The sequence below is a fragment of the Tenrec ecaudatus genome, chromosome 12 (assembly GCF_050624435.1).
Source record: "Tenrec ecaudatus isolate mTenEca1 chromosome 12, mTenEca1.hap1, whole genome shotgun sequence".
NCBI lineage: Eukaryota > Metazoa > Chordata > Mammalia > Afrosoricida > Tenrecidae > Tenrec > Tenrec ecaudatus.
The window spans coordinates 97,437,091-97,579,546 of NC_134541.1; the positions used below are offsets into that span (position 1 = coordinate 97,437,091).

Sequence of the window (142,456 nt, forward strand, 5' to 3'; positions counted from 1 at the left end):
CAAATGTACAAATGTGCTTGACACAATGGATGGATGGATGGATGGATGGATAGATTGTGATAAGAGTTGTATGAGCCCCCACAAAATAGTTTAAAAAATAATAATACATCATGATCAAATGGATTTATACCAGGTGCACAGGGTGGTTCAACATTAGAAAAGCAATCAATGTAATTCACAATACAAATAAAGGCAAGGAACTGCATGATCATATCAATTGAGGTAGAAAAGGCATTTGACAAAATACATCAGCCATTCCTGAGAAAAACTCTCAGCAAAATAGAAATAGAAGGGAAATTTCTCAACATAATAAGGACCATGCACTGAAAACCAAAGCCCAACAACTCATTCAATGGGAATGAATTGAAAGTATTCCCCTTGCAAAGAAGAGGATGCTCTTTATCATCACGCTTATTCAATATTATGCTGGAAATTTTAGTCAGACTATTAGATAACAGAAATAAATCAAAGGCATCCAAATTGGCAAAGAAGTAAAACCCTAGAGTTACAGACAACTGATTTTTGACCAAGGGCTGAAATACATTAAATGGGGAAGAGATTGTCTCTTCAACAAATGGTGCTGGATTTTCATTTCCAAAAGGATGAAACAGCAGATCACCTCAGACTTCATCCCAAACTGCATCATTTTGCAGACTGACAGACATATTCCAAGGCTACAATACAGACTAAGATGGTAGATGACCTGCAAGTGGTACTTGTCCGTGATCTTCAACACAGTATGACCCTGGCCCCGACAAAGAGCAGATCACAACAGACATGCCACATCTCTCAGTCACTCCCACAAAGCTCGGTGCACTTAGATACTGCTCTTCTTTGACACATTAACTAGTGTAGGGGACTACACTGTACTTATCTGGACACACTGATGAACGGTCTTGTGATATTAGTCAAAGCTACATCATGATCTGCACGTGCATTTGATTGGCTGTTATTGGACACTTCAGAGGTTGTGCATGGAGGATTGCATGAAGCAGTGTCTTGGCGGTAGTTCAAGTATTACTATTAGCAATAGGGATTACAGGTAATGAGAGACTTGCACATAAGCCTTTCCAGGTGCCTTATTCTTTAAAAGAGGATTTTATTCATTTGAATATTGAGATTAAATAATAAATAGTTCAAGGAAAATAAAGAATGAGACAGGAACAATATTTCATTCCAGATATAAAAGTGAACTAAAATAGGTTAAAGACCTATTAAAGTTCATCGATGAAAAAATAGGGATAAAAAAAAAAAGAAAAAATAGGGATACACTTATTAGGGTCCTAATATAGCATATATGCACTTCAAAGAAACTAAAAGCAGGCAGAATAGAAGATAAAATAGATGACTACCACATCCTGAAAATAAGACACCGTGTGCCTTAAAAGACTTTCCCAAAAGATTAAAATGAGAACCCACAGACAAGGAAATTTTTTTAGTGATGATGTATAAGACAAGGAACTAATCTCTAAAATCTATAGAAAGCAGGAAGAAAAAGGCATCAACAAGAAAGAGATGATTAATCCCATTTAAAAGTGTGTAGATCCATTTTGTTGCTTGGTTTGAACTTCTGATAACTCATGACCACGCAGGCTGGTGTGCTTCTTCCATGTGGGCTTTGTTGCTTCCCTGATAGATGGCCACTTGTTTAACTACAAGCCTTTAAGGCCCCAGATGCTATATCTTAATAGTCAGACACCATCAACTTCCTTCACATTTGCTTATCCACCCATTTTGTCTTCAGTAATCATATCAGGAAACTGAGTATCTTAATGCCATAGTATTAGAACAAACCATTCTTGTACTGAGATAAGATTTAAGTAGAGACCCAAAGTCCTTCTGCTTCCTAGTTTCATTTGCTTATATACATAAATGCATAATATACATATATTAATAAATACACATATTCATATATACATATATATTTTCCCTCTTTCCTATTTTTCTCTTCCAACCCAACCCCACCATCATGTTTATCCTCTTTCCCTGCCCCCCTCCACCCCACTATCATGTTTACCTATCGTTTGCCTCTCAATAATTCCTCTCTGATACAATTTGATTGATCAAACATGATGAGAAAAACTACACCCATCTCTTCTCAGCCTTTTGGCTAAGATCAAGCGTAATATCAGAAAAACTCCTCCCTCCTTGTCATCAATTTTAGAACACTCACTATTCCCCTGTACCTGTCCTTATTGGCTCACTGCTCACCTCCCCCTGCCTCCTTCCCTTCCATACCCCCAGGAACCATCAGTCCAATAGCTGTCTCCAAAGGATTGCCTATCCTGCCTACCTTGGACAGATAAACACCCCAAACAAAAACAAAACATGCAGATAGTCATGAGTCTAACAAGGATCCTGACATAGAGCAGATGCGTATCTCTCTGTTAAATAGAGAGGACGAGTCATAAACCATCAGTCCAATTCCCATTTCTTTCAGGGTTTCAGGTTTCAGGTTTCCATATCCTGGGTCCTACTTACAAATACACTCTTTTGGTCTTCATCATTCATGTCCAAAAGGTGTTCATCCCCCACTGCTATGCCTGCAGTCAGGAATACAGCAGTCTAGTGCCTCAGCCCTGTTACACCTTTAGACTTTCAGTGTGGTCCCTTGTGCATAACCTCCAACCAGTTCAGATGGAGTGCCAAGTGCTGACCCCCACCCCTGAGTCAAAATCAATGTGAAGGAGCGTGGTAGACATAGAGACCCCAAACCCACCTGTAGGATTGCTGGACATTCCCTCTCAGAAGGACCACACAGAAGGAATGATAAATCCAGGGTGAGGTAGAGCACTGATAAACCACATAACTATCCTCTAGTTCTTTAATATCTCCTCCCCTTGCTATTATGCTTTTGATTAATTTTACCTCACTAATTATTTTAGATTTGTGCATGTTCATTTGTATATATAAGAATGTACAGTACATGAAAGCCAAAATAGATAACCCTTCAGAAACAGTCATGGGAGTAATAGTTCTGTGTGAGTCTGGGTAGACTAGAGAAACAAATTCATGGAGACACTCATATGCATATGAGGGAGACGTTTATATACAAGAGCAATTGAACATTGAGAAAACATCCCAGCCCAGTCCAGATCAAGTTCATAAGTCCAATATTAGCCCATATACCCGACAGCAATCTGTAAATTCCTCTTCAGACTCACACAGCACATGCCAGGATGCTGAATGCAGGAAGATCACAGGCCAGTGGGTGGGAATTCATGTAAATCCAGTGGCATTGTAAGCATCTTAGTGCTAGCAGGGTTTCTCCAGGTCCAGGGTTCTGGATGCATCAGGACAGGTCCACGTGGCTTCTCCTCAGGGAAGTCTCACAGGGAGTGTGTAGAGAATCTCCCACCTCCAAGGAGGAAATACCGGGATTCCCAGAATCCTTAGGGGAAAACTATGCCCACACAGAAGCCTCTTGGCTATGACCTGATTGACAGGCTAGACTCCACCCCTATATGCTTAATCCTTAAATTGACAATTAAATAACTACCACAAGTTCCTAGAAGGTAAGGGAAGAGAAGAGGGGTGTGAAAGGGGGAATAGGGAGCTGATCGCATTGATAGCATATAACCCCACTCGATGGGATAGAATAACAGAATGGTATGTGAATAGATATATTGGATTTATCAGATATGGCAACAAGAAGCAAACAAAATTATAGGGAAAAAAGTAAATAAATAAGGTTCCTGGGAGTAAGGTGGGGGAGGGAAGGGATAAAGGAGAGCAGATAACAAAGAGTTTAAGAAGAAAGAATATGTTTTGAAACTGATTGTGGTAACAATTGTACAATACTGCTTGATGTCATTGAGCTATGGAATGTTATGGTATCGGTAAGAGCTCCCAATAAAATGATTTTTAAAAAACAACAACAAAAATGGGTAGAAGATTACAGTCATCCCTATTGGGTGGACACTCCTATATTGGTGTTTGAACACTCCAGTGTCAAAAAAGATGATCTCACTTCTGTTATGGGGAGTAGCAGAGAGACCAGCTTGCCTTTGGGGAAAATGCATCATGTTCTCCTTAAGGGGAGAATCCAGACAGTACTATATGGTTAATCATACATGTTTAATCAAATTTCTTTTTAGCGGTGGCCCAGGACCCATCCGATAGGCTACCTGGACTTTATAGATTTCGACCTCTCAAGATGTAGAACATATTATATAGGCGACAGCAGGAAGATTTGAGTTGGAAAACCTCCTAAAATAACCAGACTTTACCTTAAACACACGTGTCGCAGATTAAAAGAACTAATGCATTTCTTTGGACTTAAAACTCTAACGCCCCCAAGGGAGAGAAGAAGAGGAAGATTGCTACCCTGAGGGGGTGGAATTGGAAGCCATTGTGCTTCAGTTCAAACCTCTTGCTTTTCGGGTTACCCAGTGATAGGCAACCCTGGGATATCTAGGTTGTTTTTATCACTCAAACCAAATAATTGAAGAATTGGATTATATAAAGAAGGACTTAGCATGAGAATGAAGGAAAGCTTGTTAACAAACTGCAATATGCAGATGACAAAAGTGAGGAGGACTTGAAGCACGTGCTGAAGAATATCAAAGACTACAACTTCCAGTATGGATTACAACCCAATTGAAAGAAAACAAAAATCCCCACCATTGGACCAAAAAGTAACATCATGATTCATGGAGAAAAGATTGAAGTTGTCAAGGATTTCACTTTGCTTGGATTCACAATCAATGCTCATGGAAGAGGAGTCAAGAGATCTAACAACACATAGCATTGGTAACTCTGCAGCACAAACCCTCTTTAAAGAATTGAAAAGCAAGGAGGTTACTTGGAGAACAAAGGTATACCTGACCCAAGCCATTCTATTTTCAGTTGCCTTATGTGCATGGGAAAGATGGCAATGAATAGAGACTTCCGTAGAATTGGTACATTTGAGTTTTGGAACTAGTGAAGAATGTTGAAAGTAGCATGGGATGCCAAAAGAACAAATAAATCTATCTTGGAAGAAATTTAAAGCCAGAATGATCCTTAGAAGCAAGGATAGCAAAATGTCATCTCACATGCTTTGGACATGTTATCAGGAGAAAACTGTCCATGGAGAAGGACATGACATCATGCTAGGCACAGCAGAGGGGCAGCAACAAAGAGGAAGGGCCTCAAGGAGATGGACTGACGCCGTGAGTACAACAATGGGCCCAAACAGAAGAACAATTGTGAGCATGGGGCGGGACTGGGCAATGTTTCCTTCTGTTATACATAAGGTCACTATGAATCGGAATTGACATCATGGCACTTAACAATAACAGCATGGCAAAACTGACCAATCCCCTCACTAGAGTCCCACACATCTTAGTTGCATGTTTCCAATCAGTTATTTGGTGGGAGTTATAAAGATTATAGATAGAAGAACCATTCCATGTAGTGTAGCATACTTCATGATGTCACACTGAGTGGAATAAGTCATTCACAAAAGGACAATGACATGGTATTAATAGTATGTGATATATACAATAAGCAAATGTATAGAGAACAGAGCTTAATTGTGGTGTTTAGTGCTGGAAGGAAGGAGGAAAGTGGGGATGATTGTTAGGAAGCATTCCGTTTCTGTTGTATACAGGGTTGCTATGAGTTGGAACCAACTAGACAGTACCTAACAACAACAATAATGGACACATTTAAGGCCATAATATTTGATAGTTTCACAGTTTCTTAGCTGTCTACGACTTGTCTGAGCTCTGCAGACATAGTTCTGCTGTGGCAAATGACTATTATTGAACTTTGCCTTGCATCTCATTGTTTTCTTTCTTTTTTTTACTTTAGTTAGTAGCAAATTTATTCATCTAAAATGCTATTAAACAATATAGTAAACCATAAAAAGCTCTCTAAGTAATCACAATTTAATAAAAGAAAATACCAAGATATATTTCCCCAAACTTTAAAAAATCTTTCTCAAAAGCACTCATCCAAATGCTTAACATTTATAGAATATTGTCCATTTTAACCACATTAGAAAATATATCATACATACTTGTGTATAAGCTGAGTTTTTCTTTTTTTAAAAAACATTTTATTAGGGGCTCATACAACTCTTATCACAATCCATACATATACACACATCAATTGCATAAAGCACATCTGTACATTCTTTGCCCTAATCATTTTGAAAGCATTTGCTCTCCACTTAAGCCCTTGGCATCAGGTACTCTTTTTTCCCCTCCCTCCCCACTTCCCCCTCCCTCATGAGCCCTTGATAATTTATAGATTATTATTTTGTCATATCTTGCCCTATCCGGTGTCTCCCTTCACCCCCTTCTCTGTTGTCTGTCCCCCAGGGAGGAGGTCACATGTAGATCCTTGTAATCAGTTCCCCCTTTCCAAACCACTCACCCTCTACTCTCCCAGTATCGCCCCTCACCCCCCTGGTTCTGAAGGTATGTTTTCTTAATGATTCTGTCATTTAAGTTTTTAAAATATATAAGGAAACAAGTGGCCATCTAGCTCAAAAGCAACAAAGCCCACATGGGAGAACACACCAGCCTGTGTGATCACGTGGTTCTGAAGGGATCAGTTATCAAGCATCAAAGAACAAAAAAAATCATATCATTGGGTGCACACCTCCATGATATGATCGCTGAGGACAAACGGGTGCATAAGCAAATGTGGCGAAGAAAGCTGATGGTGCCCGGCTATCGAAAGAGATAGTGTCTGGGGTCTTAAAGGCTTGAAGGTGAACAAGTGGCCATCTAGCTCAGAAGCGACAAAGCCCACATGGAAGTAGCACACCAGCCTGTGTGATCACGAGGTGTGGAAGGGATCAGGTATAAGGCATCATCAGAAAAAAAAATCTTACCATAGTGAATGAAGGGGGAAGTGCAGAGTGGAAGCCCATTTGTCAGCCACTAGAGATCCCCTTGCAGAGCGGTCTAGGAGAGGAGAAGAGTCAGTCAGCACCAATGAAAAATACAGCTTTCCTTCAGTTCCTAAATACTTCCTCCCCCACCAACTATTATGATCCGAATTCTACCTTGCAAGTCTGGATAGAGCAGAGGATGTACACTGGTACAGATAGAAGCTAGAGGCACAGGGAATCCAGGGCGGATGATACCTTCAGGACCAGCGGTGTGAGTGGCAATACTGGGAGGGCAGAGGGAGAGTGGGTTGGAAAGAGGGAACCGATTACAAGGATCTACATGTGACCTCCTCCCTGGGGGATGGACAACAGAAAAGGGGGTGAAGGGAGGCATCGGACAGGGCAAGATATGACAAAATAATAACATAAGTTATCAAGGGTTCATGAGGGAGGGGGGAGCGGGGAGCGAGGGGAAAAAAATAGAGGACCTGATGTAAAGGGCTTAAGTGGAGAGCAAATGCTTTGAAAATGATGAGGGCAAAAAATATACTGATGTGCTTTACACAATTTATGTATGTATGGATTGTGATGAGTTGTATGAGTCCCTAATAAAATGTTTTAAAAATTTTAATGTATAAGGGAACAACCCATGTATTTTAGTCTAAAAAATTTTAATATACCAATATTCCCCTATTTCATCAATATTTTAAATTCTATACCAGTGGTTAGTTTAATGATACTATTATTAGAATTCCTAAAGGCCATGTGACATTGTCCTCTCTTGAAAAACTGATAACACTGTCACTAAAGTGGAACATATATATATAATTTAGATATATGAATGGATTGTGAGCTCGCATTCAACCATGAGCCCTAACCTAAGAACAATCTGTGTCTCATCATGTGGCTCATTCAATACTCGCCCTCAGGAAGGGATCACTAAAGATAAAGGTGCCATAGCAAAGTGTGGTGAAGAAATTAAATGGTGCCCATCTTTCGCAATAGTGTCTGAAGTATTAAAAGCGTGTCTTAAAACAAGTAGGCATCTAAATGAGGTGTTAGCTAAGCCCACATAGAACAATCACATCAGCCTGTGTGATCCAAGAACTATAAATAACAAAATTCAAGATCAGAAGAAGGAAATTTATTAGAGCTCAAACTCTGAACACCCAGTTTGCATAAGTCTGTGGATAACAGTGAACACCCCAAATCCATATGCGGAGATCCCACGGGGAATAAGCCTTCACTGAATACCCTCCAGCCATTGACCAGGGATGTGAAAAGCCCTACCCATAGACAGAGAACATCAGAAAATGAATTATTGCAAATATAGTTAGGTTAAAATTTAGCATCTTACAGTTTATAGGGGAAAGAATGTACGGATGTGCTTTATACAATTGATGTATGTATATGTGTGGATTGAGATAAGAGTTGTATGAGCCCCTAATAAAATGTAAAAAAAGAAAAGAAAAAAAAAAGAAAGAAAATGATTAGGGCAAAGAATGTACAGATGTGCTTTACACAATTGATGTATGTATATGCATGGATTGTGATAAGAGTTGTATGAGCCCCTAATAAAATGTTTTTTTTAAAAAAGAAAAGAAAACCTAATTTGCTATGTAAACTTTCAATGAAAACATAATAAAATTTTATTATATAAAACTAAAGCTAAATAAAAATACAGGGCAAAACAAACTAATATACATTCAACAAACTAATATACATTCAACAAATGAATACCAAAAAACGGGCAGAAGACTTGAAAAATGGTCAGAGTGTCAATAGTTCACCAGACTTCCAGCAGCTAGCAAACATATGAAGAAATGTTCACAAGCACTAGCCATCTGAGAGATGAAAATCAAAACACTGAGATACATCGTCAAAAGCCAGAAAATACAGATTCGGAGTGGGTGCAGAGAGACGGGACCGCTCACACACTGCCAGTGGAACTGCCCATCAGTAGCACCACTGTGAGAGTGGCACGGTGCTTCCTCAAACAACTGGGATTGGAAATATCACATGACGCAGCAGTCCCTTTACTTGGTATGTTCCCTAAAGAAATAAGAGCTGTAGCATGAAGAGCTATATGCACCCTCCTGTTCATACAGCACTATTCACAAGAGTGAGAAGCGGGAAGCAACCCACCAGTGGAAGAATGGATCAATAAGCTTTGGTACACACACAATGGGATCCTGTACATTGCCAAAGAATAACGATGGAACTGTGAGGCAGTACATGATTCGGATGGATTAAGAAGACGTAATGCTGAGTGAAGTTAGTCTATCAAAAGGGACAAAAAATGTATGAGACCATTGTTTAAAATAATACCTTACAAATCCGGCTAGACCAAAGCATCTACACTGGTACAGATAAGAGCTTGCAACACAGGGAATCCAGGACAGATAAACACCTTAAGACCAATAATGACAGTAGCAATACCAGCAGGGTAAGGGGAAGATTGGGGGAGAAAGAGGGAACCGATCACAAGGATCTACATATAACCCCCTCCCAGGGGGACGGACAACAGAAAAATGAATGAAAGGAGACAGTGGTCGGTATAAGACATGCAAAATTTTTTTTATGAATTATCAAGGGTTCATGAGGGAGGGAGGGGGGAAATGAGCCGATACCAAGGACTAAAGTAGAAAATGTTTTGAAAATGATGATGGCAACATAGGTACAAATGTGTTTGACACAATGGATGGATGTATGGCTTGTGATAAGAGCTGTCAGAGCCCCCAGTAAAATGATTTTTAAAAAATAATAAAATTGACATAAAACTCTTTCAGACCAAAGAAACAGACTGAGGGAAATGAAGAGCAGCTTGAAGGGAGACAGGTGTTGACCAAGTTGTAGGGGAAGATGATATTCTACGAGCAAGAAGAGGAAAAAGAGGAAGGAGGAAGGACAAGTTACTGGGAGTTTTGATAAGCCATTTAAATTGCGAAATACAAAAAAAACATTAACTGAAATGTAAATCCCACCTAATTCGCACACAAAACACCTTACTATCCCCACTGTTATTTCCTTATCTGAATTTGCAAAAAGAGGGTACAGAGAAGGTTATGAGGAAAGCAATCTAAGTCTGGCTCCCATTTGTTCTGCTCTCAGAAATTATATTGACACAGGAAGGGACTCTGAGAGCCCTTGATAAATAAATAGTAAAAATTACAAGCAAGCAGAGCTGTTGAACACCACACAGAATTACTGAAACACATTCAAGTTATCTCCGTATCACAGACTCCTCTAAAGTTGTTTTGCAGCCATGTGACACGGTGCAGCGAAGAGGGGTGTCTCACCCACCAAACATCACAGTAAACATGAATGACATCCTATAACATGTCTTGCCCTGTGATACCAGAATCTCTTGTAAACAGTATCCTTCTTAGAGAATAGCTGCATATGTATCCTATTAGGATAGCCCAACCTATTCCAATAAAACTCTACTTTCTCCACCAAATTTAATGACTGTATAACCTCCCTGTTGCTCCTAGGGCAGGGGATAGAAACCCTGAACCATGGGAGCTTTGGTAATGAGAATAAGCATTGATAGGCCCTCCTCGTCTCTACCAGTGGGCTTCTTCTCAAACAAAACCTTGATTTATGGAAATTCTGGGCCTTTCCTAGTCATTCTGCTCTTGGATGAATCCTAGGATGTGGCACTTTGCTATGAAACCACTTGAAGCGGCTACAAAGAGAAGCTGCTGAGTGACTTATTCTGTAACAACTTAGCACTGGAAAAATCAAGAAGCAAATTTTTCCTTTTGTAATGTTTCTCTCAAGGAGCTCTGGTGGCATAGTGGTTCTGTAGTGAAAGTGGGAGGCAGCAATCAATAACTTGTAGACGTACCGTTGAATGCTTAATTTTTTCCTGATTCTAAAACACGTATGGAAAGAAATGATAATAACCACTGTTTCCATGTCTGGGGAAACTTTATAGTCATATACATATGAGTATTTATACTAAAAACTCACTGCTGTCAATTCTGACTCATAGCAACTCCACAGGGCAGAACAGAACTGCCCCATAAGGTTTCCACAAGCATAAATCTTTATGGAAGCAGACAGTCATATCTTTCTCCCACAGAGCAGCTGGTAGGTTCCAAATACTGACCTTTTGGTAAACAGTGTACAGTAGTACAGAAATATGGAATCAAAAGATAAAAAGGTAGTGGCATTTTTCCCAAAACCACCTACCTTGTGATCACCAGCCAAACACCTACTAACCCTTAAGGCCACCAGGGATTCTTGTACAGAGAGAAAGAGAGAGAGAGAAAGAGAGAAAGAGAGAGAGATAAGTTTTAAAGTATTGCTTCAAAATTTATAAATCTTTATTAAACAAAAATATCAAAATGTAAAGTTATTGCTCTCTTGCCATTGTCATCTATGTCTGTACACTTTTGGAACCGGTGGTTCCATCTCTCTAAGCCTTCCTCAAAGAATTCTGAGTTCTTCACTTTACCCCATAACAATACAGCAGTTTGGCACCCTCAAGGGACTCAAATGATGTTTTATGGCAAATTCTTTGAGCTAAGGTGTGTTAGTCCAGGTAGACTAGAGAAACAAATTCATAGATGCTCATATGTGTATAAGAAAGCTTTACATAAATGAGCAATTGCATATTAAGAAAACATCCTGGCCCAATCCAAATCAAGTCCATAAGTTCAATATTAGCCCATATGTCTGATACAAGTCCATAAATTATTCTACAGACTCATACAGCATACAATGATGTCGAAAGCAGGATAATCACAGACCAATAGGTGGAAAGTCTTGTGGACCCAGTGGTGGTGGAAGCATCTCAGTGCTGGCTGGCGCTCCACGTGGCTCCTCCAGCTCCAAGGCTCTGGCTGCAATCAGCATAGCTCCATGTGGCTTTTCAACAGGACTTTCAAGCAGAGAGAGTCTGTGTGTCCCGTCTCCAGCTAACTATTTATCTCCTTCGAGCCTCCAAATGAGGTCATCAAGCTGTGACCTAATTGACAGGCTAACCCTTACCCCTTCACTCTGAATAATCTCAAATTGACACCAGATTATCTAACTACCATGTAAGGGTACAAAAAGAAGTTTGTAGGTAGGGACAAGATCAGGACTGGAGGGTGGATGGGGTAAAGTTTTCAAGCAAAATTCTCATAGGACAGCCCTTGCTATCCTCAAAGAATGCACAAGTGCATTGTAATGGGAAAAATTCCTGGGCACAACTTTCCTGGCCTTTTCCTAACCAGTGCAGTTTTCAATTTTCTTACATTTTTTTTCCATAATAAGCCCCTATAATCAGTTTGTGTATATGAATAAAATGTATCAAGGTTATTCCTTGAGAATCACAAAAAGACAAATCTGTCTATATAGCCTCTGGGAACCCTGGAGGCATAGTGGTTACAAGTTGGGCTGCAATCCACATGGTGGGCAATTCGAAACCACCAGCAGTTCCTCAGGAAATAGACTGGGCTTTCTACTCCCATAAACAGCTACAGTCTTGGCAACCTACAGGGAGTCCCCATGAGTCAGTATTGACACAATGGCAGTGAGTGAGGTGCTAGCCTTCTGAGCTGACCTCTCTGACTTTAACTGGCCCAGCAGATGCCTTCTGAAGCCACAGCTTTGATGGTACCCTCTTTTGAAAGCCCTCTAATGAGGCTCAGACCACTTCTTGGTAGCCATCCGCTGACCACAGAATGTGTATCAAAAGCATTTTATTGGATAAACTTGTGTATGGATGATCTAAAGCCCTAGAAGCAATAAGTTTTTACTTACTTACATTTATATGTATATAAATATATATATTTCTTTTTAAAAAAAGAAAGTTAGCTTTGTTTTATGCATTCAGGATTTCCTACCTGTTTCATCTCAACCATTTGAGTTGTCAATATATTATATTTCAATGCCGATATATTCTTTTATTAATCAGTTTTATGGAAGTAACTGTTGGGTCAGTACTGAATTGCTAACTAGAAGGTGGGCAGTTCAAGCTCACCAGCTGATTCATGGGAGAAAGATGAGGTTGTTTCAGTAAAGACTTACAGCCTCAAAACCCCTATATAGGATAGCTATGAGTTGAAATGGACTCAATGGCAGTTGGTTTGATTTTGCTACCCAAATCTACCAAATCTCTATTATTAGACATATATATGGTTGTTTTGTATTTTATTTTCACCATCATAAACAATTTTTCTATGAACATTGTTAAATACTTAAATTAATTATGTCTTTAGCTTATGTATACGAAAAAGGAGGGAAGCAAAGAATAGTAAAATGTTAGCAGCAGGCATCAACGACTCAGAACAAAAAAATCAATGTGAATGAGGGGGAGTGCAGAGTGGAGACCCAAAGCCCATCTGTAGACAATTGGACAACCCCTTAGGGAAGGGTCACAAGGAAGAGACGAGCCAGTCAGGGTGCAGTACAGCACTGATAAAACACACAACTTTCCTCTATTTCTTTAATGCTCTCCCCACCCCCCAGTATCATGACCCCAATTCTACCTTACAAATCGGACTAGACCAGAGCATGTACATGGGTACAAATAAGAGCTGGAAACACAGGGAATTCAGGACAGATAAACCTTTCAAGACCAATTATGAGAGTAGTGATACCAGGAGGGTAAGGGTAAGGTGGGGAGAGAAAGGGGGAACTGACCACAATGATCTATATATATAACCCCCTCCGAGGAGGACGGACAACAGAAAAGTGGGTGAAGGGAGACATCATTACTGTAAGATATGAAAAAGTAATTGTAATTTATAAATTATCAAGGGTTCATGAGGGAAGGAGGGTAGGGGAAGGAGGGAGGGGAAATAAGGAGCTGATACCAAGGGCTCAAGTAGAAAGAAAATGTTTTGAAAATGATGACAACTTATGTAAAAAATGTGCTTGACACGATGGATGTATGAATTGTAATAAGAGCTGTATGAGCCCCCAATAAAATGATTTTTTAAATGTTAGCACTAGGAATCTAAGAGACAAATTCAAGGCAATTCTTCATATTATTCAGGTAACTATCCTATAAATAAGAAATTATTTCATAAGTACTTGGAAATGACTTAAAATTACTAGTTTTTAAAGATACTCCTGTTGAAGTATTTAGGGATGAAATATACAGTTGTCTGCACCTTTAAAATGGGTCAAAACCCCAAGATGGATAATAGATGACTGGTTGGACAGCAGAGCAAAAATGTCGTGAGTTGCTCTGGAGTCAATTCCAACTGCTGGTCAGCCCATTGTGACAAAGTTAGCCACAGAACTTTCGAGACTATAATCTTTTGGAAGCAATTAATTAGGCTTGTCTTTTGTTTTGTTGTGCCTCTGAGTGGATTAGAACCACCATCCTCTCGGCTTAACCATTTACGCCGAACACAGATTTCAAAAGCAATTCTAGGGAACTGCTAGTTGTAGAATCTAGGCAGTGGGTACCTGTACAATTCTTTCAATGTTTGAAAATGTTAGAAAATTTTCATAACATGTTGGCAAAAATGACGTTTTGCTCAAACCAAGGTATATTTGGTTTTCAGTTCCTGGAAGATAGCAATACACAATCCTTCTGTTTTCAGTACTTTTTGGGAAATCAAAACAGTACACTCTACTCGACATGATGGAGGCTGGAGTAGTTGTTTCAAAGTCTTTTCCGTCTAGAATTCGAAGTAGAGTCGGGCACATACAATTCAGCTCTGAGAGGCGCCTCTCGGAAGCAGTGATCATTAGGGGGTCCCATTCCTGAAAGCCCCAAATCCGGGATCACTTAGGAAACCGTCACCCCGCGCAGGCGTCAGAAGGACCGCTCGCCCCACCCTCCTTCAGAGAACGACTGGTTCCGTCCCTGAAAGGGTGTAGACCACAGGGCTTTTTAGGGGAAGCGCAGGTGCGCTGCTAGTATTGGAACTCTTTTTGTAGTTGTGTCACTTCTATATTGATGACTGTGGAAGGAGTCCGGGACAGGGCGTTCGGGACACGTAGCCCTTCCGCGCTCTCGCCCTCCGCCGGGCACGGTACGGTGGCCAGCGGTACGGCCAGGTACGGAAGCCTGGAGGGCCCCGCCCACCCGCCGGGCCCCGCCTCCCACCGGCCCCGCCCACCTCGCTGGCCCCGCCTCCCCGCCGCTCGCAGGTTTCCCGGCCCGCGGCGCCGCCGGGCGGCTGCGCTCCTCCTCCCTCTCCGCCCCGCGGGCCGCGGGCGCCGGGGACGTCAGCGCTGCCAGCGTGGAAGCCGCGGCTGGGCGCGGGAGGCGGAAGTAGTCCCCAGGACCGCCGGGCCACCATCGGCTCTGCCGGTCGCCACCGCCATGGACGCGTCTCTGGAGAAGGTCCGTACCGGGGCGGGGGGCGCTGCCATGGCCTGGGGCCCGCACCTCCGGCGGGGCAGTTTCCCCGGCGCGAGCTGCCATTGTGACCCGCCGAGAGGACCGGGGCTGACGGGCCTGCGGGGGAGGCCTGGCCGCCACAGGGTCCACCTGCCGCACGCCGCTGGGCCTGCCCACGTCACGGGCTTCTCCCGACCCCTGTGGGCCGGAAGGGAAGGGGCCGGCGTCGGCCGAGCCCACTGCGGGGGGACGCGTGCGACTCTGGGCCCTGGCAGGGTCCCCGAGGGCCGATCTGTGCGTGGCTTGTCCTTTCGGATGTCAGGCGCTCACAGTTGGAGGACCCAGAACACCTGCAAAGAAGCCCCCAGCTGTTTCCGCGCCGGCTCTAAACCTGCAGGTTTTCTGTGGTCTCCAAGTGAGGAGGAAAACTATTTAAAGCGGCGGTTTCCCAACTTTTGAGTGCGTAGAAATCACCTAGGGCCCTTTGTAAAAATGCATATGGTCAACCCTTAGGTCAGGACCATATTTTGTGGAAGGGAGGGGCCAAATTATGAGTATTTTAGCAAGTCCACCAGCTGATTCTGTTGCTGGCGCTCCTGACTTTTAAGAACCTTTCTAGCATCCAGATAGGGAATGGGCGTTCTTCAGACAGTGACTTTAGTCTCTAGGGTCGCTGTTGGCCCATTCTGGTGTCAACCCAAAATGTCCTCTAGTAGATCACCTTGAACTGCTAACCGCAAGGTCAGCAGTTCAACACCACCAGCAGCCCGCTCCTCTGGAGAAAGCTGAAGTTTTCTGTTTCTATATAGAGTTCCAGTCTCAGAGACCCACAGGACAGTTCTACCCTGCCCTATAGGGTTACAACCGACTCGACGACAATGAGTTTTCTCCTTCAGTCATTTGCTCCTTGGGGAACAGCATCAAGATGTACCTGGTGAACTGCTTGGGCATGTGCAATAGAGTCGGTGTGCCTCCTGGTTTACGGTTTATACAGGGGAACCAATGGTTGGATTCTTTCCATCAGAAACTGTATATTCTTCAAAGGCCTTCCTGTTTTAAGACTCAGTTTTTCATACATGTAGTATGCCAGAATGGCTTCATTTTAAACAGGCAGAAATAGCGTTGTTATTTTTCAACACGTCAGATGCTATAGATACTATTCTCGTCACTGGAGAATTGAAAGGAGTAATTGCCCAAATTTAGCAAGATAATTTACTGTAGGAAAAATGGCCTGTCTTTTTTTAAGTTGCTTAGCATAAGTTCAATGGACAGCAGTCAAGAAAAAAGGGTAATGCATTTTGCTTGAGCAGGGTCATGTTTGTTGGTTTTCAGGCTAGGGATAGAGTCTTCCAGACTTCTAGTGAGTACTGTGAGGTTAAGTCTCTACTAGAGGTTCTAAACTAGTGGGAATGTTGTCTTCCAGGGGACGTTTGGCACTATCTGGAGACATATTAGACTGCAGTTTTGGGATGCTGCTGCTGGGACCTAGTGGATAAAAACAAGGGAATCTGTTCAACATTCTACAATGCACATTGTAACACCCCCCCCCAACCCACAGTATAATCCCCTACAACAGAGAAGTATGTCAACATGTCAGTTGTGCTAAGAGTGACAAACCTTGATCTCTAGGTCATGTTCTTAACACTTGTGATTGAATAGAAAATTATTGCTAAAGATGGCCCTTCAGTGTTGTTGCCTCTGAGTTTCTTGAGAAAGTGGCTTTGTATCATTGCAATTAGAAACCAAAAGAACTGGAGTGATTCCCCCTCCAAGAATAGTTCTTTATTGTCAAAGCTGTAAAACTAAGTGGATTGCAATTCTGCTTTAAGCACGACTATTCTGGCATTTGACTAGTAGATTATAGTAGTCATTCCCTAAATGTTGATGGGTGATAAAAAATTTTAAGCTCTTCAAATGAAGGTTTTTTGGTGGGTTTTTTTTTTTACATTTTATTAGGGGCGCATACAACTCTTATCACAATCCATACATATACATACATCAATTGTATAAAGCACATCCCTACATTCTTTGCCCTAATCATTTTCAAAGCATTTGCTCTCCACTTAAGCCCTTTGCATCATGTCCTCTCTCCCCCGCCCCCCCCCCACCGCTCCCTCCTCCCTCATGAGCCCTTGATAATTTATAGATTGTTATTTTGTCATATCTTGCCCTATCCGGAGTCTCCCTTACCCCCCTTCTCTGCCATCCATCTCCCAGGGAGGAGGTCACATGTGGATCCTTGTAATAGGTTCCCCCTTTCCAACCCACTCACCCTCTACTCTCCCAGTATCGCCCCTCACACCCCTGGTCCTGAAGGTATCATCCACCCTGGATTCCCTGTGCCTCCAGCTCCCATATGCACCAGTGTACAACCTGTGCCCTATCCAGTCCTGTAAGGTAGAATTCGGACCATGGTAGTTGGGGGGAGGAAGCATCCAGGATCGGGGAAAGCTGTGGTGTTCACAAATGAAGGTTTGAAGAGGCACAGAAATTCCAGTGGTCTTTCAGGCCAGAGCATTTTTTAAAATGGCAGTGATCTTAAGAATTCAAAACATGTGGGCAGCAAGTTTCTGTCTGAGTTCGGTGTGAAAGTTTGGAAAGTCAGTTTTTGGGGACTAGAATTATGTCTTATTTTTCTACTAGACAGCCGTACATGTAATGAACAATTTCTTTTGGTGCTAAGTGGGCAGGAAAGAACTGCACTGCTATAATATGAATGTTGAAGACTTTTATGTTGGAAACAATAGTTAGACTCAACACATTGGATTGCGTCCATTATTCCTATTTTCTTGAGAAACTAGTCTGTTAAATACTACATTGCTAATTGAAATTTGAAAACTATGTGAGAGGTTCTGAATGGATTCGTTTAAACTGATTTGTGCATAATTTATACTGTACACAGAACCTTGAGTGTTATTTTATACCCAGATCCTAAATTTACAAGTAATATCTCTAAAATGTAGTACACCATTTTCATTTCTCTTGGTTGAGATAGGATTCTGTGTCTTTGCTTTTTCTTCAGACCTGTAGTGACATACATTTTTTTCTTGATTTGTTTTTTCCTTTTCCCTACATAAAATAATAGTTTTCTTGTATCTTAAATTAGTGACATCTCAAGAAACTACATAGGTTAATTAAGGAGGCAGGAGTTTCAATTAGGATAGACGGAGCCTCAGATCACAATGCTTTATGCCCAATTCATCCACAGGCTTCACAAAATTTGTGGCAAAACGGAGTGAAAAGATAATGAACCTTTTCCTTGAACTTTTCATAGGCCTCTCATAAGTCACAGGCCTTGTAAGAAGCATGAATAATTGGATAAATCGCTCACACAGTTTCACATCTTTATTTACATTAATATAACTGCTGTTTATTTTGCGTTTACATTATTTAACTCCATACTTGAGTAAATTTAGTGTGAGTTTTTCAACTTCAGCCCTATTGACACTTTGAGGTTCAAGAATTCTTTGTGATGAGCTTTCTTGGATGTTTAACAGCTTCCCTACCTTGTAGAACCAACCCCCCCCTCACCACCAGCACTACCATTGTAACAACCAACAGTCACTCCAGACCCTGCCAGATGTTCCCTAGGGTAAACTCTTCCTTGATTGTTGAAAACCTTTGACAGAAAATAGAGAGCTGTGATGTTCAATATGGTAGCCACTGGGCTATTTATATTTAAATGTAAGTTAATTAAATTAAGCAAAAATTTTCAAAATAATAATTTAAAATTATCAAGGGTTCATTAGGGAGGGGGTAGGGGAGGAAATGAACAGATATCAAGGCCTCAAATAGAAAGCAAATGTTATGAGAATGATGATGGCAGCAAATGTACAAATGGACTTGACACAATGAATGTATGTATGGATTGTGGTAAGAATTGCATGAGCCCAATAAAATGATTTTTTTTAATTAAGCAAAATTTTAAATTAAATTCCTCAGTCTCTCTATTGTACAATGCAGCGTTGAACACTTCCATCACTACAGGAAGTTGTAGGGACAGCACTGGAGAGCTGGACCAATGTAATTTGTTTATTGTTAGTGATCTGATTCCTGTTTTTCAAGGAAACAACTTTGGCCCTGTTTCCAGAGTAGTAAATAGTTACAGCTCAGCCCATTTTTAGTTCTTGTTCTCATTGGAAGTTAGGGCCTTTTGTCCTCCTTGGGTTTGATTGTGGAGGATTCTTTGTCACCTTTTGTTGTTTGCAGTTGATGAAGGACAATAGGAGCAGCACCGAGGCGAGGCGCATTGCTAACCAAGACTACAGATTGGGCCTGTCAGATTTTCTGTCCTGCTTTTCACCTGAGAGCATGAGGAAAGAGCCATCATTAGCTAACCTTGAAATGACCCATTTCCGTGTATGCGTTTGTAGATAGGACTCTTTAGTCAACGGGAGGACATCTGTAAGATGAGAGGCTATTCGTTTAATGATCATTTAAAGCAGGTCTTTACATCATCATCCTGTGGGGGTTTTGCATACAGGGGTGGGGTGCGGTGGCAGAGGTGGTAAATGATTATTGAATACTGGCTTTAGTGAAAACTGGCAGGATTTTTCCTTGTACAAAATTCCTGATCCTGAAAGTTTATGGCCCTCGTATTTATTTTATTTTATTATTTGTTCAAGATTACAGAGGTAGTGGGGCAGCTCTGCTGTATCCTATTGGGTCACTATGAATCAGTACTTGGCTCACTATGAATCAATGGCAATGAGTTTTTAAAATTCACTGTAAATATTAAGTCTTTGGCCTCCGTAAGCTAAATAGTCCTTGCAAATAGCCCAGAGCCTTACCTAACTCATCACATTGCCATTTTGATGCACAGCCACCCTGTAGCGTCGAGTAGACTTGCCACTGTGGGTTTCCAAGACTGTCACTCTTTATGGGAGTAGACAGCTTCATCTTTCTCCCACAGAGCAGCTGCCCTGTGATTAGCAGCTCAATGAGTGACTCCTGGCACCACCAGCAACTCTATCTAGGGCTTCTGAGGATGCAGATCTTCACAGGAGGAGGCATCATCTGCCTTACAGAGAACAGCCATGGGGTTTGTACTTCCACGCTTGTGATTAGCAACCCAATCCATGTTTATTAGTCAACAGTGTCACCTAGGACCACCTTTTATTTCTATGGAAATGTATTCTGAGTTTTGAAATTCCTGACAGAATTAAACCTTTCTAGTATAATTTTCCTATATTGAAAAAAACAGAAATAGCAGAATAATAAAGCCTTTACTTTGTAAATGCATTTCAGTGTTGCTGGGTGAGGCTACACTGAGCCTTCCAGCAGCCTCTTCAGGCTGAATTACTTAGAAAGCTAGTGGGTATATTAAGTAGTTGCTATTTTGTGCATTAAATATATGTGTTAGTCCGAGTAGACTAAAGAAACAAATTCAGGGAGACTCGTGTATAAGAAAGAGCTTTATATACAAGAGCAGTTCAATATTGAGAAAACATCCCAGCCCAGTCCAGATCAAGTCCTTAAGTCCAATATTAGTCCATATGTCCGATACCAATCTATAAAGTCCTCTTCAGACTCATGAAACACATGCAGTGATGCCAAATGTAGGAAGATCCAGGCCAGTGGGTGGAAAGTCTTGTGGATCCAGTGGCATTGTTAGCATCTCCACTCTGGCAGGGGTCTCCCATGTGACTTCTCCAGCTCAGGGCACTACCGTAGTTTCATGTGTCTTGTCAGCTGCAATGTCTCCCAGGAAGTGAGCCAAGAGAGAGTGTGTCTCCCACCTCTAAGGAGGAATACCGGAGTTCCCAGAATCCTCAGGAGAAGGTCATGCCCACAGAGGCCTCATTGGCTATGACCTGATTGACAGGCTAGCCTCTACCCCTTCGCTCTGAATCCTCTCAAATTGACAATTATATAACTACCACAATATTGAATATTAGCAGTTTCATGTGGTTTAACATTAAAGGTGTGAAGATATGCATGGGCTTCAGGAATTGATGGATTTCTTTTCCCTGAATTAGATAGGTAACATTAATTAGATAAGTAGCATTAACATTAATTAATCCTGAATAATTCCAGTTCATTTTGGAAATAGTGATATTGATAAGGATAGCAAATAGCTCTATCTTCCTTATTCTACTCTAACAGGTATTAGGAAACACATGATATGAAGCTTCAGTGAAGGAGTTGGTATTTCCATTGACCAAAATTTACTTACCTTTAAGCATTTTGGGGGTAGTTTTTCCAAAGTAAGTGAATTCAAGATAAGGTAATAAACTTTTTTTTAGAAATTTCATTTAACTGTTGTGTAATATTTATCCTTCATGATGCTGTTATTCCAAGTGAAGTAGTGGTCTCTAGAAATGCCCTTTAAAAAATTTTTAATTGGATATATGCATCCCTAGAATTCCTAGCATCCATCTATCTTAAGGAGTCCTGGTCATGCAATGGATTACGCACCGAACTGCTAGCCACGAGGTTGGTGCTTCAGACCCATCAGCCATTCCATGGGAGACAAATGAAGCAGTTTGCCGTGGTAAAGATTTATAATCTCAGAAACCCTATTCTGCCCTGGTGGGTCACTCCGAGTCGGAGTGGACTAGGTGGCAGTGGGTTTGGTTTGGTTTGATTTGATTTACTTCACCTTAAGGTAAGTGATTTGATGATCCTTCTGCTGCTACATGTTCTGTGAATGAGGTCTGAGTTGTTTTGCTGCTTCCTTATGTCTATATGATATTTATTTACCTTATAGACATAGATATTTACCTATATGTGGTGCTTCAAAACATTTGTGGAAATATTGCATCATCTTTTAATTAATTTTAATGCCTGCCTTTTCATTCTTCTTCCTGTCTTAAATAATGTGTAAAGTTAAATATTAATAATTTTACCTGGCCCTATCACTAATCTCCAATGTTTGTATAAATAGTGTTCAGTCACTTAAGAGTCTAACCTGTACATATAAACAATTCATGTACTGCAGTCTGAAACTGGGCTATACTTGTGTACATGCCTTTTCTCAGCAGTGTTTTAAATTCTGTACCATTGATTAAATTAATAACACTATCAATAGAATTACCTTATGCCTCAAGGGGATAATGGATAATATTCTCTATAAGATGATAATGATGTTTCTAAAGTGAACCAGAGACCTATATAAGCCATATAGAGATAAATGGATGAGTCTCACACTTAATTCTAGCCTCAATCTAAGAACAAATAGTTCTTATGACATGACCCTTCTTGATGCTTGTCCTCATGAAGAGATTACTAAAGATGCCATACTATAACAAAGTCTGGTGAAGAAGCTAGAAGGGTGCCTGCTATCAGAAAGAATAGCATTTGGGGGCTCCTAGAGGCATGTCTTTAAACTAGCAGCCATCTAAGTGAGCCATCAACTCAGTCCATGTGGAAGAAGCACATTAGTCTGTGTGATCCAAGGACTGTAAATAGCAAAAGCCAAATCCAAAGGAGGGAATGGTATTAGAGCTTAGATTGTGAACATCCAGTGTGCAGAAGACTATAGAGAAAGAGGAGGCTTTCTACTCCCTTTTTAAAAATCATTTTATTGGGGGCATGTACAACTCTTACCACAATCCATACATACATCCATTGTGTTAAGCACATTTGTACAGTTGTTGCCATCATCACTTTTAAAACATTTTCTTTCTACTGGAGCCCTTGGTATCAGCTCCTCATTTTCCCCCTACCTCCCCACTCCCTCCTCCCCCATGAGGCTTTCTACTCTTACAGAGTTACAGTCTGTGAAATTCACAGGGGCAGTTCAACCCTATTCTATAAGGACTTTATGAGTCGGCATTGACTCGATGGCAGTTAGGGATTTTGTTTGGTTTTTCGTATGGATGACAGTGGAAGTCCAACATCCGTCTGCAGGTTCACCACATGAATTAATCCCCTTTGACCATAATGGAGGGATATGAAGAATCTTGCTGTCTGCAGAGAGCATTGTAAAATTGATTATGGCAGATGTAGTGAGGTTAAAATGCAATACCTTATCATTGGATCTCCCTTTTGACTCATTTTAAATTGTTTCAGTTTTAAATGTTTTCTACTTTTTTAATTGAGGTTTTATATGTTTTCTCTAGTTGTTTTGTTGTTGTTTGCTTCCTGTTTGTGTTTTGTATGATTTTCCATATATGAAAACCAAGATAAGTAGATCTATGGAGACCTCTGGATTGGTAATTGCCTAGGTGCATGGCAGGGGAGGATGGGGGGGGGATTGATTATGGTGATGATTATACAAATCTTAATATGATTGATTAAATTGTGTGATATGTGAACTATATGCCAATAAAACTTAAAAAAATAGTAATACCTTACTTATAGTGTCTGTGTCAGAACTAAATCAGTGGTACTTAACAACATACATTACTTGCATATCATTTTTTAACTAGGAATATTATGATACTTTTTAAAACTATTGCTTAATGAGCTAATAATTACTGTGGGAAACAGAGAACTGGGAAGAGAGTGTATGTGGATGAATTCTTTAGTTTCACATTTTAACCTCCCTGGCGATAATCCTGAGTGTGGCTCGGGGTAAATGTTAACTATCAGAAGCAGTAACCCTGAGCCGTACTCAGGATTACACTGCAGAGAAGTCCCTTAACTGCTCCCCAGTCCAGCAGTGTTCTCTGCGAGCATGCAGTGTCGCCACACAGGGCGGAACTAGGCAGGAAATTCAAAACTGCAAGTCTAAAAGACACACACACACACACACACACACACACACACACACACAGTGATACAGTTTAACCTGTGAGGATTACATTGTATCAAAGCAAATCACTTTAGATTTGCCCCTAGATCAGTCTCCAGTGCCCTGCCTGCCCTTTTACTGTCATTTGGAAAAATTTTTGCCTGGAAATTTTTTGTCTATAGCATCAAAATAGTGTCACTTTAGCACAATAGGAGTTTTAGACCAGATAAATGACAGCGACAGTGACTTAGAATTACTCACAGAATTGAGCAATAGCAGTTCATGGGGAAATACATCATATGACACTGACACTGATCAAATAAGTGACGACAGTGACGATTCCGCACCTGAGTTCAACGATGTGCAAACTTGGTGCTCTATTGTCTGCGGTACGGACCAGGCAGCTCCCCCAAGATTCCCGTTTACTGGAGCACCTGGTGTGAGAGTACACATTGACCATAACAATCCTTTGGTGTGACTACAATTATTTCTGACCGATGAGGTCATTGAAAAAATTGTTATGGAGACAAACTGGTACAAAGAGCAACAACCTGCTACTCTGCTTCATAAGTTTTCAAGAAGCAGAAAGAGGGAACCAGTGACCAAAGATGACGTTTTAAAATTTCTGGGCCTAATAATACATCAGGGAGTGGTGGGGAAACCCCTGCAGAAATGATATTGGACCACCAATAAATTACTTGCAACTCCATTTTTTGGCACTGTCATGTCAGAATACAGATTTTCCCTGATTATGAAATTTTTTCACTTCACAAACAATGAAGAATTTGATGAAACTACTCATCCTGCACCAAAACTAAAGAAAATTTGGGAAGTATCTCAAATGATTGTAAAGAATTTCCAGCAGACCTATGTGCCAGAAAGAGACATCAGCAGAGATGAAAGTCTAATGGCCTTTAAGGGACGGCTCAGCTGGATACAATACATTGCATCAAAGAGAGCACGATTTGGCATAAAATCCTATATGCTCTGAATTGTTAATTGGCTAAATGTGGAATTCGGTCATATACACTGGAAAAGGCACAAAATTCAATCCAGAGTACAGTGACTATCAAATGGCAACATCTGTTCTAACACTCATTGAGCCATTGCTAAAACAGGACTATTGCTTTACAACTGACAACTTGTATGCATCCCCTGACCTTTATGAGTATCTTATAAAAAACAAAACCGATGCCTATGGAACCATGAGGGCTAACCGCGTGACATGGCAGCAATGTTTGACACGAATAAGCTAAAAACTGGAGAAATGGTTGCCTGGCAGAAAGGCAAGATGCTGGCCCTGCGATGGCGTGACAAGAAAGATGTGTGCCTGACGAGTACAGTTCATAATCCCTCAACTGCTATGGCGCACGGAAGGTGGGCAAGAAGCCATGAAGCCACAAGCAGTGACAGACCACGATCAAACCATGGGAGGTGTCGGCAGAGCCGAGCAAGCACTTACATTCTTACCAGCAATGCGGAAACAGCAAAGAAATGCTACAAGATCGTCAGGTATCTTCTCGAGCAATGCTTGTGGAATGCCTACATTTTGCACAGAGCAGAGTGACGACAAGCCTTTGGTTCATTCTGACTTCATTTGTGAACCACCAAACACCATCAATGGCTGTGAATATACGTCACGCTGTTGATGTTGCCAACTCAGAATGCCTGACTGGTTGTCACTTCATGGACTATATCCCACCAACCGAAAAAAAGTCAGCACCTACAAGGCTGGGTGTGGTTTGTTGCTCAAAGCGAGATGGCAATGGAAAGAGAATACAAAAAGGAAACCAGGTTCCATTGTCCTAAATGCGATGTCGGACTTTGTGCAGTCCCATGTTTTTTTACTTAATGACATTATTGAAAAATTATATTATTTTTATATTTATTATATTATAATTTATGATTTTGTGTATTAAAAGTTTATCATACCTGGAATGTCTACTAGAGAGATTAAAATGAGTAATTTCTTAAGAATTAAAGGGGGGGCGTGGAAAAAAAAAAGAATTACAGACCTACTATATAAAACAACAAATTTTATGCAAAACAATGTACTGCTTTGGGTACAAAATTACTGACATAATTAGACCGCCAGGGAGGTTAAGAAGCCAGGCAGGCCAGGATTCTGGGTGTAGGGAGGCCTTCACCCTGTGGGTTAGAGATGAGTCCCAATCACATTCTCATAATTAATATTAATCCCCACAATATCCTCCCATAATAGTGCTGCCTTAAAGTTACTTCTTACAAGCACGGGGCTGACTGCTATCTAGTTGGCAGCTTTAACTATAGGAGCAGACATGTTGCAATTGCCCTCCTTGCTCAGGGGACAGTCACTTCCCCTTACCTGCCCTCAGCATTGGTGTTAGGTTACTCCTCCAATAAACAGGGGCCTTGTAGGGCTAGGGTGCAGCCCACTTTGTTATATAGGTGGTTACCTGGAATTAGAGGGGTTTGCATGCCCTGAGAGTATGTATATAAGATGATGTTGAGAATACAATCTCTCTCTCTTTGGGGATCTGGCTCCTGAAGCCATGTTGGAGGTGAGCACCCCAAAACTTTTGTCTGTCTCTTAATTTCTTCCCTTCACTTACACAGTCATCCCTTAGGACCCATCCAGAGGTGAGGCTGGATCTCACAAATTACAGTGTGCTTTCATATTCAGACACCCTCACACATAGACTCCTTGATAGTTAAAAAGATTTTCAAAAAGTCTGACTTTTAGTAAATAGGATACTAAAAATAGCTGACTCTGTAATGCTCTTTCTTTGAAATCTCCCCCCCCCCAACTTTTTTCTTTCTTCTTGCAAACGTAGACATTGCAATTCCACAAGGTAGCTCTTTTACTATGTGCTTTGTCAACTTGGAAAGAAGCCCTGATGGGGTAGGAGTTAAGTTTTGGTCACCTGTTCAAAACCACCAACTACTCTGTATGAGAAAGATGAGACTCTACTCCTGAAACCCACAGGGACAGTTCGACTCTGTTCTTCAGGGTCCCTGTGAGTCTGATAGTGACTTTAGTTTTGGTTTAGATCAACTTGGAAGGGCCCTGGTGCTGTAATGGTTACACTTCGGGCTACTAACCACAAGTCAGCCATTCAGACCCATTACCTGTGACTCAGGAAAAAGATGATGTTTTCTGCTCACATAAAGACTTAGAGAGTCGTCCCTTTGAGTTGGAATTGATCTGATGCCAGTGAGTTCATTCCCAGGAACCCTTATTCTGATGGTCTCTATAGGTTTGCCGATCTTGAGTTTCATATACTGAAAAACAGAAAAACACGTAACAGAGATTCTTGAAGGATATCCAATATGAAGAAAAACACAGAAAATATTGAAAGCCAGATCAAGCCGAAAGTGTATTAGAGGGGAGAACAAGTGACAAGGTTTTAACTGATTAGGTCAAGTTTATCATTTTAATCTACTATGTCATCTCTCCAGTATTCTAGCTAGCTTGGTAACTCGTTTATTCCTATCCCTCAGTTATGGCTAGAGGGAAATCACTGGAGGTTTATTTCACGTGTAAATCTCGCAAATGTATTTTAGGCTTCTGTCATCCAAAACCAGAATCTCACAATTTAAGCTCTGACAGTATTCCCGCCTCCTTTATAGTCTAATCTTAATGGAAGCAGATCGCCACATCGCTATCCTTGGAGTGCTGATAGGTTCAGACTGCAAACCTTTTAGGACAAGAGCTTACCCACTCTGCCACCAGGACTCCTTTATAACAAGTATTTATATGAATAACAAACAAATCTGCTATTGAGTAAATTCCTGCTCATAGCAACCCCAGAAGACAGAGTAGAACTGTTCTTACAGTTCTGAAACTAATTTTCACTCAGGAAGATTGGTGAATTTGAACCATTGATTTTGTGGTTTGGTTTGCAAGTGATAGGAATGAGAGTAAGAAAGCAATTGCCTTTAAGAATCTTATGATGGCATGTCCAGTTTTATGAAACCACTTATACATATACAGTTTTTCTTGGAGACTTCCTTGATCTAGAGCCTAGTGTTGTCCTACAACTGGGTAGCATATTTGTATTTTGTATTATCCAGTGAACAAAATGAATGTGAAGGGTCTACAGCAGTGGTTCTCAACCTTCCGAATACTGCAACCCGGTAATACAGTTCCTCATGTTGTGGTGACTCCCAACAATAAAATTACTTTAGTTGCTACTTCATAACTATAATTTGCTACTGTTATGAATTAGGCGACCCCTGTGAAAGGGTTATTCTACCCCCAAAGGGGTCGTGACCCACAGGTATCGAACCTCTGGTCTACAGCATTGTGTGTTAGGGTCATGTCATATTCACAATTTACCCAAATGCAACTATAAGTGCAAGTTGCCCCCACCCCCACCCCCCAAAAAAGTATAAGCTATTCTACTCAATGAATGTGTACTGTGCAGTGAGAGACTCATGAAAGAGCATGAGACCCTGCTATTCCTGCTGCCTTTCCTGGTGTAGACATCTTTACATTACACTACACTGGATTCTAGTGTTTAAAAATATGTATTGCTTAAAAAAACCTTGCTTTTAATAATAAGCAAACTACCATGTCTATTTCTAACTGAAAGTTTGTTCCAATCTTGTAGGAAAAACTCACTGTGATGCACTTTCCGAGAGACATTATGTTAAGTTGATAACCAGTGTGACAGAAGGTCGAAGAGTGAGATTGGGTTCACAGAGTACAGCATTTTGATTGCACAGGGAGCTAGAGATAGACAAAAGGCACAAGAATGTTTCAGATAGGGATGTGTTAAAAGCATGGAGCAAAACTATTTCTCTCTTCATCGGACCAATGGTAGGGACACACTAGAATGTCATAAGAGAGGAACCTGCTAAGAGACATGACCAGTAAACTAAAGAGTGAAGATAAATTCTCTTGACTATTTTATATATATATATATATATATATATATCTTTCTCAACTAACTCATAATTATTCATTGAGAACCACTGAGGCCTTTTGGATTGTGTTCTCTTGGACATACCTTGGTCATATTTAAATATCACTTGTATTGAAAAAACTTGCTGAAATATTAGATGTCACATGGCTAGATGATTATCATATAATCCCTTGTAGGAGGCAGTATGATGTAATAGGAAGAACTTGGAAACAGGAATAAGCAGACAAAGTACGATTGTGGGCAAGTCACTTTACCTCTCTAAACATTAGTCACTTCCCTGTCTCTTCTGCTATAATATAAATACCTTACATGGATGACATCAAAGAAAAGAAATTGATTTTCTCAAAGCTCTGTTGTTGTTAAATGCCATAGAGTTGGTTCCAACTCATAGCAGCCCTATGTACAGCAGAGTGAAACACTGCCTGGTCCTGAGCCATCCTCACAGTTCTTATGGTTGAGCCCAATGTTGCAGCCACTATGCCAGTCCTTCTGGTTGCGGACCCTCCTCATTTTCACTGCCCCTCTATTTTGTAAAGCATGTTGTCCTTTTGCACATGTCCAAAGTACGTGAAACAAAATCTTGCCCTCCTTGCCAAGACAGATTTTTTCTTCTTGCGGCGTGCAGTGCTTTTCGCCAGCACTATAAGTCAAGTGGATTGATTCCTCTTTAGTCTTCCTTTTCCAGTGCCCGACTTTCACAGGCACCTGAGAAATTGAAAAATACCATGGCCCACCTTGTCCTCAAGGGAACAGCCTTGCTTTTCAGCAATTTAAGACGTCTTGTTCAGCAGACGACTACTGCTTCCATTAACTTTGATTATGGAATTAAACAAAACAAAATCCTTGGCAACTCCAGTTTGTTCTCTGTTTAATATGATGATACCCGCTGATCCAGTTGTAAGCATTTTTGTTTTCTTTACATTGAATTGTAATCCATCATGAAGTCTACAGCCCTTGACCTTCATCAGCAATGCTTCAAGTCCTCATTTTCAGCAAGCAAGGTTGTGTCATTTGCATACTGCAGGTTGTTAATAAGCATTCTTCCAATCCTTTTGCCTTACTCTTCATCTAATGTCACTTCTCTGGTTATCTGCTCAGCATACCGATGGAATAAGTACAGTGAGAGGATACAGCCCTGATGCACACCTTTCTTGTTTAGAAGCCATGCAGTATTCTCTTGTTCTGTTGGCACAGCTGCCTCTTGGTTCATGTACAGGTTCTGCAGGAGCACAGTTAGGTGTTCTGAAATACCCATTCTGCTCAAGGTTATCCAGAGTTTGTTATGACCCATACTGTCATAGTCAGTGAAACACAAATAAACAGCTTTCTGATATTCTGTGCTTTCAGCCAAGACCTCTCTGATGTCTAGTAATATCCCTTGTCCTACATCTGCTTCTGAAAATGACCTGACTTTAAGGCAGCTCCTTTTCTTTTTGCTTTTAAAAAAATTATTATTATTTAATATCATTTTATTTTTTAACCATTTTATTGGGGACTCATACAATTCTTATCACAGTGCATACATACATGCATTGTGTGAAGCACATTTGTACATTTGTTGCCATCGTTATTCTCAAAACACCTGCTTTCTACTTGAGCCCTTAATATCAGCTCCTCATTTTCCCCCTCCCTCCCTCCTCCGTCATGAACCCTTTATAATTTATAACTTATTATTATTTTGTCATGTCTTACACCGTCTGATGTCTCCCTTCACCCACTTTTCTGTTGTCCATCCCCCAGGGAGGAGGCTATATGTAGATCCTTGTGATCAGTTCCCTCTTTCTACCCCTCCTTCCCTCTACCCTCCCGGTCTTGCCACTCTCACCACTGGTCCTGAAAGGGTCATCTGTCCTGAATTCCCTGTATTTTCAGTTCCTGTCTGTACCAATGTACATCCTCTGGTTTAGCCAGATTTGTAAGGTAGAATTGGGATCATGATGGTGGGGAGGAAGCATGTAAGAACTAGAGGAAAGTTGTATGTTTCATTTTTGCTACCTTGCAATCTGACTGGCTAGTCTCCTCCTCACAATCCTTCAGTAAGTGGGTGTCCAGTTGCCTACAGATGGCCTTTGGGTCTCCACTCCGCAGTTACAATGATTTGATTTTTCTTGATATCTGATACCTGATCCCTTCGACACCTTGTGGTCACACAGGCTGGTGTGCTTCTTCCATGTGGGCTTTTTTGCTTCTGAGCTAGTCGGCTGCTCGTTTATCTCCAAGCCTTTAAGACCCCAGACGATATATATTTTTTTATAGCTGTGCACCATCCGCTTTCTTCACCACATTTACTTATGCACACATTAGTCTTCAGTGATCATATTGGGAAGGTGGGCACCCACTGGTATGATGTTTTTGTTCTTTGATGTCTGATATCTGGTCCCTTCTACACCTCGTGGTCACATAGGCTGGCGTGCTTCTTCTGTGTGGACTTCGATGCTTCTGAGCAGATGGCTGCTTGTTTACCTGCAAGCCTTTAAGAACCCAGATGCTATGTGTTTTGATAGCTTGGCACCATCAGCTTTTTCACCACATTTGCTTATGCACCCACTTGTCTTTAGTGATCATGTTGGGAAGGTGTCTGGCATCTCCTTTTCAGTGTACTGCTGCCACCATTCATTGTTGGAACGATCTTCAGCAAGTTTTACTAATGATGTAATACTAATGATATTGTTCTATAATTTGTACATCCTACTGGATTATCTTTCTTTGGAATGGGTACAAATATGGATCTCTTTCAGTCAGTGGGCCACGTGGCTGTCTTTTAAATTTCCTGGCATAGATGAGTGAGGGCTTCCTGTGTTTCATCAGCTTATGGAAACATTTCTGGTAGTATTCTAGCAATTGCTTGTTTTTAGCTAATGCTTTCAGTGCAGCTTGAACTTCTTTTTCTTTTCTTTTTATTTGTTTTTTCTTTCTTTTTCTTTTGTGATGATCTATCACATTTTAAAAATTGTTTATACAACTCTTACAACAATCTGTACATACATCCATGTGTAAAGCACATTTGTACATTTGTTGCCCTCATCGTTCTCAAAACGTTTGCTCTCCACCCAAGCCCCTGCCATCAGGTCCTCATTTTTTCCCTTCCCTCTCCACTCCCCCCTCCCTCATGAACCCTCGATAATTTGTAAATTATTATTTTGTCAAATCTTGCTCTTTTTCATGTCTCCCTTCACCCACTTTTCTGTTGTCTGTCCCCCAGGGAGGAGGTCACATGTAGATCCTTGAAATCGGTTTCCCCTTTACAACCCACCCTGCCTATTCCTTCCCTGCATCTCCACTCAAAACCACTGGTCCTGAGGGGATCATCCGCCCTGGATTCTCTGTGTTTCCAGTTCCCATCTATACCAGTGTACATCCTCTGGTCTAGCCAGACTTGAAAGGTAGGATTCAGATCATGACAGTGGAGGGTGGGAGAGGGGAGGAAGCATTTAGGAACTAGAGGAAAGTTGTATTTTTCATCGTTGCTACATGGCACCCTGACTGGCTCATCTCCTCTCCAAGACCCTTCTGTAAGGGGATCTCCAGTGGCCTACAAATGGGCTTTGGGTCTCCACTCTGCACTCCCTGCCTCATTCACTATGGTAAGATTTATTCTGATGATGCCTGATACCTGGGATCCCTTTGACACCTTGTGATCGCACATGTAGCTTGAACTTCTTTCTTTAGTACCATTGATTCTTGCTCATATGCTTTATATTGAACTGGTTGAATGCCAACTAAGTCTTTATGATAATGAATCCATGTATTCCATCATTTTTTTGCTGCTTCTTGCATCATACAATAATTTGTCAATACACAATTTTTTCCTGAGGTTTTTCAATTTAAGATAGGCAGAGTATGCTCTTCCTTTTTGGTTTTCTAACTCTAGGTCTTTGCACATTTCATTATAATACTTTACTTTGTCTTCTCTAGCTGCCCTTTGAAAACTTCAGTTCAACTCTCTATCTCTTTCAATTCTTTTCAGTTCTAGTGGCTAAAAGTCAAAATCTGGGTCTCATTTATATTGACTCCTAACTCATTGATTCCTAACTTGGTGACCCTAAGTGTTACTTGATTCCTTGGTGATCCTTTCGTGACATTTCTTACCTTGTGTATGCTTGTATGTTTGTATATAATCTGCCAGAACTCAGACGTTATTAGGTTTAGAAGCCACCCGTTCAGGTAGGATCTAAGTAACATCATAAAGAAAACTTTGTAAAAAAAAAAAAGAAAGAAACCTTTGTTTCCAAATGAGATTGCATCAACAATAGAGGGGTTTAGGATTTCTCTATAGTATTTATATAAAGTGATGTACACCTTGTTTGCATGTGTTTATCTTTTAGATACTTTTTTTTTCAGCCTACCACAGCAGGTCAAACTAATAGTATACAATGCATGCTTTTTTTTAGCCTTCTAATAATGAAAATATATAATAAATATGTGTCAATTAGTATGAGATTACTTTAAAAAACCATAGTTCTACGGGTGGAATAAGAAATGCTAAGAAGAGTGAAGTGTATATACTGACAGAGTCATATTCATGATCAAGTGTAGGCATGCTTCAGTTTATTGCATTTTGCAAAAACTGTTTTACAACTTGAAGAATTGTGGCCAGCTTTTGATGAGCAAGGCTGTTGGTGCTATATTTTCTAATACCATGTGTTCACTTTGTCTCTCTGTGTTGCATTTTGGTAATTCTAAGATTTCAACATTTTTTTGGTCAGGGGGTGTGCTATTATAATTTTAATACACTATAGTTTGGATGAACATAGCATTTATATGCATTGGGAGACCCAGAAAATATGACTCTTTATTACAATATTTGCTTATTGCAGTGCTCAAGAACTGAATCCACAGTATTTCTAAGTTAAACCTGTACTACAAGAATGCATGTTGCAAAAGTGCTTAAAGTGAGGTTAAAATGTGGAAAGATACAAGTATGCGTCAAACTGAAAATTGTCTTCTCCGGGGAGGGATGGGAAGAATACGGAGGTCAGTGTCGATGTGTGGCTTGAACCGTTGAATTCAGAGTTCACAGTCTGAAATGTAAACCCTCCACCTAATCTTTTTATGTTTCTTTTTTTTTGCACTCGGAAGCTTTTACAAAATCAAGAATATACTTTATAATTAATCTAGAAGAAAAATAAGTTTGCATTTAACTTTTCTAGATGAATTACTTTGCAGAAATATTTTTTCTGGTTTGTTTTCTAGATCGTAGACCCTACATTAGCTGAAATGGGAAAAAACTTGAAGGAGGCAATGAAGATGCTGGAGGAAGGTCAGAGGTAAGTGGATGCACCCTTGGGAAACATGGTCAACCTGTTGTAAAACTGGAGGTGCTGGTTCCCTTCTGCTAAAGATATGTCTCCTTTGCTTCTAGCCCACTTTTAAATTGATGCTTGTCTTATAAGGTGGTTTATAATTAAAAGATTTTGAAACTGAGGGGGAGGACTTGTAATACTAGTCTATTAAGAGTTTAATATATGAAATCTATACATACTTCTTACTATTTAGGTCATGTGAGGCATTAGCAAATTAAGAAATGAGTTGAAGTATTATTATTATTTATGTTATTTTCTTTTCCTGAAATTCAAACTATACCAAATCTGGTGACTGATGGGGGATGTAGTCAATACGTTTTATTTTTAAAATTCGATATTTATTTTTTATTATGGATTAGGTAGATGGTTTACATTTCAAATTGTCAACTCTGAATTCAACAGATCAAACCACACATCAACCCCCATCCCCATATTCTTATCCCACCCTCTTTCCCTAAAGATCTCTTTCCCTTCTATGAACTTCTGCCCTTTTTACTCCCATGTCTATACTTGTTAGCCTTCTAGTCCATTGGTTCATCTTCCTTCCTTTCCCAGTTGTTTGAGGTTGCGCTATATCACTTTCCACAATGGTTGTACATATTTACAGATCAGATTCCCAATCTCTCCACAGCCGTTCCAGCCTTTGTTGCTTTCTTTTTTTTTTTAAGTGGGCTATCATTGTTGTTGTAATGATATCTAATTATTGTTTTGGTTTGCATCTCCCAGATAGGGATCATGAACTTTTTTTCATGTGTCTGTTAGCCATTTGAATGACATTTTTTATGAACTCTGTTTATATCTTTTGCCCAAAACTTGGATTATTATTTTTGTTGTTGAAATATTCCAGTATTTTTTAAAGAATTTTTTGCATTTATTTTTATTCATTTATTTATCATCTTATTGGGGAGCTCTTACAAATCTTATAACATTCCATCATTCAGTTGTATTAAGCACACTTGTACATATGTTGACATCAACATTTCCAAAACATTTTCTTTCTACTTGAGCCCTTGACATTAGCTCCTCTTTGTATCCCCCCCTTCCTCCTACCCTCCTTGTGTATCCTTGATCAATGATATATTACTGTTGGATATTCTAGTATTTTATAGAATTTAATATTCTTGGACCCTTTGTTGAAGATCATTTACCTGTAGTTGGGTGAATTTATTTCTTGTAGTTGGGTGTATTTATTCCTCTGCTTTCAATTCTGTCCTGTTGCTCTCTGTAACTATTGTACCAGTCAGTACCAGACTGTTTTGACTACTGTGGCTGTGTAATGGGTTTTGAGGTTGGGTAATACAAGGACTCCCACTTTGTTCTTCTCCTTAAGGAGTTCTTTGTCTATTCTGGGTCTCTTTCTTGCTCATAAAGTTAGTAATTGGTTTTTCCATTTCTTAGAAAATGAAGTTGGGATCTAGATCAGAACTATGTTGTATTTATAGTTGGTTTTTTTTTTTGAGTAGTATTGACATTTCCGTGATTTTAAGCCTTCCCATCCACGAACATGGGGTATTCCATTTGCATGGGTCTCTTTTGATTTTGTACAGTAGTGATCTGTACTTTTCTTTGTACAGGTCTTTTGTTTCTCTGGTCAGGTTTATGCTAAGTATTTTATCTTTTGTGTGACTATTGTAAAGGGTATTGTTTTCTTGATGTTGTTTTCAGGTCTCCATTAATATACAGGAATCCAAATGATTATTATGTATGAATCTTATATTCTGCTGTGCTACCAAATGTTTTCATTGTTTGGGGGACTTTCTCCATATACATCTTATCTGCACATAGAAAGGGTGCCACTTCTCTGCCCAGTTGTGTTCCTTTGATTTCTTTTTGCTGTCTAACCAGTTCTGGCTGAAAACAGTGTTAAGAGTGGTGATAACGTGCATCCTAGTCTGGTTCCTTTTCACATAGGGAATGTTTTTCCTCATTTGTTGAGATGTTAGCCTTTGATTTATCTTATATGGCCTTTATTTTATTTTTATATTAATTTTATTTTAGTGGGGGCTCTTACAGCTCTTATCACAATCTATACATATATCCATTGTGTCAAACACATCTGTGCATATGTTGTCATCATCTTTTTCAAAGCAATTTCATTCTACTTGAGCCCTTGGTATCAGCTCTTCATTTTTAAATTTTTTCCTCCCCCCCCCATGTCCCCTTGATAATTTATAATTTTTTCCCCATGTCTTAACGTCGACTCCTGTCTCCTTTCACCCCCTTTTCTGCTGTCTGTCCCCCTGCAATGGGGGCCATACGTAATTTATTTGAGTTCCTACCCCCCTTCCCTTACCCTCCTAGTTTCACTGCTCCCTTATTGTTTCTGAGGAGTTTATCTGTTCTCTTTTCCTTTAAATTTGCGAGTGGTTTGTCAGTTTTATAAGTCGTTTCAAAGAATCAACTTCATGCCTTGTTGATTTTTCCCATTGTTTTCCTATTTTCCAGTTCATTTATTTCTGCTCTGTTTATTTCTTTTCTACTGGTGTTGAGGGCTTATTTGTTGCTCTTGTTCAAGTTATTGAAGATTCTGGGTTAAGGTGTTGATACTGGTTTTCTCTCCTTTTTACATGTGTGCATTGATTGCTGTAAATTGTCCTCTGATAACTGCATATTCTATGTCCCAAAGGTTTTAAAAGATTACTTTTTCATTCTTCTTTTTGTGAGGAATTTTAAATTTTCCAACTGTTACCCAGTTGTTTTTAAATAGTGTGCTGTTCAGTTTCCAAGTTGTTTTTTGTTGGCGGGGAGCAGTGGAGGACGTTCTTTCTATTAATGATTTCTGTTGTTTAACATTGTGATTTAAGAAAATGCATTGTAGACTTTCAGTATTTTAAAATTTATTAAGGCTTGCTTTTGTAGCCTAACATGATGTCTAGTCTAGAGATTGTTCTGTGTGCAGGGAAAAATTGTACACTGTTGGGTGAGTGTTGTGTATATGTCTAAGTGGTTAAGTTTGTTGATTGTGTTGCTTAGTTCTCTTGTCTTTATTGAGTTTCTTTCCGGACGATCTGTCTTTCCTCAAGAATGGTATATTGAAATCTCTTACTACTATTACCATAGTGTCTTTTCAGTTCTTTAGGAGTTCGATTAATTTATTTTGAAGGACTTTCTTTGGAAGAGTGAAGAGTATGATTAATATTTCTAGTATGTTTAATATTGTTATATCTTCTTGTTTTATTGTTTCTTTAATCATTATGTAGTGTCCTTTTTTGTCTCTTTTGTCTCAAAGTGTTTTATCAGAGATTAATATTGCCACTCCTGTTTGTTTATTTACAGGGCGGGGGGTTGCCATTATCTGGTAAATTTTTCTCTATCCTTTGACATTTATTCTATTTTTGTCATTGTGACTCCTGTAGACAGTATATTGATGGGTGTTCTTTTCTAATCCAGTCTGCTACTCTTGGTTTCTTAATTGGGAGTTATAATTCCTTGAAATTCTGTGTCATTATTGATACATCTGGGTTTGTGCTATCATTTTGCTGTTTGGTGTGTGTGTGTGTGTGTGTGTGTGTGTGTGTGTGTGTGAGAGAGAGAGAGAGAGAGAGAGAGAGAGAGAGAGAGAGAGAGAGAGAGAGAGACTGAGACTATTGGTTTCTTTATTCTTCTTATAGATCTGTGTTGTTTTGAGTACTCTTTTCATTGTATTGATTTCTGAGACAAATTTCCCTCAAATATTTCTGCTGTTGTTGATTCATTGTCCCAAATGTTCCTGTTCGTATTTTTTGAAATGCTGGTCTTGTTTTTACAAATTCCTTTAATTTTGTTGTTGTTTGGATATGCCTTTATTTCTCCCTTATATTAAAGGGATAGCTTTGCTGTATATAAGATTCTTTGTTGTCAGAGTTTCCCCCCCCTTCCCCCGCTCCCCTTTTAGGATTTTGCATATGTCACTGTGTTGTCTTCTTGAAAGGTTTGAGCTTATTCTTGATGGTTTCCACTATAAGGGACTGTGCTTTTTTTCTCCAGCAGTTCTGAGAAGTCTCTCCTTTTCCTTAACCTGGGAGCATTTTCTTAGCTTCTTGAGCAGTCATTTACTCCACCTCTAAGGTGCTGGAGAAATTTTCTCCCATGATGTCTTCTATTGTTTTTCTGTAGATTTTTTGCTCGTTTGTTTCTTCCTGTGCTAAGATCTTAGTGGGACATGGCTTGTTCTTCTTGATAGTGTTCCACATCATTCTTAGACTTTCTTCTGATTATTTTTCTCTTTGTTGATTGGTTCTCTTGACAGTTGTAGTTGAAAGAGTTATCTTCAAACTCACAAATTTGGCTTTCTATATTTTCTGTTCTATTACTCTGCTCTCTTCTTCTGGAATTCTATTTAGTATAGGTTTTCTAGTTTTTCTATTCTTCCCATTGTTCTCCCATACACTTCCTTCATCTGTTAAATGTACCTAAATACCATTCTTCTAAATTCTATTTCTGGTAATTCCAGAGCCAGGAGTTTTGGAGGTATAGTGGTTACAAGTGGGGCTGCGACCCAGCTGTTACACAGGGAAAAGTTGAGGCTTTCTACTCCCATAAAGAATTACAGTTTTGCACACTTGCTTGGCTGACCACGAGGTGTAGAAGAGACCAATTGTCAGACATCAAAGAGCTAAAAACCATATCAGTGGGTGCTCACCTTCCTGACACAACCACTGAAGACAAACATGTGCATAAGCAAATTGTGGTTAGGAAAGCTAATGGTACCCGGATATTAAAAGACATAGCATCTAGGGTCTTAAAAGCTTGAAGATAAACAAGTGGCCATCTAGCTGAGAAGCATCAAAACCCACATGGAAGAAGCAAACGAGCCTGTCTGACCACAAGGTGCAGAAGGGACCAGTTATCAGACAGCAAAGAGCTAAAAACCCTATCAGTGGGTGCCCACCTCCCTGATAAGATCAATGAAGCCAAATGTGTGCATAAGCAAATGTGGTGAAGAAAGCAGATGGTGTCCAGCTATCAAAAGATATAGCATCTGGGGTCTTAAGGGCTCAAAGATAAACAAGTGGCCATATAGCTCAGAAACAACAAAGCCCACATGGAAGAAACACACCAGCCTATGTGACCACGAGCTGTCGAAGGGATCAGGTATTAAGCATCAAGGAACATAAAATCATATCATTGAAAAGGTGTGTGAGTGTAGAGTGGAGACTCAAAGCCCAAAGGTAGCCAACCAGACATCCCTTGCTGAGGGGCTGTGGGGAGGAGATGAACCAGGCAGGGTGCGGGATAGCAATGATGAAACATATAACTTTCCTCTAGTTCTTAAATACTTCCTCCCCCCCCCACTATCATGATCCCAATACTATCTTGCAAATCTGGCTAGACCAGAGGATGTACATTGGTACAGATAGCAACTGGAAACACACGGAATCCAGGACAGATGACTCCTCCAGAACCAGTGATGAGAGCGGCGATGCCTGGAGGGTGGAGAGAATGTGGGGTAGAAAGGGGGAATTCATTACAGGAATCTACACATAGCCTCATCCCTGGGGGAGAGACAGCAGAGAAGAGGACAGGGGGAGACGTCAGACAGTGTAATATATGACAAAACAATAATAATATATGAATGATGAAGGGTTCATGAGGTGGGGGAGTGGGGAGGGAGGGAGAAAATGAGCAGCAGATACTAAGGGCTCAAGTAGAAGGCCAATGTTTTGAGAATGATGATGGCAACAAATGTACACATGTTTTTGACACAATGGATGTATGTATGGATTGTGATAAGAATTGTATGAACCCCCAATAAAATGATTTTTAAAAAAAGAATTACAGTTTTGAAAATTCATAGGGGCACTTCTACCCTGACCTAAGAGTTGTTATGAGTCGGCATTGACTCGATGGCAGTGAGTTTGGGTTTTGCTTTTTCTTCAGAATGATTCGTTGGGTTTGGGTCTGTTTATGTGGCACTGTGGTGCAGCAGCAGTGTTGGATGGACTGTAAGGTTGTGTGGAGGCAGGTGACTGTTGAGTGATATAGGAGAAGATTGATTGGAACCAGCAAACAAAAACTGGAAGGAAGAAAAACAAGAGCGAAAAGGAGTGGGGACCTCTCTGCCCTCGTCGGTGGGCGATGGAGACGGTGGGCGATGGAGACGGTGGGCGATGGAGACGGTGGCGCCGTAGTGTCTGGTGCGAGACTTGCCAGGGCGGCGGCCATTGAGGCCGTCCTGAATGATCTGGTGTCTAAGGACGACCTGCTGAAATTTGAAAAGAAATTTAAATCTGAGGAGGCAGCAGGGTCAGTGCCCAAGGGCACCCAGTTCGAGTACGCCTGGTGCCTGGTTCGAAGCAAGTATAACGATGACATCCGGAAAGGCATTGAACTGCTTGAGGAGCTGCTGCCCAAAGGAAGCAAGGAGGAGCAGCGGGATTACGTCTTCTAGCTGGTTGTGGGGAACTACCGGCTCAAGGAATATGAAAAGGTCCTAAGGTACGTGCGTGGGCTGCTGCAGACGGAGCCCCAGAACAACCAGGCCAAGGAACTGGAGCAACTCATTGACAAGGCCATGAAGAAAGATGGACTGGTGGGCATGGCCATCGTTGGCGGCATGGCCTTGGGTGTGGCAGGACTAGCTGGCCTCATCGGACTGGCTGTATCCAAGTCCAAATCCTGAGCGCACCCGCACAGCTTCTGCCCAGGGCACGCCGCCTGACCTGCACTCACGGGAGTTGAAGCAGCCTACCAAGGGGCAGGCTTGGCAAGGACGCTCAAAGCCGGGCCCCTCCTAGCTGTCCCTTCTCTGCTCTCCTTGGTCTACTATGATCTTCAGTCTCCTCGCCCCTCAGACCTGTCTCCTGGCCCCAGATCATGTGCTTTGGGATGTGTGTAAATAAAATTGGTCTTTGGCTTGGGGAAAAAAAAAAGAAAAGGAGTGGGGAAAGGGGTCATAAAAAGACGAAAAATGTATCTAAATAATTTTAAGTGCATTAAAAAAGGGGGGGGGGAATATCAATAGGTATAATAAAACATATTTCAAGAAGAAAAAGAAATTTTGAAAAAAGAACAAGAGATGGTAGGTAGGGTAATAGAAAAGGGTAAGCAACAACAGCAAAAATCGATATATTTTATATCCTAGTTGAGTCACTAAAAGGTCATAGGCAGTATTCTCACACGTGCTCACGTGTGCAAATGCTAATATAAAAAAGAAATAAAGACTTGTTTTATCACACTGAATTTTTGTTTTCTTTAAACTAGGAGACCAGAAGAGGAAGATGAAAAGAAACTTCTGTCTGGGGATATTCCGGGGCCCCTCCAGGGCAGGTAGGTGACAATAAGGATAAATAAGTGTCTTTGGTTTGGTAGTAAATATTTTTTCAAGCAAGGTTTTTACCATCTTGATTTATCATTTTAGTTTTTATGAGCACAAAGCAAATTTAAGAAAGTTAAGAGCAGTAGAAAGTGCTGTGATGGTGTAGTAGGTTACAAATTGTGTTGTTAACTACAAGGTTAGCAGCTCAAACATACAGCTGCTCTCCAGGCAGGAAAAAAATGAGGCTTTCTGCCCTGGAAACTCACTGGGACCGTTCTACTCAGTTCTGTAGCATCGCTGATCAGAATTGTCTGAGTGGCAGTGAGTGTTTGCGGTGTAACCTTCAGAAATGGAAACACCACGGGCTTGTTGGTGGTAATGCTGAGCCTTTCTCAACTTCCTTAAGGAATTTAATGCAACATTTGAATTTTTTGGTCATTCCTGGATTATGATACTTAAAACTCTTGAAATATGTTGCCCACAGAGGTTGTACACTGGTACATATGAGGGCTGGAGGCAAAGGGAATCCAGGGTGGATGATACCTTCAGGACCAAGGGTGTGAGGGACGATGCTGGGAGAGTGGAGGGCGAGTGGGTTGGAAAGGGGGAACTGATTACAAGGACCCACATGTGACCTCCTTCCTGGGAGAGGGACGGCAGGGAAGGGGGGGAAGGGAGACTCCGGATAGGGCAAGATATGACAAAATAACGATGTATAAATTACCAAGGGCACATGAGGGAGGGGGAAGCGGGGAGGGAGGGGAAAAAAAAAAGAGGACCTGATGCAAAGGGCTTAAGTGGAGAGCAAATGCTTTGAGAATGATTGGGGCAGGGAATGTATGGATGTGCTTTATACAATTGATGTATGTATATGTATGGATTGTGATAAGAGTTGTATGAGTCCCTAATGAAATGTAAAAAAGAAAAGAAAATGATTAGGGCAAAAAAAAATATGCTGCCCACTTGGTAGCATGAGTTTAATTGTGAAGGATATTTTAATTGTATAAGATTTATCATTTTATAATATAGGATATAAAAGCAACTGTCTCCTTTTATTATTTCATTTGGCTGAGTCACTTAGCTTTTGGCAACTAAAGCAAAACGGATAAGTCTCTGTGCTTTGAGCCAGCAGGGAAAAGACCAGAAAAAGAAGAAAAACTCTGATTAAAAATTTTACAGGGTGTTAATAGTCAATCTGTAATTAGAGTGTCAAACCATCAAAAACCAAATTCATTATCATTGAGTCAATGCTGACACACAGTGACCCTAAAGTACAGGGTAAAACTGTACCCTGCGTTTCTGAGACTGCAACTTTATGAGATTAGAAAGTCTAATCTTTCTCTCACTGAGAGGCTGGTGGTTTGGACTGCTAACCTTTCAGGTTATAGCCCAATAACACATAACTAATATCCCTCAAATTAGGGTTTGTTTGTTTGTTTGTTTGTTTACCAGGAAGCTTTGTATAGGGAAATAGTACAACTCCCTTAAGTTGCCCTTTGACCACAGTATAAATACGTACAAAGTGGGGAAGGAAATGTATAAAGGAAACATCATTGCATGCCAACAACTGTCAATACACCCAGGTAGTAATACTTTAAAATATTGCAATATGAATGATGTTGACTTCAAGCCTGGTGAGTTGGAATTGATTTGATATCAATGGGTTTAGGTATGAAATGCTTTCTCTATTTCAAAACAGGAGCTAAATTCATGAAGTCTTCTCATTGTAGGTCGACTGCTGAAAGGAAGTGAAATCAAGTGTGTTGGTTTCACAGAATTTTCTGTGAAAAAAGATAGCTCTAAGCACATCTTCAATACTCAGAACAGCACTATATTTAGGCCACTGGCCAGTAGTGCTCACATTTTATAATATGAAGAGCCAACATTTATTGAGATGACTAGTGTACCAAGCACACTGACTGCATTCTCACAATAATTCTATAATATGAAGGCTTAATGACTTTAACTAGCTTGTTCAAAGTCACCCAGCTTGGTCCACTTAGCTTGTTCTAATCTCTATACAGTGCCTCAAGAACAAGAGTCCCTCTCACTTGTAGGTCAGGACCTTGGGAAAAACAGGCTTTTATGGATTATTTGGACTGTGCTTATTTGAAAGAGAGAACTTTACATGAGTCATAGTTAAATTCAAGAAAGGATATGTTCACATTGCATGTTACGGGCTGCTTTGCTTTGTTACTACTTTAGCTATTCATATTTTTCTCATACATTTTAGCTTTGTCTAATGGGTGTTTACTAACATATCTTGGGTTGAAGTAAATCTATTTACACTCCAAGCAGATTGCAAGTTTCCCAGTTGGGGGATGGAAAGGTAGAAATGGTACATGTATGTTTAAGGCTGTTAATCTTCTCAGACAAGACTGCCATGTAGAGGAAAACTAGATCATAAGAATCGCATTATGTTAGGCCAAGTTGTCTAGAAAAATAAATCCAGTGACACTCATCTATGTACAAGAAAACTCTATGTTAAGAAAGTATCCTAGCCCAGGTCAACTCAAGTCCGTAAGTCTGATGCTAGTTCGTAAGTCCCTCCCTCTTCAGACTCATGTAGATAATACCAAAAGGTGAGTCGGAAAGCCAAGAGATCACAGGTTGGTGGGTGCAGAGTCATGTGGATCCAAGGTCACGGGGAACATGGCAGGGCACTGGCAGCTCAGCTCTCAGGGTTCGGAGACCAATATGGTCCCTGTGACCTACATGAGCTCACACCTCAGAGATATTTCCATAGCCCTATACTTTTTTTTCCAACTTTTATTATTTGAGCTCTACACTCTTTTATAAAAGTCTACACCCCCATGGAAGTATCATCAAGTTGCCACTTGATTGACAGGTTTAACCTCACCTTTAGTCATGCCACAGCATTACAGTATTCTTTCTTTAGCATGTGATACATAAGCTATGAAAAAGTTACCATTTCATCATGTTAAGAGCATAATTCAATGGCATTCATTGTGCAACCATCACCACTTCATTTCCAAAACTTTCGTTACCCAAGTAGCAACTCTGTATTCATTAATACAGTAACACCTTATTTCTTTGGTTGTAGGTTAGGCATTGGGCTGCTTACTAGGTCTGTGGTTCAAATCCCCCAATTACTACAGAGTATAATGATGAAGCTTTTTGTTCCCATAAAGAATTACAACCGCAGAAACTATATGGAGGCACTATAAATCTGAATTGACTTGATAGCAATTGAATTTGAACCTTGGAGCTCTGGTGGCGTAGTGATTACACTTTGAACTGCTAACCACAAAGTCGGCAGTTCAAAACTACCAGCCACTCTAAGGGAGAAAGACAGGGCTTTGTACACCACAATGAGTTAACAGTCTTCAGCCTGACTATCAGGCTGGATACTTGCCAGTTGACCACCCTCTGGAGGAGACCTGAATTTGTTTTGGGTGCAAATGTCTCCTACTGGTTCCATGACAGAAATTTCTTCCCTGGCATTTTGAATGTTGCTGGGGGTCTTTCCCTTTTTACACATTATTTGTATTTATACTATTATGATTTTATCCTTACCACCTAAGTGCGATTTGTTGTTTTCTGTTGGGTCTCCCAGCTGTGAAGTTCAGGAGCAGTGGCTACATAATGAGAACCACTGGTACACGGGGACAGGAGTCACTGGTGGGTGAAAGGACGGAAAGTAAACAATGAAGGCGGGAGGGGTGGGGGCGGGCACTAGAACAGACTGTGAGTACACAGCTTATTTTGAAAGCCATTCAACAGTGAGGAGGGCAATGCTCTAAAATTGATGTGATTATGATTGTACAGTTCTTGATATGATTGAGTGATGGAACCATTGAACTGTAGGATACATAAGTTATGTGCCAATAAAACTGATGGGAAAGAAACAAAACAATAGTTAACAGTCTTGGTAATTCACAGAGGCAGTTCTGGCTTTTTTTTTTAGCCTCTCATCTACTTTATCTTTATGAATTTGCCTGTTCTGGGTGGGATTATACAATATATGTCCTTTTTGCCTGCCTTGAGGAGCCCTGGTGGTGTCGTGGTTATGCATTGAGCTGCTATCTGAATGGCCACAGTTCAAAACCACCAGAAGCGCTGAGGGAGAACGACTGGGCTTTCGACTCCTGTAAGCAGTCTCAGAAACCCACAAGGGGTCACTGTACACACATCAGCACTGACTTCATGAAAGTTCAGTTTGGGTTATGTCTGCCTTGGTCACTCAGCACGGTGACTTTAGGGTCTCTTGGTGTCGTAGCATGTATCAGAGCTGCATTCCTCATTATGTAGAACCCTGTTGTGTGGTAAGGACACGTTTTGTTTATCCGTGTGCCTATCTATGGAAACTTGGGCGGTTGTGTATAATGGAGTATTGCTGCTGCTTCTCTGGTCTTCCAGCACCGGTCAAGGGCCCGTACTCCTGTGGCGCACTTATTAAGTGGTTGCTGCATTCTCCTAAGATTAGTAGTGCTAAAGCAATGAGATTTGACGAACCAAACTTATGTAGGTAGATGATTCATTTCTCACAGGCAAAGTTCCTTTTAGAATTCAGTTCATAATTTCAGAATTATTTTTTAAATATCTGTACCATACCTCAAAACATATTCCTTCTTCTGTTGTTACTTCAATTACAAAAAAGTAAGGACTTTATCAAACCTAGTTTGGGAGAGTGATGTGTGTGCTCTTTCTGTCAATCCATCAACTCTTTATTTTGCAGTGGACAAGATATGGTGAGCATCCTGCAGTTAGTTCAGAATCTGATGCATGGAGATGAAGATGAGTCACCCCAGAGTTGCCGGTAATGAGAGTGGTTGCAGCTGCTCTTTGAAAGTTTCTGATTTTAATTCCAGTGGTGATTACATTCTTATAAGTTGCTCAAATAATACATGTATCATTAAGAGTTACATATTTCATACCATATATAATCTTGTGACTTTTACATAATCCACATTGTAACATGTTTTATACAGTATTTCTTCTATTTTAATCTATATGAGGAGGTTTAAAAAAATTCATGGAAAAATGGAATTAAAAGATAATGGGATTGTTCCCACAATCCCTTCTGTTTTTTAAATGTGTATGTTCTGTCATACTAAAACGAATAGAATCTGTCCTTTTGTAGTATTGTTTCTGAGAGTTGGGAAAAGTACCAAAAATTAATTGCTGCATTTTCCTGCTTCTTTTATGATTGCTAAGGATGCCTGCTGTTGCCTTGATGGGGTGGGAGCCCTAGTTCTTGGCAGATCTCCATTGATGTGGAGCATCTTTGTATTTAGTTTCATTTTCTCTAAATCAGTTTTTCAAGGTGAAGGTAAAAATTCTTTAAAGTAAGCAGCACATACCCTGGCTCAAAATTTAAAAGAAAAAAAAAGGAGTGTTGGAAGGTGATTTTCTTTCTTATTTCTGCCTCACTATCTCTAGTTCTCTTCCTTGGGGGCCCACATTATCACCTGTTTCTTGCGTATCCTTCTAGAGACAGTTTATGAATCTATATATATGAGGGGGTACTCCCCAAAAAGCAGAACTTTGTTTTACAAATTTAAAATGCTTTTACAAAACCTTATCACCTTCAAAGTACTCTCCATTACACTTAATACATTTGTCAAATCTGTAATTCCATTCTTGGAAACATTTTCCAAACTCATCTGTTTGGATGACTGACAGCACCTCCCTCATTTTTTCCTTCATCTCTTCTATGTCATCAAATAGCTGTCCTTTCATATCCCTCTGAATTCTCAGAAACAGAAAGAAGTTACACTGAGTAAGGTTCTTGGGGCAAGAGAGACATGCTGTTTTGCCCCCAAAAATCAGGCGCACAGAGTTAGCTATGTTATCGCATGCATTGTCATGATGGCGAAAGCAACCCACCTTGGTCACAAATTAGGCCTTTTTATACACACTGTTAAGCTTCTCCTAACAGGTTTTTCAGAACCTCGAAATAGAAAGCTTGATTAGCAGCCTGACCTGGTGGAACGAACTCCAAATGCACTATCCCCCTCATACCACATTTGTTTTTTTGGGGGTACCCCTCATATATATTTTAGTATAAAAGCTCAACTGACTACCATCTAGTCAATTTTGACTCATAATGACCCTAGGTACAACACTTTCTGAGGTTGTAAATCCTTATGGGAGTGGACATCTTTCTTCCTCAGAGCATTTGGTAGGTTTGAACCTACAACCTTATGTTTAGTAGTCCAGTACTTACCCAACAGTGTCACTGGGCCTACAAGCAAAAATGTGTGCCCCACTGCTGTACTTTGTGTTCTACACCTTGCTTTCTTCACTTAAGTCTTTGGGTTCATTGCTTCTCAGCACACAGGAGCTTTCTGCGTTTCACTGCTGTTCAGTTTTACTCTGAATGAGTAAACCATATTTTATTTAACTGGTTTTCTGCTAAGGTTTTGCTGTTACAGGTATTGCTGCAACCAATAACTTTGTCTGTATGTCATTTCTAGAGAAGCTAGAAGGTCTAGAATTAGGCTTGCTGGGTCATTGTCATATGGGTAAATATGCCACATTTTCTCCTTGAAGGTTGTTAATCCATTTTGTGTTCATTTTTGTACATGAAGAGAGTAAAGGTTCTTGTTTTATTCTTTTGCATTGGAGAGCCAATTTTTCTAATGCCATTTGTTGAAGAGGCTGCCTTTTCCTTTTTGATAGTTTTTGATCCTTTCTCAAAGATCTGTAGCTAGGTGCATTTAGTTCTGGGTTTTCTATTTGGTATCATTGGTTTATGTATCTATCATCGTGTAAGGCTGATTGGTACCAGGCTGTTTTGACTACTGTAACTTTATAGTAAGTTTTTAGGTCAGGTAGTTCAAGGCCTCAAACCTGATTCTTCTTTTTAAGAAGTTCTTTACTTGTCTTGGGTCTCTTTCCTCTCCATGTGAAGTTGATAAACAGTTTTTCCATTCTTTAAAGAATGAATTTGGGATTTGGATTGGCATGGCCTTGTAGATATAGATTGCTTTAGATAGTATTGACATTTTCATAACATTAAATCCACCTATCCACTTACATGGGACGTTTTTCCATTTATGTAGGTCTTTTTTGGTTTAATGTTTGTAATAATGGTCTACAATTGTCTCTTCCAGTGGGGTTGGGTGGGGGGAGCTTCTGACAGCTGCAAAGGAACGGAACTCCCTCCTGCCCTTGCTCTTGCTGGTATTGATGTATATGAAGGCCTGTTGGAATAAAATGCTTAAAAGTTAAAAAAAAATCTGTCATAATGTTCTATAATTTTCTTTGTACAGGTTTTTTGTTTCTTTGGTTAGATTTATTCTGAAGCATACCTTTTGTGTGGTAATTGGGAATGGTATTTCAGAACCTTCTTCACTGGTGTGCAAAAATCCACTTGATTTCTGCGTGTTAATCTTGTATCCTGCTGCTTGTCCAAATCCCTTGATTGTTTGCAATAGTCTTTTGATATCTCTATATAAAGTATCACACCATCTTCAAATAATGAGAAGCTCACTTCTTTCCCACGATTCCTATTCTCTTGGTTTCTTTTTGTTGTCTGATGTTCTGGCTAAGACCCCAGAAGAGTGTTGGATACGAGTGGGAATGGGCATCTGGTCCCCATTTTCCGGGAAATGTTTCTAAGGCTGATGTTTGGTGTTGGTGTTTCATATATAGCCTTTATTATGTTGAGGAATTCCCCTTTTCTTCCTATTTTGTTGAGCATTTTTATCAAATGGGTGTTCGATATCATCAAATGCCTTTTCTGCATCTGTTTGGTATGATTATGTGATTCTTGTTCTTTGCCTTGTTTATATGGTAGATCACAACGATTATTTTCTAATGTGTACCATCCTTGCATCCTTGGGGTGACTCTCACTTGGTCATAGTGAATTTTTTTTGACATATTGTTGACATATTGCCGGATTTTATTGTGGATTTGGATCTATATTCATGAGGGATATTGGTTTGTAGTGTTCTTTGTGGAGTCTTTGCCTGCTTTTGGTATTAGGGTTATGCTGGCTGCATGGAATGAGCTTGGGAGTTGTTGGCCTTTTCTATATTCTGGAAGAGTTTGTATAGTTGGCTACAGGTCTTCTCTGAATACTTGTAGAATTTCCCTGTGAACCATTTGGGCCTGGGCTTTTCTTGGTTGAAGTTTTTTGATGACCATCTCTATTTCCAACTCCCCCAACCCCCTTAGGGTCTGTTAAGTTCTGTCTGGGTAGATTGGGTGGATGATGTATCTCTAGGTATTTGTCCATTTCTTCTAGATTATCAAACTTGTTGGAATACAGTTTTTCATAATAGCGTGTTATTATTATTTTTACCTCATTCAGGTCTGTTGTGATGTCACCCTTTTCATATTTTAGGTATTTGCATATTTTCTTTCTTTCCTTTTAACTTTGCTATTAGTCTATTTTGCTACTGGTCCTTTCAAAGAACCAACTTCTTGTTGATTTTGTTCCACATAATTCATTTATTTATGCTCTGATCCTTATTATTTCTTTTCTTCTGTTTTTGGAGCATTTGTGTTGTTGCTCTTGTTACAACTGTTGAACATGTTAAGTTGTTAATTTGGACTCCTCCTTTTTCTTTTCTTTCTTTCTTTTTTTTTAGGATTTCTCTTTTTTCATGTGTGCATAGATTACAATAAATTGACCTCTCATAATTGCTTTTGCTTTGGCCCCAAGTTTATGGTATGTTGTGTTATTCTCATTTGTTTCAAGAAATTTAAAAAATTCATCCTTTATTTGATTTAATGGCCAGTCATGTTAAGTAGTATGTTTTTCAATGTCTGTGTTACTTCTGTTGATTTCCAGTTTTATGGCATTGAGATCTGAGAAAATAGATGGTAGAATCTCAGGTTTTTACAATTTTTTGAGGCTTGTTTTGTGGCCTCTGCAGTGGTCTATTCTTGAGAATGTTCCATTGACCTTGAAGAATGTATACTTTGTTTTTGTAAGTTCCTTGATTGTGTTGTTTACCTCTTTTGTGTCTTATTAAGTTTTTTCCCCGGTGATCTATCTTTCTTTGAGAGTGACATCTTGAAATCTATGTGTGGATCCCCCCCCCCCCTTCAAACAAATCAAAACAAAACAAAATGGAAAACTCCACTGGGCGGAGCTTTCGTAGTACACAAGTAACTTGCTCTGAGTTAGTGTCCCCTGTGGCATTTCCTGGGAAGGTTCTCTCTGGTCACAGTGAATTGAATTTTTTCATAAAAGCAGTTTCGTCTGAACCTAGTTTTTTGTCCTGGCTGTGAAATTTTGTTTCCTGCTTGGGAACATAGCAGAAAATGTCGAGATGTTGAACACAGTTTACAAGGACACAGAAAATGTTGAGATGTTGAACACAGCTGTAGGAAAAACAAGTGCAGGAGTGGTTTTCTCAATTCAAAAAAGGTGAAATGTCAATTGATGACAAACATCCTGAATGGATAAAAATGTCCTCAAATGTTCACTGGTATTCGAAGACTGCCGATGAACCATTGAAGAGACGGGGAAGTTTTCTGGACTGTCTTGGAGCTCAGTTCAGCGAATTTTAATGGAACAGTCATTGCGAAATTTGTGCCTCTGGTTCTGACTGATCAGGAAAAATAGTGTCGAGTGGGAGTGAAAGCATGCTGTGCTTTGAAAAAACAGCTCTAAGCAATCCAGACATTGTTTCCAAGGTCTTTACTGGTGATAGACGTGGTGCTATTTTTATGACCCTGAAAACAAACATCAATCAATCCAGAGGAACCTTGCCTCAAAAGAACTAGTCACATGAAATCAAAGATCAAGAGATGCTTATTTGTATTTTGATGTGAGGGGATCATGCATTTGGAGTTCATTCCATCAGGTCAGATACTTAATCAAGCTTTCTATTTAGAGTTTCTGAAAAGATTATTGAACAGTGTGTGACAAAAGAGAGCTGATTTGTAGCAGATGGAGGACTGGTTTTGTCACTGTTACAATGCACCTGCTAACGCAGCCATCTCAGTGCACCCATTTTTGGCAAAACAACAAAGCAACATGCCTCTCTTAGCCATGCAGTTTACTCGCTGCTCTGTGTGACTTTTTTTTTGTTTATATGAATACAGAGGAACATGAAAGGACAGCTATTGATAACATAGAAGAGGTGAGGGAAAAAAAATGAGGGAGGTGCTGTCAGCAGTTGAGTTTGAAAAATGTTTCCAAGAATGGAATTGCAGATTTGGCAAATGTATTAAGTGTAATGGAGAGTAGTTTGAAGGTTGCTTTCTAAAAAATTTAAATACATAGCTATAGAAAATAAAATTCCATTTTGGGTGGGTATCCCCTTGAATTATTATTGTCCAGCTGTCTATATCTCTCTTCAATTTGTGTGAGAATTTGCTTAATGTATTTTGAGAGTCTTTCTTTGGGTGCATATATGTTTATTATGTTCATGTCTTTGGGGCTATTGTTCCTTTAATCACTATGCAGTCTCCGTTCTTGTCTCTCATTATGTTGTTTACCTTGAAGTCTAATTTTTCAGAGATTAATATTGCCACACCTGCCTTTTTGTTGTTTGTTGCCATTTGCTTGGTATGCTTTTGTTCAGAATTTGACTTTTTTGTCTTGTGTGTTCTTTGTTCTGAGTGATATTTCTTGTAAGCAGCATATTGATGGGTCTTATGTTCTTATATATTCTACTACTCTGTTTCTCTTCCCTGATGAATTTAGTCCCTTAATGTTCAGTGAGATTATTGATATTTGTAGGTTTGTTATTGTCATTTTGGTATGTATGTGTGTGAATGTATGGTGTGATTAGTTTTTTGGTCTTCTTTTATTTTTGTGTTGTTTGAGATATTGCTTTGAGTATGTTTGTTTTTGTGAAGAATTGTCTTGTATATTGGTCTTCAATTTGTATACTCCTGCTGTTGCTATCTTGCCCATAGTACTCCAGCTAATATTTTTTTGTAGTGATGTCTTATTTGTTTTTTTTAAATTTCCTTTCTCCTTGTTTGGTAATACTTTTATTTCTCCCTCATATTTGAGTGATAATTTTGCTGGGTACAGATATTTTTCCTTCCAGAGTTTATATTTGTTGCTCCATTATCTTTTTGCATGTGTAGTTTCTGCTGAAAATCTGAGCGTATTCTCATTGTTGCCCCTTTGTATGTGACTGTTCTTTTATTCCTGATTACTGGGATTTTTTTTCTTGTATTTGGTGTTAGAGAGTTTTTCTACAATATGTTGGGGAGTTTTCCTTTTGGAATATTTCCTAAATGGGGTTCCCTGAGCTTCCTGAATAGTTATCTTTTCATTTTTTATGCATTGAGGAAGTTTTTCTTCCAGGAGTTCTTGGTCTATTCTCTCCAAATTGTTTGTTTGTTTGTTTGTTTCTTCCTCTTCTATGAATCCCTATAATTGTTCCTCTTGATGGTGTCCCACAAGAGGGGTGTATGGAGGAATGTAAGGAGAAATGATAGACACTTCAGATCAAGTATCTGGGGGATAGAGACAGAATAAGGGATAGGGGAGAGATCAAAGAATGAGAAGGAAAGTATTACAGCAAGAATGAAAAAGATCTCCGTAGGGCTAATTGGTGGATTATAAAAATATAAAATTTTTTCCTTAATTTGCAAGGACAAAGGAATGGGTAATAATGATTGGAAAAGAATTGTAAGAGTATTATGAACTTTTGTTTTTAATACAAAGAGAAGGAAACAGGATTGAAGAGAGGAAAAATAATAAAGAAACACCTTTTTTAATTAAAAAATTTTAACAAGGAAAAGAAGAACTATTAATATTAGTTTGAGCTGATGTGGGTGAGAGAAAGGTGTGTTTCCTGCAGAAAGGTGGGGAGCCTAGATGGACTCAGAACTGTGTTGGAAATAAAAGAGCAAGGATCAGTTGCATAGTTATAAACATTGTGGATGAGTAATCCTGCCTGGTTGAGTGCTGGTATATGTTTATGCTCTGCAGTGGCCTGGAGATGAGGGGATTGACGGTTATGACAGTCATGAGGAAGTTGTTTTTATTTAGAAAGATAACCCAAGTTTATTATTTTTATTCATATTTTATGTATTTTGTTTTTTTTTCCTTATTTCTTTTTTTAAATAAATCATTTTATTGGGGCTCATACAACTCTTATCACAATTCATACACACATCAATTGAGTAAAGCACCCTTATATATTCGTTGCCCTCATCCTCAAAATTCGCCTATGAGGAAGTTTCTTAGAGTGAGTCAGTGGGTGTGAATGGGGTGGGGCTCACACCTTCCAAGAGGCACAAGACTGAGAAGGAACAGGGAGTGGGTAGAAGGGTTATGCAGTTTTGATTGGGATGACAGTGAGGAAGGAGGGGAGGATGAGTGGTCCCAGGGAGCAGGCTATAGCTCTGTATCCCCTGAGGTGATCTAGGGTGGACTAAATGAAATTTTAGCTGAGAGATGAGGGATTGCTAATTTGATGGTTCTAGAACATGGTGAAGAAAAATATATTTTTTAAGAAATCCAACAGATGGAAAAGAGTATTAATTAAGGTGAAATTGTAAAAATAGTATAAGACTTGAGACAAGCCAGTCAGGGTGCAGTGTAGCAACGATGAAACATACAACTTTCCTCTAGTTCTTAAATGCTTCCTCCCCCCAACTATCATAATTCCAATTCTACCTTACAAATCCAACTAGACCAGAGGGTGTATCCAGGTACAGATAAGAGCTGGAAACACAGGGAATCCAGGACAGATAAACCCTTAAGGACCAGTGGTGAGAGTAGCAATACCGGGAAGGTGGAGGAAAGGAGGGGTAGAAAGGGGGAACCAATTACAAGGATCTACATATAACCCCCTGCAGAAGATGGACAACAGAAAAGTGGGTGAAGGGAGACATCAGACAGTATAAGACTTGACAAAATAATAATAATTTATAAATTATTAGGGGTTCTTAAGGGAGGGAGGGGAAAAATGAGCTGATACCAAGGGTTCAAGTAGAAAGCAAATGTTTTGAGAATGATGAGGGCAATAAATGTACAAATGTGCTTGACACGTTGTATGTATGTATGGATTGTGATAAGAGTTGTACGAAATCCCAATAAAATGATTTTAAAAAGAAATAGTATAAATAAAAGAAGGGGAGAGAAAAAGAAAGAAAAACAAAAAGAGCTGGGCCTCTAAACTCTGTCCAGGGAGAGATCAGGATTGCGATCTGCCCTTTCGGGTATTTAAAATGGCAGAGCGAGGATGGGCTTTAGGCTAGGGGTTTGGGACAAATAGCTGAGAGTTAAGAGACAAGAATTCTTATAGAGTGGGGCTAATTGTAACTGACTGTCTTAAAGGAATCGAGGCTAGGTGGCTGGGGGTACAGACGGGGAAATGTCGCTCTTTTCGGATGATGATGGTCTCCAAGAAAGGATGGGGAAGAGGAGCCAGGTATCTGATACCTTCCCAGGAGGCCAAGTGGGGAAGGGAAGCCAGAGCCTTCTTAGAGGGCAGGTTATTGTTCTTGAAGGCCTGGGATGGTCTAATTAGGGTATTGTCCCGGGAAGTTTCAAGGGAGAGGGATGGTAGGGTTGCAGGGGAGTTTACTGGCCAGGACCCTTGTTGGCATGTATGCCTGGTGTTTTCTTGTGCAAGGGCACCCACCCATCCACCAAGGGCTAAGTTAGGTGCATCGGCAGTCTGGAAGCCAGGTGTGTGGAGTACATACCAGGTAGGAAGTTAAGCCTCTCATGTCTACTGTGAGATCAGCAGTTGGCCCAGCAGTGGAGAATGACAAGGCTTCTTCCCTTTCCGCTTAGCCCCTGCCACTTCCACCATCCCTGGACGTCAGAGCTTGGGTCACTTATATATGGAGTTGATCTCCAGACTGCTTGCATTCCACTCTTCACTGGTGGTTTTCTCCTGGTTCTTGGAAAGGGTCTCACTTTCTGTGTGATCAGTCAGCCATCTTGACCTGGAAGTCTGTGTGGAGGTTGTTTATCCTCCAACCAATGGTATTTAGGAGTCCCCTTTTTACTTACACCTGTCCTACAGTGGTGTTAGCAGGCTAAGTTTTTAATTTGCAGATGCAAGGTGAAGCATGTTTTTGTAATTTTTAATACTCATTTTATTTCCTTTGCTATTAACTATCTTTGGCCCTCTATCCTACTCAGTTTTTTTGACTTTTCTTTTAATGTTTGCAGTTATTTTTTAGAAGGGAAATCAAGCCATGGATTTTAATTATATAAAATAATATTTTCTCTTTGAATATGATGTATTGTGACAAATAGCTATTAGTACAGAGAATTAATCTTTATCCAATGATTTTTCTAGACTACCAATAATCTTATATGCATCATATTTTTCTCACTTTGCCTGAGTTTTTGCTTCTGGACTATAAAGTCGTGAAGTGTTGTGACTCTCCAGTTTATTTCCTAGTAAATATAATTTGATTCTAATATATTTTTTAATTTAATGAATTTTTATTAACAGGATCCAGAATATTGGAGAACAAGGTCACATGGCTTTGTTGGGGCATAGTCTGGGAGCCTATATTTCTACTCTGGACAAAGAGAAACTGAGAAAACTTACAACTAGGATACTTTCGGATACTACCTTATGGCTATGCAGAATTTTCAGGTAAAAATATGAGCCAGGTGTAGGCGATGTGAGAATATATTTTTCTGGGGCCATGCTACTTGGGCTCAAACCTGGCATTCCCTCTTTAAAGGATTGTTTAACCTCTCCATACCTCTGTGTCCACATCTATTAATGGAGGAAATTGTTGTGATGATTAAATGATTTAATAAATGTAAGGAGCTGAGAACATAAGTGCATTGTAATGTAAACAGTTACTTATTTTTAGAGTTTCCCATTGGTACATCATGCTTGGTAAAGTAGAAAACAAAAAACTATTGCCATTGAGCTGATTTGGATTTATAGCAACCTTGTAGGAAAGGATGGCATTTCCCCAGAGGGTTTCTAACACTGAAATTACTCTAAAAGCAGTTTGCCACATCTCTCTCCCACAGACCAGCTGGTGAATTTGAACTGCTAAACTTTCGGTTTATAGCTGAGTGCTTTACTGTATATCACTAGGGCTCTTGGGTATAGAAGAAGGTCAGTAAAAGAGAGAGACCTTCAATGAGCTGAATTGACACAGTGGACTCAAATAGCAACAATGAGAATAGCATAGGACCAGACAATGCTTTGTTCTGCCGTGCATCAGGTCACTCTACATTGGATCCAACTCTATGGCACCTAACAACAGCAATTGATAGATATTTCCAAAAGCTGAATAATAGTTTCAATTCAAATGTTTTAAAAATCAAGCTATTAACTTACATGCTAGTAGAAAAGAAGCTCTGTCATAAAGAAGAGAATGTGCTATGAAATTGAATTTTGTTTTTGTTGCTATAATGTTGACATTATAACTAAAGAATTACAGCAGATTAAGGGATTCATAAGAAGGCCTGCGTTGTCCATTGTTGGCCACTATAATCCGTTTCAAACAAGTGAGAATGCCTCATGTTTCTGTTCTCTTTGCTAACTCAGGTGGGAAGTTCTAGTTTGAGAAAAGAACTGCTTTCAATTTTGTAAGATTTGGATACAAACTCTGGATTAACAAGAAATGAGAACATACTTATATTCATATACTCATACTTACAGGTATGAAAATGGCTGTGCTTATTTCCATGAAGAAGAAAGAGAGGGACTTACAAAGATCTGTAGGCTTGCCATTCATTCTCGTTATGAAGACTTTGTAGTGGATGGATTCAATGTGTTATATAACAAAAAACCTGTTATATATCTTAGTGCTGCTGCTAGACCTGGCCTGGGCCAATACCTTTGTAATCAGGTAATGTGGTATAAAGTGACCATTTTCAAAGACCATGAATGTTTTATTCTCCTCTGAAACCTCTTCCAGGGTGTAGCCCATTTCTCTAGCTGCTGTGGGTGTGAGAGTCGCGTGTTAAAGGAGAAAAGCAGGTGACAGAACAGTGTGAAGGGACTTCAAAAAGTTTCTGGAAAAATTCCATTTTTTAAATTCCATTTTCCCCAAAACTTTTTGAAACTCCCTCCTAAATAGCATCATATTCTTGTTTTAATTTTTTATTCTATTTTATTTTTTAATATTTGTGGGAGCAGATAGCCTCATCTTTTTCTCATAGAGTTGTAGATGAATTTGAACCTTTAGTCTTACCTGGCAGCACCAATACGTCCTTATATTCATGTTTTAAACATTATGCTTATGTATATGTCTTCTATACCCTGCAAGATGTATATCTATGTCTCTAGAGACATATTTACACCTAAGGAACATTTGGACAGTTTTTTTTTTTTTTCATTTGGACAGTTATATACTAAATATTTCCATTAGTGGATTGGTGACTTGTGGTAAAGGAACATTTTAATTTTTATATTGGTTGATTTTGTTTGTTTTACCAGGATACCATTTCCTAATTATAGAAAATTTCCTTCAGAAAAACTGACTAAATTTCTCATTTAATTCTTTGCCATAAATGCTACCACTTCTTAGTTATATAGAATAATATGCTGCAACTTAAAAAAATCCTAAAATTATAAAGTACTCAAGCAGTTGGATGGTAAAAATGAAGATTTTTAAAATTGACTTAATAATAGCCATTTCCATTCATAACATTGATTTCACTGTTCGAGAATTAGCTCCTAGTCTATATTACTGCTTTTCAGGGATGGGTGAACCCAAAATAAGATACAGTTCTTTCAGTAATTTTCAAACTCACTATCATCAAATAAATTTTGACTCATAGACAGGCAGAACTGCCTCTGGGTTTCCAAGACTGGAACGCTTTATGGGAGCCTCATTTTTCTCCCTTAGAGAACTGGTGGTTTCAAACTACTAACCTTGTGGTTAGTAACCAAGTGCATAATCCTCTACACCATCAGTGTTCCCTTTCAGTTCCTGTAGTTTGTATTATTTACCAGTAGTGATTGGAAGAAGAATCCTAAACTATCTAAAAAATGTTCAGATCTCAGTAGCTTTTTTGCTGGGCAAGGTCTTTATGTTCCAAAAAAAAAAACAGTTACTTGACTAATTTAAAAATAATTATATTGTCTATATTCCCTTATAAATCATCTCAGCTTTCGAGAATTCATCTATTTAATGATGCTTTCTTGATGGTCTTTAGCATCTATTTATAACATTAAGAGCTCCTAACGAGAGATTTTTTAAAAAATCATATTGGGGGCTCTTGCAGCTCTTACAACAAGCCATCCATCCATTGTGTCAAGCACATTTGTACATATGTTGCCATCATCCTTTTCAAAACATTTTCTTAAGAGAGACATTTTTAAAAGGACAATTATGACTCATCTCAGGACCACAGTCTTTGGGATGGGGGCGGGGAGAGGGGGGGCTAGGGAATGGCAGGAAAGCTCTGTACTGAAGAATGACACATTTCTCCTTGCAGCTTGGCTTGCCCTTCCCCTGCTTATGCCGTGTGCCCTGTAACACTATGTTTGGATCCCAGCATCAGATGGTGAGTTAGCCTTTGAGTTACATTTTAAACACGGTCTTCCTTGAACTGAAATTCTCTCATTGGGAAATAGATGCTTCCGGGTTTAAAGTCTATAAAGGCTGCCTGACATATTGGGGCACCTGGCTTTTAGGGAACCTTTTATTCACTATGCCCCTTATTTTACATAAAACATGGCTGTCAAATTAAACACCTATTTTTCTCCTAAGGTCCATACTTCTATATGATTGTTACTGGCGCCTGTACTTGTACATTAGATTAGCAGACTTTGAAACTGAGGTTCTTCATTAAAATTTTGATGTTAAATTCTAGTGAGATTTAGTCATGTGAGTTTATAGCGGTAGATACTGCATTTCTATTTTATTTTCTGATTCAGGTGGCTTGATGAGTAATATTATTGATACATTCTTGGTGGTCTTAGGAAATGAGAGTGGTGGAACCTTTTCTGTGTTTAGAGAACTTTTAGTTTCGTATATGCAGTGTTTGGGGTTTTATTATATACAGTTTTTAACTTTAATCTAGTTTAACTGATTTTTCTAACTAGTCTTAAAGAGAGTGTTTGATTTCCTCATCTATGTTTGAGAAAACACAAAAATAGTCGAGCACAGGGATTGATTTGCAGGATTGACTTTGAGAGGTATCTGCTGCTTTGGGAAGGCATCGTTTTCTTGTTGCAGTAGCGTTTGTGCTGTTTGCTTCATGCTTTTTTGTGGTTTTTCTTTTGATCCCAGGATGTCGCATTCCTGGAGAAACTAGTTAAAGATGATAGAGAACGAGGACGACTGCCCCTGTTGCTCGTTGCTAATGCTGGTAGGTATGACATGACACACCCAAATCTTCCACTTTAGGTATTTTATGAATTTCATTGTAGCCTGAAAAAAAATCTGTGTTTTAAATTTTAACTGCCTGTGGTTATAATCCCATTTAGGAATAGAGTATCTTTATTATGTTGAGATAGGATTAATATAGGGTGTGTCCTTTTTAAAATCATTTTATTCGGGACTCGTACAACTCATCACAATTATACGGTGTGTCTTAAGTCAGTCTCATATGATATAAAAGAGATTAAGTAAGCAATCCAGAGAAACAGAGATGGGGAAGTTCTTTCAGTTAAAAAAGTGAAGTGGGAATACACGTGGATTAGGCCCCTGGTGAGTCCCCTCTGACCAGGATGTGAATAGTCTTTATATCATGCAGAGTGTTTTGGAGAGTAGATTGTTACAGGTTAAAATTTAGGTTAAAATTTGATACCTTATCATTTAATATCCCTATTTACCCATTTTTAATTTGTTATAGTTTTAAATATTTTCTACTTCCTTTTTCAATTGAGATTTTTTTTCCGTTTTACTTCATTATTGTTGTTTTTTGTGTTCTTTTGCTTTTTGTATATTTTTCTGTATATAAAATCCAGGATAGGTAAATCTATCAAGATTAATAACTTCTTGGGTGTGACTGGAGAAGTTGGGCCTGATGGGGAGCTAATGAGTATAAGAACGAAGAAAATATTCTGAAATTGATTGTGTTGATGATTGTACAAATCTTAACATGACTGAACTATTAAATTGTATGATACATGAATTATTAAGTCATACCTAAATATCCACAGTGTAGACTGCAGGTTAATACTTGGTACTCCACTTAGTGTTACTGTATTCGATATTACACTTGAGGTCCTAGGTCTTGCAATAATCAAACTAATAATACCAATATAATAAAACAATATGCAGATTGGAAAGGAAAGTAAAGCTGTCTTTTTTGCAGTTAAAAATAGCTTGCCTCTTTGCATGGATAGTGCATAAATAGAAATAATTAGTAAATTAAAGTGGGCACAATTTGTGGCCAGTATAAAAAATAATTTTTAACAGCATCAAGAGACATGAAAAAAAACTTAGAGAAGTTTCAACGTGTAGATCTATCTATATGTTCTGTTCTCTTTGATTTACACTGCATAAAAATAGCACTTTGGCATCCTGGAGGGGCTCAAATCATGTTCTTTTTAAATGTTTTCTGAGTTTCAGGAGCAAAAAGAAGTCTGAAAGGGCAAGATTAGGGCTGTAAGGCAGATGGAGTAAGGTTTTCCAACAAAGTTCCCATAGAACAGCCCTTGCTACCTTGGAAGACTGAGTGGGTGGATTGTCATGATAGAAAAAAATTCATTGGCACACATTTCTTGCCTTTTTTTTTTTAACCAATACAATTTTTAATGTTCTTGAAGGTTCTTAGTAAGGTCCTGTGTCCTTCGAAAAATAATTTATCGAACTTTCCCTTTTGGAATCCCAAAAATCGTCACCATAAATTTCATAGGTGCCCTGGTGACATATTAGGTAAGTATTAGACTATTAACCAAAGAGTCAGTAGTTCAAACCTACCAGCTGCTCTACAGGAGAAATAGGAGGCTCCCCGACCCTGAAAAGATTTATAGAACGTTTGAAACCTTATATAAGGATGCCATGAGTCAGAATCATCTTGATGGTAGTGGGTTTGGTTTTTGATATAATCATCTGAGCTGACCTCTCTGCCTAGAATTGAACTGACCTTGCAGATGTCCCTAGAAGTCACTGTTTGAAAAACATGTTTTGTATGGAATAAATAAGTCCATGTATGAACTGGAACCCAAGTAACAGTGCTTTTCAACTTACCCTCATGTACATTGCAATTTCTATACACGAAAACCTCACAATGTGGCTGAGAGAAATTCAAGAGGACTCAAATAAATGGAAAGATACATACCTGGATTGGATAACTCAGCATTGTCGAGCAGATTCTCCCTAGTTTCAACTCACTCCTTGTCAAAATGTCAGCAGGCTTTTAAATATATCTATTGATAGGTTGATGGATACAGAGGATCATAGAAGGCCCAAATTAATCTTGAAACAAAATTGGGATATTTACACTACCTTACTATAAAGTTACAAATAAGCATGACAGTGTGAAGCCAATAAAAATAATAGAAATTAGAAAAACCATAAAACTTCTAGAAGCAAACTTAAAAGCTTTGTTCTTCAGAAGGCTGTTAAAAAAAATTGAAAGTCTCCCTTTCTGTCTGTTCACCACTAGCTCCACCTACCCTGCTCTGGCTGCTCCTCACTTGTTCGGAACTCCAGGCTAGCGCTGCCACTGTCTCCCTCTAGGCGCCATCATGATCATCTACCACAGTGGTTCTCAACTTGTGGGTCGCCACCCCTTTGGGGGATCAAATGACCCTTTCACAGGGGTTGCCTAACACCATCAAAAACACATAAATATTTCACAGTATATAATTACATACTGTTATGTGATTAATCACTATGCTTTAATGATACTCAATTTGTAACAATGAAAATACATCCTGTGTATCAGATATTTATAGTACGATTCATCACAGTAGCAAAATTACAGTTATGAAGTAGCAACGAAAATCATTTTATGCCTGGGGGGTCACCACAACATGAGGAGCTGTATTAAAGGATCGCAGCATTAGGAAGGTTGAGAACCACTGCTCTACTGGGACCTCATCAGCCTTGATAAGATGTTCTCTGACATCTTCAAGATCCCCGAGATCGCAGATGGGCTGTGTCTGGAAGTGGACAGGAAGATGATCAGTCGGTTGGTGGCAGTGCTCCAGCTGAAAGGCCTCATGGCAATTAAACAGAAAGCACACAGTGATCACCGTGTTGACATTGTCATGCACCATCACTTGCTAGGAACCAGCTTCACAAAAGAAGCCATGAGAAGTACATCAGAGACTACATGAAATCAATCAAAGGGAAACTTGAAGAACAGAAATCAGAAGAAGTAAAACCTTTTATGACAGGGACTGCAGAACAAATCAAGCATATCCTTGCAAATTTCAAAACTGACCAGTTCCTGACTGGTGAAAACATGAATCCAGATGGCATGGTTGCTCTGCTTGACTGCCGTGAGGATGGTGTGACCCCATATATGATCTTCTTTATGGATGGCTGAGAGATGGAGACATGTTAACATAGTGGGCAACTCCCTACTGATCGCCACTCATCTTAACCGGCTGTTGTTTATCCACACGACCCCAGGACTTAGGTAAATGGAACTCATGTCATCGTGAGCTCTTCATTTACTTTTGACCTTGTTTTTTTTAAATCATTTTATTGAGAGCTCTTACACTGCTTATTACAAGCCTTATATTAATTGTATCAGGCATATTTATACATATGTTGCCATCATTCTTTTCTAGATAGTTACTTTCTATTGAGCCCTTGGTATCAGCTCCTCTTTTTCCCCCCTCCTCCCAACCTTGATTTTTTTTAAGGGGGAAAAAACCAGACAAACATTGTGTAGGTTGTCTAAAAATAAAATGTATTCAAACTCAAAAAAATATTGAAAGTCATTAAGAAAATTAAAAGGCAAGCTACAGATTTGGAGGGAAAAGTAGCCAAACATTTACCAGCAGAGGATTTGTATCAGCATGTGTAAAGTAGTCTACGACTCAGCAATATGGAATAAAAAATAACATATTTTAAATAAAATATTTAAACCTTTTACTAAAGAAGATTCGTATATTGAAAAGAAGCTTAGCATCATTAGTCATTATAAAAGTGCAAAGTAAAAACAAGGACAGATACTACATACAGTGGCAGAATGGAGTAACTTTTAAACTCAGTTCCACAGTGGGAACTCTTATACCTTGCTTATGGGAATTCAAATGTTCTTTAGCCATTCTGGAAGAGTTTGGCAGGTTTTTGATGTTAAGCACATTTAACATGAACCATCAACTCTGTAGTTATTTAAATACATTTGTAAAGTTCTGGTTATTTATCAAATAGAAATGAAAACAGGTCCACACAAGGACTTGTAAGAGAATGATTATAATTGGAAACAAATGAGATGTTCTTAATCAACTAAATGGATAAACAAATTGTGATGCAATTGTGGTAGTGTTCCATGCTACTCAGCAGTAAATAGAAGGAATATTGTACACACCAGCATGGATAAATACCAAAGAATTATGCTAAGTGGAAAAATACATGCACAAAAGATTGTATACTGTATCATAAATATGAAACACTAGATAAGGCAAAACTGCAGTGAAAGAACAATTTGGTGTTGCCTCCAGCCAATGGGAAAGGGAGTAATTGCAATGGGCCATGAGGGGTGTTGGAAATATTTTGCATCTTGATTATGTTGGTGATTACATAACTGCATGTGTGTATTAAGCTATATATGTAATGAAAGGGCTTTATTATAAGTTATATCTGAATAAAATGAGGAGCTGATGCTAAGGGCTTAAGTGGAGAGCAAATGTTTTGAGAATAATGAGGACAATGAATGTACAAATGTGCTTTACACAATTGATGCATGTATGGGTTGTGATAAGAGTTGTATGAGCACCCATTAAAATGATTAATATAAAAAAGAACCTCTCAGTTTAGATTCTTTTTAAAGATACTCTTTATAAGGGCTGCAAGTAAAGTAACACAGAAAAACACAAGAAACACAAAAAGGTAGAAAAGGGTGTCTCCGAAAAATGCTAACAAAAAGAAGGCACTGTAGCGATATTAATAGGTGATAAAATAGACTTCATCTTAATAAAAGATATAATCCAAGAGTCTCAGTTATGAATTTTTAACAGTTTCATTAGTCATACAATTAATCCACATGCCATACAATTACAATAATGCAGTTGTGTGAAAAGGGTACAATTGTCACATTCAATTTTAGAACATTTTCTTCTTCCTTGTAGTGATTATTATTCACGTATTTATTTATTTTTTTAATTGTGGCAAAAATAGACATAACAGAACATTCTCCAATGCCATAACTTCTACTTGTATTATTATCTACTTGTGTCATTGATTATACCACTATTATAGCCACTATTGATGAATTATTCTTTATGAATTATTCTACCACCATTGACAGAAACTCAATGCCCCCTGCTGCTATGAATGTTCATGAACGTAGCTGAAATATATAAAGAAAACTCAAGAGAAAACTGATAAAATACAAGTATAAAGTAGAGAGCAAATGCTTTGAAAATGATTGGGGCAAGGAGTGTACAGATGTGCTTTAACAATTTATGTATGTATATGTATGGATTGTGATAAGAGTTGTATGAGCCCCTAATAAAATGTTTAAAAAAAATACAAGTATAGATAAGCAAACCTACAATCCTGGGAAACTCGATCAACAGATCAAGATATTTAAGTATATTTAAATAGAGAAGTTAAATAACACAGATAGCAAACTTGATAACAGAGGATACACACTTGTCACTGCTGATTTTAAATTACTCCACAAACAATAGAGTGGGAATGTGTTGAGTTCTTTCCCTCACAGGGAAATGACGAAAGTAGGAACTTGTATCCTGATGGACCTGCCTGCGTTGTGTGCTTTCTCCTAGGAACTGCAGCAGTAGGGCACACAGATAAGATTGGGCGTTTGAAAGAACTCTGTGAGCAGTACGGCATGTGGCTTCACGTGGAAGGGTGAGTAGCGGTGAGGTTGGCTCCATGCTCGGTACGGACATAGTACTTGTGCACGTGGGCATCTAGACTCTCCTCTTGTAATAACATTTGTCACTCTCCCATGCAAACAACAAAATAACCCAAAATGGCTTCATCAAAAGGAGGTTTTTAGTGACTCACATAACTAAAAACAGACTTGTGTTGGGTTTGCTATAAGCACAGTGTTAGCTAGGATATTCTCTGTGTGTGTGTGTGTGTGTGTGTGTGTGTGTGTGTGTTTCTCTCACTACGTCACCTGACTCAGTTTCCCCTATGTTGGCTCCATTTATACTTAGGCTTTCCTATTATGATGCAAAGCAGCTCCAGTCTTCAAGTTCATGTCAGTGGCCAGAAGGCCCAGCAAAGATCTCATGCTGAACAATTTCTATGGCCAGATAAATGTAACTGTAGCCCTCTAGGTTATTTGCCCACCTCTGAAATAGGTGTCTCCACCCAAAACTCACGATCCAGTAGGAGAGTGGGGTGGTTTCCCAGGAGACAATTGGCACTATTAAGAGAAATGGGGAGAGAGTGCAAGGTAGCACAGAATAGTTCATATGTACCATATTCTACAAGGTAGGTTTCATTTTTATTTTGTCCCTCTAGAAAAGAACTGGGACTGAAAAAAATAGCTGTGAAAGATTGAAAATAAGTCTGAAATCCATTTTTATTAAAATAAGTTTCAAAGTTTTCTTGAAATTTGTGTAAACCGAGGAGCTGATGCCGGGGGCTTAAGTGGAGAGCAAATGTTTTGGGAATGATGAGGGCAACGAATGTACAGATGTGCTTTCCACAATTGATGTATGTATGGATTGTGATAAGAGTAGTATGAGCCCCAATAAAATGTTTTTAAAAGGAAACTTGTGTAAACCACATTTTCTGTTGCTGTTTTTAAACTAGTAACACAACCTAAAGACATTTTAATATCAGCTTATAACAGCACAGCCTTTTAAAAAAATACTTTTAATGCTAATTATAAAAATAAATAATGAATTCTTAAACTGGTGTTTTTTTCTTTCAGTGTGAATCTGGCAACATTGGCTCTCGGTTATGTCTCCTCATCAGTGCTGGTATGTTGCCGATTTTAATGCATGTAGGAAGGGGAGAGCTTGTTGAGTGTACTGTAGCTTCGTGCATATTTTAACAAAGCATTATTCTCCTTTTGATAGGCTGCAACCAAATGTGACAGCATGACATTGACTCCTGGCCCATGGCTAGGTCTGCCGGCTGTGCCTGCAGTTACACTTTACAAGCACGATGATCCTGCCTTGGTAAGCCGGCTAATCAGCATGAAGCATAGAGGAAAACAGAAAAGTTACAGAAGAAAATGAAAAACTGTACTTCTTTCCTCTTTAATACACATATCTGTTGTATGTAGAAAAGGAATGTTTGGAAACTGATTGTGATAGCATTCTACTTGATATGATTGAAATATGGAATGTTTCTTGATGTGAATGAAATATGGAATGATATATGTATTAAATCCCAATTAATTTAAAATGTTTTAATATAAGTAAAATCTTACTATGTACTTTTCGTTTGTTCTCCTCATGCTTCTCCATGTATATAAAGAACTCTTTAAACAGTATTTGTTTCTTTAGTTAACATTTACACAGCAAGTGGAATTCCCATTTGACAATTTCACACAAATTTTTCAATGACATTTGCTACATTTTTCACAATGTGTATTTACTTTGTGTTCTGGTTGTTTCATTTCTCTTTCGGTAGTTTCCCTGCATCCTTAGCATCTCAGTTTTTGCTTTAGGGTAGATGTCGACATTGTGTCGATTGAATATGCATAAAATCCTTTATTTTGTGTGCCACTCTGTTACGTGCTTGACATGTGATAGCTGCATCTCAAGAGTTATTGAGTGTCTCAGGGAAGTAGTATCAGGGAGTCCTCTGTTCTTAACTAAACCAGTGACGCTGCCTTTTTTCTCTTTTTTTTTTTAAGAATTTGAATTCTACATTTTTCTCTGATTATATCTAGAACCAGCTATTGTGACCCGAGTCAGAACTGACAGTGGTGGTAACTGGCTGTCACATGGTTCTTCTGGTTCCAGAGTAGTTGAAGTCATGACTTACATAGGCTTTCAGTCTTGTAGACTTGTTTTAGTATGAAGAATCTTTAGTGATCTTTAATGGCTGCATAATAGCTATAATTAGTACATACATTTTTAAGTTTTCCTCCATTTGTCAGCTCTGGGGACATCTTCAGGTTTTTTTTCTTTTTATATTTCAAATTCTTTGCTTCAAATAGGTTCCTAGAAATGGAACTACAGTATTTTAAAGTTCCTGTTCTCTGTTGTCCAAAAGGTTGTAACAAAATTTTTTTAAGGTCATATTATTCTTGATAGATTACTAAGTGATAGGCAGGTGTAACAAACTTTAAGTGATAACTGGGAAAACAGTTATCTAAACAGCTAATGGCTTGCCCATCTGGTGTTTGAAAGCTCAGCACAATCTTAGAGAGGGCTGTCTTCCGAGTGCCTGAGAACTTTGACTTTGGGTTATGTCCAATCTGAATTCTTACCCTGACTGCCCCCCTTCAGAGCCATGAATCTTTGGGCAAAGCAAGGTTTCTGAGCTCAGTCCTTACCTCTTAGACATGTTGGATGATCAAATAGCAATGCAAAGTGACTCATAGTATATGTCTTGTATGAAATATAGAGTAAATGGTAACTGGGTGACTCTGTTATATGATTTCAGCGCTTCAATTAGTGAACCCATATTTTTTTTTTCAGACTTTAGTTGCTGGTCTTACATCAAACAAGCCAGCAGACAAACTCCGTGCCTTGCCACTGTGGTTATCTTTACAATACTTGGGTCTTGATGGGACTGTGGAAAGAATAAAATCTGCCTGCCAACTGGTGAGTAGAAATGAGTCAGGGGCAGGAAAATCAAGGGAAGGAAAAATACTTCACTTACAAAAAATAAAAATACTTCATTTATTTACCCTCCTTCTATTAAACTCATTGTATGCATAAGTAAGCAAATTAATTGCCCTGCACATATGTGCTGCTTGTTCAGAGTTATGAATGACTGCTCAATCTGTCTGAAGATTTATGTCCAGCAGTTAGCATGGGATGAGAACCAAAAGTCACAAAATGACAGCTGAAGAATAGCGAAAGATGGGCAAAAAAGGATACATGTTCCATGTGACTGACTCTAAAGGATGAGGGACTATGAAGTTTTGATTATGGATTGCGTGTATATTTTTAATATCAGCTGTCTGGGTTCCTGAATTGTAGGGCTCTCAGGACAGTTATAATCCATGTGAGGTATTTTAATTGTGGAACATATTTAATTATACTAAATAAAAAACCTATTTATGCAACTTGAGAGCTAACCTTGTACTAAAGCTTAAAAGCACATCTTTCTGCATCTGTTTTTGTCATCTATAATGTGAGAAAAATAACATAGCAAAAAATTGTTATGAGGATTTAATGAGTTACTACATACAGCACTTACTGATCAAGTACTGTTTGATCTGATAATATGTTATACAAAATATATTTAATACTAAATATTCATTTTATTTTTAGTTATTTTTCCCAACAGTTGTATTGGCATATAATTCACATGCAATTCAATAGTACAGTCATCACCACAATCAATTTTAGAATATTTTCTTTATTCTCGTACTCATTGTTACTAGCTCACTATTTTCCCTAAACTATCCCTGACATGCCCCTCTAGAAATCACTAGCCCAGTCACTGTGTCTGTAGTCCATCTTTCACAAGCGCATGAGGCAATAAAGAAGACCGTGGCTTGGGTCGGGCATACCTTCATCCTCAAAGGAACATCCTCACTCTTCAACACTCTAAAGAGGTCTTGTGCAGCAGATTCACCTAATAGTATGTCTTTTGATCTCTTGACTGCTGCTTCTATGAGCATTGATTGCGGATCCCAGCAAGACCGAATCCTTGAGAGCTTCAACCTTTTCTCCATTTATCATGATGTAACCTATCGGTCTGGTTGTGAGGATTTTGTTGTTCTTTACACTGAGTTGTCATCCATACTGAAGGCTGCAATCCTTCATCAGCAAGTGCTTCAAGTTCCTCACTTTCTGAAAGCAAGGTGTGTCATATACCAGGTTGTTGTAAGTCATCCTCCAATCCCGATGTCACATTCTTCATATAATCCAGCTTCTCTGATTTGGATTTGGATTATATTACTTACAATCCTTGGATCACACAGACTGGTGCACATCTTCCTTATAGACACAGTTGAGGCCTCACTTAGATGGCTGCTTGTTTGAAGTCAAGCCTTTAAGACCCCAGATGCTATTCTTTCTAAAAACTAGGCACCATCTAGTTTCTTCACCACACCCATATCTTTAGTAAGCCTTTCCTGAGGGTAAGCATCAAGCAGGGGCATATCCTAAGACCTAAGTATTCTTAGATTAAGGCTAGAATGGAGCACAAGCCCAAAATCCCTTCATGCATCTTTGGTTTTAATATGTCTCTAGTTCACCTTAGACACATCATTGTCATTTTCTGTTAGAGAACCTTATCAGCCATCACTTCACTGCCATCAAGTTAATGCTGCCTCACAGCGACCCTCTAGGGCGGGAGAAAGATGCCTGTCACTTCCTGCAAAGTTTACCGTCTCGTTCTCCTGTGTCCTCTAGGACTGCTACGAAATGGAATCAACTCAGTGCAAGTGGGTTCGGATATACATTCATGCCTTTAATCCCCACTAGACCATACAAATCAGAATCCTTCTTTTCCTTGTTCTCCGTGTCATCACCGCCATCACATTCACCTTCCTCTTGGATAGCAGTCATTGAACATTTCCTTAGTGACAAGTACCATGAAGCATTTTACATGAATTATCTCATTTAAATTTCACTTGACTAAAAGACACAGATTCCAGCGCATTCTTAAATAGGTTCTTTGAGGGTTTATCCAGTATGCAACACTCAGTAAATATCTATTAAATTAATAAATCCCAGCTCCATGAGGGATTTATTGTTGTTAGGTGCTGTTGAGTTTGTTCCGACTCTTTGTGACCCAGTGTACAATAGAACAGATCACCGCCTGGTCCTGCACCATCCTCAGATTTGTTCTTATGTTTGAGCCCTTTGTTGCAGTCAGAAGTGACCAAAGACCTGATGAGCTGTAGAAAATATCAAGAACATCCATCATACATGAAGAAAGAAAAAGGTCACTAAAAAGACCGGAAAGAATAAAGTAGAGGTCAGAAGAAACTATGAAACTTGCTCTTAATTACAGAGTCACTAAGGCAAATGGAAGAAATGATGAATGCAAAGAGCTGAACAGAGAATTCCAAAGGGCGGCCTGAGAGAACAAAGTAAAAGTGTATAATGAAACAGAGACCTACAGCTAGAAAACCAAGAGGGAAGACCCTGTGAGGTAGACACTGTTACTGTCCCCATCCTGAGGATGTCATGATTTCTTCTTCTTTTGTTGGGGGCTCTTACATCTCTTGTTAGAATCCATGCGTTGATTGCCCTCAGGCATATTTGTACAGATGTTGCCATCGTTCTTTTGTAGTCATTTACTTTCTATGGAGCCCTTGGTTTCAGCTCCTATTTTTTAAATTGTTTTATTAGAGGCTCATACAACTCTTATCACAATGCATACATACATCAATTGTGTAAAGCATATTTGTACAATCATTGCCGCCATCATTCTGAAAACATTTGCTCTCCACCTAGGCCCCTGGGATCAGCTCCTCATTTTTTCCCCTCGCTCAAGAACCCTTGATAATTTATAAATTATTATTTTGTCATATCTTGCCCTGCCAGACGTCTCCCTTCACCCACTTTTCTGTTGTCCATCCCCCAGGGAGTAGGTCACATGTAGATCCTTGTAATCAGTTCCCCCTTTCCAACCCATCCTCCCTCTCCCTCCCAGTATTGCCACTCACACCACTGGTCCTGAAGGGATCATCCACCCTGGATTCCCTGTGTTTCCAGTTCCTATCTGTACCAGTGTACATCCTCTGGTCTAGCCAGATTTTAAAGGTAAAATTGGGATCATGATAGTGGGGGAGGAGGAAGCATTTAGGAACTAGAGGAAAGTTGTATGTTTCATCGTTGATAAATCGCGCCCTGACTGGCTCTTCTGTAAGAGGATATCCAGTGGCCTACAAATGGGCTTCAGGTCTTCACTCCGCACTCCCCACCTCATTCACTGTAAGATTTTTTTGTTCTGATGATGCCTGATACCCGATCCCTTCAACACCTCGTGATCACATAGGCTGGTGTGCTTCTTCCATGTGGGCTTTGTTGCTTCTGAGCTAGATGACTGCTTGTCATCTTCAAGCCTTTAAGACCCCAGACACTATATCTTTTGATAGCCAGGCACCATCAGCTTTCTTCACCACATTTGCTTATGGACCTGCTTTGTCTTTAGCAGTGTGTCAGGAAGGTGAGCATCATAGAATGCCAATTTAATAGAAGAAAGTATTCTTGCATTGAGTGAGTACTTGAGTGGAGGCCCAATGTCCTTCTGCTACCTTAATACTAAACCTATAAATATATGCACATAGATCTATTTCCCCATCCTCATATATAAATATATTTGCATATGTACTTGCCTTTAGACCTCTATAAATGCCCTTTGCCTTCTAGCTCTTTCCTCTATTTCCTTTGACTTACCTCTTGTCCCACAATCATGCTCAGTCGTCATTTGGGTTTCAGCAATTCCTCTTGATTACATTACCCTTGATCAAGCCCTACCAGACTTCCTACACCCTCCTCACCACCGATTTGGATCACTTTTTGTTCCCTTGTCCCTGGGTTTATTAACACCACTACCTTTTCCCCCACCTCCCTCTCTCCCATGTTCCCCCAGAACTGTTGGTCTTATTGTTTTCTCCCCCAGATTGTTCATCTAGCCTATCTTATTTAGACAGACCTGTGGAGATAAGAACATGCAGAAAAACAAGACAGAGCAAAAACCAAGCAACAATATACAACAAAACAGCAACAAACTAATGACAAAAAACAAAGCATAACAAGAAAGAAAAGCTTGTACTTAGTTAAAGGACTGTTTGTTGGCCTTTAGGAGTGTTTTCCAGTGCAGTCTGTTGGGCCCATGCCCTGGCCCCAAAGTCCACCTTCAGCATTCAGTGAGGACCTCGCCGTTCCATTCCCTTGCTGTTCTGTTGCACCTCCTTGGTGTTTTGCCTTGGTGTGGCAGGATCACATCAGGTGCAATTCCCACACTGTGTCTCCAGTGTCGTCCCCTGTAGGGCTATGGGTCAGTGAAGGACGTCATGTCTCATAGTGAGGCCGGCCATGTGGTCCTCTCTGTGGACTGGCTGCTCTAATTGGGATCATCGTCCTCAAGGCCTGGTGGACCAGGATGTGCACCACTCTCTCCTCCTCCCCCTTCATCTGCTCCCATGTGCTCCAATCAGATAAGTCCCTCTCCCAGAGCTGCAGATTCAATGCCGTCCTTTGAAATAAATTCTTCTGGGGGGGTTCTATTTCTAAACATGTAAAACATACATCAACTCTTTTAATTTTCACCACATTCATTTAAAATAGATATACATTGAAGGAACAAAAACACACAAGGATTAAATAACTTATTCAAAGTTATAGGTGCTGAGTGACTGATTAAATAATTTATCATCGTTCTATAGGTGATAGGTGGTGCCAGAGCCAGGTTTTGAACTGACTCTAGAGCCAGGTATGACTGACTCCAGATCCATGCCAGTGCCATACAACTTGGTTAACTCTTTTATGCACACATTTTCACTCAGTCGATGAATGGCTTATTCCTATTGCCAATTGACGTTTGTGTATGCCCCACTAGAAAAAGTGGTATCTGTCTGAAATCCTTTTTGGCAGTCCTGCAAAGACCCTCATCAAAATGACTTCTTAATTTGTGGTTTTCAGCTAATGAAATTACATAAGCTATCTCTTGTCTTTCGCAGAGTCAGCGGTTTCAAGAAAGCTTGAAAAAAGTGGACCACATCAAAATCCTGGTATGGTATCTCATTTAACCTGTTTTTGAAATAAAGAACTTTTAGCTCAGCAACTTAGCCTGTTTTTACAACAACTCTAGTTTCTTCAACAACTCCAGCAAAGCCACGCTGTACAGAGAATCACATCTGTATTCATAATTTTATTGTATAGTTAGTCTGAAGCCTAGACCTGTGCGTTGTGAGTTGTCAATGAGCTGGCTCCAACTCACTGCAACCGTGGGCACAACTGAATAGAATCCCACGTGGTCCTGAGTCATCCGCACAGTTGTTAGGTTTGAGCAGGTGTCTTCCTCGCCTTCCAGCAGAGGGCTCATCTTCTAGTACGATCTCTGACAATGTTCTGTCCAGAGGTTTTAGTAAAAAATTCCTCTGAAGTGGGCAACCTCGTCCTTCTTCATGGTCTGTTCTCCATTTGGAAGCTGTACTGAAACCTGTTCTGGACAATTTAAATATGAACAGTAAATATTTAAACCCCATAGTGCTTTTCCTATGCATCATTTGGAGTTTTATTCTGGTAACAGTTTACGATTGCACAGAGAAGCTGGAATTGGACTCAGGATTGCATGGTAGTTATAGATTACTTTTGGTAGCACTGACGTTTTCACCATGTTATATACTGTTAGTCCATGCGCAGGAAATGTTTTTCCATTTACATACCAGTAAGTCACTATGAGTGGGCGTGGGCTTGGTTTGTTTTGGTGGATCTCTTGGTGGTTGCAGTGATGTGCCATAGTTTCCCATGGGTAACTTTCTTCCTAGGTACTTTAGGACCCTGGTGGTGTAGTGGGTTACAAATTATGCTGCTAACCACAAGATCTGCAGCTAGAACCACCAGCTGCTCTACAGGAAAAAGTTAGGCCCTCTGCTCCCGTGAGCAGCTGCAGTCCTATTAGGATGCTCTGAGGTGGCATCCACCTGTACTGGATTTTGACTTAAAGTCTATTTTATCAGAGATTATTGCTGCTCTTGCACACTTTGGTTATTGTGAGCTTGTTAACTTTTTCCATCCTTTGATTTTTAGCCTATATGTCATGTCTCAGGTTTGTCTTTTGTAGGCAATATGATGATGGGTCTCTATTTTTTTAACATCCATTTGCCACTCTCTGTTCTTAACTGGTAGTATTTATATAGGATTCAGTGTGATTATCTGTAGATACTGGCATTTTGTTGACTTTTGGGGAGTGTTTACAGTTTTTTTGTTTTCTTAATTTTCTGTGCTAAATTCTCTTTGTTTATGGATTTTCAATTTTTGTCCTTTGTTATTGATTTTATGTTTAGGGAGTCTTTATTTTCTTCCTTATGTTGGAGAATCAATTTGCTAACTTCCATTTTTGTAGCCATGTTGTTGTTCTGGCCGATAGTGACCCCATGCACGATCTTACAGCAACCAGTCCTGCACCGTCCTCACGGTGTTCCTGTGCCTGAGCCCATTGTTGCAGCCGTCTCGTTGAGGGCTTTCCTCTTTCTCGCTGCCCCTCCACTTTACCAAGCTTGACGGCCTTCTCCAGCGACGGGTCTCTCCTGACCACATGTCCAAAGTGTGGGAGATGACGTCTCACCATCCTTGCCTCTGAGGAGCACTCTGGCTATGCTTCTTCTAAGACAGATTAGCTTAGCCATATTTCTCTTTTAACAGTAGTTAATCTTTTGTTTCTTTATTAAACATCGTTACTACAGTCTATTTCAAATTGCTATACTAATATCTTAGTTTGGGGGGACTTAAATTATTCTCAGTTGTGTCTACTGACTCTTGCTCCTTCTTTTAATTTTTTTTGCTATAGGCTAGGTGTTTTGTTTCCTTGTAGAAATTGTATACATCCTGGGTTGTTGAAATATAGATCTGCATTTTTTTTTCTGCCAGGTGTTCAGGAGTTTGACCTGTTCTTGTTGTTAGGTGCCGTAGTGACCCTATGTACAGTAGAACGAAATACTCTCCGGTCCAGCAATGTGAGAAGTTTTGCTATCCTTACTTTTAAGGAGCATCTATCTATACCTCTTTCATGACATGTGTTTTCTCTTCTGGCAGTCCAGGGTTTATTCAGTATTCTTTGCTTAAACCATCATTCAGGGGTATCAATTCTCCATTCCTTATTAGTTGTTCAGCTTTCACATGCTTATGAAGCAATTAAAAAGACTAAACCTAGTCCTCAGTGTGACTTCTTTGTTCTTTAACATTTTAAAGAGGTCTTGTGCAGCCGACTTGCCCATGTATATGTCACTTAATTTCTTCAATCCTGTTTCCATGGAATTGATTATGGATTTACGGAAAACACAATTCTTGACATGGCGTCATTTATCATGTATGTTGCTGATTGGTCCAGTTGTCAGTGTTTTGTGTTCCTTATGTTGAAGTGTTATCCACACCAAAGGCTGGCTTTGATTCTCTTCACTAAGTGCTCCAAGTCCTCTGGGTTTTCTACAAGTAAGGTTGTGCCAGATGCAAATCGCAGGTGATTCGTGAGTCTCCACTCCTGATACTGCATTCTTCTTCAAATAGTGCAGCTTCTCCGATTATTTGCTCAGCATTGTTCTAGGGTTCAAAAGGCCCCAATCTCAAATATAATTTAAGGAAAGCATTTCTCAAATCTGAAAAGAGACAAAGCCAACACACAGAGACACGTCATCCAGATGAGGGAGGTCATTAGCATGAGGTCATGATGGTGTTTAAAGAGTCAAGTGGGGGTGCTAGTTAAATAAGGCATTAAACAAAGGAAACTGTCACAGACTCATGACTGGTGGTCGGACGACAGGAGCAGGAACAGGACCATGACTGCGACACATACATTATACTAGAGAGAAGGGTTTACAAGATTGAACCAGAGCCTTCCGACCAAGGCAGTCAGGACAGGACTGTTAGGACCTGACTCATGACTATGCAACCGCTTCTCCTGTCCCCAGTACAGTGACCTCCATCTAGGACACACCCTGTAGCCTCCTCTGGGAGACTGCCTCTCCTGGGCTGGCTGGAGAGGGGTGGAGGTAATCTTCTCTCCCACACTGCCAGCAGGACCCACATGCTCACAGAGGAACACGCTGTTCTCTTTTCTTGCCAGGAGTATTAAAAGTTGCAGTCCTTGGGTCAGCACAGTTTCTGGGTTTCTGAGAAGCAGCAGCTCTCTCCAGCACTAATCCAGTCTCCCTGCTTTGATCCTTTTACATGATTATTGGTGGTGGGTGCCTCGTGAGTCCTTTCAACTCAATCCAGGGTGTCAGAATAATACTGTTGCGTGTGGTTTTCAAGGCTGCAGTCTTCATAGAAACAAAGAGCCAGGTCTCTTTCCCATGGAGCCACTCTTGCTAGCAGCAAAGTGAGACTTATTGTGTTAGTCTAGGTAGACTAGAGAAACAAATCCAAAGAAACTGATATGTATATCAGAGAGAGTTGTATATAGAAGGTAAGTGTACATTAAGAAAGCATCCCAGCCCAGTCCAAGCCCGTAAGTCTGACGTTAGCCCTCATGTCTGACACCGATCTACAAAGCCCTCCTCAAACTCTCACAACACACGCAATAACGCCAACTGCAGGAAGAAAGCCCAATCAGTGAGCATGTAAGCATCTCAGCGCTGCCAGGGGTCTCAACGCAGCTTCTCCAGCACCCAGGGCTGCATCAGGGTAGGTCCCTGTGGCTTCTCCTCAGGGATGTCTTGCAGGAAATGAACCTTACCAGCTGAGGCAAAGAATTAGCACACTGGCCTGACCATCAATCAGAGAACAAGAAAGGAATGGCTCACCAAGCCATTTCTCTCTCCACCCTTCAATCCCATGTGTGTTTATCGGCCAGGTTGGCAAAATAAACCTTAACTATCATACTTACATTTTCCCATTATTTTTTAAATCTCCTGATATTTAAATGTACCTGTGCAAATATTTAAAATTATCTTACAGTTCAGTGGAATACTCCAGACTAGTTTATAATTATTTCTAAGAATTCTAGTAAACCTCGATTTTTGCTTCTCTAGCACAGTGGTTCTCAACCTGTGGGTCGCGACCCCTTTGGGAGTTGAACAACCCTTTCAAAAAGGTTGCCGAATTCATAACAGCAGCAAAATAACAATTATGAAGTAGCAACAAAAATAATGTTATGGTTGGGTTCACCACAACATGAGGAACTGTATTAAAGGATTGCGGCATTAGGAAGGTTGAGAACCACTGCTTTAGCAACTGTAATTAACCTGTGGACTTTTTTATGTCTTCACTAATAGAGTGCCTGTTTTGCAGACTCACCATTTAGGAGGTTTACTTGTACTTGGTAATGATGCTAGACTTCCATTTTCAGGTGGAGGATGAGCTCAGTTCCCCGGTAGTGGTGTTCAGATTTTTCCAGGAATCATCAAGTTTAGGTAGGTAATCTTGAATTTACCATGTTAGATAGTCTAAAATATTTAATTGTTACTAAACTCTTCAGTCTGTGATCATTTGAGACAAATTGAATAATTTTCAAAAGAGCGTTGTTGTTAGGTACCATTGAGTCAGTTCTGCGTGATAGCAACCCACATTGCCTGATCCTTCACCATCTTCAAAAGTGTTCAGTTTGAGCCTATTGTTGCAGCTACTGTGTAAATTCATCTTGTTGAGGGTCTTCCTGTGTTAGTTACTGATAGTTTCCTTTGGTTGCGCCTGTGGTTCCCTTGATGTGTGGATTGTTATAAGAGCTGTAAGAGCCCCCAATAAAATGATTTATTTAAAAAAAATTTTTAAGCCTGTGATTCCCAAATGCGAGTTCCTGGACTGGTACTGGAATGACGGAAATAGAATCACTTGAAATGCAAGATTCTTGAATCCCGCACCCCAGATGTTTTGATTCAGTAGGTCAGACCCAGGAGTCTGTTTCTAAAGAATGTTTCAAATGTCACCATTATTTTTCATCTAGTTGGCTACCTCCCACCTGATCTTCCCTCCTTCCATCCCTTCCACACACCTCATCCCAACCGTTCTCCACATGGCAATCAGAGTGAGCGTGTTTAAAATCAGATGGTATCACTTCCCTGCTCCGAACTATCTGGTATCTTTTTTTAAAGAATAGATTTATTGACATATCTTACCTATTCCAATATATCCATTCACATACAATTCTGTTGTTCAATTCCACCGGGTGGAGTTATTCAGTCATCTATGCTATTTGCTCTCCCCCTCAAAAAAACATTCTGGCATCATCCTTTGCCACTTTTCCTCTGGACCCTTGTCAGACTGATCTTCTTGAGTTTCTAGAACACACAGTGCTCTTCCCTAGTTCAAGACCTTTGTACTTGCTCCTCCCTTTCCTTCAAACATAAACCACTAGCTTTCCTCTGAGCTTTGTTTTTGTCAATTGGCTTTCAACTAAATATCTGCTTACCTGCCTGTCACATCTAAAGCGACTCTATATTGGCGCCCTTGCTGTCTTTCATGGAGCTACCTTTAATACAGAATGATTTCATTTATTTGTTGATACGCTGTCTCCGAACTAAAATGCGCACTCCAAGATCATGAATATTTTGTCTTATTTACAGTCTATCCCGAGGGCTAACCAGTGCCTGGCACGGGTTGGCGTTCAAGCCAAAGAGGGAAGGCAGGCTTGTTAAACCCTGTGTGCTATTGGTACGCCGATGTACCTGACATTGTTTGATAGATTCATTTTTAACTTACAACTTTGCACATTTCCTCCTAGAGTCCTTGGGGAAAAAACAAAATCTAGATGAAATTAAGAATTCTATTTGTGTGAATTTATTTGAGTGTTATACTTTTCATGATAAAAAAATGTATAGGATATTTAAATCCTGTCAAATTTTATTTCAGTAATATTTGAGAATGTTCTTCTGGGTAAATATTAGGAGCTAAGTGAAATAGGATTGGAGGGGTGTTTGCTTGGATGAACTGGGTTCCTGGGAATTAATCTTCTGTCTGTTCTGGGATCAGATCCAGTGCTTCAAGCTACACCAGTGCCCCATATGACGCCTTCCACGGTCGGCCAGCAGAGGAGCCCTTGTGATGCGCTGAATCGCTGGGTAAGGATGGCAGTCATCCTGTGCCAAGTCCTGGGGTTCCCTTCTTAGATCACTGCCTCACATTCTGTGTGACCTCTCTGGCGACTCTTTTCCATTTAGTTCTCTCAGTTTGCCTATGTAAGTCTGGAAAACAACCATGCAAAACAGTTCCTAGAGTGCAGCTGCTTTGGCATTTTGGTGAATATTCTGTAGCAATATCAGAAGGCACTTAAGCCAGAGTGTCCTGAACACTTTTGTCAACCTGCAGTGTGGATTAGAGGCATGTTCACAAACTCTTGACACCAAAATTAAACCTTCAATCATAGGTGTTCTAAAAATATTACTTCAGCATTATTAGTCTTAACAAAACTTTGGTTGTGCCCAACTAAGAAACCGGGAGATCATGGTGCATCCATGTAATAGAGTTCAAAATGGTCATTAAAACAAACACAGCAGAATAAGGCAGAAGGGAATAGTCATGGATACCTGCAGAAATGTAGGCCACTCAACAGTGGGTCAGGTTTCCCATTTATTAACAAAATATACACACCTACGTACACCTTCCCTCTTCAAAATCCTTTGCTCCCCACAGAGAAAAGACCAAGTAGCCTGTCTACCAAAATGTCAACAGTGTTGGAGGTTTCTGAGTGGTATCATAGGAATAATTTTTGTTTTATTTTAATTTAGCTATATTTCCTGGAGCTTGCTTGTAATTTTTTAAGTGAGAAAAAATGTAAAGTTAGTGTAAAATATGAAAATAATAATAACATAATTTATCAAGGGGTCATGAGAGTAGGTGGGGGAGAGGAGCTGATACCAAGGGCTCAAATAGAAAGTAAATGTTAAATAATAATAATGCAACATATATACAAATATGCTTGACACAATTGATGTATGGATTGTTACAAAAGCTGTAAGAGTCCCCAATAAAATGATCTTTAAAAGATAATAAAAATAAGTAAATAAAAAACTGCCATGGGGGAGGACAGCTCCGAGGGTGCTGGAGCCTGCTAGCCCCCCCCCCCCCCCTTTCCCTGCAGCTAGGAGAAGAGCTGAATCGGTTGGTGCCTGCAGGCGGCATCACTGTCATGGACCTGGAAGCCGAGGGCATGTGTTTGCGTTTCAGCCCTCTGATGACGACAGCAGGTAGTTATCTGACCAGTTCCTTCCTGGGTTTGGGTGGGAGCGGTTACAGGTCTATTACAGCCTCCGTTGTGGGGATTGATAAACTTTCCCTTCTCCTGTCATCATGCGGGTTTACCCAGCAAACAAGATAATCACCGGCTTACTTTTGCTTACTCACTAATTTGTAGTGAACAGTTTCACATGGTTTCACTGCATGTGACAATAAAAGAAGTGGTGAAACAAACTTTTAAACTTATAAGAAATATTTACTGACAGTCAGACAGGTCTGCCAGAAGCATACATATCTTAATAGATCAAGTAGGGCACTGAAGTAGTAAGGAAATGTTAGTCTGCCTGTCGAGTGTTCAAAACTCTTAGTGTAGCTGTCTTTGGCCTTTTCATGGTCCTTGTAATTCTGGCCTTAAGTTCTTGGGTTACTGGTGTATTTGAGGTGAAGCCTAGTGCACCTAACGGGGTTTCCCCATCACATTCCTCTGAGATGGCCTTTGGAATGTGCTGTGCACCTTGAAGATCCAGAGTTCAATGTCCCAGTGTTCTATGGCCCATGGCCTTGGTCCCCAGGGGATGTACAGGAACTCAAGATTAACGTGCTATTAGGAGAATGGTACCAGGCATACTTGCCCCTTGGAGTCTGCAAAAGTATGTGAGTCATTTTTATTTTCCCTACTAGGAAGTTGATCCTCCCCGTTTTTACGGACAGAAATGCCTTTGTCACCCCCAAGATGTGTATGCTCCTCTTCCACCATCTTGACTTGATTTTCCCATCAACATGGCTTATCACTCTGGTAGGAATGTCAGCTAGTTTGGGAAGACCTTAAATCACATTTTTAACTGGCGGCCACTAAGTGGCCACCTTCCTTTCCCCTACTCTTGAAAATGGGATCCCAGCTGAGGTGAGGACTCCTGTCAAAGTGGTTTTCAAGATAATGCAGAGAGAGAGGCCGGTGTCTGGCTCATTGCCACCGGTCCAGCTTTCTACGGCAGCCTTGACTAGCCCGTTACCTGACCCGGAAATATGAGCTGCCTTCAGTTTGTTGCTCATCCCGACTGCAGTGGGTTCGTACGGGTTTTGTCCTTTTGTGATCAACTAACTTCTCTCATCATGATTCCCAAATCCCTTTATGTCGTGAGGTGTTTCATGATTTTGTCACCTTTTAGGGAAGGGAGTATTCAGTTGTGTATACACACCAAAGATTTTTATTCATTCTTCTACGGATGGGAATTTGGGCAGTTTCCAGTTTCTTGCTATTGTGAACTATGCTGCAATGAACCTTGGGATAGCACACATATGTTCGTGATCTTCCTCTTATTTCTTAGGGGTATATTTCTATTGCCAACTGTTTTAGGAATCATCAGACCACTCTCCACAGTGGTACATATTTACAAGCCCACAACAGTATAGTAGAAGAGTTTCAATCTTTCCATACCCTCTCCAACATTTGTTGTTCTTGGTTGTGTTTTTTTTTTTAATTGGAGTCTGGTTGTGGGTGTTAGATACAATCTCATTATTGTTTTGATTTACATTTCCTGAATGGCTAGTGAACAAGAGCTTTCCTCATGTGCTTGCTAGCCATCAGGTATCATCCTTTGTCAGTTGTCTATTCAGGTCCTTTGCCCACCTTCTCAGAGGGTTATTTGTGTTTTCTTGTTGTAAGCTTGTAGTAGACTGTAGATTTTAGTAATTTAGTTCTTTATCCATTATGTCATTGCTAAATACATTTTCCCAATCTGTAGGCTCTCATTTTATTCTTTTGATGTAATCTTTTGATATGCACAAGTGTTTTATTTTTTTACTTTCTTTATTACATGTATTCATAAATGCATTGAGAATTCTTTATATGTATACTGTATGTTTATGTACCTTGCATGACTGCATGAGTCCACATTGCACCACACAGCAAAATTATCTATGTACATTTTTTGTCATTACCTGAGTTTACTCTGGTGACTTGCACTGAATGGGATGAGCCAGGGATGCATAGTCCAGACTGTAGCTGCTGACCCCCAGCCTCAAGCACACTTCCAAATGATCATCAGTCCTGGTGGAACGGCACTTGCGCTTAATGATCTTTATGTGGGAAAAGGCTGACTCACATCAATAAGTGGAGCCAAATAATGCAGTCAAGGAGGTAGCACATGTTCTCACGTTTGGGTGCTTTCCCTCTGAGAGTAAGTTCCAGAACTGTTCATGCGCTCTGGACTTCAGCTGAATGTCGGCTTGTAGCGTCAGAACCTCCCATTCCATATGAAAGTGACATGTTTGTCTTCTTAACTTGGTCCAGCTCCCCCACTCATTTTAATACTCCTTCTTATATTTAAGAGAGAAAAAACAAGGTCTAAAAATGGGCGATGACTTAGCTTGTCAGTTTTGCTGCACTTGGTGCAGTTGTTTGCGCATGCGTCTGACACCTCAGAGTGCATCTGATGGGCTGCGTCAGTTAACTGACTGGATTGATGGTAGGCTTACGTCTGTTTTTTTAATGCCATGCGATCTACCCACACTACATTTGCAGTCATTTTTAATGGGTCCCACTCATCAACTTTTGTCTTCCACCATGTGTGTGCTTCCTCTGCTGTATCTAGCAGCCCACGTGTGCCCTGCACTAGGACCCTTGGGTTTGTCCCGATTTTCTCACTGATGATCCTGATAGAGTTGGGTTTTCTATTTAGGTCACTGATTCCTCTTCAGTTCATTTTTGTATGTAGCGTGAGGTGTGGATCCTGCTTCACTCTTCTGCAGACGGAGAGCCAGTTTCTCCAGCACTATTTGTTGAAGAGGGCATCCCCACCCCATTTAAAGTTTCTTGGTCCTTTGTCAAAACTCATTTCTCTGTCGGCTGTTGTGTCTGGTTTTTCTGCCCTGTTCCATTGGTGTATGTATCTATCATTATACCAGTATCAGGCTGTTTGGACAACTGGCCATGTACTAAACTTTGAGATCAGAAAGGGCAAGACGGCCTACTTTGTTCTTCTTTGTGAGGAGTTTTTTGCTTATCGTGGACCTCTTCCCTCTCCATATGAAGTTGGTTCTTGCTTTTTGCATTTCTCTAAAGAATGATGTTGGGATTGAGATTGCTTTAGGTCAGTGGTTCTCAACCTTCCTAATGACGCGCCCCCCCTCCTGTGTTCATACAGCTCCTCATGTTGCAACCCCCAACCGTAACATTTTCGTTGCTACTTCATAACTGTAATTTTGCTACTGTTATAAATCATAATGTAAACAACTGATATGCAGGATATATTTTCATTGTTACAAATTGAACATAATTAAAGCATAGTGATTAATCGTAAAACAATATGTAACTATAGCTTGTGAAATTTTTGTGTTTTCCAATGGTCTTAGGTGACCCCTGTGAAAGGGTTGTTCAACCCCCAAAGGGGTCCCGACCCACAGGTTGAGAGCCGCTGCTCTAGGTAATAATGACATTTTTGCAATACTGTGAATTCCGGTTTTGAGAATTTTGTGTCTCTTTGCTATCTCCCCCAGGGGGTCTCAGTCCTGATTGCACATTATAGTCACCTGTGGGGCTTTAAGGAGCCCTGGTGGTATAGTGGTTACACATTAGACTGAGATCCACAAGGTCAGCAGTTTGAAACCACCAGCAGCTCTTAGGGAGAAAGACAGGGCTTTCTACTCTTGTAAGAAGTTAAATTCTTGGAAACTCACAGGGGCAGTTCTTCCCTGTCCTACAGGGTAGCTATGAGTCGGTATTGACTCTACGGGAGTGAAGTTTGTTTGTTTGTTTGTTTGTTTGGTGAGGCTCTAACGACCTCTGCGTGGGCAGAGCTCCTAACGTAATTACTCTGGAGTGGACTTGGGCACCTGTTCTGATTCTCAGAGGCCCAAAAAGTGGAAAAGCCAGTTTGCAGCACGGACAGAAGCAGTGTAAGTACATGGGGCATTTGCGACAGTAAATCCTGGGTCCATATCCCCACTCTGGTACTTTTGCTTAAAGCAAGTGTGTTGATCTCTATAGGATTTGTTCCACACTTAAAAAACAGAGCACTCATACCTCACGATGTTGACATGAAAGGGCAAAAGAGATCACGTATGCTGTGCTTGGCATATGCTGAGCACTCTGATGGAAGCTGAAAACAGACAGCTTAAACTCGTTGAGAGGATTTAAAGATTTTCAGGCAATGTTTGGTGCTTTCAACATTTGGGGAGAAATCCAAGTACTTTCTCAGCAACCTCAACGCAGGAAAATGTCGGTGACACTGTTGCTGCACAGAAAGTTGACATCGTAAAGACTGCTCCTGGTCACAGAACTCCTCCTCGCCCCTGTTCCTGCTGGGTGCCATGTGGCCCCACCTTCCCACCTCATCTCTCAAAGCAAGGACCCTTTGGCAATATATACTGAGCCTTACTAAAACCAGACACATTTGAAAGCTCTGGAATGGTTTTCCTTTGTTCTAGTTTTTGTTGTTTTAAACTTTTATTGTTAATTGAGTGAAGGGTTCTAGAGCAAATCAGTTTTCCATTGAACGAATTTACATACCTTTTGTTTCATGCCATTGATTGCAATTCCCACAATGTATCATCACTTATGCCACTTACTCTATGTGTTTCCTGTTTCCATTCCTCCTCTTTTCTTAACCCTTCTTGGCTTCTGAACTCTTTCTTTGGGTGAATGCGGCTCTTTTGATTGCAAATGGTTGATTATTCTGAAAGGTGAGTAAGTACCTCCCAAGTGTAGACCTCACTGCTTGACTGAGACTTGAGTGGGCCTGGCAGAGTGAGTTCATTTTCAGACCTGAAAGGTGACTTGGGGTCACAGTCAGGAGTAGGTATGCCAACCCTCTTGGGTCCCTGAAGCCCTGAGACTTCCCAAAGCCTGGAGCTACAGAAATGAATTAGATACTCAGCCTGCCATCCACCGTTAACCCACGAAAGTGCTTCCCTTTCTTTCAATCAAATTAATGAGAAGAGGGGATTCTTTGTGTTTAGCTTGTGACATGATATTCTCCGGCTCAAGTAGACTTTTGTGGTGAGAAGACTAGATTCTAACGGAAACTTTTTAACTGTGACTAAGATCCGAGGTGCAAATCTACACTGTCTTTACTCCTGTATGGTGATTTTTAACATCTGACTCTTCTATGTCTGGGTTAGCACCATTAAAAAAACAAGACCGCTCTAACTAGTTGGAAAAGGTAGAGCTTTAGACCTTTCTGATCATAGAAGTGGAAGCCTGGCTGTCTCGTTTTCTACCTGCCCCCCATCATCTCTCCTAAGAGTCTGTGAATGCTTTAGTCTTAGGAACGCGGTCTGAAGATGTCGATCAGCTTGTAACCTGCATAGAAAGCAAGCTGCCGGTCCTGATGTGTACACTACAGCTGAAAGAAGAGTTCAGGCAGGAGGTGGAAGGAACGGCCGGCCTCTTATACGTGGATGACCCTAACTGGCCTGGGATTGGGGTTGTCAGGTAAAGTTTCCACTTGGCACAAGATGAGAATCTATCTTTCTCTGTACAGAATTATGAATGGGTCACTTTGTAAATAAGCTGAGAAGTCCAGTAGGGACATGTGGAATCTCAGTCTCCTTGTTCTCCTGGGCACCCCAAAAGCCTAGTGCAGAGTACAGTCTGGCCCACCATTGCACTCCGTGCACTTCTGGCCCCTGTAAGGCAGGCCCCAGGGTATGTTCTGTCTTTCTGTGCTTGCTCCAAGGTTAACAGGAGGAGATGGTAACTGACAAATCTGTAAGAAAAAGAACTTCCCTGGTGAGAGAAAGCTCCCTGTCTTCCAGCCCAGTGTGTGTCGCATATCCATGGCTGCTTGGCAGGCTCCAAGGATGAGACAAGTTTCCTTTACCTGTAATACTGTAAATGAAGAGGCTTTCAGACCTTACCTCTTTCTTTCTAAATCTTACGGGCCTAAGGAGCCCTGGACTAACCACAATGTTGGTGGCTCTTCAGGGAGAAGAGGAAACTGTGTGCTCCAGTAGACTTTGAGCCACAGTACCCTGTGTAAGAAACCCTCAACTTGATGACTATTGGTTTTTTTTGAGTAATGATTTAAATAGTCCTGGTGATATTCTGAAAAGTGCCAAATTTTGCTATACTATCAATGACTACCCATTTGTCTTGTTTCATGTTCTTCTACTCCAGCGAAATCCTCTGAAGACACAGTTGATCTTTGTAGCTCAAAATCCTGTGGTTGGCTTTTATTTCCAGGTATGAACATGCTAATGATGATAAAAGCAGTTTGAAGTCAGATCCTGAAGGAGAGAAAATCCATGCTGGACTCCTGAAAAAGTTAAATGAGCTGGAATCTGACCTTACATTTAAAATGGGTAACTATTATTTTTATAAGTCAGTGGTGATTTTTGGAAGACATTTTTTAACTGGCTTAAAAGAAAATGGGTTTTACCTCTTTGGGGAAACTTTGCCTTTGTTCTGGAGGAGGCAGAACCCTCCCTAGAGTCAGCCAGTTCCCTTCCCCATTGTCAGCCTATCAGGGACATCACATTCCCTTGTGAGAGGTCCCCTCTTATCCTTCTCCCTCCCTCTCCCTCGCCCTGCCCCCAAAAGAGGAGCCTCCTCTGTGCTGTCAAACTGCTATGCAGGAAACCGCGCGCCTGTGTCTGATTCATGACAGGATTTGAGAAACAGTTTTGTTATTTTTTCATGCAGGCCCTGAATATAGAAGTATGAAGAGCTGTATTTACATCGGCATGGCAAGTGACGATGTAGATGTTTCTGAACTAGTGGAAACCATTGCAGTCACAGCCCGAGAAATTGAAGAAAACTCAAGGGTCTGTACAATTCATCGATGTTTCATTCCTTTTCTGAACTTGCCCATCCACCTAGCTAGGGTCATTAAGGAGGAAGCTAACCCTGGCCATCTCTGTTCACTCATTCTTTGCCCACCAAATGATGCATGCTTCCTGTGAGCTAGGCATTTTGGAAGCCATTAGGAGTATGAGGTGGATAGAGCACCATCCTTGCCCTTAGTGAGCTCACAAACCAGTGGGAGTAAGAGATACGTATTTCTCAACAATGTTGTAAATGCCATGGAAGAGAATTTAGGGGTAGGCTGAGCCTTTGGGAAAACACATTCAATTCTACTTGCAAAATCAGCAAAGAGTTCCCTGTCGGAGCTGGGTCCAAAAGGATGAATGAGAGGTATTTCATGTAATGATGCTTCCCAGCAAGAAGTGACCTGCCAATTGACATGGAGGACTAGGCCACAAAGCTGGAACGACATGCTCTACATTTAATTCACTGGAAATCACTCAGCAGAAGGGCCACAGCAAGACTGGTCTGAGAAAAGCCAGGGACATATGGAATGATTCCTTTTGATAGAAGTGGGAAGAGAAGGAAGTTTGAAAGGAGGTGAAAGGAGCCAGCTTTGTCTATGTGGAGGCGGGTTTCCTCATGTTCCTTCTAAGTTCACCTCTGTTCTGGCTTCATTCCCATGAATGGTGAGCAGTGTGTGCATTTCCTGTTGCCATGACATTCAGGTTAGAGCCGCATTTCTCCTCCTCTTTGCTTCCTAGCAAATGGGGCTGGTCCTCAAAGTGTATTGACTGAGACCTCCTCAAGCATGTCGAAACTGCAGAATTTCATTTACAGACAGTGCCCCCGAGATGCGTTCACAGACTTCTAGACTACAGGCAAGCCGTTTAAGTGACTGATACTTTTCTTAATCTTCACACAGCTTCTGGAAAATATGACTGAAGTCGTTCGGAAAGGAATTCAGGAAGCCCAGCTTCAACTGCAGAAGGCAAATGAAGAGCGACTTTTGGAAGAGGTGAGACTACAGACTGGACTTGGCAACAGGCATTAGGCTGCAGGTGGATGCAGCAAGATGCCCTTGAACAATGGCTTCTGTTTTGCAGGGAGTATTACGGCAGATCCCTGTAGTAGGGTCTGTGCTGAATTGGTTTTCTCCATTACAAGCTTCACGAAAAGGAAGAACGTTTAACTTAACAGCAGGTAGGACTAATTAGACTGGCGGCGATCTCATTAACAGTGAGTTTCAGAGTCAATAATGGATGCAGTGGTTTATCAGGGAGGGGGAAGGAGGGATTGGAGAGCAACTAATGAATGCAGGCAGTGGGAGGGAGCACTAGACCTGATTGTGCTCATGTATATGAAATTATTTTTCTTTTCCAAAACCATTTGATTGGGAGCTAATACAGAGATCAGCATTCCATAGTTTAATGACAGCAAACAGTATTGTACAGTTGCTAAGGTCAAACATTCTCTTCCTTCTTGAACTCCTTGACACCAGTTTCCCTTTACCTCTCTCCCCTCCCCCCGCCCAGCCCCCAACACACAGTCTACCCCCCAGAAACCCTTATTCCACGTGTTATCTCAATAGGGTCATCAATCCCGGGTTTCATATACTAAAGAACAGAAAAACATACAACAAAAATTCAAGAGAGTTACCCCCAATGACAAAATACATCTGAGATAAACCCCAATATGATAAACTAAGCCAAAAAAAAACCCAAAAATTACAACTCTTTTTTAAAGCAACTTCAGTGGTGACGTATATGATATGTGAATTTCCTATCAGTAAAATTATTTTCAAAACAAAACAAAAAAACAGTTGAGTTTTGGCCAAGTGTTCTTTTCTTGGACTCCAAGACCCCCAATGCTAGAAGTCGTTATCCATTCCTTTCCCATCAGCGAGGCCAGAGCCTCTGGAGATCAGGTCGGTTTGCTCCCTGTTCCCACCTGACTGCTGCTGACATGATGTGAAAGCAGATACTCAAGCCCTTCAGCAGCCACACAGGCAACCTACTCGTGCTGCTGTCCAGCTCTTCGCGATGTGTCTTGTGTATTTGGGTGCAGTGTTTTGCCTCAGCATATGGCTGGCTGCTTTTAAAAGATTGCCAGAAGTTGCTAGGATTTGGAGAAGTTATTATTAAACTACATGATTCTGTCTTTCTTTGGTATTCTAGCAAGGGAATAATTTCCTAAACCCAAGGTCTCTTCCGTTATTCTGACTACACTGCTGTATGCTGGGCAGGCCGGGATCTGGTGTCATCAGCCACTCCTCAGCCTTAGGCAGACAGAGGCGTCCTTTTCTTGTGACACCCCAGGCAGGCCGCGCCACAGTGCTGGTTTGTGCCTTTAGGTGAACTCAGCCTCCCACGGGTGGCTGGAAGGTGAAAGCAGTACAGTAGGAGTAGGACCTATGAGCATGATGGGGATGGCCACTTCTGGCTCCTGGCACAGCTCAGGAGCTGAGAAGGGCAACCTGTGCCAGGAACTACCATTTACTCCACTCCTTTCTCGTCCTGGCAGGCGCTCTGGAGTCCACAGAACAAACCTATGTCTCCAAAGTACAGAGTACAGGAGTGACGCCACCTCCAACCCCCTCAGGCACCCGGATTAAACAGAGGTTTCCAGGTACATTTCTAATTAGCACTGGGGGAAAATCGATTGTATTTCTCTTGGGAAAATAGACATTTGTATCATGCCATAGTTTTCCCCCTAAGTTTTCTCCCTGATACTTGCATTCCTGTTTTCTTGGTTCTTTAACCCCAAGTCCCTATTCCTCTTCATTTTACACCAGCCATCTGTTTCTTTAAAGTAACCCTTTCAACAGCCACAGACAGGGCATTGCAGAAGCCTCACACTTCCCAGAAGAGTGAGGGGGTCTTCAGAGATGATAGCTTGGTTTTCTATAGTGTTTATTCTCCTCAACTTTTCTTGAGGTTGCCTTAAAAGTGCCCAACTGTCCACATGGAAGAAGCATACCAGCTCGGGTGATCCATACACGACTAACAAAATCCGAATATGACACAGGACAAGTATAAGCTTAAACTGTAGGAGACCATAGCGAAGAGTGGGAGCCCAAACGCATCTGCAGACTAGCTCATCAGACTAAGCTTCTGGTCGACCCACAGGCAAAGGTCTCAAACCAGTTCACTGTCGGCTAGAGATCATTGTAAACTTGATTGTGCTAGATCAAACGTGATACTTGGTCAGTTGACCTCCCTCTTAACTCAACCTGAATTTATATATCTCTTGCTTGGACCATGACAAAAATTTCTTCCCTGGCTTTTAAATATTGATGGTGGTCTTTTCTTCCTTACTCATTATTTGTATTTGTATCTTTTTTTTTGCTAGGGGTTTTGTGTTTACTCCCACACGGTGCTTGGCGCGGGCTGCAGGTGTTGTGATCGATAGTACAGAGGGGGTTCTCTCAGCTTCTTATGGGTGTTTTGTTTTTTCTATAAAAAGAACCTGGCACTTCTCTGACTGTAGCCTGCCTAGTCTATGGGGTGGGCAGGAGGGGCCCTGCTGGTGGTGCTGCTGGCTGATCAAGAGGGGCCTGGTGCTGGGGAGGCTGGGCTGCTAGGGGGCTTCCCCATGGCATCCTTTGCCAGGTCACAGGCCTGCGGGGGCCCTGGGTGCTCTGGAGACTCCAACACCGGGGCCATGAATGGAGCAGCAGCCTTCCCGAAGAAGAAGCTGGCCCACCAATGGCCAGGGTCAGCCTTGGGAAGTCCCGGGGGGTGGGGGATGGCTTCCCCAGGGAACTCAGCACTTCCACTGGAGCTGTTACTGGAAGTGGACCCCAGGCGACGCCGGTAGTAGTCGTGGGTGGCCACGAGCGAGCCGCTGGAGGGGATGGCCGCCATGCTCCCGCGGAAGGAGACCTCGGCGGCGTCCCTCGGGGCCTCGGCGCGCGATCTCGAGTGGCGAGGTGCGGGGACAAGGGACTAAGCCACGGAACCCATTGGTGCGGAGGCCGCTCCACGCCCGCGACGCGCGCGGCAGGCTGTCTGTATTTGTATCTTTATATTATTATTTTATCCTTAACACTTTGTTTTGATTGTTTCTGTTGAGTCTTCCAGTTTGTGAAGCACAGGAGTAGATGCATAGACAATCACTGATGCCGTGGTTTATAGAGGATGTGGGGGTGAGAAGTTGGCAGATAGGGCGTGGGAGAGAGCACTAGAACTGATAGTGATGATACAACTCATTTTAAAAGCAATTTAACCAGGGAAGTATGTATGTGAATACTGCATCAAAAAAAAAAACAAGGGGGGAAAATGAAACCAAACTTGACCAGTGGTTACCATAGACGAAGGGCAAAGGGTTGTTGCGATAGGGTGCATTAAGTTTATGTCAATGGTGGTGGAATCATTTTGACACAGACACAGTGTTTGTACAGCACTAAGGGGCACTGAATTGTACCAGTAGAAATTGTAGAATTAGACAATGTTCTGTTGTGCATATTTTTGCCACAATCGAGGAAAAAGAATAATTATATGAGTAATGAGTACAAGGAAGAAGCAATGTTCTAGAATTGAATACGATGACAATTGTACAGCTCTTTTTGATTGATTGAATTATTGAATTGTATGACACGTGGATAAAGTGCTAATAAAACTGTTCATTTTAATTTTTTAAAAAGTGCCCGACACATCAGCATTCGTTTCTCTCCCCACCTCCTTAAAGGCTTTAGAACCAGTACCACTAGTGCCCTTTACTAAACTTTCAGTGATGTTTATTCCATCTTTCTTTTAGGTCAGAAGCCTTTCAAACGAGGGCTCCTAAGAGGCTCCGATGAAGTAAGTGAAACAAGCTCTGTCAGTCACACTGAAGACTTAGAAAAGATGGAGCCCCTGTCTGCTGGCCCAGAGCAAGACACCTCAGAGGCTCAGCACCCTGCACAGCACCCAAAGATTCCGAGTCCACAGGAAGCAGACCAGACTAAGGCCCTCCAAGAGAATGCCCAGCACCCAAGAAATGACTTCTCCCAAGTGGAAGAACCAGAGAACTTAAGATAAAAGTCAGTATTGGGTGTGAGACTGTACTGAGTATGGTTCAAAGAGATGAAGTCATATGGAAAATGAACTATGCCACATCTTAATCCAGTAGGAGTGACTGTTATTTGTACTTTAATGGATTTCTGTACACACATGTAGCCGAAAGGAAGGTTTCCAAGGTGAGCTACAGCTATGTTTGATTGTGTGTGGACAGCGCAGTGAACAATTGTTGGGTTCTATCCAGCTGCTGTTCTCATACCATTCCCCTCAATCACCATAAACACTTTATTCACACACCAACTTGGAATGCCTCGCCACTTGAAACACTTGCCGTTTTGTCTGAACCTCAGTGTAAGTGTCAGGTTGCTCATCACAGCTTCCTCGCAGAGCAGCGTCTTGAGAGCTTTCTGTGGTTTCTGCTGCACTTCCACAGAGGGGAGAGGCAGCATTTGCCACCTGTTACAAGTGGTATTTCCTTGGATCCAGTTGCCACAGTTGGTCTCCTAGAGAATGAACTAAGGACTGTCCGCTCAAGCTTGGTAGCTAGCAAGGAAGTTGGGCGGGACAGCACTCCGCGTGACTTTCCTTGCCATGTACCCATTGCTCCCACTGTATACGATCTGCGTAAACGCATGAAGGGGTTTCCCGGTGAACAGTGGCTGTGAAGCCTCTCCCTGACTCTGTCTAGGTATCCGTGTATTTTTAATTCTCTGCTCATTTCTAAAAGTTTGACATATGCTACCCTGAAGGCACTGTGTTAAATAGACTATGTAGCACCTCGGTTGCATGGAAGTTACAAAGGGTATATCTCTATCTGGCCTGTTGTACATTCATGAAGCTTCTGTTCCATTAGCAGCTCACCCTGTTGGGTCCAATTCAGAAATTAACTAGAAAAATTCTTTCTTAAACGAATCAAACTACTGAAAAAAATAATTGGAAGCTCTAATGACTGCCCATTTTTACTTGTGCATAAGTTCTGGTTTATTACAAGTAATGACATCTTATTCTATACATTTTCACCAAAAATAAAAAACCCCAAGTCGTGTCGCTGTGCCTTTTTAGCCCAGCAGAGCCAGGCTGTGGGGATCTGGAGGCGGGCACCACGCCAGTCCATGGCTGTAGCGCTGGAAGCCTCAGAGGACACTGAGCCTGCGATGGCATTCGATGGTGTGATCGCTGGCACTCGGCACTCATCCAAGTACAGCGTTTCTATCTTCCTCCAGATGATTTAAAAGTCTTCCCTTTTTGTTTATTTGGTGCAATGAAGTATGGTAGATCAAATTGAGGAGGGCTAAATTATCACCTCTAACAAGATTAATTTTTAAATGTTTTTATAATTGAAATTGTTAAGTTGATTTTGCTGAAACAAAACTTCACCCTTGAGATACTATTTGAATGTTGGTTTCAATAAAAGTTCTTGGAATTGTTACCCCTGAGTTCGGTTGAGCATCCTATTGTTCGTGGGGTGTTGTATAAACGTTGTGACTGTGTGAACTTGGGTTTCCTCTTGGACAGCAACTCCAGAAAACAAAAAAGTTGCTAAATAATCAAGACATTTCAATGGCCTTATACCTCAAAAAGCAGATTTATGTGTGGCTCTGTCTAACTCTCAGGGATTCCATTTACTCTCCTAGTAGCTGATCTCCTCTGGCACTGGAACACAGCAAAGACCAAATCCTCTTTCTGAACCTCCTTTAACAAGAAATACATCAATTTTGGGGAAAGCCTCTAAAATGTTTTAGGGCTAAAAAATTTTTAAATAAGCCCTTCTGAGGTATTCTCACAGAATTTTACTTGCACTAATATAACAGAAGTAGATAGACCCAAGTATCTGAAATTACTGCTTTCAGAGCAGTGAGACAAGGTATGCGTACAGAAAGACAAGCTTCTTTTCAATAAAGCATAAACTAAATCTAAACAAATGCCTTTGCCAAAATAATGTTTTATTTCAAAAGATACTGATGAGGAGACCTAAGACTCAGAGGGTATATGTAGATCCCGAGTCAGCACTCTTCCCACCCCCACCCCCAGTGCTCTTTGTCACATCAAAAAGGGGTTCTCTTTGACAACTTCTGATGTTGGTTTGGAGGAGAAGAGCTCTTTTCCCATAAACCATCTTCATTTTTTTTGTAGAGTAGAGCTTTATTTTCAGGAAACAGTGTGTTCATTGGAGATGGGTATTTTTTTAAAAACAACAAAGTAGATCTGATGTGTTCCACAAAGTGGGGGGGTTCAGCCAGAGGTGAGGTGGAGAGGTTCTGGAAAATAAGATTTGGGGTATGAGCAGAGAAGGACCTTGCTCTCGCTTTGATACAGCTGTCATAAAATATGCTTGCAGTGTTCTTTATACATTGTATATATGTATAAAACGCCTAAACCCATAGCCATTCTTACTCATCAGGTTCCCAAGGGATTGCTGGTGGGTTTGAACTGCCAACCTTGAATTTGGCAGCCAGCCCAGTGCTTACTTGCCAATGGATGTAAAGTTACATCAGAAATGAGGTGCTGGGTTAATGAGTACAAGCGCACCACCTGAGCTGCAGATTTCTAAACATGACATTACTTCTTACCCCCTGCCGGCAAAGCAGCTAAACAGACGAAGCAGGTGCCAGTGGCACACTACAAGCCGCCTGCCGAAGGAGACACAGCTCTCCCTAGTCTAACCCTCTTTTGTCTTACAGCTGAAGACATCAAGCCTTCAGACTTGGCCACCAGTAGACTCTCACCTCTAGTAGTTGCTTATCATCTTGCTGCAACCAGAAATCCACATGTGGAAACGGCAACCAGGAATACGGTCCTATGCGAAGTTGTTCTGTCTTTGCATCGTAAATGCTAATCATCTAAAAAAAGGACATTTCAAGACTATAATGGAAAGGGTGTTGCTACTTCTGAAACCCTACGGGGTAGTCGATGCTGTATGGTATCTGGATAATAGGAGCCTTAGAAGGTTTGTCTCACATCCTAACAAAAGCTGCCACTTAACTGAATGCTTGCAATGTGTCCACTTTTATGTTGTGTGAGTGACTGCATTATTTCATTTAGTCCTATAAGAGTCCTGCAGGAAAATGGCTATTTCCTTCATTTTGGGTGAAAACCTGAGGTGCAGAGAATAGGGCACAGAGCCCAAGGTCCCCTGAGCCAGGAAGCATCAAAGTTGGGCTTCGAGCCCTGGCGTGTCTGACTGAAGCCTGCTCCGCATGGCAAGTCTAAAACACTTAGTATTTCTACCCAAGCAACGAATCACCGTGAGACTTAAAGCACGCAATGTCTACTGCCTTACCAAAAGGAAGGAAAAGGCAGTTTATAAAAAGCTAGTTTGCCAAGTGACCAATTTTCTGAATCCCCACATTCTCCCAGTGGTATTTCTAACTTTGTTACTGATGTTCAAGTTTGGCTTCTTGAGACGCAAATATGTTCCTATGTATCAAATTTTTTCCTTTTTAAATATTTTATTGGCTCTTACAGCTTTTATAACATTCCATATATCAATTATATCAAGCGTACTTGTACATATGTTGCCATCATCATTTTCTAAACATTTACTGTCTATTTGAGCCTTTGATATCAGCTCCCCTTTCAAACATTTTCTAGTGGGAGTGCCAGCATTCCTAAACAGGCAGATTCATTGGGTGCTTTGGGGTGCTCTGAATGCCATCTCTATTTTCCACACTTTGAGCATTGTCAGATCATTCTTTCACCCACTCTCAGTGGACAAGCACGGGTCTTTCAAAGTTGCAATTTGAAGTTTTTATGTCTAACTTGTAAAGTCAAAATGTTCATCTTAGGTCTTTATGTCTAGCTTTTAAATTTAAAATTCTGTCTTAAAAGGCACCCTGAGGAAATCAAGGGTTTTTAAATTAATCTGATCATTCTGTTAGGTTAACTACCTCAGTCAAGCCAATTGGTGCTGAGTGACTTTGTGCAGAAGAGTAAACCATCCCGCGGGCAGTGGGGAGAACACACTTCTGCCCCTCCTGGCCTCACTTTTATAACATAAAAGAGCTATTTCTCTTTGGCTCTGGATGCTGTGGATTCACACCTGCTTCTCCCTACCTGAACCTCATAGAGCAATGGTTCTCAACCTGTTAACCTCTTTGAGGATTGAATGACGCTTTCACAGGGGTCACCTGATCCCTAACAGTAGCAAAAGTACAGGTATGAAGTAGCAATGAAAATAATTTTATGGTTGGTGGGGTCACTAAAACATGAGGAACTGTATTAAAGGGCCGCGGCATTAGGAAGGGTTGCCATCTTAGGGAGTGAAGCGGGGTCTTAAACTTACAATGTAAGGTCATTCATTACTCTTGCTTATTTGTATGTTTGAGGATGGGGTCAAACTCCAGCTCAATGCCAGGGAGTCGACTAAGACTTAGCGACCCTATAGGACAGGGTAAAACTTTCTCTTTTGGTTTCCAAAACTTTACATCTTTATGGGAATAGACACCCTCGTCTTTCTCCCTCAGAACAGCTGGTGGGCTCAAACTGCAGACTTGGTGGTCAGCCACTCGGCGCATAGCCCACTATGCTACCAGGGCTCTGTGGGCCCCTGATCATTTATAGCTCCAAAGCTGGCTGAAACTTTTCGTTTCTGTAGGCTCTAAACCTCAAGGCTTTGGGATCTGTTGCCTTCCCTCCCTTCCCCTTAAGTCTGTGACACAGATGACTGCAGACTCACTGGTCCTCCTGTCAAGGCTCTCGCGGCACGCAGCTCCTCCTCTGGTCCTCTGTCCTTGAAGGAGGCTCTGTAAATTTCTGCAGTTTTAATGTTGACAGCTGTGAGGGATGACAAGACGGCTTTGAATTGGCAAAAGACTCGTCCACTGCCATCTAGTTGATTTGGACTCACAGTAACCCGACAGGAACTGCCAGAGGGTTTTCGAGACTGTTAACTCTTTACAGGAGTAGAAAGCTTCATCTTTTTCCCACAGAGCGGCTGGTGGTTTCGAACTGCTGATGCATGAGCAGCCCAATGCATAACCATGCCGTCACTGGGGCTTCTGGCAAGAGTACCATGAAAATTTGCATAGTCTTACATTTATTTCATCATACTTAAGTGTATGGATAAAATAAAATTTCCCTCAAAGAGAGAAGAATGGAAGCTGAACAAAAGGACTCATGTCTGTAGCTGCCCCTTTACAGCAAAAGAAAATGTGACCTTTCAGCCTAGCCTCTTACTGAAAATGGCTGAGGCCAAATCAGGAATGCCCAGAGGGTCATCTTCCTAGGGCTCCAGCTCTCTGCAAGCAGGCACTGGGGCCAGGTGCTTTAGCCTTGCAACCAAATGCAATGTCTATGGCTGGCGATGGGATGGTGGCCAAGGGTCATGGCAAAGCCCAGGGGGTTTATTGGTTTAAAACTTTGACTATTTAATATTTTAGGCATGAAGCTAAGAGAATGAAGCCATGAACACCTTGTATACCCATGGCTCAGCTAAGCAGCATGTTACTGACCAGCGGAAGCCCCGTGCAAAGGGCGCCTGCTATCTAGCTCGAGTCTCAGTGGCTGTCCCAAAGGCTAGATGGGCATTAAGAGTTCCTTTAGCTTGCTGGCTTTACATTCTCTTTTCTAGGATCTTGTTTCTCAATCAAAATCTTACTTGGTACCCTGTGTAGAAAAAGTTTAAAATGTTCAACTCAATCTGCTCCCCAATGTACTGGCTAGAGAAACACACACACCCCTAGCCTTCCAGAGGGGTGCAGCAGAGCGCCTGCCAACAGCTGGCATGGGCTGCTCATCATGGAGGAGGGGGCTGTGCTTTATGCCTGCTACCTTATTAGTCTTCCAAGTCCCAGGATGACATGGACATTGTTCTGTACAGAAGGTTAAGCCGCGTGCTAAGGTCTGAAATAAAATCTGTAGTATACCCACAGCAGTGGGAATTGTGGTTTTGCGCAGTCACTTCAGCCAAGCCTCCCAGACCTCCAAACCTCAAACACACACACTACTTACCAATGCCATAAATGATTGGAAAATGGCTTTCATTTTCTTCCCGATCATTTAATTCTAGCCAAAAAAAAATTTTTTTCTTTTAGATACAATTTTTAAATAACATCAAACAATTGTTTTCATTTTGAATAATAAAGAGGGAAACCCTACTACAAAGGGAGAAACACAAAGTCACTGAGACTGGGTCCTGGCCTCCCTGGTGAAGCCCAGAGTGATGAGATTTACATTGAAACACAGCCCCTTTAGGAACGAACCTTATCCAGTGGTAGCTTCAGTCTGCATTCAAGTCCCTCCCCCTTCCCAAGAGTAAAGCCAGCTTCTGATATGTATGCCCCAGGATGACAAAATGAACTGCCCTGAGGCAGACCGTGGTAAGGAAGGCTGAACAGGAACTGGACCTGGGGCTGCAGGGTAAGGAAGGATTCTGACAGGGAAGACCAGCACAGAAAGCAGCAAAAGGTCAACAAATTGTGTTTCTTCCACCTGCAAGGTCCGCATGTCTGGTCCTGCCTTAAGGGTAACAGCAACAGTTCCTAACATCTACTGCTTAGTTTGGGAAAGATTGCAGAACTTACCTGTCACACATAATGTCACTAAATGAATGTCCTCTTCTTGTCTGTCAAACTCACCTATAATTAGAATTTTTAAACTGAATTTTAAAAGTTACTTAAAATTAGCAAAACATACTGAGAAAGTCAAGAGCGGGGAGGGAGGGATAGAACCAGTTGAGCAACACACCCTCTAAGCAACCCATCTGGCTGCTGTCTTATCAGCCCATAGGTACTGACTTTGAGAGCCCTGACAGCCGTTGGCACACATTCTTAGGCTCCAGCTTAAAGGAAATGGAGAACTTTGAGGGATAAAGTTCATTACAGAAGCTATTTATTCTTTCCTTAGAATTTCTTTTCCTTCTTAGTATGAGAGGGTGGGTCACTGGAAAAAGTTTGGAAAACATAGGAAAGTATGAAAAAGTAGGTTTACGTACCTATAATCTCAGCAAAGTTAAAATTCAGTGTTGCTTTCTATGCAGAATTCAGTTCACATTACAGATAATTGTGTATCCCTTCACACCACATGATAATTTCTTATCCTGATTTGTTTGTATGAGAGAACCTTACACATTTTGTGGACTAATCTAGGGGACACTGAAGTCTTTAAAAACAAAACAAAACACATGCAAAGTTCTTTATTTGGGACACTATGGTCTTATGACATGACAAAAACCAAAGATAATGTTCTACATCCTACTTTGGTGAGGATCAACTGGGGTCTAAAAGCTTGTGAGGAGCCATTTGAGGCGCAAGTGTTAGTCTGTCCCCATCCAGAGGGGAAATAAGTGAAGAAAACAATTTTAAGAAACAAAAAGGTAAACAATCTAGTGGACAAATGGACCATGCCAACATCAGACTCCACAAACATAAGCCCAGAAGTAGATGGGATCTGGCTGCCACTATTAACTGCTCTGAAGAAGACCGCATCAGACGGCCTTAGAGAAGAGGGGGATTGTGGAACAGGACTCAGAATCACAGAAGACTATGGTCACCCTACAAGTCTGGAATAGAACTCAACCCCATGTTACAATATTCAACCATGTGAAATCAAAAGGACAGCACATTTATATCCCAGAATGGACAGTTAGGAAAGAAGGGGGAACAGAACATAAAATATAAGAAGTGAGATTAAGTGATGATGTATTGAAGGGATTGAAAGGGATGAGTTGAAAATTATATATATAAATTGTTGAATGTAAAATTCATTATTTGCTCTATAACTCTTCCCCTAAGTCACAATAAAAAGTTTAAATGAAAAAAGGAAAAGCTCATGGAAAAATCCCATATTTTTTCATTTAATTTTTCTACACTTTTTAAAACCCCTTTGCATAAAAGCATTTTTTTCCAATTTAATAAGCCTTCTCACAAATAGCTTATTGCATCACTCATCCCCCACTGACATGAATTATGACTATGTTTCCTACTATCAGGAATGCTCTATTGCTTATCTTCAGGCCTAAATCTCTGTGTCTACACTTCAGATTACTATTTTGGAATAGGTTCATGTAAGGTAAATAACTGGGTTGAAGGATATGAACCTAAGCCTCGCCGCCAAGTTAACTTGCTGAGAAGCTGCATTCATTGCCTGATACTCTGGCACTGTGAGCGTGCCTACTTCACTGCACGTGCACACCAAGCACTTTATTGGGGTGGGAGAATTTACTACTGAGTGAAGTTTCATGTTCCTGTTCTTTCCATCTCCTGCAGCTCACAGCATCTACTTTTCAGCATGGACCTGCTCTTCTCAAAGGAACTCTTCCCCATTAGTCCTGTGTGAATCGATCCTTATGGGAAGATTCTGAGCTGCGGGTCCTGTTTCTTATGTTGCCTCACATAGGGGTGTCCCTGATAGGCTTTGTACTAATTGGGACTTTTAGCCAAGCAAAAAAATTGGTCAACATTTTAATCAAATTTAGAGGGGGAATGAACTTACTGAGAAGTTGATGAGTAAGTTTTTGTGACAGCTGCCTATCATCACTGAAGCCGCCCACGAGATGAACTTCCAGTCTGGCAAAGAGAGGGAACAGTGGTCAAAGGCCAGCACAGGTCACGGCAGTGTGTACTGGTCTCGCCCTGAATTTTGGTTCCTGGCTTCCATAACCCTTGCTCCGGAGCCCTGCTTCCCAACCTTTTCCAAACAGTACTTGGGGGGCACACTGGTGAATGGATAAGGCTGCCCTGACTAGAGGCAAGCTTCTGGGGATTCTGCCTAGCTCCGTATGTGGTGGTGATCGTGGTAGTGGTGGGGTTGGTAGTGAGGGGAGGAATTCTAGGTCATAATAGTGAGGCCTTGATGCAGAGAATTGAGACATTCTTCAATTCTATCAATTATTTACCTGCCCACAGTAGGATGATTCCAAAGTTCTTTCAATTTCCCTACTTAAGAGAGATTAAGACTACCGGAAAAGAAGCCCATTGTGTGGAGGGTTGCGGAGACACTTACCATGTGGTGTCCCACTAGATGCCTAGTGTTTGCTGAGAGCAGGGTGTCTACACTCTATAGAGACAGAGACCGTGACGCTGTAAAGTGGAGCCTGGCTTGTCTAGAGCACAGGCTTTCTCCTTTTCTCCAGAGAGCTCCCTTCACTGTGACCCACTCAAGATGGGAAAAAAGTGTTCCTGGGTTAAGAAATACCTCTAAAATCCCCGTCCATGGGAGCCCATCCTAGGGCAGTCACACTGTGCAAAGGCAGCTGCATATGACTCTTAAGTCCCTCAGTTCACACAGTGCGGGGATTTAGACCAGCCATCCCGCATCAAGTTGGGTTCGAAGTGAGGCGTGTGGATGAAAGGAAAAGAAAGAGATATGTACAAAGCATGGGATCCGGAGGACTTCAATCTGATGGGCTGAAGTCCCGAGTGTATTTGAAGCTTGGTTTTTATATTCTTCTTACACAAGGGAATTGGTTATGAGACAAACATCAAAGAACTTAAACATTCCTAAACTCTTATCTATGCAAATGTTACTTAACTAGTCACAGTTTCTTAACCTTAGAATAATAAAAGCACTAGGTTCAAAGACAATCACACGGATATGCAAGATTTAAAAGAGCCTCAGAGAGATCATAAATAACTGAGTTATGTCTCAATGCTTTTAGCAGCAAAGTCACAAATAACAGTCATTTTGCAGTGCTTTTGTCTACAGAGGCACAGGGGACTAAATAGTCACCCATTAGTAAACACCTTGATCAGCCGGATGCCTCCTACAACACAGCCTCATTTGTTGCCCACACTCATCTGCTGATCACCTTTTCCACACCTTACAACTACAGGGGAGCCTCAGTGTGGCACAAATAGTAATGCACATTCCCCACAACCTGCACAGCCCCACCCAAAAATCAGTCACAGTACATCCTCTGGAGCGTTTCACTGATTCGCATAATGCCACTAGAAATTGGAACTGACTCAAGGGCAACTGATTGGTTAGTTGGTTATAGTTTGTTTATTGATTCACCTGACACCAGAAAATGAGGGGACATAAAAAAGTATCATGGGAAATGGCACAAAAAGATAATGGCACCTAAATCCACAGGAAAGAAAGACAAAAGCCTGTATAGTCCAAGGACTGTAATAAAATCCAAGATCAGAAAAGGGAACTGTATTAGAGATTAAATTTGAAGAACCCATTTTGCAAAAGGCTAGGGATGATAGTGAAAGCCCAAGTCCATTTCAGAGTCCCCACGGGGGACCACTGACCACAGACTTGGACAATCTTACCCTCTGAGTGCATCAGAAAGTGAATTAATGCAGATATAGCTAGGTTAAACTTTAATACTGTATCATTTGTTTTCCAGTCTGACCCACTTCTAATTACTTCTAGTTTTTATTTCTGCTTTATTTGGGATTGAGGTTTTTCTGTTTTATGTTATTATTTTGAGTTTTTTAGTATGACTTTCTTTATATGAAATCCAGGATAAGTAAATCTGTAGAGACAGTAACGAGATTAATTGTTTCTTAGGGGATGCTGGGGAAGGTGGGGAACTATTAATAACGCGTATAAAAATGAAGAAATGGGGACTTCTAGGACGATGGCACTGAGCTCTTACCTGTGTCAAGAGCTCTGCGGCAGTTGCTGGGTTAGGGGACTTGGAGGGCTCAGTGGGAGGTCCGGGATGTGCAATTAGGCTTCACGGCACTCCAGGGCTCTGCTCCAACCCATGGGCCAGCCTTCTATGCAGCGTCCCTCACCCCCACTCACACCATGGAGCTGCTATGACTTGTGTCCTGGTTCCTGGGACATCTCAGCCAGCACCACCTGCGCTATGTGGCTTCCTGCCTCTGGCCCCCACCTGCACTGCACACTCCCCCCATGCTGACCTGCCAAACACGATTCCTGTGCGATGGGTCTGCCCAGCACCACCCTCACTGCCCACATGCAACCGCCTGCCTGTGCTTTCCCTCCAAAGAGATAATCCTAGGTGTCTCACGAGAGAATAAAACCCCAGTAAGATAGAGCTGCAGCCTGACACCAGAGCACAATTAACTCCAGTCAGTTCTTAGAGTCAATCTTAATAGCCTCCCAGAGAGAAAGCACAGGGTTCCTGGACTCCCAGGAAAATGATGACAAGCTCCACCAAAATGATACGCAGAAAACAATCTATATCAGCAACCACTAAAAGAAAGCAAGAGAAACAAAATGCAATGTCCAAGGAGGACCTGAACCTAGCAACAAACAAAGAAGAAGCAGACTTTGATCCATCACAGAAAGAAATTTTTAGAATGCTGCTTAGAGTCATACAGGATATTAGGGAATCAATACAGAAAAAGGAAATAATAGGATAAAATTCACATACCAAAGGGAAATACAAGAGTTAAGACACCATGCAACAGAATTAAAAAATAAGGTAAGAGAACTTACCAACAGGCTGGAAGAAGCAAAGAACTGTATCAGCGACCTCGAAGACAGCTGAGCAGAATTCAACAAACAAGATACCATATATACTCATGTATAAGCCAAGGTTTTTCAGCACAGTTTTACTGCAGTTTTTGTGGTAAAATTAGGTGCCTCGGCTGATATTCGAGTCGGCTTATACTTGAGTATATAGGATAATCAAAGAAGCAGAATAAAACCTGCAAACAATGAGTGATGCTATCAGTAGGAGCAATATTCGAAGAATTGGGATACCAGAACAAGACATAAGAAGTCAACAGCCAAAATAGCAAGAGAACTCCTGGAAGCAAACTTCCCCAACTAATGAGAACCAGAAAATCATCCAGGAAAAAGAGAGGACACAAATTAAACAGAACCCCAAGATGAATACACCAAGGCATATTGTAGTCAAATTATCCAACTCTGAAGGAAAGGAGAAAATTCTAAGAGCAGTTGGTGGAAAAAAACAGTCATCTATATGGGTACTCAGATGTTCAGACTTATCAGAAAAAAAAAAAAACATGAAGAGGAGGGATTGGAATCGTTTCTGAAAGTTTAAGGAGAATAACAGTATCCCAAGAATCCTCTATCGCACCAAACTATCCATCAAAATAGACGGAGAAGTAAGGGTTTTCCCAGACAAGGAAAAATTTAGAGAATACATTTATTTTAAAAAAAAACAGCACTACAAAAACTTCCAACTCAATTTGGACAGAAGACCAACATCCATAGAGCACAAACATAAAACCACCATAGTGTAACACTACCCAAAAGTCAACTCACTGATAGCAATGCCCAAGATATCATTGGCCCAATGGTAAAAAGAAGGCAAAAATGGATGCCCCACCACATACACATCATACTGCTAAGGGAGGTAAAAAAAAAAATATCTAACACAAATGTACAAGATGCCAGCAGAGAACCCAGATGGATGTAATAACACTGAAGATCAGTGGTCTAAATTCACCCATGAAAAGAGAAAGGCTAGTAGACTGGGTTAGGGGGGAAACCCATCCCTCTGCTGTTTGCAAGAGACACATCTCAAGCTTGCAGAAAAAAAACAGGTTGAGGATCAAAGGCTATTGAAAAGTATACCAAGCTAATGGCAGTTTTTAAAAAGCAGGAGTTGCAATCGTAATCTCTGGCAAAATATCACAGTGCAGGCCATAACTAGAGATAAGGATAAGTAATATATAATGCTTAAGGGATCAGTAGACCAAGAGCCAATGAGCATAATAAATATGCCCACAATGAGAGACTGTGAAATTCATCATTCAAATCCTTCAAAAGATGAAAAAAGAAATCAAGTGTTCAATCATATTAGGAAACTTCAATACACCACTCTCTGAGAAAGACAATCAGTAGGAAAGAAGCTCAATAAGGAAGCTACAAAACAAAGCCCTACAATCAGACAAATTGACCTAATAAATATATTCAAATATACTTTTGTCATCCAACTGCAAAAAAAACAGTATTTTCAAGTGTACATGGCATGTATTCAAAAAATAGTCCACATGCTGGGCACATGTCAAACTTGAGTATTCAAACACATAGAGGTCACTCAGACCTCCTTCTCTGACCACTAATCCATAAAACAAGAAATTAACAAAGGAAATAAAAAAACAAGGGCAAATACTTGGAGGATAAGTAACTTTCGTCTTCAAAATGAGTGGACACTTGCCCAAATTAGAGATGAAATTAGGACAATTTTAGAAACTACTGAGAATGAGAACAGAGAACACAAGATACAAAAATCTAGGGGATACAGCAAAGGGAGTTATCAGATGATGTTTGATAGCAATAAATACACATATGAAGAAGGAAGAGAGACTTATGGTCGATATTCTCTGACAAAAGCATCAGCAGTTGGAACAGAGTCAACAGAATAATCTTTCCAATAGCAAAAGAAAATTTATAAAAATCAGGTGGAGATAAACAAGTGGGAAAACAAGAAATCAATGCAAAAAAAATCAACGCAGTAGAAAGCTATTTCTTTAAAAGGATCAACAGAATCAACAAACCATTGGCAAATATAACCAAGACAGGAAACAGCAGACATCAATGTCCAGGATAAGGGATGAAACGGGAAATTATCACAGACCCTAATGAAATTAAAAGATTCATTACACAGTTCTAAGAAGCTCTGTACTCTAATGAATACAACAACTTGGATGACATGTACAAATACCTGAGGGAAAAAACCCTCACCAGATTATCTCATAGAGACGTCAAGAACCTGAACAGACTGATAGCACAAGAAGAAACAGATAAGATTACCAAGGAACTACCAAATGAAAAAAGTCCTGGTCCAGATGGCTTCACAGGAGAATTCTACCAAGCACTCAGGGAAGAGCTGACCCCAATTCTACACAAGCTCTTTCAGAGCATAGAAAAGGACAGTGAAGTTCCAAACACAATCTATGAAGGTAGTCTAACACTGATACCAACACTGGGCAAGGATCCACAAGACTAGAGAATGATAGGCTGATATCTCTAATGAACATTGATGCAAAAATCTTTAGCAAAATTTTGGCCAACAGAATACAAAAGTATATAAAAAGAATAATTCATCATGACCAAGTGGGATTCATACAGGGATACAAATGTGGTTCAACACTATCAACATTATATCCACCACATGATAATATCAATAAATTCAGAAAAAGCATTTGACACCATTCAACACCATTCCTAATTAAGATACTCAAGAAGATAGGAGTAGAAGGAAATTACCTCAATTTAATACAAGCTATATACGAAGAACAGCCAGAATTACAATCAATGGAGAAAAGACTAAAATATTCCCACTGAAAAAGGGGACCAGACAAGGATACTCCTTATCCCCACTTTGATTCAACATCATCCTGGAGGTCCTAGCTAAAAACATAAGGCAATGGAAGGGCATCAAAGGTATTTGTCTGGGGAAAGAAGTGAGACTATTGTTAACTGCAGATGATTTTATACATTGAGAAACTCAAAGGCTCTACAATCAGAGTGCTGGAAGTGATAGAGAAATATGGTAGAGTGACAGGCTATAAGATCAACAAGCAGAAGTCAATGGGAGTGTTAAACATAGTGCTCTTCACAATAGCCAAACATAAATTGAGATATTTAGGGATACACCTAATCAAAAAAAAAAAAGAAAGAAAAGATCTGTACAGGAAAAACTACAGAACATTATTACAAGAAACCAAAAGAAACCTTCACAAATGGAAGAACATCCCATGCTTGTGGAGTGGAAGACTCAATATTGGAAGATTCAATAAAATATGTTAATTCTACCTAAGGCACACTATGTAAGTTCAATGCAATCCTGATTCAAATACCAGCATCTTTTTTGAAAGAAATGGAAAAACTGACTACCAACTTCATATGGAATGGGAAGGCGCCCAGAATCAGCAAAGAACTTCTAGATCAATAAAGAAAAAACTAATAGCCCACTGAGGATGTGGGCAAAAGACTTGAACAGAAGATTCACAAAGGGTGGAGAGCAAAGGGTGAGAATGATGAGTAATGAATGTACAGATGTGCTTTACACAATTGATGTGTGTATGGCTTGTGATAAGAGTTGTATGAGCCCCCAATAAAATGATTAAAAAAACAAACAAAAGAAGATTCACAAGGAAGGAAACCTGAATGGCCAATAAACATGAGAAAATGTACCCAATCATTAGCCATCCTGGAAATGCAAATGAAAACAACTGAGATACCACATAACACCCACAAAGACAGCCCAATTTTAAAAATCTGAAAGCAACAAATGGAGGGGTTGTGGTGAGATAGGAACTCTCATTCACTGGCGGTGGTCTTGTAGATATGTACAGCCACGATAGAATGCAAACTGGAAATACCTAAAACTGATGGAAATGTTGTAACCTTACAACCCTGCAATTCCACTACTGGGCTTACACCCAAAGAAATAAGAAACCGACCACAACCAGACATCTGCGCTCCAATGTTCATCGCTGTGCCTAAATTTCCATCAGTAGACGAATGGATTAAAAAACTCTGGCAGAGGCACAATGGAATACTACACATCCCTAAAAAATAGTGATAAAAAGATGAAGCACCTCGTCTGTGGAAAGAGTTGGAGGATTTTCTGCTGAGTGAAGTTAGCCAAGCAAAAAAGGGCAAATATGATATGACTCCACTGAAGTGAGTTCAAACAGCAGAGCAGGCATAGGGGAAAGAGCACATAACACACAGTCCCCGGGCTGAGGACCAGAGACTCTAGCAGGAGCCAGACCAAACCCAATGATGTACACACTATCAAAAAAAAAGAGAGAACAGATGCAGGTAGCACTTGTGCAGAGACATGCCTCCTACCCCCAGTATGCCTTGAAGGCCCACAGAGGGGTGGGGGGATAAAAAAGACAACAGTGGGGCACCAGAGTATTAATTCACCCAAGAGGAGGGTATTGTTTGTGTATCCACGGGAAAGGGTGAGAGAGAGCAGACCTCATTCCAGCACACCAAACCCCGAGGGCAGCATTCCTGCGCAGAGCAGCTCACTCAAGAGGGAGATGAGAGCAATGATGACTGCACAACCCAACTCGGGATGAACATCAGATGAATATGCAGGTGACTGGTTTAAGATACGGCAAAAAATAAATTAATGTAATAATAATCAGGGCTCCTGGGGGTAAGGGGGGGAAGGGATAAAGGCGAGCTGATATCAAAGAGTTCAAGAAGACAGAAGGTTTTGTAACTGATGGTGGTAGCAATTGTACAATTATACTTTATCTAACTAAATTATGGATTGTTATATCTGTAAGAGCTCCCAATAAAATGATTAATTAAAATAACACAAAGTGAACAACAAAAAATGTTTTAAAATTAATTTTGGGGGGGAAGGGAGAGAGGGGGGGAAATGAGGAGCTGATACCAAGGGCTGAAGTAGAAAGCAAATGTTTTGAGAATGATGAGGGCAAAAATGTACCAAATGTGCTTGACACATGAATGGCTGTATGGACTGTAATGACTTGTATGAGCCCCTAATAAAATAAATGCACAACTGTTTTAAATGTATGCAAACCATTAAATTGTATGGTAACTTATGTGTCAATGAAACTGTTTTTTAAAAGATAATGGCATATTTTCCCACACTTTCTGAAGCCCCCTCGTACATACATCTTGGGACCAAGGTTTTTCCATTTGTTCTGCTCATTGCTATGTCCTTGGGCGCACGTCTACAGTTAACATAGCAAAGTCTGATGCATGAAAACCTAAAATTTCACTACAAATGGAACCTTCTAAAACTCTGCCTATGCCCATATTCCACTCACTCAATAACAACTAATTGCCAAGCTGTACCAAGATCTGCTCTAGGGAGCCAAGTCAGACACTATGGTGTTGACATGCGATGTGACTGGAATTTTGTCGAGGGTTTTTTCCTCTGTTCCCAGAGGCCATCACGGAGCTCACCTTCCAAACTGAGTGTGATCAGAAAAGGATTTTATGGCGTTCATGATCAAGGGCACCTCAGCTTTGGTGTCGGTTCCATCACAATGAGTCAAGCAGGTAGCCCCATTACCTGAAGAACAAGGGAGAAACGATTCATGTTATTCCAGAAGAGAACCCAGGATGCAAGCCAAATCTACTCCTGTCCATTCGGACCGCTTCAACTTTGAATATCCTGTAAGCAAACAAACAAGAAAACTTTGTGCTGCCCGTGGAGCCAAACCATTCTGGCCAGGGCAACAGAGATCCCATGCAAACTAGAAAAAAGTAAGTGAGGTCAGGCTTCAAACAGGACACCAGAAAACGCAAATCAAATTAAATCGTCCCGATTGGATCAGTTTCAGTAATGGTTCCCTCATCTCTCTCGTCATACCTGTATGCCTCAGGACCACAATGTGACAAGTGGTAGCATCATCAGAACCCAGAATGGAGATGGAGCCTGTTTGAAAAAGAAATAAAATAAAATATCCAGTAGCCTTGCATGATCACGCCCAATGTCCTGCTTCCTAACCTACCATCCTTTGCGGAGGTCACTGCCAGCTCTCTTTGCTGAACATACAGAAGGCCCTGCGGTTCCACTTGTTGAACAGACTGACCTCTGAGAAGTCTGGCTCTTTCCTGTTTAATTAAAAAAAATGATGTAAATTAGTGAGAACTGAATAGCTAGTGAGGCAGAGAGAGCCAAAGTGCATTCTAAGTAGGACATACACGCTACGACGGTGTAGGATTTCACAGGGTGAAAAAAAACGTAATAATATTATTACTGTATTAGTAATTTGGAACCATGAAAAAAAATGACATTTTGGCCTTTTTATCTATAAAGTAAGATACACTACCTATAAGGAGCCCTTGTGGTGCTATGAAGTAAGTGTTGGACTGTTAACCACAAGGTCCGTGGTTCAAACTAACCAGCTGCTCCATGTGAGAAAGACTGCGTCTCAGAAACCCTGTACAGCAGCGATTCCCAACCTGTGCCTGGTTCACAATAGTAGCCCAGTGACAGTGATGCAGTAGCAATGGAAGTAATGTTATGGTCGGGGGTCACCACAGCATGCGGAGCTGTGTGAAAGGGTCACGGCATGAGGAAGGCTGAGAGCCGCTGCTATCTAGGCTTGCTATGAGTCAGAACTGATGTAAGGGTAATGTTTGGTTTTACGACTGATGGAATAAGAGCAAAAATGTTTGACCACAGTTCTTCACTACAGAGTATGAGACTTAGTAATTTTATAATTCTAAAGAGAATCAGATTATATGGAATAGTGTATGAGTATCTCAGAAAGCATAGCCCTTCGTTGTTTTCCTTAAAGAGAAAGAGGGTTGAGACCTTTTTTTATCTTTGTCCTAGTACTTCTACTTCTGGACATCTACACTAAGGGATACCCCGAAAGACTGACATCACTAGGTGATTGAGAATGAGGCACGCTGATTATTGAGAATGAGAAGCAATAGGAAAGGTACGTAAATGTTGCTGAACCAGCCTGCAACCACAAAATGCACAATCTTTAAAAATGAAGAATATAGGGAAATAATTCTGAAATGTTAACTAAAAAGCAAGATTGTTGGGTGTCACTGGGTCTATTTTTGACTCAGTGACCCTATGTGACAAAGTAGAATTTCCCCGCCAAAAAAGCAAGATATAAGTGTAAAATTTTGTTTTAAAGTTATAAATGGACTGTTAGTACAACAATGTTAAAATATAGATCAAGCCACTGCTGTACCGTTGACTCCTACTGACCCTACGGGACAGAGTAGATCTGCCCCATAGGGTCTTTGAGGCTGTAATCTCCACACTTGAGTTTAGCCAAAGGCTAAGAAGCGATACTGAAGCTGAAATCTCTAAGGAAGCAGTCTCCCTTATCTTTCTCCTACCAAGTTTCCTGTGGGTTCAAAGCAATGACCTATTGGTTAGCAGCCACCTGTTTAACCACTGGGACACCAGGGTTCCCTAACACAGGTAAAAAGACTGGGAAGAAATGCACCCACATTATCATGATTGTATCAGAACAGCACAAACACGAGAATCTTACTATTATTGTCCTTGTTCTATGTTCTGTATATCCTACTAGTAGTAGTGCTACTACTCCCACTACTCCTGCTGCTGGCAAGCAATCACAATTCACAGCAACCCTGAAAACCAGTAGAGCTGTGCCCTAAGGCTCCCAGGGCTACACATCTTTCCAGGACAGGCAGCTTCATGTTTCTCCCTCAGAACTGCCGATACACTTAGGATTAACTACGATGCACCAGCAGTTATGATGAAAAGAAAGCAATATAAGGGATCCCTCGTGTATCCAAAACTTTTCTAACAGAGTATTTCTGTAAATTCTTATGCAGCAAAAGCCTGTACGTGGTTAAATTCTTGAATTAAAATAGAACTGTGTATATTTTTCAAAACTGTCAAATTGATACAATACTGAAATGTATCACATTTTCCTTCTGACTGACAACAGGTAAACTCCTTAAGGTGCACATTCTTACTCAAACGAGTAAATATTACACCTGGTGGCAGTCAGGTAGGCGTAGGACAGCTCATGACAAAATCAGGGATACAAACCTACCAACCACGATCTTACTCCCAGAAAGACTCACAGCCTCGGAAACCCTATAGAGCAGTGGTTTTCAACCTTCCCAGTGCTGCAACCCTATAATAAATACAGTTCCACATGTGGTGGTGACCCCCCCAACCATAAAATTATTTTCATTGCTATTTCATAAGTGTAATTTTGCTACTGTTATGAATTGTAATGTAAATATAAGATATGAAGGATGTGTTTTCATTGCTACAAATTGAACATAATTAAAGCATAGTGGTTAATCACAAAAACGATCTGTAATTATATATTGTGAAATATTTCAAATTACAAATAAATGAAATTTTGTTTTGAAGCATGGTGTAGGATAGGTAAGTCTTAACAACGGGTATTCGTAGGCGGGCACTTCTGCATGTGGGCAGACCCAACTGGAGACGGATAGAAGAGTAGTGTCTCAGTTCCTAAGACCATCGGAATAAGTGTTTTCCAATGGTCTTAGGCGACCCCTGTGGAAGGGTCCTTCGACCACCCCCCAAAGGGGTCCCGACCCACAGGTTGAGAATCACTGCTATAGAGGGTCCCTATGAATGGGAAAAGACTAGATGGCAATGGGTTATGTATCGCCCAACCTAGGGAAGGAACATTTTTATAGTCTCAGAGAAGCTTTGTGTCATTTGGCACAGTGGTTATGGCTGGGCTGCTAACTCTAAGGTCAGCAGTTCAGAACCACCATCAGCGCCTCAGGAGAAGGAATGAACTTTCGACTCCTGTAAACAGAGTCTCAGAAACTCACGAGGGTGGCTATGAGGCAGCATTGACTCGATCGATGGAAGTTTTTTTGTTGTTTTTGTTTTTTGAGTTGGTGCTATTTTAGGTTGTGCTTAGTTACTTAATAAAATAGATTTAATAAATATAAGGACTAGTTTGATTAGACAGTATTCCCTTCTGTGGTAGTTAGATAATTTCCTGTCAACTTGAAAAATAAGTGTAGGGGTGGAGTCTAGCCTGTCAATCAGGTCATGGCCTGATGATTTCTTCTTATGGGCATAGCCTTCTCAGGAGGATTCTGGGAACTCCCTCTCTTTCTCCCTGGAGGTGGGCCACACTCTGTGCTTCACCTTCCTGCTGTTGAGACACTCACAGAGCTTGAGGAGCCAGGTGGAGACGCACACCTGCACTGAGATGCTTCCACTGGCTTTGGATCCAGAAGACTTTTTACCCACCTTCCTGTGATCCTCCTGCATCTGCATCATTGCATGTGCTTCATGCGGAATTTATGGACTAGTATCAGACATATAAGCTAATACTGGGTTTAAGGCCTTGATCCGGACTAGGCTGGGACGTTCTCTCAATATAAAATTGCTCTTTGATATAAAGCTCAGTCTTATACATATATGAGTATCCTTGGATTTGTTTCTCTAGTCTACCCAGTCTAACATATCTTCTTTGAGTAATTTTTTATTATTTGATAACAAAACAGTCATTAAAATGACTCACTCAACTTGAAATGCACACTAAAGGTGATGCAAACGGTCATGTAAAATGCCAGATAGCTTGGCTCGGTATAGAAGTTAATGAAAATAGATATGGCCACTTTTTATTTTATTTGCATGCCATTTCTCACTCCACCTTAAATCAAAGTAACACCAAGGAGATTCAAAATGCCCTTCTGTATAGCCTTTTAATTTGTTTTGCTTTGCTCTTTCTAGGAGGGAGTAAATGATTTTTTTATCATCTTCACAATTGGGTTACCACCAAAAGGCAGAACCATTTGTTTAATTTTTTTAAATGTTTGTTGAGTCATTTGTCAAAAATGAATCTTTTTCCTTTTTTTAATTAAATATTTTTATTGGGGGCTCTTATATCTCTTATCACAACCCATACATTCAATCGTTGTGTCACGCACACTTTACATATGTTGCCATCATTTTCAAAGCATTTTCTTTCTACTTGAGCCCTTGATATCAGCACATTTCCCCTCCCTCTTCCATGAACCCTTGATAAATTACTGATTATTATTTTCAGATCTTACATCATCCTCTGTCACCGTTCACACACTTTTGCTGTTCCTCCCCCTGGGACGCAGTTACATGTCAATCTGTGTGACTGATTCCCCTGGGACGCAGTTACATGTCAATCTGTGTGACTGATTCCCCTGGGACGCAGTTACATGTCAATCTGTGTGACTGATTCCCCTGGGACGCAGTTACATGTCAATCTGTGTGACTGATTCTCCTGGGACGCAGTTACATGTCAATCTGTGTGACTGATTCTCCTGGGACGCAGTTACATGTCAATCTGTGTGACTGATTCTCCTGGGACGCAGTTACATGTCAATCTGTGTGACTGATTCTCCTGGGACGCAGTTACATGTCAATCTGTGTGACTGATTCCCCTTTTCTCCTCCCAGCTCCCCCTTATCCTCCTGGTATCTCTATTCTCATTGTTGGTCCTGAGGGGGTTATCGATCCTGGATTCCTTGTTGCGGGCTCTTATCAGTAGCAGTGTTCATGTTCTGATCTAGTCCAATTTGTAAAGGAGAAGTGGATCATGATATGGGGGGGTAGAAACCATTAAAAGAACTAGAGGAAACTTGTGTGTTTTATCAGTGCTATACTGCACCCTGTCTGTGACCCTTCTGTGAAAGGATGTCCAATTGTCTACAGATGGGCTTTGGAGCTCCACCCCGCGTCTTCACCCCCATTCATATTGGTATGATTTTGTTCTAGGAAAAATGAATCTTTTTCATTCGCAAGAGCAAAAATCATTAAAACCATGCCCACTACTTGTCAAAAAATATAAGAGGGGGAAAAATGAAAGAGGGCTTCAAAAAGTTGATAGAAAAAAAGTTCTAGTCATTTTTTTAAATCATCAGTGACTCATACAACTCTTATCACAATTTCTAGTTATCTTTTAATACCATTTTTTCCATGATCTTTTTGAAGTTCCCATGTAAAAACAAAAATCAGAAGAGCCAATGACACAAACCTAAAATGGTATGTTGCTTTGGTCTTTCACTTGGAAAAAAGTGTAGTCAAGCTTCTCTTCTTTGAGAAAAATATACAATCGTCATATTTTTACTTCATTCTTTCTGAAATACAAATAGCCTCACTTTTCTCAACTTCTTTCTCTGGATACTAATATTTACTAAAAGATCTTTACCCTCAAATTCTCCCAGTTCCTTTTTTTTTTTCCAATTCCTATTCAAATGGCATTATTTTCTTAACCCAACCCACTGTCACCAGGTCTATTCTGACTCATAGAGACCCTATAAGAAAGAGTGAAGCTGCCCCATTGTCCTCCCAAGGCTGTAAACTTTACAGAAGCAAGACTTCTCAGGAGAGAGGCAGGTGGGTTCAAGCCACTGATCTTCTGGTTAGAAGGCAAATGCCTAACCACTGCACCACCAGGCCCCCTTTCTCTTAAGTATCAGCACTTTCCCCCTATAAATGGCTAGATAATAAATATTTTAGGCCTTTTGGGTTTTACAGTCTTGGACGTAACATAGACAAGACATAAACCTGACTGATTCTAATATAACTTTATTTGTAAGCCCTGAAATATGTCATATAATTTTCACATTCCATGAAATATTACTATTCTTATGTTTTTCAGCCATTCCAAAATATAAAAACCATTTTTGGCCGACAGGCTATGAGCCATAAAGTTAGCTGACTCCAGTCTTAGCGAATCCCTGTTGTCACCTCAAGGATTGTAAACCCCTGCTGATTCTTCCTTTGTACCCCTTCACTTCCATCAAATCGAATCTATCTCACAACAACCCTACAAGGCTTTTTGAGCCTATCAATCTTTAAGGGAGCAGACAGCCTCATCTTGATCTCATAGAGTAGCTGTTCTTAACCTTCCTAATGCTGTACCCTTTAATACAGTGCCTCATGTTGTGGTGACACCCCCCCCAACCATAAAATTATTTTTGTTGCTACTTCATCACTGTAATTTTGCTACAGTTATGAATCGGGTGACCCCTGTGAAAGGGTCGTTCTACCCTCAAAGGGGTCACAAACCCCAGATTGAGAACCATTGCCTTGGAGTAGCTGGTGGATTTGAACTACTGATCTTGTAGTTATAGGATTCCAGTGCTTACTGATAAGCATCATCAATAGAGAGCAAATATGAAGGTGCTTTGAACTGTAAAAGGTGGATCAAAATTGTTATTTTACTTAGCTCTCCAAATTGAGTCTTCTGTCTCATTTCCCCTCATTCTGGCTTAGTTCAGTCCTAAAATATCTTACATCTAATAATGAGCATAAGATTTAGGGTAAGACACTGCTAGGTCTGGATAGCCACACTGCCACTTACTCAATGGCTTGGATGTGCTGCTGATTCTCTTGCTTCTGGTAAGTGGGCGGGAAAACATGCAAAGAGGAAGTTTGTGATGGGCTTGCCCAATGCTGGAACCCGAACAGCTCACTCAATGGGAGAGTGCCACCAGACTCCATCATTTCCCCTCCCTTGCCCAATACTTTCTACCCAGGGGCTGTTATTGTTTCAAAACACTGATTTTTGTGACAGTGCTTTTCTGCTCAAAAACCTTTCCAAGCCCTCTAATTTTGATGCTGGGCACAAGGGTCTGTGATTGCCTGTCACCGTTTTATCCAATACAGAGACCCAGTAGATTAGAGAAATTCTGAAGTACAAAACAGAAATGGTGAGGGGTGCTCCATTCAAAGTGCTTCAAAATTCCAGTGAAAATCAAACAAGTTATATGCCCTAAACTATGACCAAAAACAGGTGTTACAATGATTGCAAGAAGTGATTATTAGGTTTTGCAATGATCACAGGATGCAAGTGATCCTCTTTTTCTTAAAAAAAAAAAAAAAAAGCAGGTTGTGCAATAACCAAAAGAAATTACCTAGATCTCTATTTCTCCAGAGGTCACCAAGAACACCATCCCCTGAAGCCTCATGAGCCCACGTTTTATCTAAATGGCAAATACCACCATGCCTGGCCTGACGACTCTCCCTTCAGGTCTTGCTTACCATCCTCTTGAGTTAGAACATCACTACTAATTAAGTTTAAAATTTAACATAAAGGAATCTTAAATTTATGTTATACTTCTAGTATTTTGATTAACAACAAGCTAACTCTTTCACCCCCTCTATCAATATTACTACTGTTAATCATGAAATGCAAGCTGAGAAACACAGCCCACCTTCTTCCTGTCAGTAATTTCCCATCATCCTCCAGATCTCAGGTCAGTCATCTTGTTCACTCATTTATGTAACAAATATTTACTGAGCACTGACTCTGTGCCAGGTTTGCCCTAAGCTCTGCGGGTTCAGAGGTGAAGACACACATTTCAATCTTTTCAGGAAGTTTACATGCTGGGAGACAGACTAAAGGGGGAGAAGACAAAATGAGGAGACAGACAAAATAATCACAATCTCTACAATCGTTTTGGAAAACATTAAGAATTTTCCCTAATCCCCCAACCAAGTTGGTTCTTTTCTGTCATATTACAGAGTGGTCCCCTCCCTTTTTTTTCTCTTTACAACACTGAATAGTTTGAAATACTTGAGGCATTATTTAATTTTAAAAACAGAAATGCCTACTGTCCAGGAAATCTTTGGTGGTGTCAGTGCAAAGGATTAAGTGCTCCGCTGTGAACAGAAGAGCCAGCAGTTGGAAGCCACGCAGAGGGGACTTGAAAGAAAGGCCTGGCAATCTGCTTCTGCGAGGCCTTGGTCACCCCCAGTGTCTGTCCATGGATGGCAACTAACAACGATGGGCTGTCAACCCCCTCCATGAGGGCAGTGCCAGCATGCATGGCTCAACCCAGTAATCCACAAGAGAGGTTTGATTCCTCCAGAACTAGGCCCCTTAACAAGTACAATGTTGGGTCCCACATTTTTTTTTGCACACAACTCTCTTCCAACCAGTGTCTCCATCAGAACATGAAGCAAATCCTAAGTGTTCAGAGATCTGGTTGAAGACAAAGGGAGATGAGAAAAACAAACAAAAAAACAACAACCCTGTCCCCCAAGGTGTGGTCTTGTCCCCCAAGATGTGGTCCTGTCCCGCAAGGTGTGGTCCTGTCCACGGCCCAGCAGGGAGAGACAGGGCCCATGCTTCTGGCTACAAGGGTTGGACGTCCGACCGTTGGGCTCTCCACCCGCACCCCCACCCGTGTCCCAGCCCCACCCCTCTCTTCACCCCTCTGGCTTCCCGCTGTGCTCGCCACCCAGGGAGATTTCCTGCTGGTGGGCAAGCGCGGCGGCGCCAGGCGAAGCCTGTTACAGGAGCCTACATAGCGGATGCTGGGCCGCCCGGTCTGGGAATCGGGGGTTCCAGGGTGTCCTCAAGATTCGGTGCTGTGCGACCTTGGACCAGTCACCTACCCTCTCTGGGCCCCCATTCCCTCCTCCGTACAGAGGGGTGGTGGGGTGTCAGATGCCCTCCAAGAATCTAGACGGGGACAAATCCCGGGGGCCCTCTGACTACAAGGCTCCAGGTGCACCGACCCCTCCTGGGCCGCGCGAAGTTGACGTTTCGGGAAAGAGCGGGGCGGGGGCGGGGGCGTGAGAAGGCAAGCGACACTGGAACCCCGCCCCCGGGCCCCGCTCACCTCCAACGACGGGTGGGCTCGAACCAGCTCACTGGCCGACTGCGGCAGCCGCACTCGCCGCCCCTCCACCAGCAGCGGCATAGCGAGAAGGTGGCTTCCTCAGCCCCCGCCGTCCGCCACCGCGCCCCGCCCCGCGCGCTGCCGGGAACTGGAGTCCGGACGGAGCGTCCAGGTTGCGGGAAGCGGAGGAACCCTAGGGCGGGCTCGAAAGGCCTTGTGGGAAATGTAGTCCCGCTGCGAAGAAGCGCAGCTGGAGGCGGTTGCTGAAGGCGCTGAGAAATGCACTTGGGATTAGCCTTCTGAGGTTTGCAGCGGGCACGACTGCACTACCGCAAAAGCTTTTTTTTCTTAGTGCTCGATCCCAGTTCCTTCAGCTGCCAAGCAAGCCCTCAGTGTGAGCTCTGGAGTGTGACTGCCACCCTTACATGCTCCACTCTGCCGGTTACGCCTGCTATGTGACTTGGGCCAAGCGATCTTGAAATTGGAAACCTGCTGTGCTGTGTAGAATTGTATACCTGCGTCATAAAAGTGAATCGCTGTAAACTAAGAAAATAGATCTCTAGGGGGAACTGATTACAAGGATCCACATGTGACCTCTTCCCTGGGAGAGGGACAGCAGAGAAGGGGGGAAGGGAGACTCCGGATAGGACAAGATATGACAAAATAACGAGGTATAAATTACCAAGGGTATATGAGGGAGGGGGGAATGGGGAGGGAAGGGGGGGGGAAAGAGGACCTGATGCAAGGGGCTTAAGTGGAGAGCAAATGCCTTGAGAATGATTGGGGCAGGGAATGTATGGATGTGCTTTATACAATTGATGTATGTATATGTATGGATTGTGGTAAGAGTTGTTTGAGTCCCTAATAAAATGTAAAAGAAGAAAAGAGAAAAAATGATTAGGGCAAAGACTGTACAGATGTGCTTTATACAATTGATGTATGTATATGTATGAACTGTGAAAAGAATTGTAAGAGCCCCAATAAATTGTTAAAATAAAAAAAAATAGATCTCAAGCTTTGAGCTTAATTCATTAAAAATTATATTTTATGTAGAAATTTGTTAATTTACTGAAAAAATCCTAATATATACCTTATATGTGCAACGATGACATGCGTATGGCCTCAAACATACAGACTCAAATATATACAAGGATCTTCAAAAAGTTCGTGGGATCTTCTAATGCAGTTGCCTAAGCAACAAGGTAGAAAGTTTGCCTAGTCTCCATGAAATGTATCACCCCCTCTAAATGTACATCTTAATCCAGGGCCTTAAACCACTAGGCCATACTATCACCCATTAAATGTACATATTAAAAACCACTTCAACAGAGAGACCTCACTTCAGCTGGGGTCATTTTACAAGATCTGGGGAGAGGGAGAAGATTGTTCAGTGGCTGCCATACAGAATTGTGCTACGGTCACCCCAATGCAACAGACATCCCACCTGAGTGATAAGGAAACCTTCCTGGACATTCAAGTGAGGAGGGGGGTCTGGGGGTTGGAAAGGGACATACATGGTTCAGAGAAGACAATTGCATCTATACTGATGGAAAATGAGGAGGAATAACTTCCCAAGGGGGAGGGAAACCCCTAACAATCCTTTTATGTAGAACCTATTCGGACACTTGTGACCTGGTTTCTATGTAGCCCTTGGTGACCAAGTCCATGAGCTAGAGATTACTGGGACTTTAGACTGTTCATTCTAGGTCCCCATCCTTCAAAGGCCATACTAGACGTGGAAACCCCACTAAGTGAACTGAGCTTTACCTCAAACTCACCTGTAGCCTGTGAATAGAAACTCAAGAGGAGGAGGATTCGCAGGTGACGGCTCGCAGGATGACCAGGACCCAGAACCAACCAGCTGGCATTGAATTTTAGTTCAAATCTCTTCCTTTGAAGGTGCCTGCCCAAGGAATGGTGACCTGGAACTACCATATGCTTGCTATGCTAATGCCTTCCTTGATTCATGATGACATAAATTGATCTGGTAGATGTGGCTCTGCGGTTGTGAATGAGTATTATTGGAAGATAAGAAGGATGAGGTTTTCTCCTCTCTCCCATGGGGTCACTATGAGTCAGCATTGACTTGATGGTAGTGGAAGTGCCCCCCGCGGGGGGGGGCGTGATTAATAATTTTCTTTAACATAAAATGACTAAGATATCTAAAGTTAACCAGAGACATAGATAAACTTTGAGGTTGATTTGGCAATGGAAAGAAAGAAAGAGAGAGAGAGAGAGAGAGAGAGAGAGAGAGAGAGAGAGAGAGAGAGAGAGAGAGAGAGAGAGAGAGAGAGAGAAGGAAGGAAGGAAGGAAGGAAGGAAGGAAGGAAGGAAGGAAGGAAGGAAGGAAGGAAGAAGGCAAAGGTAGAAAACAGTTGTTTCAGAGGTTTATTTCAGAGCTCCCGGGCAAAATTCACAGACCCCTAAATCAGAGTGAGAGAAATGGTGGGCCCAGGGTGGAGGTGAGGAGTTTTACAGTGCAGGTCTAGGAGGAGCTGGGGAATTTTCCACTGTAGCTTTGTTGTCTGCAAGTCCGGAGCTAAGCAATAGTGTTCAAAGTTATCTGTAAAGGTTGGTCTTTTGCACCTGGGCCTGAAGGCCACTGAAGGTGGGTCTAGGTTGGGGGGGGGAGGGTCTGGGGGGGTCTGGCCTCTCATAGTGTCCTTGAAGCATTTCACCAGCTCTATCTCCTTGTCCCGCCTGCCCTGCTAACTCCTGTTTCCGCCTGGCATGTTTCTGTATGAATGGATTTGGGGCTTGCACTTAGCTAACCCCAATCTAGGGGAAATTCGTTTTTATGGCATGGCTCTGCTTGATTCTTGCCCTCATGAAGAGACCCCCGAAGATATGGGTGCTAGAGCAAAGTGTGATGAAAAACCTAGATGGTGTTTGAACGAGACAAGTTCACGTGACCACATTAAAGCCAAACTGTTTCCAGAACACTCTTCCCTCGGCATTTTCCCTGCCCCCTCTGACGGGCCTCAGGCCTGGCCTGAGGTCATCTGTTAAACCTGAATAATAGAATGCAGGTTTGTAAGTGCCCTTAAAACAATTCTTGTTTTGACTACCCCTCTCCCCTTATCAAGGGGTGCAGTAAGTCTTTCACTCAGGGACAGGTGTGTCCCGTTTCCTTCCCCGCTAGGAGGGCAAGCTAGAGACAAATCCGTGAATGGGATCATAAACCAAGGCGCCGAAACTTCACCTAAATATACTTTTGTTTTACTTCTGTCAATACTGCTTAGTCATAGCTGTGTTGTAAGTTGCCTTATCTTCCGCTTTGTGTATTCTACCCTCCCTGCGTGATACAAAGAAAATCGGGAGAAAGGTTCCCTTTGACTGTTTCCGCTGCAGCCCAGGCAGCCCCGATATTAAAAATAGACTTCAGCAATTCTAACCGGACATGGTAGTGGTCTCTTTGATCCGAGCCCTCCACAGTGCCCAGCTATCAGAAAGACTAGCTGGAATCTTCAAGCTTGTTTTCAAACAAGTAACCATCTAAGAGAAGTATCAGCTAAGTCTGTCTGTCGTAGCCCACTGTCCTTTCCCAGAAAGAAAACAACCCAACTAAGAATGGCTTGCTTGCTTGCCCACCTGCACGTTGCAAAAGGATCAACACCTTTGGAAAATGAGACAGGCCACTCACTGCTCAGTCTCCCCTCTGACGGTCCCTGCGCAGGGAATAAAACTGTTTCTTTTGAACTTGTCCACAGTCTGGGTGGTTTTCTTTCTGGGAACCCACAGTGGGCTACAGCATTTGCAACACGCAGGTATGCAAGCAAGCAGAGGACAGAAGCAGGATATTGCGGTTAGCCATTCTTAGTTGAACAATAACTGCTCTTAGTTCTTCCAAGCCTTCTGAACATCCATTTCCTTCGGTACAGTCCGTTGTGCTTGTCAGCACAGGCTGTCTCCCCAATATCAGCTAGTTTATTTACAGTTCATGCCTGGTTCATTTACAGTTCATGATGGCGTCTGTCAGCTCAAAATGGCGTCACTCTTGTCAAGGCTGTTTAAGCTTTTCCCAGAGCTACGACAAGTCCACGTGGAAGAAGCACATTAGTCTGTGTGATCCAAGGACTGTAAATAGTATAATCCAAAACCAAAGGAGGGAATGGTATCAGAACTTAAATTGTGAGCATCTGGTTTGCAGAAGATTATGGATGACAGTGGAAGGCCACAATCCGTTTGCAGGATCCACACATGGAATCCGCCTCGGTGAATCCCCTCATGTCAACACCTCTGTTATCAGCCAGCATTGTAAAGTCAATGATGGCAGAAGTAGTTAGATCAAAATGTAATAACATTTAATCTCCCTTTAGACCAATTTTAAAGCTGTTTCCATTTTTTTTAAGTGAAGGGGAAGTACATGGGGATCAAGCCCCTGGGGAGTCCCTCTGACCTTGAACCAGGCATGTGAATAGTCCTGCTAACATGCAGAGTGCCTGGCTAAGTGCACTGCTGCAGATGCAGTTAGGTTAAAATCTAGCACCCTGTCATTTGATCTCCCTATGATCCATTTAAATTTGTTCTAGTTTTCAATATTTTCTGCTTTTTTATGGAGGTTTTTCTCTGTTTTACTTTGTTTTTGTTGTTAGTTTTCTAGGTGTTTAAAGAGGTGTTTCTGCAAATGAAATCCAGGACAGGCAAATCTATACAGTAACTGGATTAACGGTTTCTTGGGGGAATGGCAGAGAAGGTTGGGGGAAATGGGGAGCTAATAATGATGAGCCCAAGATTGGAGAAAATGTTCTAAAACTGACTGTGGTGTGATTGAAGTATTGTATGATATGTGACTATCCAATAAAATTCCAATAAAACTGTTGGGGGGAAAAGTCATGGAAGATGGAATTTTAAAAATTCCATAAACCTTTTGTAACCTTGTCATAGAAAAGTGTTATGTGATCCTGGTGTTAATGGCAGTTCAGTAGGTAAGTAGATAGGTGCAATCCTGCGTGCTGTTCGCAACTCTGCTTGTACCTTAGAAAAATTCACCACCACTGAGTCAATTCCAATTCATTGTGAGATTACATGACAGAGTTAGGATGCCTTTTTGTTTGTTTGTTTGTTTGTTTCTGAGGTTGTAAATCTTTAGGGGAACTTTTCTCCCACAGAGCAGCAAGTGGTTTTAAACTGCAGACCTTGTGCTTAGCAGTCCAATGCATAACCCACTACACCACCAAAGCACCTTGGAAGTATTCTAGGGCTTTACAGACGGAGATTCTGACATATTGGGTTCTGTAGGCCTGAGCCTCCACAGTTTTTCAAAGTTCTCTAGGTGACTGAGGAATCCTGGATGTGTAGTGGGTTATGTGTTAGGCTTCTAACTGCAAAGTCAGAAGTTTGAAATCACCAGCTTCTCTGAGGAATAAAGATGAGGATTTTTTACATTTAAAAAGAGCTACACCCTTCAGACCCATTTTAATAAGGGAAATTCATGTAGATGAAGCCCTTGGGGAGTCCCCTCTGAACATGGACCAGGGATGTGAATAACCTTACTATCATGGAGACATGGTTAGGTTAGAATTTAGCACACTGTCATTTGATCTCCCTATGAGCCATTTAAATGTTCTAGTTTTTTAATAATTTCTGCTCTCTTTTCATTTGAAATTTGTATTTGTTTTACTTTGTTTTTGTTGCTAGGCTTCCCCCCCCGCCCCCAATGTTTTTCTGTATCTGAAATCGAAGATAGGTAAATCTATAGAGACAAAATCTGGATTAATGGTTTGTGTTGGACAGGGTTCTCTAGAGAGACAAAAACAGATTGCTAGTAATTATATATAAATATATTTATAAAGATAAATATATAATACAAGAAATGAACAGATAGATAATACAAGAAATTAACAGTTAAATTATAAAGCAGTGAGACACTAGCAGTCCTTTAAGGCTTGAGAGCCGCCAGTCGCCATTCCCTTTCTGTAGAGAGAGCTGGGCTATATATACCCAGGCAGCAAACAGCAAGGCAGGTCCCCAACTGTCACCAACTGTGGGTCCCCAGCTCCAGAGACGAACATTCCAATCGTGTGGGCTTAAAGGGACCTCAACTTACAGCGACACAGTCCACAGGCTAGGCATCCCACAGGTAGTGTACCCCTTTAAATTGAGGCACAGAACAAGCAAGGCGAGGCTCACCGAGCCATTTATCCCTCCGCCCTTCAATTAATCCTACTTGTGTTTATCGGCCAGGCTGGCACAATAAACTATCGCATGGTTCTGTTAGGATTATCAATTAACGGTATCAATAACTCTGATAAAAAACAAGTGTTAGTTTCTGTCCTGCAATATTCAGAAACCACATCATGGATAAGTATATCCAGATTTTATTGGGGAAATACCTTTGTGAGAGAAATTGGAGAGGAGGTCAGGGAAGCTATAAGAACTTTCAATCTGGATCTACATGTGACCTCCTCCCTGGGGGATGGACAACAGAAAAGTGGGTGAGGGGAGACGTTGAACAGGACAAGATATGACAAAATAATAATTTATAAATTATCAAGGGTGCATGAGGGAGGGGTAAACGGGGAGGGAGGGGAAAATGAGGACCTGATCCTAGGGGCTTAAGTGGAGAGCAAATGTTTTGAGAATAATGAGGGCAATGAATGTACAGATGTGCTTTACACAATTGATGAATGTATGGATTGTGAACCCCTAATAAACCATTAAAAAAAGAACTTTCAATCTATAATGTGTGAACAAGTGGGTTTCAAAAAGTTCATGGAGAAATGTAAAGAAAAGAGAATAGATTGTTTTCAGTCCCTTTGTACAGACTCTGTATGTTAAAGGGAAAAGAAGAGAGAGCCGTATGTTGGTCAGAAATGATATTACCTGTTGTGCAATCCAAGGAAGATCCACCATGGCCTTTGGATATGATCACTGAAAAATCGTCTTTCAGAACGGATGCACATCTCTCATGCTCCTAGACTTTATGTGGAGGTTGTCCTCTGGTGTGTTATGCCAGGTTGACTAGAGAAACAAACCCAGAGACACTTATATATGTGTAAGAAAAAAGCTCTATATCAAAAAGTAATTATATTTCAAGAAAATGTCCCAGCCCAGTCCAACTTAAGACCATAAATCCGATACTAGTCCATAAGTTCCTCTTCAGACTTATGCAGCTACATGCAATCATGCAGAATGTAGGGAGATCACAGGCTGGTGGGTGAAGGGTCATGTGGATCCAGTGGTGGTGGCTCTGACAGCAATCGGGATCAGTCAGCAGGAAGGTGAAGGCCAGGAGAGAAGGTGGGGTTCCCAGAACCCTCCTTATGAGAAGGCCACACCCACAAGCCTGATTGACAGGTTGAATACCACCACCACCCCACTTTTATTTATCTTCAAGTTGACATGAAATTATGTAACTACCACATCTGAGTTCAAGATTTCTGCACAAATCAAAATTTCTTTGATCCTTTGTGTCCACAGTAGTTAGACAAAATGGGAGGGACATTCTCAGGCATGGCACACTTGATAGATTTTTATAACGAAAACCTAGTCTTTTTTTTCTCTTAGAATACACATAGATGTTTGGAATATATTTCTTTTATAAATTATATTGATTTTGGTATTTCTCAATCTAGTGACATTCTCATGAGCAATAACTTCCAATCATGCTTCAGACCAAAGTCTCTATCCTTTTTTCCTGGGAATTTCATTACATTCCCTGAAGGCATTAAAGCTCTTTGTTCCTTACTCCTTAGCCTCTTATCTACATTTTCTATTTATATTTTAATAATGAATTCTATTTTATAATCAATGTTGGATTTTGACTAAGAACATCCCACAATTTTTCCCCAATATTCAATCTAGGACTGAAAAATCTGTTTTTTAATAGACAGTGGACATATTTTCTCTTAATAACCACTTCATAATTAATTGAGTGATATATCATTATTAATAGTGCAATAGACACAATTTTTATCTGTTGAAATCTATATGGTTCATTTTGCTTAAGCATAAATATAAATGTAAGAAAGTATATCAGTACTCAAAACAACTTGTAAATAATGAAGTCATTTTCAAGAAGTCACAGCAAGGGTGCCCTTTATTGATATCTTTCTTGTAACTCAGAAATGAGGTTACCGCTCCTCAGCCCAATGTGGGTGGATGATGGTAGTGAGATGGGAAAACATTTGCTTCCCAGTCAATCCTCATATATGTAAATTAAATATAGAAAAATTGGGTTTCTCCCTATAGTTGTAGGTCATGACTTAAGAACCCCTGGTGGTACAATGGCTGCTAATTGAAAGGTGAGCAATTCCCACCCACCAGCTGGTCCCTATGCACGAAAATCTGACAATCTGCGTCCAGAAAGATTATAGTCTAAGGGGCAGTGCTAGTAGTCTGTAGTAAATGGTCACCTTCAGTCAAATGGGCACACAAAAATAGCATCTAATGGTATAGATTAAAATTAATGTTTTCTCCAATATTTAAGGATAAGTTAATTATGACATTGGAGACTAACTAATGAAAAGAGTTCTTGTGGTATGTGTTTGGGGGGGCAGCCCCCACCACGAATCATGGGTTCAGTAAACACAATTGTACAGTTCAGATGTATAAATATTATATTAAAGTCATCAAGAGCATGAGCTATAGAAGAGATTAAAATAATGCAGTCAGACACATTTCATGGTAGCATTGCTCACCTCAGCCCCACTTGGTGGTCCACGTGGAGAGAGGGGGAAGGGAAGGAGGACAAAGGAAAGGGAGCTGAGGAGGGAGCTGAGAAGGGAGGGGTAGAGACCAGCAAGAGAGACCTCTCTTGCTAACCCAGGCCTATATACCTTTGGGGGCGTGCAAGCCCACTAATTACAGGTAAAGGCCTATGTCACAGGAAGGGGTTGCACTATGTTACACAGCAATGAGAGGAGGTGGTCTAGGGACGTACACGCAATAGGAAGAGGAGGGATTGGGAATATACATGTGACAAGATGGGCGGATCCTAGGTTTAGGATGGCAGCTTAACTTTGACCAGTTCTCTGGATCTCCATTATCAGTAGGGTGTCAACCCCACCTACAGGAACCAAATCAATGACTGCAGGTGTCCATTGTCCTTAACAGCAGGGCGTGGGGCCTATTGCAGCCTGTGAGCATCTGACCTCCCCCCCCAAGTTCTGATCTAATATTTGCAAAGACTTAATTCACATTTCACACAGAATGAAGTAGAAACTGAATGTGAGTCATTCACAACTTATGTCTAGGGAGACTGCCCTAGGTGTGTCTGGAGTTGTTGAGCCCGGGAGCAAGGAAGCTTCCCAGTCATTCTCAAGAATGTGAATCTGGGTTCTCCCTAACATATATTATCCTCATGTCTCTTTTGTGGTGCTCAGTTTCCTGAATTCTAGTCTTTGTCGACTGCTTTGGATAAGACAGTTTTGCTCTTTATGATGCTACTTATGTATCATAAATCAGTTTCTTTTTCTCTTTTTTTTCCTTTTTTTTCCTTTTCTCTTTTAAGCCTGATTTTTTTTTTTTTTTTTTTTTTACTGAGACATCTGACTTCAGGGATAATATTCATTGAGTTTTTTTCTGTTTTTAAAATTAAATAATTATTTATATGTTGCCTTTACCCACTACTGCATCTGACACGATTCGAGCGCGGCCATCTCTGTTCTTCTCACTCTTTCTTTCCAGATTTCCGTGTGCTCTGCAATCCTTTCCTCCCATGGTCTCCTCTTCTCGGAAGAAGGACCCTTTGTCATACAACATGCCGTCTCCAGCACCACGTGTACTGTACACTTCCGTCACACAAACTGCAGCAATTTGCTGATGAATTTTAATTGGATTGGAAAGATACTTGGTTCATTTTTCAATATAAAATAAAATTAGTCACAATGCTATATAGACTAAATATGCACTACACAGAAAAGCAATGTTCAAATGAGATCGATGTATTCAGATGAATGAAAATGTGATCTTACCGTTTATTATTTCCTTAAGGTACAGCCATTTGTTCTCAGAGCTAAAGGTTGTGAGGATTTAGGCTAATCTGGCAAGAGTTGAACAATATTAATGTTTGCTAGATTTCTTTTGGTCTTTTCTCCTCAGAGAAGCAAATTGTTGCCTTTCTAAATCATAATCCACTATTACTATGCTGGGAATCTGTTAGGATGGTGACAAAGTAAGAGGACAGAAAGTTTTCTTTAATCATTTTATTGGGGGATTATACAATTCTTTTTTTAAAATCATTTTTATTAGGGGCTCATACAACCCTTATCACAACCCATATATACATCAATTGTGTAAAGCACATTTGTACATTCATTGCCCTCATCACTCTCAAAACATTTGCTCTCCTCTTAAGCGGCAGGGAGTTTTCTCTGTGACCTTCTGAAGAGCACGAATCTTTTGTAGCCTCTGTATAGTGGAACTCTGACCTTCAAGCCTGTCGTGTAGCTTGTTTTGTCCCCGTCAGTGCAGGATCCCCATTCTTTACCTCTGAACTTTTTAGTCCCTGTTGACCATCCCTCCACTTAGGCGTCATGGGTAGGATGAGAAGTGTGTGCTTCATGGGAATAAAATTTCCTCCTCCAGCCATGAAAAGTGAACAAAATAGACCTTCCTCCTGTGAGAAATCTTTGGAATGGACAATAACTCTTCTTTCCAGGATACAACCACAAGGGCTTGTTTCGGATGTTCACTTCAGAACCTGGGGAGGTTTAGCAGTCAAAGCTCACAGAATGTGGGGCTCTCCTGATTGGCCCCAATAGTTTCTCACTGTCATGTTAATCCAAATTCAGCCTCTCGTAATTCATCAGATTTTCATGTACACATTTTTGTGAAATGCATGGGTTCAGTGGCTTCTGATCCAAGTAAGCCGATCTCGACTGTGCCTATCTGAATGTACCTCTCTCTGGAATTTGGATGTCATCATGATCGATCAATGCACTTCAGTTCCCTGAGGGGTGCGGCCAAGGACTCCCAGCACCCTGTGTGAGTCTGGTAGAAGCCGGGAGGAAGATAATGATAGTACCCATGCTTCACATTGCAAAGTAGAGAGCAGGTGCCTGACTCAGAGGAGGACCAGACAGGCCAAGAGAGGCAGGACAGGCCTCCAACATAGAAAAGGAGTGTCAGGCGTCCAGAGAGGGCCCCGCGTGGCTACATGGGCCGGCAGTTGCAGCAGTCTCTTTGTAAATGGAGGCTACAGGAGGGGGAGTGCAAGCAGTCCAGCATCAAGAAATTCTGATCCACATTCCATCAACCCACGTCCTTCTGAATGGAACCCAAGAACTCAATGCCCTTACCTTTAGATGAGAGACGTCTCATGATAGTGAGTTCTCGCAAGCCCCCAGCACTGGGCTAGAATGAACTTTGCTGATGCACGCATATGGCCAAAGGTTGGACCAAAATGAAGACTCACCCCATCAATCCTCAACACTGGGTTCTTAAATGGGGGAAGATAAAGGGATGCACTGTCTGGCTCACACACTCTTCGGGGTATGGAAGCAAACAAGCAAACAAGACCTGAAGGGCAGAAGTTAATCCTTCTGTAGGAGAGGGACAGTGGCTAGAAGAGCTGGGGGGACGGCAGGGGCAGTGAATTACATAAGGTGGTTCTTGTAGCAAAAGTGTCTAACTCCCACTGAACAACCTTTCCCTGCATGGGTCTGGTAGAAGGGAAAGGAAGATAATGTCTGGCTGGAGTTGGGTGCCTCTGGACCCTTAATTCAGGCAGTTGGGCTTCCTGACCCACAGAAATGGACCTGAGTGCTTTGGGGTTGAAGCTTAATGTGGCTGAGTGCCTCTGGGCACTTGATTCAGGGAGGTGGGTTTGCTGACCCAGGGAGCTTAAACAGAATGCCTTCTAGGTGAGACTTACAGCAGAATAGCATCCTTTTTAGACATTTATTAGATGACTTGAGAGAATTTTGTAAGATGTCCTGGTAAGAACTCAACCCAGAGCATCTCTCACTGGCATTACAACGTGTTAACTTCCGTAACAAACCCTTTCATCATGAATGTGGTCTATGAGCTCTGTCTAACCATTGCAATAGCTATTCCAAGCTAGAGAGGTAAAATAGAGAACACTAAGATATTACAACATTGCCCTTTCCTTGTGCGTTTAAGAAGCTTTGACTTCTGAGTTTGAAAAGAACTTTGGGATTAGGTGACTGGGATACACAGAGGCACCACACACACGGAGGCATCTTCCCTCTTAACCCAGGAGTACGAGTGAGTCTGCGTGTGCCGGGAGCTTATCCCTCAGACATGTGTGTCCGTTTAACATATCACTGAATGTATGATACAACACATCAAAATTCTCAACTGTGTGTTTGCATCTTCTAGACCAGGGACAGCAAACTTTTGAGACATTAAGAGCCAATCCTGTCCCTCACAACCATTTGAAAATCATTTGAGAGACATAAACATAATTTTACAAACAAATGAAATATAATCATTTTATATACATTTTCTTTTCATGTCATTCCATCTTTAATCACATCAAGCAGTATGTACAGTTGCTACCTCAATCAGTTTCAAAACCTTTTCTGCCTTCTTTTTTTTTAAGTCATTTTATTGGGGGCTCGTACAATTCTTATCACAATTCATCCATCCATCCATTGTGTCAAGCGCATTTGTACATTTGTTTCCCTCATCATTCTCAAAACACTTGCTTTCTACTTGAGCCCTTCGTATCTGCTCCTCATTTTTCCTCTCCCTCCCTCTCCCCCCTCCCCCATGAACCCTTGATAGTTTATAAATTATTATTTTGTCATATAGTTTTATATACATTTTCAATTTTACATCAGAGTCACGTGTAAGTACTGAAGGAGTCACATGTGGCTTTCATTCCGCGTTTGCCCAACCCTGGTCTAGATACTGGGCGGCATCAACCGAGGGCAATCTAAGCTAATGCAGGGCCACTTTGATTTCCTCTGTGCCAGGATCATGGGAACATCGAGTAACCGAGCCCTCTCCACATGCTATTCTCCTTTTATCACTGCGGAACCGCCCCCCCCCCCCCACCGCCTGCCCGCATGCAAATCACTCTGTCGCCAGGAGAGAGGAGCTTTAGGTCAGTGCCATTTCTCAATGTGGATTGGAGTCTGTGGGCAGAGGAGAATGTGCTGGGCTGTGCCTCCTTCCCTGCCTTGTGGCTGCAACCCCGGTGAGATTTCCCATAATTTTAGAGATGGGAACAAGGTAAAAGTTGTCGGTCGGTGACTCACTGTGGTTTTCTTTATCCCTAGGTGTTCTGTCCCAGGTGCAAGTGGAGAAATCAGTCTCACGTCTGGCGAAGGAAGCAAAAATGGGAAGCTACTCCTGACTGTCCCTGTCCTGACAGTGGCCGTCTCCTCTAATTCACCAGTGACCACATGGAGCAGCCACAGTAGGACGTTTCCCTGGGGTCATCCTTGCCCTAACTCCTCCAGACACATTTTTCTTGTCACCTGATCTTTTCTCCACACCACGGCACCTCCCCTACACGCTCCTTTGAACATGGCAGCTCCCGGTTTACTTTGAAATTCTCAGCATGCCGTTTGTGCGTGCCCAGGGACATACACTCTCCTGCCTCTGCAAGCTCCTCTCTGACACAAAGGAGAGGCAGGTGTCCACAGAATGTACCCACACCCTTCAAGTGTTTCTTTCCAAGTGTCACAAAGCAAAACCCAAGGTACCATCCATTTCAAATATAAAACATATAAGCAAATGTTGAAATGCTACCTTCTCCTGGTGGTACTTTTCTGCCATTTCTCCTAGAAAATACATTTAAAAATACCAGCTCTATTTTCTCTTTAACTTGAGAAGACACCTCTCTCTCCGCTGTCCTTCATTCTCTGTTCCCCGAAGGACCCAGAACTCCAGCACGTCCTTCATTCTGGACAAATCCTTCAATGGGAAGAAGGTATTTTTTCTCACCAATGTCCTTTTCGGTTTTTTTATTGGACAAATTGGTCTTGTTCCAATGGGAACAGAGCAATGGAGGATAATCTTTTAAAAGTTATAAAAGATTACAGGAGGATGACTAGAGCTCATTATGAAGAAGATGAAAGAAAACAGAATATTCCATTAGTGAGAAAAAGGCCAGAAGACTTGTGCCAAGAAACTTTTCCCCATTATGACTTTGTACCTATGTATTCTTCAAGGGTGGCAAGGACTGCCCAGAGAATTCCATTTGGAAATCTTTGCTCCTCCACTCTATAGCCCTGATCTTGCCCCTTTCAAAAGATCTTTGTTCCTCAAACTCAAAGAACACTGTGGTAGTTACATAATCTGGTGTCAACTTGAGACTGTTAAGAGTGAAGGGGTGGAGTTTAACCTGTCAATCAGGACGCAGCTTGATGGCTTCATTTGGAGACACTAAGGAAATAAATAGCTCACTGGAGACCAGACCCACACTCTTTGCTTCGTCTTCCTGCTGACAAGTCACATGGAGCCCTGGAGCTGGAGGAGCCCCGTGGAGACCCATGCTAGCATCGAGAGATGCTTCCACTACCACTGGATCCACAAGACTTTCCACCCACTCTCCTATGATCTTCCTGCATTCGGCATCATTGCATGTGTTGCGTGAGTTTGAAGAGGAACTTATAGACTGATATCAGACATATGGACTAATATCGGACTTAGAGACTTGATCTGGACTGGGCTGGGATGTTTTCTTAATATACTATTGCTCTTTTATGTAAAGCTCTTTCTTATACACATATGAGTGTCTATGCATTTGTTTCTCTAGTCCACCCAGACTAACGCAGACACTAAAAAGGAACATGATGTGAATCCCTAAAAGATATCAACTTGTTTTGACGCTTCTTTTTGTCAATAAAACAGAAATGTAAAACTATTGTCAATAAAACAGAAATGTAAAACTACAAGCATGTGTTTTGTGTGTTAATACAAGCATGTATGTTCTGTGTGTTAATAGGAAAAAATCGATTCATGAGTACTAACAATTTAGCCAAGAACAGTCACATGATACATGTTATTAAGGATATTATGATTGTGCCCTTCCCAACACACCCTGAACACTCAGATATGCTTCAGGAATGACCTTCTCGGATGCCATGCAGCTTCATTTATTGCTACACAGGAGAGCGCATGCGACTCGACCCTCCTTCTGCTCACTAGACAGCCCATCTCAACCCTGCAGCTCTGAACGAGGAATCTCACCCCGGAATTCCCCGGGTCCCCATTCAGGGAGCAGAACTGAACAAACCATGGAGTCTGCTCTGAGCTGGGTTTTCCTTGTTGAAACTTTTACAGGTCATTTTAGAGCAGTGGTTCTCAATCTTCCTCATGCCGAGACCCTTTCATACAGTTCCTCATGTGGTGGTGACCCCCAACCATAACATTATTTTCGTTGCAACTTCATAACTGTCATTTTGCTACTGTTATGAATTGGGTGACCCCTGTGAAAGGGTCGTTCGACCCCCAAAGGGGCCACTACTCACAGGTTGAGAACCACTGTTTTCTGGAGAGAGAGAGAGAGAGAGAAAGGGCATGAATGAGAGACACAGTGGACATGTGTTGTGATGGCTTTCCCGACCAGGATGTTTCTGTGTTTGCAGGTAGCCAGTGTGAGGTGCAGGTAGTGAAATCTGCGGGAGATCTGAGAAAGCCTGCGGCGTCTCAGACTCTCCTGTGCTGTCTCTGGAGTCACCTTCAGGAACAACTGAATGAGCTGTGTCCACCAGGCTCCAGGAAAGGGCCTGTAGTGGGTCTCAAGTATGACTAATGGTGGTAGTACATCATACACAGACTCCATGAAGGGCCGCTGATTCACCATCTGCAGAGACAATGCCAAGAACACACGGTATCACCAATGGACAGCCTGAAAGTCGAGGACATGGCTGTGTTTTACTGTATGAGAGACCCAGTGAGGGGAAGTCACGGTGAACTCGACACAAACCTGCCTGCAGGGAGACAGTTGGTCTCCAGGTGGCGCTCAGGATCCACAGAGCACAGGATTCAGAGCCAGGAGCAAGTTTAGATTGAGGGATGGTTTCCTGTCGCAGTTTGGAGATTTTTCTAGGTCTCACAGTATCCCCTGGGAATCTCTCCATTTAAAATTTTATTTTATAGTTGTGTGCCCATCCCTGATATGTCCTAATTCAAAAGGTGTATTGTAACAGTAGGAAGCACTTCTACATGCAGAAAAAGAGCCATCTATCCCTTATGGAGGAGAAATGACCGTGCCAGGGGTCCCCAGTATTAAGAGTTCCTGATAAAGCTTAAGGATTTAATTTACCTCAGACTAGGGCAAATGAAGTCCCTGAGTAGTCCTCTGAAGTGTTGACTAATGTCTGAAAACTTGATGATTTGAATACATCCGATGATACCTTAGGACACAGGGCCTGTGATCTGCTTTGGGAATGTCAAACGTAGGAATTATTCCTTTGGGAATGTCAAATTTAGGAATGTGAAACTCTATGGGATTTAACTTAGAACCCAGAGTGTGGCTTGTTCAAGGTCAGTAAAATCGAAAAGCGTGACTGGGTTGACATCTGACCTTTTGCCTCACGAAGGAGTGTGTGAGTCAAGGTAAGGTGCCTGAACAACATGGACAACGCTGATTAAGCAATAAACCTAGATGTGACTCCAGGCATGGACCCAGCTAGTTTTGCTCCCCAATTTCCAATGTGATAGACCCAGAATGTCATCCTTAGCCTCGAATGACTGCCATCATGTGTAGGTAGGCACTGGGACGTCGGTCCCAAGGGTTACATGCACGTATGATGGGCTGGGTAGGGGATATTTCTTCTTAAACGCTCTTCTGACGGTTAAGGAATGCCCGTTGACCATCTTTCTTGGTTTACTGGCTAGATCTACTAGGATCAGACTGAACCTAACCCCCATCAGAAAGCGAAGACTCAACTGTGAGCTGCCTCCTACCTGAGACAATCAGGAATCATGGCAGCTGTCACCAGGACTATTCCTCAAACTCTGTCTACAAGACTCCTTACCAAATGTGCGACAGGCAGCCTCTCCGACTACTCAGAACACCAAGATTGAGATCAGTGAAAGGACTCCGTTGGGGTTAAATGAGGCCTGTGTGTAAATAATAAAATCTAAAGCCAAGCCCCTAATAAAATGTAAAAAAAAAGAAAATGATTAGGGCAAAGAATGTAAAAAAAAAATCTAAAGCCAAAGGAGGGGATGGTATCAGAATTTGCATTGTGAATATCCAATTTGCAGAAGGCTGTGGGTGACAGGGAAAGCCCCAATGTCTTTCCCTGGCTCCACTCCTGGATTAAGCCTCAGGTGAAGCTCCTCCCTCTATCCAGAGTCCAGTGTGGGCATAGCCTTGTGAGCACATAGAGAGCATTGAAAAGTTAATTATGGCAGATGTAACTAGGTTACAAAGTAATACCTTATCATTTTATCTCCTTTTTGACCCATTTCAAAGTTGGTTCAGTTTATTAAAAGGGGAGTACACGTGGTAAACCTGGATTATTGCAGATGCAGTTAGGTTAAAATATAACTCCTTAGTATATGATCTTTTTGACTTTTGACTCATTGAATTTATCCTAGTTTTTAATATTTTCTTTCTTTTCGATCTTCTGCTCTTACATTTTTCTTTGCATTTCAGTTTGACCTGTCTTGAAGTTCACCTACTATTTCCTCAGCTTCTCCATTCTATTGATGAGGCTGTGAAAGGCATTTTTCCCCAATTCTGTTACAGTTGTTTTGATTTTTAGCAATTTATTTTAAGTTGTTTCCCATTTCCATCCTTCTGCACACATTAGCTATATATTTTTGCATATTACCCGCTTATTTTATTAGTGTCATTGAAAGATTAATAATTGTTCTTAATTCTCTGTGTGGTAATTTGAAAAGCAGAGTAATGCTTGTTTTGTATCTTCATGTTTTTCATTGCTTTTTAACATACCTTACATCTATGGAGGAGACCATGATGCCTCCATGAGTTATAACTAAAATGTCAGAAGTTCATGACATTGGAGAAGTGACTACAATCTGTCATGCTGCTTTTCTTGGGGAGTCTATCCTGATTAGGGGCTTTGTCAGCTTCTCTTTAACTATTCTCTGTGGAATTTTCTTTGTTTCATCCCTAGAATCCCTATAAGTTCCTCTTGATTGGGTCTCACATAATTTTTAGGCTTTATTTAATCTTTTTGCAATTTTTTGTTGCTTGTTCTTTTCTTAGAATGGAGTAAAAATGTGTCTTAGACCACTAATTCAGGGTTCTATCTATCTCACTCTTCTTCTTCTTAAAAGTTTTATTGGCACTTCATCCACATATCATACAATTCAATGGTCCAGCCATATCAGGAAGAGTTGTACAAGCTTTGCCCCAATCATTTTTAGAACATTTTCTTTTTCACCGTACTCATTGTTATCCATGTAAGCTTTTTCCCTTTTTTGGCAAAAGCACACATAACAAAATATTCACCAATTCAACAACTTCTACTTGTATAATTCAGTGCCATTAATTATACTCTTTGTGTTAAACAACCATTCTTGTTAGCCCTTCCCAAATTGTTCCACCACCATTAGAATGAACTCAATGCCCCCTAAGCAAAAACTCTTCCTCCTTCACCCTGGTAATCATAGTTCATTTGGTTTTTGCCTTTTCTTTCTTTCTTTCTTTTTTGGTTAAGTATATTTTGGATTGAATATTCACATCTCATACCTGTCCATAGTTAGACCATTTGAAAAAAGAGCTTTATATACATTATCACAATCAGTTCTAATGTTCCCTCCCCTATTCTGCATCCACTGACTGCTCCCTAATTCCCCTCCCCTCCCTCTTTGCCCCCCTTCCCCATAAACCATTGCATCAGTTATTGTCTCTGCAGCCACTCCTTCTGTGTTTCCTAAACTGGAGGAGACCTAACAGAAAAAATAAAAATCAAAATGAAACTGAAAGAAGAAAACAGTAATAATAATATAGAGATAGAAATAAAAATAGAATAAGAAAGAACAAAAACAGAAATGATATTTTAAAAGTCAGAGGAAAAACTCCTCTTTTGGAACAATGTAGAAATGTTTGAGCATAGAATAAATTCAGGCTGGGTCAAGAGAGAGGTCAACCGACCAAGTATCATATTACACCATGGTTCAATTCACCATAATCAAGTTTACAATAATCTCTGTCTGCATATACTATCCTCTGGTTCTTTAATATTTCCTCCCTTTATTATTAAGGCTTATGTTTTACCTTATGAATACTGCTAGACCTACGTATGGTCGTCTGTATAATTAAGATTGTTCGATGCAGGGATGGCAGGATGGATGACCCTTCAGAAACAGCAATGAGAGTAATGATTCCCTGAGGATACGGGAAGAGAGGGGGTCATAAAGGGGGAGCTGATAATAATGACTGTATAACCCCACTCGAGGGGAGCGAATAACAGAATTGTAAGTGAATGGGTACATTGGATGGGGTAAGATACAGCTGAAAGTATATATACACGTACATATATAATTATAATAATAAATAACAATAGCAGTAAGGATTCCTGGGGGAAGAATGGGTGAAGGGGGGGATAAAGGGAAGCTGATATCAAAGAGTTCAAGAAGAATGAAAATGTTTTGAAACTGATTATAGTAGCAATTGTACAATTTTTCTCAATTCATTTGAATTATGGAATATGATGACACTTGTAAGAGCTCCCAGTAAAATGATTAATTTAAAAAATGGTGGAGGAGGGAGGATAAAAATGAGGAGCTGATACCAAGGGCTCAAGTAGAAAGAAATGTTTTGAAAAGGATGATGGCAACATATGTACAGATGTGTTTGACATGATAGATGGATGAATTGTTAGAAGAGCTGTGAGAGTCCCCAATAAAATGCTTTAAAAAATTCTCTCTCTGATATAAAATTGTTCAAGTTCCTCAGCTGTGACTAGAGGAGACCTGCCAGAGGCCCAATCCTATCAGACACTCTTCACATAGATTTTGGGTTCTCACCATCCTCCATAGTCTTCTACAAATTAGGTGCTCACAATTTAAGCTCTGACTCTTCCCTGGATCATATTTGGATTATGTTATTGCATCTTTGCATCACATAAGCTGGTTGTTCTTCTTCTGTGTGGACTTAGTTCATGCCCCATTAGATGGCTGTTTGTTTGAATATAAACCTTTAAGACCCCAGACACTATTCCAATTGATAGCCCGGCACCATCTATTTTCTTCACCACACTTACCATAACATTCTTATCTTCCATTATCTTTTCATGAAGACTCGTATGGAGCAGGACAAACTGTTCTTGGATTAGGGCTAGAATTACATGGGAGCCGGTAAATCATCTGATTGTCCCCAGACTATAAATGACTATAAATGACTCTGTTTACTTTGGCAGTCATATAAAAAAATCAAACCAGAACCAACAAGATCACAACAACAAACAAAGAGAAAAACAAAAATAAATAAGCAAAACATTTTAACAAAGTAAACAAAAAATATTGTCAATCATCCCCTTAGTGTATAAAGCAATTGCATTGATAACATCAATAATCTCTCCAATGATAAAGAATTTAAAATAGGATGCATAAGCAAATGTGGTGAAGAAAGCTGATGGTGCCCAGCTATCAAAAAATATAACATCTGGGGTCTTAAAGACTTGACGGTAAACAAGCAACCATCTAGCTCAGAAGAAACAAAGCCCACATGGAAGAAGCACACCAGCCTGTGTAATCATGAGGCGTCGAAGAGATCAGGTATCAGACATCATCAGAACAAAAAATTATATAATTTTGAAAGAGGGGGAATGCGGAGTGCAGACCCAAAGCCCATCTATAGGCAATTGGACATCCCCTTATGGAAGGGTCGCAGGGAGGAGACCAGCCAGTCAGGGTGCAGTGTAACAACGATGAAACATACAACTTTCCTCTAGTTCCTAAATGCTTCCCCCCCCCCTCCCACTATCATGATCCCAATTCTACCCTACAAATCTGGCTAGACCAGAGTATGTACACTGGTATAGATAGGAACTGGAAACACAGGGAATCCAGGGTGGATGAACTATTAAGGACCAGTGGTGAGAGTGGTGATGCCGGGAGGTTGGAGGGAGGGTGGAGTGGAAAGGGGGAACCGATTACAAGGGTCTACATATAACCTCCTCCCTGGGGAACCAACAACAGAAAAGTGGGTGAAGGGAGACGTCGGACAGGACAAGATATGACAAAATAATTATTTATAAATTATCAAGTGTTCTTGAGGGAGGGGGCAGAGAGGAGGGAGGTGGAAAAATGAGGAGCTAATACTAGGGGCTTAAGTGGAGAGCATATGTTTTGAGAATGATGAGAGCACTGAATGTACAAATGTGCTTTACACAATTGATGGATGTATGGATTATGATAAGAGTTGTATGAGCCCCTAATAAAATGATTTTTAAAAAGAAGAATTTAAAATAATGTTGATATCAGGAGTTTATTGAAGCATTCTCCAACTGCGAGCTGTAATCCATGATATGTTGCTTTGTACAGATTGGTTTCTTAGTTGATTGAGCTCTGTTTCCATTGGCAATGAGCATTGGTGCTACAGGGAAATTTTCCTGTATCTTTTACAAGGACAGATCCAGAGGGACCCCCTGAGGTCCAAAGATTGCTATTTCCACAATCTTGGGGTAGCCATCCCTTCCATTCTTTTTCATTGGGGTATTTCAGTCCTAAATCCAAGGATAGAAGTGGTTTTGAGGTAAAGACCCAGTTCAGTCAGTCAAGCTTTCACGCCGGGTCCTTCTGGTGTGGTCCTGGGGATTTTAGGCAATTGCATGGGGTGCCATGTCATCATAGACCCAGCGTATGGGACAGTTCACCGAGGGCTGGGTAGAAGCATATTCGAAGTATCTACAAAGGACTATAGAACTAACTGGGTTTATGTTCACCTTTAGGTTCCTTACAATTATTGTTCAGCACCCCTTCCCAATGTAATGTTGGTCCTCCCCATTTCCCAATCATACACACCAACAGAAACATCAGTGCCTCCTCTGAAATGTACATGCTTCCATCCTCTGGTCTCAACCTGTCTTTCCAGGAAAGTTCCCCTCTCGTTCCTATGGAGGACCTGTTGCTCTGCCACATTCTTGTCTTAATGTTGTACAGCATCAAGTGGACGGTCTTCTCGCTTTTCCCCTTTCTTTAAGGTGGAGCCTCCTCCCCTACAGTGGTTCTTATGAAGAGCACAAAAGGGTGGTGATGTATGGTTCATAGTTGGTAGGCAGACATTCCCCGCTTTGTTTAGGAACTGGTCCCAAAGATTTGACCAATTAGTATTTCTCCTTATAATAGTAGACTCATACAATGTTTGTCCTTTTGTAATTCATTAACTTCACTCAGTCTAATGGTTTCCTGGTTCTTCCATGTCATGTGGTATTTCATGTTTCATCACTGTTTTGTAGGGATGTGTAGTATTCCATTGTGTGTATGTAGCACAGTTTCCTTTTCCATTCTTCCACTGTTGGGCATTTGGACTGCTTCCAGTTTCTTGCTATGGTGAACTATGCTGCTATGAACATGGAAGAGCATGCATTCACTCGTGCTGTGTCTGTTTCTTTGGGGGAGATGCCTAACAGTGGTATTATTGAATCATATGAGGTTTCAATTCCCAATTACTGTACCATTTTCCATACCATTTTCCATAGCAGTTGCATGTATTTAAATCCCACCAGCAGCTTAGGTAAATTCCAGTCTCTCCATGTCCTCTCCAGCATTGTTTCTTTGAATTGAGCTAGTATTGTGGGTGTAAAGTGGTATCTCATTTTGGTTTTAATTTGCATCTCCCTGATGGCTTGTTGTTGTGAACATTTTTTCAAGTGTTCATTAACCATTGGCACTTGTTTTTTGGTGAACTGTCTGTTCATGTCTTTTCCCCAATTCTTAATTTGGTCGTTTGTTATTTTCTTATTGAGCTGCTGCAGAGTTTTGTATATTTTGGTAGTTAGACCAGTGTGTCTTTGGTAAAAATTTAAAAAAAATCTTTCCCCAACCTGAGGGCTCTTGTTTTACTCCCCCGATGAAGTCTTTGGATGTACATAAGTGATGAAACTTCAACATGCCCCATTCATCTATCTTGTCTTCTCCTGTGTTTGCCTCCTTCATTATACTTGGTAGTCTATGTATGTCTTACAATAGGGCCCTTAAATTTGTTCCAGCTTCCTCATTGATGATCCTGATAGCTCTGGGGTTTACATTTAGGTCTTTAATCCATCTTGAGTTAGTTTTTGTGCATGGAGTAAGATATGGGTCTTGTTTTATTCTTCCGCATATGGAAATCCAGTTTGTCTAACACCATTTGTTGAAAAGGCTGTCTTTGTCCCATTGGTTATTTCTAGGTCCTCTGTTGAAGATTAGTTACTTATAGGCTGATGAATTTTGGTCTGGGTTTTCTGTTCTGATAGCGTGGGAGGCCTCCTACTTGGTTCTTCTTTTCAAGAAGTTCTTTGCTTATCCTGTTTTGTTTTGTTGCCTACCCATATGAAATTGATAACTAGTTTTTCCATTTCTTTAAAGAATGTATTTGGGATTTGGACTGGGATTACATTGCAACTGTAGATTGTTTTAGGTAGTATTAATATTTTCACAATATTAAGTCTACCTATCCATAAGCATGGGATATTCTTCCATTTATGTAGGTCTGTGTGTGTGTGTGTGTTATAGTTTTCTCCGTATAGGTCTTTTATTTCTTAAGTTAGATTTATTACTAATAATTTATCTTTTATGTGTTTATTGCAAATGATATTGGTTTCTTAAGGTCTTTATCAAAGCTCTCTTCACTGGTATGCGGGAATCACATGGATTGCTGGTTGTTAATTTTGTATCCTGATACCTTCCTGAATCCCTCAATTGTTTCTAGTAAGAAACTTTTGAGTTTTCACTCCTTTCAAGAGTTACTTCTTCTTTGCCTTTTGTATTCTCTTGATTCCTTTTTGCTGTCTGATGGCTCCAGCTAAGACTTCTGGCATGACGTTGAATAAGAGTGATGATAAGGGACATCCTTGTCTGGTCCTGGTTTTCAGTAAAAATGTTTCTAGCTATTCCCTGTTGAGTGTGCTGTTGGTTGTTGATTTTTCATCTATGCCTTTTATCATGCTGAGGGCTTTCTCTTCTATTCTTATTTTGTGTGTTTTGATCATAAATGAGTGTTGGATATTGTGAAATGTCTTTTCTGCATCTACTGATATGATCATGTGTTTTTTATTCTTTGCCTTCTTTATTTGGTAGATAAATCTATTTTCCTAATATTGAACCACCTTGCATCCGTGGAATGAATTCTGCTTTGTCATAGTGAATGAAATGTTGGATTTTTAAAATATGATGTTGTATTCTGTTAGCCAGAGTTTTTTTAAACATCTATGTTCATAAGGGATATTGGTCTATCTTTTCTATCTTTGTGGGGTCTATGCCTGGTTTGGGTATCTGTGTTAAGCTGGCTTCATAGAATGAGTTTGGGAATTTGTTGGTTTTTTTCTATGTTCTAGAATAGTTTGTGTAGTATTGGAGTCAGATCTTCTCTGAATACTTGGTAGAATTCCCCTGTGAAACCATTGCATCCTGGGATTTTATTGGATGGTAGTTACTTAATGACCTGCTGTTTCTTCTTTTGTTATGCATCTGCTGAGTTTTTCAATATCTACATTAATCTGATTGGGTATCTGTTGGTAACAGGACATAATCAGCCTGACAAAACCAACTCCATATTGCCTGCC

The 142,456-nt window shown here is 40.9% G+C and overlaps 2 protein-coding genes and 1 pseudogene across 3 annotated transcripts; 2 read left to right on the forward strand and 1 right to left on the reverse strand.

The window, feature by feature from the left end:
* Positions 1–14,958: 14,958 nt before the first annotated feature.
* On the forward strand, positions 14,959–93,333 carry PDXDC1 (pyridoxal dependent decarboxylase domain containing 1). The gene is made up of 23 exons (XM_075564263.1): positions 14,959–15,122; positions 33,897–33,970; positions 41,189–41,254; positions 45,943–46,023; positions 55,608–55,754; positions 56,784–56,973; positions 58,568–58,636; positions 59,365–59,443; positions 64,992–65,076; positions 66,116–66,164; positions 66,264–66,365; positions 67,839–67,964; positions 73,010–73,060; positions 77,338–77,401; positions 78,957–79,045; positions 80,065–80,170; positions 85,422–85,593; positions 86,344–86,462; positions 86,803–86,924; positions 87,830–87,922; positions 88,011–88,107; positions 89,428–89,532; positions 91,663–93,333. The coding sequence occupies exons 1-23, from the start codon at positions 15,102–15,104 to the stop codon at positions 91,923–91,925; spliced, it is 2,370 nt and encodes a 789-aa protein (XP_075420378.1). The 5' UTR covers positions 14,959–15,101; the 3' UTR covers positions 91,926–93,333.
* LOC142422244 (mitochondrial fission 1 protein pseudogene) lies at positions 40,080–40,609 on the forward strand (annotated as a pseudogene).
* NTAN1 (N-terminal asparagine amidase) lies at positions 92,825–117,980 on the reverse strand. Of its 2 annotated transcripts, XM_075564264.1 has the most exons (10): positions 117,849–117,980; positions 109,247–109,349; positions 109,105–109,170; positions 108,696–108,804; positions 100,335–100,408; positions 98,426–98,479; positions 97,854–97,907; positions 96,580–96,677; positions 94,631–94,744; positions 92,825–94,162 (listed from the first exon to the last, which is right to left on the reverse strand). In XM_075564264.1, exons 1-10 carry the CDS (start codon positions 117,927–117,929, stop codon positions 93,950–93,952), a joined length of 966 nt encoding a protein of 321 aa, XP_075420379.1. In that variant the 5' UTR covers positions 117,930–117,980; the 3' UTR covers positions 92,825–93,949. The 2 variants fall into 2 exon arrangements, with proteins under 2 accessions (XP_075420379.1, XP_075420380.1); XM_075564265.1 differs by lacking the exons at positions 109,105–109,170; positions 109,247–109,349 and having other exon boundaries at positions 117,849–117,963.
* Positions 117,981–142,456: the final 24,476 nt, after the last annotated feature.

Coding starts and splice junctions, on each gene's coding strand:
- NTAN1 (XM_075564264.1), bottom strand. CDS start 117,929: ATGCCGCTGCTGGTGGAGGGGCGGCGAGTGCGGCTGCCGCAGTCGGCC. Junction 109,350..117,848: donor GAGCCCACCCGTCGTTGGAG/GTGAGCGGGGCC, acceptor TTAATTAAACAG/GAAAGAGCCAGACTTCTCAG. Junction 94,163..94,630: donor ATGATAAGCAACTACTAGAG/GTGAGAGTCTAC, acceptor CTTATTTTCCAG/AACCTCTCCACCTCACCTCT.
- PDXDC1 (XM_075564263.1), top strand. CDS start 15,102: ATGGACGCGTCTCTGGAGAAG. Junction 41,255..45,942: donor CCGGGGCCCCTCCAGGGCAG/GTAGGTGACAAT, acceptor TTTATTTTGCAG/TGGACAAGATATGGTGAGCA. Junction 86,463..86,802: donor TGACCTTACATTTAAAATGG/GTAACTATTATT, acceptor TTTTTCATGCAG/GCCCTGAATATAGAAGTATG.